Below are 144,179 nucleotides of genomic sequence, written 5' to 3' on the forward strand. Positions count from 1 at the left end.
CATTTTTTGATTGGGTTGTTTGTTTTTTAAATATTGAGGTTCATGAGCTGTTTATATATTTTGGAGATTAATCCTTTGTCTGTTGATTTGTTTGCAAATATATTCTCCCATTCTGAGGGTTGTCTTTTTGTCTTGTTTGTAGTTTCCTTTGCTTTGCAAAAGCTTTTAAGTTTCTTTAGGTCCCATTTGTTTATTTTTGTTTTTATTTTCATTACTCTAGGAGGTGGATCAAAAAAGATCTTGCTGTGATTTATGTCAAAGTGTGTTCTTCCTATGTTTTCCTCAAAGAGTTTTATTTACATTTAGGTCTCTAATCCATTTTGAGTTTATTTTTGTGTATGATGTTAGGGAGTGTTCTAATTTCATTCTTTTACATGTAGCTGTCCAGTTTTCCTAGCACCACTTATTGAAGAGACTCTCTTTTCTCCATTGTATATCCTTGCCTCCTTTGTCATAGATTAGTTGACCATAGGTGTGTGGGTTTATCTCTGGGCTTTCTATCCTGTTCCATTGATCTATATTTCTGTTTTTGTGCTAGTACCATATTGTCTTGATTACTGTAGCTTTGTATATTCTGAAGTCAGGGAGTCTGATTCCTCCAGCTCCATTTTTTTCCCTCGAGACTGCTTTGGCTATTTGGGCTCTTTTGTGTATCCATACAATAAGTATATTTTTAAAAATAAAAGCTTTACTGGGTTCACTCTGTGAAGATGAACTAATAAGCTCAGAAATAATTAATAATATAAAGGGGCCAAAAATCAGAATCCCTTAGGAATTAAGAAGAACATTCCTAGACAGATAACTCTTGGATCAAAGAGAAAATCAAAAGGAAAATTACAACTATGTAAAAAGTTATGAAGAAGAATGTTCTTCATAGCTAAATCTGTGGGACAAAATGAAAGCAGTTCATAGCAGAGGGGAGAAAATTGACATGAAACGTCATCATTATTTACAAAGAAAGTTAAACAATAAAGAGTGTTATGTTCATCCTAAGAATATATAAAATAATTTAAACAAAAAGCAAACAGGAAATGGAATTTCATAACAAAAGCTAAAATTAATGAAAAATTTTAAAGGTAGCAGAAATTTAAAAATTCAAATCTAATTTAGGTCAGTTTATTTATATGAATGCCTCATGTGCTTGTTTAAAGGAAGAAGAGAGAAGGCAAAAAAATAGTTTTTCTAAGAGAGAAAACCAAGGAATAACTATAGATATAGAAGTGATTAAAGCAGTCATAAAAATATACGTGTATATGAAACTTTCTGACAAGACATTTGAAATTTTAGAGGAAATGGATGATTTCCCAGCAAAATATATATTGCCAAAATTCACCCAAGAAGATAGGAAGGGGAAACTTAAATACATCAGTTACCATAAGAAAGTTTAGAAAAAGACACTTAGAGATCTACCATTGAAAAAGGCACCAAGGACAGATGGAGTCCCAGCTGAGGTTTATGTAACATGAATTTATATAACCTTCAAGAGAGAGAGCTTTTCAAAGTTAAATTATTCCAGGCCTCAGAAAAAAGATGAAAGGCCTCCCAATTCACTTTACAAAGGCAACATAACTCTTTTAAAAATCCGATAAAGATAGAACAATTCAGGGACATTGTAGCTAGGTCTGATTTATGAAGATGGACAAAAAATTATTATAATATTAGAATTGTATTTTACATTATTTTCCTAATTTATCAACAGTTTTTTCTGATGAGCATCTAACCTGTTTCATGACAGCAAACAAAATAAATGGACGATATATACCTATGATGTTAGATGGTGGTAAGTGAAAATGGAAGAATATTAAACAGAGGATGTAGACAGAGAGGTTAGTTGGGAGGAATTGGCTATTGAGGGTGATCTTTTTGGATTTGTCAGAGAAAGCACCTCTCAGGTTGCTGGTAAAGACCAGACCAAGTATGTGGGCCTAGGAGATGTCTGGGGAGCCCGACTCTGGAAGAGGAATACACCAGTGCAAATCCTGAGGGGCAACATGAAGACATGGTGTCTGGACAAAAATAACCCCTGAGGAGGGTACAAAAGATGTGATACCCTATATGTACCAGTTATCTATGGCTGCATAACAAACCACCCCAAAACTTAGTGGCCTAAAATGTCAGCAACATTTATCTTACTTATGAAGCTGGAATCTAGGTAGTGTTCACAGGGACAGCTTGTCTCTACTCCACTCAGCATCTGCTTGAAGGCAGGAGATGGTAATCAACCAAAAGCTCAGCATTCAGGAAGACCTCAAACATTTGAGGCTGGCATGGCTGGGGCTCCTCAGGCGTCTTTCTCTTTCCCCACAAGTTCTCTCTACAGGGTCTCTACAGTAATGGGGCATCACAGGCAGTAATGATGATGCCTTTTAAGAAGCCATCAGAAGGCGTTCAATGCAGAGCTGGTGTTATCTGACCCCTCTTTCAGCAGTGCCACTCTGGCTGCTGCACTGGGGTTGAACTGAAAGGGACAAGGGTTGAGGTTGGAGACCAAGAAGGAAGCCTCTGCACTGATCCAGGCAAGAGTTCACAGCGCCTTATATTGTGGTAGTAACAGTAAACATGATGAGACGTGATGTGACCATGGATATATTTTTAAGATAGAATCAAAAGGATATTCTGATGGATTGAATTTGTGATAGGAGGAAGAATACGAAGGGATAAGGATGACTTCAAGGATTGTGGCTTGAGAAGCCTGCTTTAAAAATAACCATAAAGTGGGGCTTCCCTGGTGGCACAGTGGTTGAGAGTCAGCCTGCCGATGCAGGGGACACGGGTTCGTGCCCCGGTCTGGGAAGATCCCACATGCTGCGGAGCGGCTAGGCCTGTGAGCCATGGCCGCTGAGCCTGCACGTCCGGAGCCTGTGCTCCACAACAAGAGAGGCCACAACAGTGAGAGGCCTGCGTACCGCAAAATAAATAAATAAATAAATAAAAGGATTAATAATAAATAAATAAATTAATTAAATAAATTAATAAATTAAATAAATAAATAAATAAATAAATAAAAGGATTGTGAGATCAGCACATCTAGGTGATGGTGGGGAGAGGTTACAGCTAAGTTTTGAAGACTTCAAGTTTAAGATACCTACTGGACATCCAAATGGTATCAAACACAAGTTGGATATATGGGACCTGAGTTAGTGGGGAGAGTTCCTGGTTGGAAATGGAAGTTTGGGAGTCTTGAGCTATACTGGTGACTTAAAGCTGTGACATTGGATGAGATTTCCAAGACGGTTTAAATAGAGATGGGGGAAGTCCGAGGAGGTATTCCAAAGTCGAGAGTTGTTTTAGTGGCGCCCTGGAGGTCAGAAACCTAATCAGAGGGAGACATGAAATGGAGAAAGGAATTTCAGACAACTCAGAGGAGTTTCACTGTGAGGAACAGAGAAAATGAGGCAAAACTTGGACAGGAAAATAGAATAAAGAGAGATTTTTATTTGCTTAATGATCAGAGACATAACAGCATATTTACATATTGATGGGGAAGATTAATTAATGAGAAGAGGGAGCATTCCTGGAGCAATGTCCCTGGACCAGTTGGAGGAGAGGGATCTAATACACATGGTAGAGGGGAGGTGGCTCAGGTTAAGAGTGACGGGAGAGGACGTGGATATGCTCTCAGGTGGTCAGTGTGAGTGCGTGTGTGTGTGTGTGTGTGTGTGTGTGTGTGTGGTGGGGCGAGTCTGTGAACATCCTCTTCAGACTGCTTCCCTCTCCTCAGAGAGACCGAAAGGGATGTCACCAACCAGGTGAGAATGGAGGAGAAGGGCAGGAGCTTGAGGGGCGAGGAGAGTGGGAGTAGGAGAGCAACATGACCCTGCCAATACGGGATGACAGTGGGCGTCTCTGAGAATTCACCTAAGGTGTGTTTATTCTTCTCCAGCCACATTCAGCTGGGTGGGTGTGGGCATGCAGCAGACAGAAAGATGAATCACTGCTCCGTCATGTAAGATCCATTATGCAAACATAAAAGAGAAAATTAATGTAAAGTGTTAAAAGATATTTAATGAAACTCCTCTTTAGCCATTCCTCTTTAAAACTTTGTTTAAAAAAGGAGTATGTATGAAGTGCTTAAGTACAATAATAACTATTTCTACAAGACAATTGTAATTATTATTTTAAAGGGTAAAATGCAAAATTTATTTTAATTAAAGTTAGACACTAGATATGTATCCTTACTATTACAATTATAATTAAATATTGTCTTCAGGGATCTAGTCACTATAATTAAAGAGTTTAATAAGTGGTGTGAAGTTTTCGAAAGATAAAAATACCTCCTTTTTTATGAGACGATTTTACAACTAGAAGACCCAAAAGGATTTTTCTAAATAATTGGAATTAATAGAAGAATTCAGTAAGGTGAATGGATATAAGATAAATATATAAAAGCCATTAGGGTTTTTTTAGTTTAATAATTAGAACTTAGAGGAAAATGAAAAAAAGAATCTCATAATGAGAAAAGCATGAGATTTTTATTAAGTATAAACTAGCAAGAAGGAAACAGGATGTACATCAAGATAAACAGAATATCTTCTTGAACAATATAACATATGAACAAATGGAAAGATATACAATATTCTGGAATGAGAGCTCTTTGCTATATAAAATGTTAAATATTTCAAATGTAATATATGTTAATTATTACATCAAATTCCTTTTAAGTTACATGACCAAAATTTTATAAGAAAATAAATGTAAAAAAATAGCCAAGAATAATTTTGAATTATGTAAACTAGGAGGCAAGTGATGTGACTTACTAGATATCAGAACAAAAAAAACTAGAAAGCCATTAAAATAAAATGAATATGTCATTAGCATAGGGATATTCAAATAGATAAATGAAAAACCCAAGAGGTTAATATATAATAAGGATAATATTTCTATTTAGTGAGAAAAAGATAGACTCTTTAGTAAACAGGGCTGGCAAAAATAGCTACATATCTGGAAAACCATAAAATGTGAACACTGTTTTGCCTCATATAAAAATTGATTCCAAGTGAGGAAATACTTGAAATAAAACAATGAGGGAACATGGTTTTGGAAGAACCTAAGTGAGCAGAGATAAATTCAGGAGGCCTGGGGAGCTCAGCATCCCCCTTTTCCCAGTTTATCAGGACGTCAGTGCTCCTTGGGGCTCACAAGGGGCGAGCTCCCCTGGCTCCTGTGACACCAGGGCTTAGCTGTTACCCACTCCCCTGCACATGTAAAGTGACAGCGGTCCTTAGACACCCCACCAACCCCAGCTCTGCAGTATGGCAGGAGGAGTGGTGGCCCCCCATACCTTCTGTGAGCTACAGATTACAGAAGTAAACAACCCCTACTTTTCTGTGCTGCATCAACAAACTGTGTCTGTGCACTTTGGCAGGTATCATCTAAGGACTGGGCAGGCTCATTAAACAACTATTAGAATCTCAGAAGCTATAAAGTAAAGACACACATATTCTATTTTACAGAAATAAAATATTCATATGATAAAATGTATCATGAACAATGTAAATAGAACAACTATTATTTGGGGGGAAATTGCTAACAAAATAAATCATATGAAGATGTGACAAATCCATCCGAAGGGGAAAAACAACCCAATAGGAAAATGGGAAAATATTGTGAAGAAGCAATTCACAGAAGCGCAAATCTAAATGACCTGGGAACTTATGGCAATATGTGCAGACTTACCATCAGAGGCATGCTGATTACAGTAACAATGAACTACCATCTATACTTGGTAGACTGGCTAACGTAACCACTGCCACCAGCAGAGATACAGAAAGTGGACACCCTCATATATTACATAAAACATAAATTGTTATAGCTTTTTGAAAAAAGTCATAGTTCATGGTAAGATCACATTTATAGATTCATGTAAGGCTGTGTGTATGAAAAACTTTTAAAAGGTGAAGAAAAGATGAGGAAGGCTACAGCTTGATGAGTAACCAGGAGCTGAGTGGTCTAGACCCAGCACAGAAACACCTCGGATGGAGGGCCACGTTTGGTTAGCTCACCCTTAGGAACGAGGCAGAGAGGAGAGGAGATGCATACTTTCAAGAGAGAAATCCAAGTCGTACTATTCGTCATGAACTCACTTCTGCATTGGATATAGAAAGCTGGAAGAAAGCTGCTCTGAACGTAACAACAAAGAAAAAACCCACAATCTATAAAACGATACCTTTTCTTGAACATACCAGAGCTGAGATCGTAGGACAAACAAGAAGCCTGAAATCTGAGGGAAGAGGCCATCCAAGGACAGAGAACACAGGAGGGTGGCTTAGCCCGGGAGGAGGAAGCCAGGGCCAGGCACGTGGGGAAAAGGACCCTACATTCCAACATGGTACTGAGTGTGAACGTGGGCTGGCTCAAAGCAGAGAACTGCCGGGGCCCCGGGCTCAGGGGGAGTTTGCAGGCACTCGCAGGCATGTCTCCGTGGCCTCCATGGGCGCTCAAGAGAAAGATGGTGGGCGGGGGCGGGAAGGGCTCCTCCCTGGAGGAGAGTGGCCGTCACTGTGGGTAGGACATGTCACACAGCTGCCGGCGGAGGAGTAGCAAGAGCTGTCACCCAGTGCAGGTGCAGACCCACCGAGAGTGGAGGAAGGATACCCTGGAGGAGGGGCCAGAAATGGCCCCAGGCCGAGCCGTTCACCATTGAAGCCTCCTATACAGCAAGAGGGGCAGGGACTCCTCCCTGGCACGAGCACAAATATGCGAGGCAGAGATTGGCTGCCGTGAGGGGATCACAGAGGACCACTGAGAAATTCCCACCTGTGAGACCCAGGCACATACAGGCCCACCCAAGACTGAGGCTGAACCAGGACCACAGAGGCCCGCCAGCCCCTGCACAGCCCCCCACTACCTGACCAGCAAACACTAACACACAAGCAGAGCAATCCACCACCAGATAGGGCCAGAGCTTGGAGAGGCCAGCCATGGCTCAGGCACGCAGGGAGAGTTTCAAGCTGAGGGTGCAGCAGGACCATGGAAAGCTCCCCGTCCTCTGGTCCCACCCTCAGCTCAGGGGAATTCTGGAGGAATTCGGAGCTAGTGGTCAGAAGGAAACAGAACAACAACAGGACCCAAGCACAGCTCAACTCCTGAGGCTGAGGGTAACTCAGCCTCCCGTCCCAGCAGCCAGGCAGAAGGGGTGTGCCCGGTCTCAGTCTTCCTCTCCACACCTAATATCAAGCCTTCGGTTAAAAGTAATGGGCACAGAAAAGCAAGGAAGAAAGACACATGCCATTTTCAGGAGACAACATGGTGAACAGACCCAGACTCAAGTGGTCCAGACATTTTTACCCTCAGATAGGTATCTTTAAATAACAGTGATTAGTGTGTTAAAGGCTCTGGTGGAAAAGACGTGAAGAGACGGTGCATTTCAGCAGAGACGGAAATTGTAAGAAAGAGTCACATACAATGCTGATCCAACAAACACAAATCCCAGGATAACACAGACGAAGAATGCACCTAACAGAGTCGTCAGTAGACTCAGTACCACCACAGAGAGAACCAGTGGATTGAAGCAACAGGACAATGGATATCAGCCAAACTGAAATACAGAGAGAGCAACAGTGAAAATCCAGTTGGTATCATTTGATGGTTGTTCCCTCATCAATCAGCCTCTCCGGGCCTCAGTGTCAGTCAGTGTCTCACTGGACATTTCTTCCCTTTCCCACCAATGCCCAAGTATAACTGCAGATAACAAGAACTGACAGCCTTGAACAGGAACCCTGGAAGCATCAGCTTTAACCAAAAAAGGCTAGAAGACACTCAATATAGATCCTGCCTACTCATGTCTGCCAAGGCGAGGAACAAAGCATACAATTTTCTGGCGCCCACACAGAAAAAGTGAGGGGGCATTTACATGAATATATTATATTTTATACTCATCACTTACATTCTTAACCACATGCAGATTCTACTTTCCAAACGTCCCTCACCAGTACTCACTCTTTCCAGCTCTGGCCTTAGGCAATGTAAGCCTCCGTTTTGTTAACTACAATAAGGAAATTACAATAAATATCTTCATAAGACAATGTATGTAAAGAACCTAAACAATGCTCGGAACTGAATTGGCACCTAATAAATGGACACTCCTGCTCTAGCTTTGACTGAAGTTATTTTTATTATGCATTCATATTCTCAAACAGCTAAGGGTGCCTCAACATCACAAAATGTAAGCAAGTTACAAAGTCTCTTTCCCTGGAGAGCAAGATAAACACCCATCTGCCTGACCTGGTGCAGGTGAACTGTCGCACTGGCAGGAAGACAGAACAAATCATGTCCGGGTGGCTCTCAGCCCTCCAGCCCTTGGATTATTCCCGCTAAGCATATTCAACCTTCTAAAAGCCTCCTCTGTATTCACTCCCATAAGACAGCTTGTAAGAGGAAGTGGAAACCTCCAAATATATTGTTCATAAGTAAATCATGCTAATATTTACAGATCTATTGGGGAAAGTATATACTGGTCCACTTAATTATAGTAATGATACTATCCTGTTAAGCTTCTATGAAGACAGAATAAATTAAATATTTGAATAACTTCACCAAATAAATTAAAAAAAAGAATTATCCAGCTCAACCTGAATCTAAGACATGTAATATGAGAGTTCTCGTCTGATTCCCTCTTGTTTTTTGTCCTTGTTGTACATTAAATATATATTGTGGTTGAAAATGATCTGGGGCAAATGGCAGCATGTTAATGGTTGGACATACCAGAGTAATTCATGTAAATATGAAAGTAATAATTAATTTCAACTGCAGAAGAGCAGATTAATCACTTGTGCAAACTGAAGTTTACAGGTAATTTGTCAATGTTTATGTCAGGAAAGCTCTAGAGTAGCTTTAATCCACACATCTGCATTAAAAAATTTTAATGACATTTCAGATGATATTAATCAAATATGAGAGAATAGAATTTGGGCTCATACAGCAGTTTTCATAGCTGAGATGGCTCCAAGCGCTTGGCAAATTAATGACCAAGGTGTGCCACGACTGGTTAATATAGTAAGGTCATGGGCCTGGTAGCTCACAGCCAACCTGAGATCTTAGAGCTCATTTTACTACTGCAGTGTAGTCTCTTAAGGTCAGTCAGCATCTTTAACAGCCGTAGAAGAAGCCAAGGAAGTCCTATAATACATCATTATGAAAAGGAGCTATGACAGCACAGAAACATTCAGACTGGTCTGTCTAATCAGCACAGAACCCTCGCTGCATCCCTCCAGAGTGATGGGGAATGTATTGCTTAGGGATGGAGATCGCCAAGCTCTTTCTCTTCTTTCTTGTTCGTAACATCCAACTCAGTTGGTTTCTCATGGCATTGTCATTTCTTTATTTAGACAATAATTCTAGAATTTTAATTACCCTTGAACACAAGCAAATAATTTTAGTGAAATTTACTGTAGTACAGCTCACAAACTGAAAAGTGTACAAATCGTAAAAATGTGCACAATTGAAGTGCACTAGGTGAAGAATTCTGACAAAGCAAATGCATCTGTGTCACCCCCACCCAGAACAGGAAATAAAATACTGCCACCACCCCAGACCCTCCCCATGCCTCCCAGCCCCTGGCCTCTCCCAAAGGCATCTGCTATCCTGACTTTAACACTTGAGATGAGCCTTTGCATTTTAAAACTTTTAGGGAGTTACCCCAATGTTTGAATAGACCACAATCCACTTATCCCTCCTACTCTTTAGATGAGTTGGTTGGTTGGCCCTTTGAATTGTCATGAAGAGTTTCAGTGTAAAGATTCTTGGACATATCTTTGGGTGAACGTTTGTCCTCAGTTTGGTGGGATATGTTCCTAGGAGTAGAATTGCTGGTGGCACTGCTTGTGTATGTCCCGTTTTAGATCATTGCACACGTGGATATTTCCTTCCACCGGCAGTGGCTGAGAGTTCTAGCTGGTCCCGCACTCCCCCTGACTCCCACTGCTAGCCAACCTATGTTTCAACCACGCCAGTTGGGTGGTGACTATTGGGATCTCATTGACTGTAAGTTGCATTTCCCTATGGTTAATGAGGTGGACACTTTTTCATGTATTTATTGACTGTTTGTATAGCCTCTTTTGTGAAGTGGCTGTTCAGTTCTCTGGAGTGTATTTCCATGGGATTGTCTGTCTTTTATTGATTTGTAGAACTTCTTTATATATTCTGGACATAAATCCTTGGTGCTGTTTGAATTGCAAATATCTTCTCCCAGTCTGTGGCTTGGTCTTTTCACTCTGCTAATGGCATCTTTTGATGAAAGTTCTTAATTATAATAAAGGCCAGTTTATAAATTTTTCCTTTATACTCAGTGTTTTGGTCTTCTTTTTAAGAACTCTTTACTCATCCCAAGGTCATGAAGATATCCTCATATTTTCTTTTAGAGGTTGTTTTCCTTTCATATTTAGATCTGTAACCCATCTGGAATTCATTTTTATGAATGATATGAGATATAGTCAAAATGGGTTTTATTTCAGGGAAGTAATAGTGAATAAACCACAGTGCCTGACTTCAGAGACTCTGCTTTCTAATGAGGGAAGTGGACAATTGAGCAATTAATTACAATATAGTCGATATTTCTAAGTGATACTATAATGAGAAAAGGAAATGGTTGTGTTAAAACCGTGCTTTGAGTACAACACCTTACTTCGTCTGACTGGTAATGAGAGGCAGGTTTCCTGGCATAGGTAATGTAGACATTTTAGAGAAACGAGAGCAGTATCTTCTGCATAATCATCAACAAGGCTATCCTGCCTTCCCCCGAGGGGGTGAATCCAGGGCATGGGTATCCTGGAACAGTAGAATGAGGGTGTTTCAGCAGAAATGGTGCCCGAGCAAGATGGCACCACAGCCCTGAGCAGGAGGGGGGCCGCTTCCCCCAGCAAGTGGCCTGGGAAATTCAGGGCCATGGCAGTATTGTCTTTTATGGGCTATGATGTACTCTCCTTCAGTTATTCTTAAGGCATCAAGTAGATGCTTTTATACTCAGTGAACTGGTTGGTTTGTTTGTCCAAGTTTTCTTCACCTTCATGGTCTCTATCCTCCATAGTGCTTTCTTCTGTTTGTTTTGACCACTCTATTTCTTGTTAAGAGGATATGCACAATGTATAGTGATCCCTGACTGTCTAAATCCTCCATCCCTTTGCTCCTCCCATGTTTTGAGATACTCACTTGGGAAAACCACAACCACAACCATGGTGGAAACAACCCCACCCCCCGCCCCTGCAGCTGTGACACCGAGGAAAACACACAACCAGGCTGAGTGGTGTCATCTTTAACCTATGATCACAAACACAGTGCACCCTGAGGGCTGCCGGGCCATCATGGTAATAATGTTATAATAATATACTGCATTTCCCTTATCCATCCTCTTGCCATCCATCTGGGCTTACACCTACACCTCCCCCTCTACTCCATCTTCACCATCTCCCAGGCCCCATTCTTAGTCTCCACTGATGGTTGTGTTTTCTCTTTGACTGAGGAAACGGAAGGAATATGAAGAGGACCCCACAGCATCATAACTACCCACCCGGCATCACCTGTGGCCACGCACTCTGGTCCCCATCCATCCATTATTACAGACAAGTGACCTGTGCTCCTGGGCTAAGCCAGTCAGCCCACCTGTTCACCTGCTCTCGTCCCCTCTTGCCCCTCCAAGGATATGCCTCCAAGGATTCTTGATTTTCTCCTCCACATCACCGTACTTTCTTTCTCTGCTTAGTCATTCCCAGCAGCATGCAAACAAGCCATTATTTATTCCATCTTGAAAACATAGGTCTGCTTCTCCTACCACCCTCTGACTAACGTCTCCCTTGCAGAAGAATTCCTGAAAAGGATCGCCTACGCTTTTCATGTCCTTTCCTTCTCCAACCAGGCTTTCACTCGCCCACCCCTGCTCTCCTCCAGAAGGGTCTTGTCCAGGGCACCATCATCTCCTCACTGTGGAATACAATGGGCCTTTCTTGAAGGCCCATTCAACTCCTCATTTGAAGAGTTGCTTACCCCTTCTTACCTAAAACCCTTCTCTCTCTAGCTTCTAGGGCACCTCCCAGTTCTGGCATATTTTCCCCGAACTCATTGATCTCATCTTCTCCGTCTTCCTTGCTTGTTCTTGCTTTCCTTTCCAGTTCCTTGAGTGCTGGGGCTTCGAGGCGTGGACCTTCTCCCTCTGCTCTTTCCACCTACACTCACACTTCAAGATCTCACCTGCATTCATGCTTTAAAGAACGTCCACACACCAGTGACAGATTTCATCTCCAGCTTAGACCTCTTTCTTGGACCTGGACTCCAACTCTCTGGGTGACTTTTGTACCAGGATTGCTAACAGACACTCAGTGTATCTAAAGCTGACCTCTCCACCTGTCCCTTCTACCTGCCGTTTCTGTAGCCCTTGCCACACACACTCCATCGATCAAAACTCTGTTCTGTTCTTCCCAAAATAATGTTGAAAACCGAGGTGTCTCTCTTATCTCCTTTTTCTCACTTTTGTGTAATCCAAACTGTTGGAAACCTCTGTTGTCTTTCCTTCAAGTTAAATTTGGAATCTGAACGCTTCTTATGTTCTGGAAGTCCAGGATCCCACCACCTCCCCAGGGACCGTACTGGGTGGTCTTCCAGCCTCCACCCTTGCCCCATTCTCCAACTCAATAAGTAACCAATTGCTCCCTAAACCGGAAGTCAGGTCCTGGGGTCCCATCCTCCAGCCTTCTGATGACTTGTGCTTTACTCTGAGTCAAAGCCCAGGAGGAGCTGACCGACTCCCTTCATTTCTCAGGCTTCCTCTCATACTCCCCCTCCTTCCCTCGCTATGGTCCCACCCCTCACTCTTCCCAGATCTTCCTCCTGCTGATCTCAGCCATTCTTCTGTATCAGAGCCAAACCCTCTTCCCTCAGCCCAGGACGCTTCTTCGCCAGACAGAGTGCCAGGCTCACTCCTTCACCCTGTTGGAGATTTTGCAAAAACGTGTCTCCTCAAGTATGAGATCTATCATGAACAGTTTATTCAAAATTGCTACCTAATCCCCCGATAGCCAGCATTCCAGAAATCCCTTACCTGGATATGTTTTGTCTTAGGTCTTATTACCTTCTAGCATATCATAAAATTTACATGTCAGTTATATTTATAGCTAATTGTATAGAATATATGCTCCATGAGGGCAGAGATTTTTGTCTATTTTTTTTTACTAGTTTTTTTTTTCCATGAGTTTCTAGAATAAAGACCAGACCAATAGCTGCTCAGTAATATTTGTTGAATGAACACATATTCTGGGCAGGTCATCTGGGGTATAGAGAAGAGGGTTCGATTTTTACCATCATAGAGACTGTTCTATTGTCCACATGATTTAAGGAGAATCAGAAATTTTATTGAAGAGAAAAATTAATGCCAGAATCCAATATATATTACTACACCAAACCATATGTACATACATGTGCAAACACACATACACAAAAACATGGGTAATTTTTATTCAAGGTAAAAAATTCCCAAGTTTAAAAGTATCTCTAAGGATTGGATATAGTGATAGAAAACTTGGATTGATCCTACCTAATGACCAAAGAAAGCTTTTAGAGAATGCATGTCCCTTGAAGAATTAGGATATATTCTGCCTGCAAATGCTTCCTATTTCCTTGACAGAGTAAGAATCATTATATCTTCCACAGGGTTATCAAAGCCATTTGGGCTCAGAATCAACTACATATGATATTTTGAAACCTTTCCAAATGGTGCCCACATGCCAAATTTAAAACATGTAAACTACTGAATAGCTTTGTGAGAAAGCATCTTTGCAGTCATTGTGTAGTTTCTGAATTTTTCAGCAGTGGGTTATTTCTCCTGACCATCTGGTACTTTAGTCCTTGTTTGTTCACAATATTTTCATTGGGAGGTTGAAAAAAAAGTATATGTCTTTTCAGTCCAATTATTAAACTCCTTGAAGGAGGGATACAGAACACTCATCTTTGTGTTCTTCCATTTCTAGAGCCTATAATAGATGATCAATAAATATCTGTGTCTTAGTTATTTGAAAACACTGAACTCACTTCTATCCACCAGGACCCCAATTTAGCTTATTGTGTAACTTATTCAGCTAAGGCTGGTCCACAGATGAGCTGTGGTCACTTCTGGTTGATATTCAAACTCGTTCTCTGGAAAACCTCCTTGCAAGTGGCCCTAAAGGAGCCTACATAGTCACATGCTACGTGCCATCGTCAGTTTGCTCCACCCACAGGCCAATAATGTGACAAGTCAGGCAAAAGAAGCAAGGTACAAATTGTGGGAAAATACCTAAACATGACAGGATCCTTCCCTGGAAGGAAAAAAGAGAGCAGAGCAAGCGGTTTTATTAAGGCCAAAATGAAAAGGTCCTGGAATTTTAAAAGCAGGAAACTAGATGACAATTTTTTTCCTTTCACTTTTGAACATAAAATGGGCTAATGTGTTGAAGAAAGTACTAGGTTATTAATGTTACCATGAAATGGAAGTGGAGGGACATTAATCGTCATAGGTTAGTGTGTGTGCCTGTTTCTGTGTGTGGCTGTGTTTGTGTGTCTGTCTGTCTATGTGTGTCTGTGTGTTTATGTATGTCTGTGTTGCTCTGTTTGTGCATATGTGTGTGTCTGTTTCTATATGTGTGCATATGTGTCTGTGTGTTTGTCTCTGTGTGTCTGTTTCTATGTTGCTGTGTTATGCTTGTCTATCTATGTGTGTCTACGTGTGTGTATGTATGTGTTTCTGCATGTGTGCATGTCTGTTGCCGTGTTGCTGTGTTTGTCTATGTGTGTCTGTGTTCCTGTGTGTTGCTGTGTTTGTGTGTCTCTCTATGTGTGTCTGTGTTTGTCTGTCTATGTGTGTCTGTGTGTCTATGTTCGTGTGTCTTAGTTCAGTGAAGGTCTTTTTATTTTGTTAAGATGCAAATACTTCACTTTTCCTTTCACAATATCTGCAAATTTTAACTGACATCTAATTTCATTGTTGAAAGGGAAACTGTTCTACTAATATCTGATGCTTGGTGTTAACTACTCTCATTCTTGGAATTATTTAAAATTCCATTGAAGGTACAAACTTGAAATGAGACTTTTTTGAGGAACTCAAGCACGCAGAATTGAGATCTGAAATCTGCTGTTTTGTGCAGATATAGCCTAAGATAGGAAGTTAGGGTTTGGGTTGCTTTAGTGGAAGGGAAATGATTCATATCAATTCTGGTATGTATTAGGTGCCCTAAATTTAGCTTTCCTCTTGGTTTAAAGCCTAATATTGATATGGTTATATGAAACTTATACTAAACTGCAATTTTCTTGTTCCCTTGTACTGTCACTCAATTACCACACTTTCATTAAGTATCTGTTAAGATATATTTAGTACATAAAATAAAATCTGAGTTGACTTCATAGAACATGCTCATTCGGGAAATGTTGCACCATCAACTAAGTAAGAACAAAGGGTCTCAAAACCATCGGATTTGGAGACAAAACACAAAGAATGCTGGAACGATATTACAAACGAACCCATGTCCTTTGGCCCTCCAGGAAAACAGATATATATTTACAACAAAAGGTGTTTCAGAAATAAAATTACTTTGGTACTCTGCATCTCTTTACTTATTGTCATATGTTACAAAATCATAAGGCAACTTAATACTGCCTAAAAATAAATCTCAGGGTAAAAACCATAACTAAGTATTCTTACTTGAAACTGAGGAAAGAAAGCTGAAATGTTCCACATTTGTATATACATAGAGAGAGAGCATTTTAAAATTCTTTATCAATTTGCACTAAATATCCATGAATTCTTCCTGATATGTATCCTGAGGTCCCTTCACAAGAGTGCATCTGAGAAACAAAGATTAAGAAAATAATAGGCCCTGCATATCAGGCTGCTTTGCTGCTGGGTGGGGTACTTAGATGACCCAAAGATCACCACAGGAACCTCCCCTCAGACTCTGTGGGACAGTGTTTGACATGCAAGTGGGCTCTGGCTTTTAGGAACCTTTGTGATGGTAGTCGCTTTACAAAATGCAATAGCCTGCAATTTTCATCTGAGAGCAAAAGATTGTAAACTTAGTTTAAGAAGCAAAATTATTACTTGGAAAATTGGAAAACATTATTTCTGGGTGTGTCTGGGAGGGTATTTCCAGGATTAGCATTTGAATCCATAGGCTGAGGAAAGGAGATGGCCCTCCCCAATGTGGTACGTGTCATCCAAACACTGAGGGGCCCCAATGGAGCAAAAAGGCAGAGGATGGGCGAATTTTCTTTCTGCTGGAGCTGAGACATCCATCTCCTCCTGCCCCAGACATCAAAGCTCCTGGTTCTCAGGCCGTAGGCCTCAGGCTGGGAGTTACACTGTTGCCTCCCTGGTCTGGTTTCCAGACCTTCTGACTTGGACTGAGTTACACTCCTGGTTCTCCAGCCTGCAGATGGTGGATACTGGGACTTCTTGTCCTCCAAAACCACGTGAGATAATTCCCATAATAAAGCTCCTCTTATATCTCTCTATATCATACTGGTCTGTTTCCCTGGAGAACCCTGACTCGTACATTCAGACTGTTGGCAGAATTCCTTTCTTTCTGGCTGTATGACTGGGGGGCCCCTGGCTTCTAACTTGCTGTCAGGTAGAGGCTGCCCTCAAGTCCTAGAGGTGACGGCCTGTGGTCTCCTGACATGTGGTAGCTCCTTTCTCCAAGGCTGGCAGGATGGTCTTTCTCCAGTCCATGACCAAGTCCTGTAGAATAAGGCACCTCACCATCTTGGCCACATAACATAACCTAATCAAGAGAGTGCCGTTCGTCATCTGTGTTGTTCTCTCTAGGTTAGAGACACATCACAGGTCCTACCCACACACAGGGGACAGAATTCCACGGGGCATGACTCACTGAGGTCACCTAGCAGTTTGCTACTCAATGTCCAAGAGCACTGGATAAATTACAAGGGGTTGTGAGCCCCACACCACAGAGCTAAAATTGAATTTTGCCTTTAGATCATTTTGAAGTCAAACCACCAAAATACATGTTTTAAGTGTTCCATTCAGATTCTACAATATTTACTTTCTGATTCATAATCCAACTACTTCCTTATTGGATTATTATCATCTCATTATAACCCACAAGTTCGACAATGCTCCCTCTTGTACTTTCTTTTCTTTGTGAAGAAAACTGTTCCAAAAGTAACAATAAACACAGGGAGTTCACTGAAGTGGTAGTACATTGGGTTACTGGTTTGTTTCCCCTTATTACGCATGGGAAGAATTTTACTTCTATGGTGGACAACTTTAGGGAAGGCATCTCCATCAGTGGAAACAAACTCACCTTTGATGACCTTTGTTCAGTGGCATGTGGCTGTGGATTTACCCTGGAGCAGAAATTTGTGATTCAAAGCAGTAAACCCACACTTGTGTTCCTCAAGGTATTAATGGTGCACATTGGGTGAAGGGGGTTGGAGGTTGGGGATGGGAAATGTATCCAAATCAAAAACGAATTGTGAAAATGAGTTTTAGGAAAACCTGAACAAAACAACAATAAAATTCTGTTACACTACACACCTGTTAGAATGGCCAAAATCTGGGACACTGGCAACAGCAAATGCTGGTGAGGATGTGGAGCAACAGGAACTCTCATTCCGGGCTGGTGGGGATGCAACATGGTGCAACCACTTTGCAAGGAGGTTTGGCGGTTTCTTGCAAAACTAAACATACTCTTACCATTCGATCCAGGAATATTGTTCCTTGGTATTTACCCAAAGGAGATGAAAACTTATATCCACACAAAAATCTGCACATGTATCTTATAGCAGCTTTATTCATGATTGTGAAACTTGGAAAAGCAACCAAGTTGTCCTTCAGTTGGTGATGGATTAGTAAACTGTGGAGCATCCAGACAATAGAATATTATTCTGAGCTAAAAAGAAATGAGCTGTCAAGCCATAGAGAGACACAGCAGAAACTTAAATTCATATTCCTAAGTGAAAGAAGACCATCTGAAAATGCTACATACTGTATGATTCCAAGTCTATGACATTCTGGAAAAGGCACGACTATGGAGACAGTAAGAGGATCAGTGATTACCAGGGGCTGTGAGGGAGAGGAGAAAAATAGGCAGAGCACAGAGGATTTTCAGGGCAGAGAAACTACTCTGTATGACACTATAATGGTGAATACATGTCATTATACATTTGTCCAAACCCAGAGAATGTATACCTAGATTGAACCCTAGTGTCTACTGTGGACCTTGGGTGAGGATGACGTGTCCATGCAGGGTCATCAGTTGGAACAAATGTCCTATCTGGTGAGGGTGTTGATAATGGGGGTGGGTATGCATGTTTGGGGTAACGGAGTAAATAGAAAGCCTGTCTGTCTTCCCCTCAATTTTGTTGTAAACAAAATTGCTCTAAAAATATTGTGTTCTAATAAAAAAATTTTTTTTAATTAAGCAGATGTCTTTCTGTCGGTGCTGGTTACTTTATGAAATTTTCAAAGACGTGACTACAGCTCTCCATAGCGATATAAGTTTTTTGAACGAAACAATCATGTGACACACCTATTAATACTCCATGGGAGAATCTTCTATTGTTATGTATTTTATTTATCAAAATCCCTAAATTGGAAAGTGGTAGTAAATATTAACCAGGTGTCTACGTCTGGTGACACTCAAGATCTGTTTACAGGTATTGATGTGTTAGACTTTGCAGTGACCCAATGGTAGCAAAATAGTCCAACCAGTTGGCAGCTCCCTTGCCTGCTTTGTTGAACCAGGAAGCTGAAGTTCTTTCCTCTAAAATTAATAGCTTCTTTATTTGCACAATGACCTCCTTTGGTTCAGCTTGCAGAGGCAATTAATTACATTAGAATACCTCAAATATAGGGTTTCTTCATTGGGCTAATAATCCTCTGATAGGAACCATGAATTTCCCCTCTGTTGTCTTTTGCTAATGACCATGGTTTGTAAACCGTGGAATCCAGTGTATGGGGTGGGTGTGTATGGAGATTTTAGAAGAAAGAATACCATGTAAATACTGACTTAGGTACCAAAATATCATAACGTACATATTTAAAAGTGGATTCTTTGACTTGGAGCAGGATCATCTGCATTAGGAAAAACCCAACTTGTCAACAGACTCCAAATAAGAATGGGCTTAGAAAAAGGTAGCAGTTTATCCTTTCTCACTTATTTAAATCCAGAAGCAAAGGGCCCAGAGCTGTGACGGCCATTCTGCTCCCCTTCCAGCTTCCTCTTTACCTTTCCCAGGTGTGGGCCAATCTCCATGCTTCAAAGTGATGCTCTGTGCGCTCTAGGGAATAGGAGGGGAGCAGGAAACAGAGGAGGAGGGCAGAACGTTCACTCCAATTGTCTCTTACGCTAACCAAGCCTAACTGCCAGGTCGTGCATAACTGTACTGTTGCTGCATAAAAATGACCACAGCTGTAACAGTTAAAACAGCACCCACTTCTGGGCTTCCCTGGTGGCGCAGTGGTTAAGACTCTGCCTGCTAATGCAGGAGACACAGGTTCGAGCCCTGGTCTGGGAAGATCCCACATGCTGTGGAGCAACTAGGCCTGTGTGCCACAACTACTAAGCCTGCGTGTCTGGAGCCTGTGCTCCGCAACGAGAGAGGCCGCGATAGTGAGAGGCCCGCGCACCGCGATGAAGAGTGGGCCCCGCTCCCCGCAACAAGAGAAAGCCCTTGCACAGAAATGAAGGCCCAACACAGCCAAAAATTAATTAATTCATTCATTCATTTAAAAAAAAACACAGCACCCACTTCTTATCAATAGTTCAGTTCCAGCTAGAAGTCTGGCCTGGCTTAGCTGGTCTCATGCTTAGGGTTTCACAAAGCTGAAATCAAGAGGCCAGACAGGTTGTGTTCTCATTTAGAACTCAGCGTCCTTTTCTAAGCCCATTCAGGTTGCTGGCACAATTCAGTTTTTTGCAGTTGTAGGGCCAAGGTCCCCATCTCCTTGCTGGCTGTCAGCTGGTGGCAGTTCTTAGCTATGGATCCCCCAAGTCCCGTCCCGGGTGTCCCTCTCCGTCTTCACAACCAGGCATGGAAAATTTCCTTTGCAGTCTCTTCTGCTGCAAATGTTTATTGTGAGGGGCCCAGTTCCTTTCAAGGCTTCACTAGATTATGTGGGGCTCCCCAGGGGTTCCCCTCTCTTAAAATCAAGGTGTATATAACCTAACGTAATCACGGGAGAGCTAGCCCATCATTTTCACAATCCTGGGGATTATATGGGGCTTGGATCAGCAGGGAGGAGTCTTGGGGCATCTTAGAATTCTGCCGACCACAGTAGTCCAGGAAATATGGTCTTCATTCTGGGTGGCTTAAAACCTGGGACCCAGACTTTTTTGAAGAGCCAGCAGCCTCTGCCAGAGAGATTATTCCTGTGCATGGTTTCATTCATCATTAGTGCTTGAAAGGAATGACAGCAGTCTCTGCTGTTCTTCGTGAAAAATTTGATTAAAACAGAGAAGAGGCCAAGAAACACGGTCTTCCACTAATCACTGAGTTGTCTTTTCCAGGACCAGTGAGGTTTCAGATGACTCTTTGACTAGCCCACAACTTTGCAGGTATCTTATAATTTGAAGTGCTCCATTCTTTGGTTCTTGCCCGTGGAATGTGTCACTGTCTCCATTCTCTCATGTTGTATTTTAACGTAAGGGAGCATTCTTGTGTACCATACCAATTGTAATTCAGGGGAAACATACAGGTTTAATAAACGTTAGGGAAACAGTTTGAAATAGTTCTCTCTTTCTGAGAGAATGGAGTCATGTTTCCCATAGAAAATTGTAAACTCTATTGTCCAAAGACAGCAACAGCACTATCTCCTGTCCCATATGTTCTTGTGTCCTGTGAATTCAACTCCCCTTCCATTTGGAGGTGGAGCCTATTCCCCGCCACCCCCTTGAATTGGGATGGAACTGAGTTAACTGAGTGATACAGTAGCTTCTAGGGCAGAAAAGGCCACGCTACACTGCCTGTGTCTCTCGTGACCCTGCCCGCTGCAGTGCTGGTCACCACCTGAGATGTCCTGCTGTACAAGGCTGCCATGTTGTGAGGAAGACCGGGCTGCTTGGGAGGAGACTCTGAGGCAGCAGAAGGGACAGGTTCCCAGTCTGCCCCCGGGTTCCTCCTCCCTGTGGTCCAGCACCTGCTGCCCTGAGACTGCAGATATGTGAGGACTCATGCCAGAAAAGCCCTTCCCAGACTGTTGCAAGCCCCTGCATCGTGGGGGAGCGGAGGGTGTTACCAGGAGGAGCTAATTGGAACATTCCTCTGTTCAGAACTGACAAACTGATTTGTCTAGAAGTAACATAGAAGCCTGTCTGCTCTGAGGATTTTCAAGACAAAATACAGATGCATTTGCTGTTTCAGTCAAAGACTTGCTGGGGATTTGAACATCTACACACTCTCACAGTGCAAGAGAAGACACAAAAAAATCTAACCATCATTTTTCATTCACATTTAACAGTATCAACTCTGAGTCACAATATAAGGTGAGAAGATCACTGCTACAATGTTATGTATAAGTATAAAGAGTTGTGAAAAACAGGGTAATGATAATCTAAAATTTTAATGAGTAGTAAATAAAACAAAATTTTAATCGACGTATGCTTTCAGGAATTTTTGAGACATACCTATATTCATTTATTTCTTCTAGTTTATGAGTCCTCCAGGAGTTTTGGAGTCATAAGCACTTCACATTTATTTGCAGAGTAATACACTCAGCCTCTTATTCCTTGATAAATGTATCTTTTAAAAATTTTTTAAGGAGGTGGAATTTTTGCTCTTAATCCCTTCCAAATGGTAATCAGAGAAAATGGAGTTTTCCTGAGTATTGGTAACGTATACTAACATAAGTGTTAATATGAACAAACCAAAGTGTCCTCGTATGTATGGATAGGCTTTCTCAGGAAAGTTTGATGAGCTTGGAATTCCATTCTTAGATAACAATGTCAAAGGGTCCTCTCCATACGGTGAATAGGATTTTGTCTAAAATGAGTTATTAACAAGATGAAAGATACTGTGCTTAAAGTCTATTTTTAGCTGCCTTTGTCTGAAACGACCTTAAACATATGATTCATGACAGAATGTAATCCCTTTTTAAATATCTCATGTGCTTACTTCATGCATTTTAAGCCCGGGGCACTTCTGGCCTGGAGCCCTTTCCACCAGGAAGTGGAGTGTCAGCTGGATTCCACATATATTTCTTTTCAAAGTTCCCATACTAATGCAAACATTTACTTCCTTTTTGATTCATCGCCATTAAGGTTATGGGAAACTGAGTTCAGCAGCCACGTTAAATGCCGACGGAAAGAAAGAGAGAGAGAGAGAGAGAGAGGGAGATCAGGGACTGAAGCCCTGATCTCTGCAGGAAAGGAGGTCCAAGTGACCACTTAAAGCAGAGCACTGGAGAATAATTTGATGCCATTTTTAACGTTAATCCTTTGCTTCTGTAACTGCCAGAATAGATGAAAATACTCTATACAGTATTTACTCCAGTCCTTGCACATTTACTCCTCAATAATTTTTATTCCTGTTTCATCATAGGGAAAAATCATTCTATTAGACTAATTGAGTGACTAGAAAAATAAAGATGATTAAATAAAATTTCTGGAATTGAGTGTTTTTTAAACTTTTTTTGTTATTTCTAACATATGAAGATATAAAGACAGTAACTTTTTTGTGAAAATCCCTTATAGAGTGTTATATATATAAATTATTGTAATCTGTTTAATTGTAAATGATACCTTTAAGGTATTAAAAAGAAGATCTTTTGAAATTCCACTCCTGGGTATATATCCCAAAAAAACCCAAAAACATTAATTCAAAAAGATACATGCACCCCAATATTCACAGCAGCACTATTTACAAGAGCCAGGACAGGGAAGCAACCTAAGTGTCCATCAACAGATGGATGGTTAAAGAAGATGTGGTACATATATACAATGGAATATTACTCAGCCATAGAAAGGAACGAAATTGGTCATTTGTAGAGACGTGGATGGACCTAGAGATTGTCATACAGAGTGAAGTAAGTCAGAAAGAGAAAAACAAATGTTGTATTTTTTTTTTTTTTTTTTTTTTTTTTTGTGGTACGCGGGCTTCTCACTGTTGTGGCCTCTCCCAGTGTGGAGCACAGGCTCCGGACGCGCAGGCTCAGCAGCCATGGCTCACGGGCCCAGCCGCTCCGCGGCATGTGGGATCCTCCCGGACCGGGGCACGAACCCGTGTCCCCTGCATCGGCAGGCGGACTCTCAACCACCGCGCCACCAGGGAAGCCCCAAATGTTGTATATTAATGCATATATGTGGAATCTGAAAAAAGTTGGTATAGACGACCTGTGTCTATACAGAAATGCAGACACAGACGTAGAGAACAAATGTATGGACACCAAGGGGGAAAGGGGAGGGTGGGATGAATTGGGAGATTGGGATTGACATATATACGCTATTGATACTATGTATAAGATAGATGACTAATGAGAACCTACTTTATAGCACAAGGAACTCTACTCAATGCTCCGTGGTGACCTAAATGGGAAGGAAGTCCAAGAAAGAGAGGATATATGTATATGTATAGCTGATTCACTTTGCTGTGCAGTAGAAACTAACAAAACATTGTAAAGCAACTATACTCCAATAAAAAATTTTTAAGAAAGATGTGGTGTATATATACAATGGAATATTACTCAGCCATATAAAAAGAACAAAATTTTGCCATTTGTAACAACATGGAGGGACTTGGAGGGCACTGTGCTCAGTGAACTAAGTCATACAGAGAAAGACAAATACTATATGGTATCACTTACATGTGGAATCTAAAAAACAAAACAAACTACTGAATATAACAAAACAGAAGCAGCCTCACAGAGACTACTAGTGATTACCAGAGGGGAGAGGGAAGGGGAGAGGGGCAGCATAGGGGTAGGGGAGTAAGAGGTATAAACTATTAGGTATAAAATAAGCTACAAGGATATATTATACAGCACAAGGAATATAGCCAACATTTTATAAAAACTATAAATGGAGTATAAACTTTAAAAATTGTGAATCACTATATTGTACACCTGTAACTTATATAATACTGCACAGTGATTTTACTTCAATTTTTTTAAATTCCCTTTAAAAATAAAATTGAAAATAAATAAATAAAAATACATATTTCAATGAGAACAAATATTTACTTGACAGTTAAAAAAAGATTTGAAAAGAGTTTTATTATGGTGTTAATCACTTTCCTTGTGTTTTTGTTGCTTATCTGCAAAAAATAAATTTGGGTAATTAAGGTAAGAAAGAATAACATTTATTGAACACTTCTCTCTAGGGACTTTGCATATATTATCTCAATTACTTTTAACAATAGACAAATTTTAAATACGAGATTCAGAGAGGTTAAGTCATGTGCCCAGCATCACACAGCATGTTGGTGGCAGAGCTGAGATATGACACCAGATCTGTGTCTTCCCAAGCGCCATGCTCCTTTATGCTTCTCCCCTGCGAGAATCAGCACACCTGCTCCACAGTAAGGGCTTGTTCTGAATGTTGGGATGTGTTTGTGTTCTAAAACCTGCACTATGCTAAGAATAAAATCAAACAACAAAGCATATTTTTATGTTTGATTCTGGTTGAAATCTTAAGTAAAATCATGAAATACATTATTCTTTTAAAAAATTTTTATTAGAGAGTTTGTCAAATTAATATGAACAATAGGGAAAACAAGGTAGATTCCATTTCTTTACAATTCAATCATTTAATAGTCAAAAGTTCTCATCCATACACTGTCCAGAATTTTTCAAGTTACTTTCAGAAATATGCAGCTTGTTTTCTTGGCTAGGATCTAACACTGTCTTTTGAGAGAGAGAGACACACACACACACAGAGAAGGGCAAGGAATAAGGGTGTATATATATATAGCTTTTAGTCTAGAACAGATGTGTTATTCAGGAAAATACTACTAGGTTATCCAATACCACTTCAACATTTCTGGAAAAAATTGTCTTCAAGTGAAAATGCTAATTATCTTCATGTTTAATTACAACACGGTCTAATATATTTTTATTTTCCTATATAATTAGCTGTAATGAAAAATATGATATATTGATAGTAAGATGGTGATTTTAATCATAGTAATAATAATTTCAGGTCTCTGTCCAGAATTTTACCATTGTCAGAGCATCTTCACGTACATGATCTCACAGGTAAGCTGAAGCCATTCAGTTTACCTTGTTCACTCAGCACTTCCGACCTCACCTAAAATAATCCATCTCCAGATGGAGATGAGCAAGGAAGTGCTGATTAGTAAACAGTCAGTAACTGGGGCACAGCCAGACAGATGGCCTCCTACTGGCCGCTGGAGCAGCATTAGGAGAAGGATAGTGGCCAGAGGAGGGTGCTCCTAAAGGTCAGCCACCCATCCCGACAATAAGAAAGAGACGGGCTGTGAATGCCAAGTTCAGAGGAACCCACCCCTGCTCCAGACCTCGGTCTGGCTCAGAGACTCACTGAATTTACACCTGAGGGTCCCTTAGAAAGCTGCCAGATCCATCCTTTTTTTCCCCCAAGAGCAAACCATATTAAGCTTTTGCCCAGTCTTGCATAGATGATTAGTAAAGCACACATAATTAAATCACAAGTCTCAAAATACCTTCCCACTGGGCAAGTATTTCCTTATTTTATTGTGAGACCATATTTAAGGAAAATAATCTCCTCTTGAAAGCCTGCCAAAGAACAGGGAAGGATGCAGGTCAGGTCCTTTCCTCATCTTGCTAAGGACCAGGAGTAGATTTTTAGTCTTTGAAATATATGCTCCAAATATTTTCAGTATTTAAAAATAAAAAAGAAAGGATGATATGATTTGCCCAACCATTCGTTTGATATTTCCAATGGTCCAAAAGGAGGGGTTCAGTCACATCCGCCTTGAAGGTCTTCCTGGGGATCAGCCCACCTCCACCAGCTCCCATGTCATCATAATAAAACTGGGGGCTCATTATCCTGAAGGCTTTCAGAGGCACTTGGACCAAACCATGACAGTGGATGAATTTTCATATTTTTAAGATACTTCTTGGCAACCACACGATATGACAGGTGTGACTGCTGTAAACCTGATAATTAACTTTGGTCCATGACTTTAACATCTAGAAGAAGCTGTTCCACCATTTTTAATTTTAAAGTCAATTTTATTATGAAATTATATTACCACAGAAAAGAAAGCTAGGGAAACAGGGGGAAAACCTCATAATTCCACAAGGCTACCAAAGCAAATGACATATTTATCTGGAAACATTTTATCTGCATATATTTGGTGTAATATAAATGCACATCAATTGGTATAATACAAATACCAGTGGGGGTCTCCACCCCTTGTAACTTCTCTCAATACTTCCAGTCCTACTGAATGCAGGGGCTTAGCATCTTCACGAGCTTTCCTACTTCTAAATCCCTCACCATCACATAATGGCCCCACTTTACCCTGTGTCAACCCAGGTATAAAACTCAGCCTTATAGGCAGAACACTCTATGACATAAATCATAGCAAGATCCTTTTTGACCCACCTCCTAGAGAAATGGAAATAAAAACAAAAATAAACAAATAGGACCTAATGAAACTTAAAAGCTTTTGCACAGCAAAGGAAACCATGAACAAGACCTAAAGAAAACACTCATAATGGGAGAAGATATTTGCAAATGAAGCAACTGACAAAGGATTAATCTCCAAAATTTACAAGCAGCTCATGCAGCTCAATAACAAAAAAACAAACAACCCAATCCAAAAATGGGCAGAAGACCTAAATAGACATTTGTCCAAAGAAGATGTACAGACTGCCAACAAACACATGAAAGAATGTTCAACATCATTAATCATTAGAGAAATGCAAATCAAAACTACAATGAGATATCATCTCATACTGGTCAGCATGGCCATCATCAAAAAATCTAGAAACAATAAATGCTGGAGAGGGTGTAGAGAAAAGGGAACACTCTTGCACTGCTGGTGGGAATGTGAATTGGTACAGCCACTATGAAGAACAGTATGGAGGTTCCTTAAAAAACTACAAACAGAACTACCATATGACCCAGCAATCCCACTACTGGGCATATACCCTGAGAAAACCATAATTCAAAAAGAGTCACGTACCAAAATGTTCATTGCAGCTCTATTTACAATAGCCAGGAGATGGAAACAACCTAAGTGTCCATCATTGGATGAATGGATAAAGAAGATGTGGCACATATATACAATGGAATATTACTCATCCATAAAAAGAAATGAAACTGAGCTATTGGTAATGAGGTGGATGGACCTAGAGTCTGTCATACAGAGTGAAGTAAGTCAGAAAGAGAAAGATAAATACCGTATGCTAACACATATATATGGAATTAAAAAAAAAAAAATGTCATGAAGAACCTAGGGGTAAGACAGGAGTAAAGACACAGACCTACTAGAGAATGGACTTGAGGATATGGGGAGGGGGAAGGTTAAGCTGTGACAAAGTGAGAGAGTGGCATGGACATATATACACTACCAAACGTAAAATAGATAGCTAGTGGGAAGCAGCCACATAGCACAGGGAGATCAGCTCGATGCTTTGTGACCACATAGAGGGGTGGGATAGGGAGGGTGGGAGGGAGGGAGACGCAAGAGGGAAGAGATATGGGAACATATGTATATATATAACTGATTCACTCTGTTATAAAGCGGAAACTAACACACCATTGTAAAGCAATTATACTCCAATAAAGATGTAAAAAAAACAAAAAACCTCAGCCTTCTATCAACAACCCCTCACTCCTCCCACGCCGCCCCATGCCATCGCCACCAGCACCATCAAGTACAAACACACCCCCTTCCAGACCTCCAATGCTCAGGGATAACCATTTTGTTAATGACCATATCTGTGACACTTTAAGGAGGATATGTACAGCAACAGAATCCGAAAATATTTTAATTTTATAATTACCTAAAGACCATTTCACATCTTCCTTTAATATTTGGACTCAGACTTTCTTTTATGGATTTTATTGTACCTGGAATTTCTGGTAAGTTTATTTTTTTTCTCTTTCTCCCTTCCTGCCTTTGTTCTGTCTCTTTTAACAAAAGCAATATATGTCTTCTTTTTGTCAGTACGTTCATATTATTTATTTCAGAGGTTTCAATTCAAAATACTGCCTTGGATCTTTCTGACATCTTATCCTAATATGACCCAGTTGCTTTCCAAGCCTACCTCACAGTTGGACCCTAAAGTGTTTTATTTCTTTCATTCTGAGGTTAGATCCATGATTTCTTGAACCCCATCTCCTCTTCATTTGCATACATTGCGGTTGGTGTGTTTGCAGTTGATTCCTTTGGGTTGCTCTACGGGAAGTGTGAACCAGAAGTCACCTGTGGCAGGCAGGCAGATCGGGTTTGTTAGATTTGGTTTCATGGTGCTTCTTGGCTGCATCTACCTTTAGGCAGAGCCTGTACATCCTCCAGTTTCCTCCAGGGCCCAACAATTCTTATTGTCTTGTAAGTGATCTGGCTCATTTTTTAATATTGTTGTTGTTGACATTCCCATTTACAATTCTAGGTGAAATGTAGTATTTCTCACTTTCTCAGCTGATGGACATTGTGATGACAGAATTCTAGGTTCAAATTATTTACCCCCAGAACTTTGATGCAAGTTTCCACCAACTTCACTGCTGCTATTAAGAAACTAGACCAGTGCTAGTCTGTTTTCCTTTCCAAGTAATGCAAATTCACCCTCCGTCTCTCTGGAGTCTTTAAATATGCCCTTTATCCTTGGTGTGCTAAAAATTTGAAAAGCTGTGTCTGCATGTCAGTTCTTGTTCATGGTCTCGTCAGCACAATTTAAGCTAAAGACCCTCCTTTCTTCGGTTCCAGCAAATTCTACTCTCTTTTGTTAGCTTTTTCCCTCTGTTTCCTGGATTCTCTCCTTTTTTTGGACTAGATTCATACTGACTCACTGATTGACCTTTTCGTCTCTTCTCACACATTTCCTATTTCTTTATCTCTTTGTCCAAAATCTGAGAGATTTCTCTGTCTATTCCTTTAATCCCTTCAATGGAATTTTACTTTTCTATTTCTAAAGTACATTCTACTAAAAATTCCAAAAATGTGAACAGAAGTGGTTTCTGGGCCAGCATGTAAGGAGCTTGGACGTTGTCAATCTCATCCATAAAACAAGAAAAAAAGCTAAACTGAAAATCAGTAGCTCTTCTTAAATCGATCAGAGAGCTGCGGTCACAGAGCAAACCACTGACCCCCCCCAAAATGAAGATACAGACAGGCAGTTATGGAGAATCACACTTAATGGGGCAGAAGCCTATGAGTAGAAACTTCCTTGGGAACCAGTGTCAACTATTGCTTTTAAATTTCAAAAAATCCAAGAATTCTTTGGAGATTTAAAAATCCCTTTTTACCACAGTCACTTCTTATTTCATAGAAGCATTATCTTGTTGAATCTTTCTAAACATACTAATAGGAGATGATTTTAAATCTTTACCATCCCCTTGATTTTTTATGTGATTTACACAATTGGTAACAGTATTTATTCATCCTAGCAATTTTTTTCACAGGGCACTACTGGTGTTCTTCTGGTGTCTGGTGCCCCTTAGTTGTCTGCTTATGTTTGTGAATTGAAGGACTAGTTAATTACAGAAGGCTGCTCAGAGTTTCTTCTGAAGCCTTGGAGGTCTATCTCTACACAGTCCTCCCTTGAGTGGGTAGGTTGACTGTAACCTCTGCTCACCCAGGGAAGCTGTGGTGACTGGAAGGGTTCAGTGTAGGATGGCTGCGTGGCAAGCAGGCAGGACATCTGGGTCCTCTCCATTCTTGAGAGAAGAAGGCTTGACTCTGGGCGTCAACACCAGCAAGCACAGCCCTAACCCTTCCCATGTTCAGTGGGTGTGCATCTCATTTAACCCCGAGAAAAGTGCCACCCCAGAAAGCCTGTGTTTGTGTGTGTGTGTCTGTCTGTCTGTCTACAATGACGTGCAGAGCTCTTCCATTGACAGTTTTGCAATTCTTGACGTTGGTCTCTGCCCCACTTCCCACTCTCACTTCCCATACTTTTAAGAAGCAAGAGGAGGGTTTCTCTCGAGGACACTTCAGAAGGGAGGGACTTGCCCCTCCTCTCTCGCTATTTCCTATGCACGATCCAGCCTAGGGTTAGCTCTGATTTTTTTTTTTTTTTTTTTTTTTTTTTTTTGCGCTATGCGGGCCTCTCACTGCTGTGGCCTCTCCCGTTGCGGAGCACAGGCTCCGGACGCGCAGGCTCAGCAGCCATGGGTCACGGGCCAGCCACTCCGCGGCATGTGGGATCTTCCCGGACTGGGGGCACGAACCCGCGTCCCCTGCATCGGCAGGCAGACTCTCAACCACTGCACTACCAGGGAAGCCCCAGCTCTGATTTTTTTTATAAATGTGTCTAAATGTTTTCCACATTCTACACATTGATCAATATTACTGACTGGCTGTTCGTTCACCTTTCCTCCTCTCAGACCTTTTATGAATATTCTTCTTTGTGCTTCTTTACTGTTACTTTAATGGGATTTTAGGAAGGAGAGGAAATAATTCCATGTGCCCCATCTGCTAATGTGATCATAGAGAAAGGCACGCACACCCCCCCCCACAAGCATTCTGTATTCAGTATCTTCCGTGACTCTTTTCTTTCTTTTTTTTTTTTTGCTGTACGCGGGCCTCACACTGCTGTGGCTTCTCCCGTTGCAGAGCACAGGCTCCGGACGCGCAGGCTCAGCGGCCATGGCTCACGGGCCCAGCCGCTCCGCAGCATGTGGGATCTTCCCGGACCGGGGCACGAACCCGCGTCCCCTGCATCGGCAGGCGGACTCTCAACCGCTGCGCCGCCAGGAAAGCCCTCTTCCGTGACTCTTAATGAGCATAATATTCCATTCAGAACCTGCCCATCATTCATTTGTTTTCTGATTTTGTATATTCATCAACTTATCACTTTTTATGCTGAGAAAACAGGCTACAATGAATATGATCTGTTCATGTAGCCTTTGCCTTCATTTCAATTATTTTCTTTGGATTGATTCCTAGAAATAGGACTCCTGAGTCAAAGGAGATATTTATTTTTATGACTCAAATGGTTTTCCAAAAAAGCAATGCCAATTTACAATGATACCAACAGTACATGAGAATACTCATTTCACCTTTTTTACCTCTGGTCACTAAAACTCTTTTAAATATTTGCTTTCCTGTGTCTTCTACATTTTTTAATTAGTTTATTAAGTCTCTGATTATTACTTTTGCCTGGCTCATTAGCAAAACAAATGGTTTAAACAAAGTAATCCCTTTGATTTCTTTTTTTTTTTAGTGAAAGCATAGACTTTATGCAGATTCTTTTGATTTTAATGTGCTTTTAACTAATAAATTCAGTAAAATTAATTCTCACATTTTATTCAATAATTTCTCCTTTCTCTACTTCTGAAAAAAATACAATGAAAGTCACTCAGAGAGATCTACTACCTACCTTCAGTGCTCCATTTCCACTAGAAATATATCACTTTTTCACTTAGTAATAAGTTTTCCTCTTGCCTGTGTAATTACAACACAACAGATGCAAAAGAAGAATAAACCAATTGGCTTTAAAAGGTAATAAATTCCTTTAAAAAAAAGTTTTATGGTACCAACTAACATTGTTTGAGACCAACAAATAATTTGGTAAACAAAAGCCTTCTTCTGGCATTATGTGTAAATATATATAATTTTCAAGACAATGTAAGGTAGATACTATTGTCTGTTACCTACGTTTTACTTAACAACAGTTTAGAAGCAGCAAAGTAGAAAAACCATTTGAGATTAAAGTAATCATGTTAGGCGGAACCTTAGAATGAAAAGTGATGGCTTTTAGCCAATCAAATCAGGGTCAGATAGAGAAAAAAATAATTTCAAATCATATTGTACAGATAACAACAACAAACCCCTGGATTTTAAATAATAATCAGTTGCATCATCAAAAAGCTTAAAATCTGTCCAAACACCATTTAGAGAAAATTATTTTTAACATATTTTAGAAAATTATATTTATTTGATATTTTGAGTGTTGAAGTTAAAAAGTGGTCAACAGGAAAAGTATTTGTATGGAATATATCTTTGTTCAACATAATTAGATATAAATTCTGTTTAAAAATTTCAAATCATGAAGTTAAAATTTTGGAAGTCTTTCGACTCTTTTTTCGACAAGCACATTGGGGTTCAGTGTTAATTGGAATTCTATCCACATGTGTCTGACGATCAATCCACATCTATAGCACAAACATGGAATAATTAGTAAATTAAATAGTATGTTATGAATGAAGGCTGAGTTTGTACCCAGGGAAAAAGGTACCAATTATACATTACTGAAAATATAACTAAAAAGAGTATCGAGAGCTGTCATGGACTGAATGTCTGCGTCCCCCCAAAACTCAGGTGTTGAAATCCTAGCACCCAGTGTGATGGTATCAGGAGGTGGATACTTTGGGAGGTGTTGAGGTCATCAGGATGGAGCCCTCACAATGAGATTAGCATCCTTACAAGAAGAGACACAAGAGAGCCTGCTTCTCCCTCTGCTCTCTGCCCTGTGAAGACACAAGGAGAAGACGCCTTCTGTGAACCAGGAAGCAGGTCCTCACCAGATACCGAATCTGCAGGGGCCTTGATCTTGGACTTCCAGCCTCCAGAGCTGTGACAAATAAAGTCCCATTATTTTAGCCACCCAGTCTGCAGTATTCTGTTATAACAGCCCAAACTAAGACAAGTGCTGAGAGAGAAATATTGACTCAGACAAACGGGAAAATGAACACGGGGTGTGTGTTAGTATCTCAAGATCCCTACCTTGCCTGGTGTCTTAGTGCATTTTATTTTCCAAAACTAGATTATAATTCAATTAACTGGAAAATACTAACCACATGGTTTCAGCTTATAGTAGAGGAATGATATGTGAAGATGATTCAGTGTTCACCCTGTCCCAGAAATACACATTTTCTTGGTCAACATCTTTAAACTTTCAGCTTTTCCACAAATATGCTGGTCAGTATGTTCCCAAGCACATCAACACTAATATAAAGATCATATCCATTATATATGAATATGAAAATTATGCAAGTGAAAATTATATTATAATTCCTCCAAGATTTAAAAATCTTGTCATTGTAACGATGTTAAAACATAATATCTACATGTTGATGAAGCCAGGAACAAGAGGACAAAATTAGATCTCTTTCTGATGTGTTTACCCATAACCTAAATCTGATAGAAGTTGAGAAAAATTCTATTCTGAAACCCCAGTTTAGCAAAGACTCTCATACAATCAAAGGAGATAAGTTCTAGGGTTACTAATAAGCTATAGTCAAATTCCATCGTTCAAGGTACACACTGACATATAAATTAGGGGGATCATAGCATCCAGGATGGTCCCCATAGCTGCCTGCACCTTCCCTTACAATGCCAGCTGTCCTCTCATTGGGAACAATAACAGACATGCTTCCCTTATTTTCTGGAAAAAGAGTGAGAAAGGAAGGGGAAGAGCTCTTGATCATGTTTGAAAAGAAACACACCTGCATCCTGTTCTAATATTGTCGGAGACCAACAAATAATTGGTTAAACAAAGGCCTTGGTCTGGGTACTATACCTGATTTCCAAGACAATCTTATAAGGCCAGGACAAGTATTGTCCCATTTTTCAGATGAGGAAACTGAGAGCCAAAGTGTTTAAACGATTTGTTCAAGGATGCCCTCCTGATAAATGAAGGAGAGGATTTAAACCACAACTAAATTTTCAAAGCCAATGTTCTTAACTATTAAGCTACATTGCTGCCTTAATGTGTTGGAAAGTGTTGTGTTAGCCAGTCAGGTTAACTCCTGTTAACAACTAAATAATTGATAAAAGTGAATAAAGATCAGTCATGAATGAATATTCTTCAAATTCTCCAAGGACAAAAGAGATTTCATTCCAGAGGAGACATATCCTTCGCATGTTTTTCTAGCAGTGCTAAGGAGAGCTTGCTGAATGTAACACTTCTCGGGGACATATGCTGACAGGGTGGTATTCTCTGTTTCACCAAACATAGATACTGTACATTTAAGAATTACATGAAAATCTGCAACTATTCTTCTGGCACGACATCTCCTCTGCCCCTAGACAGAGCAGTGAAACCCTGCCAGAATATGGAATTTTAAAGAAGAGTAAGACAGTGTCTCTTACTGCCAGAATTCTTTGTTGTCCAGCTCACAGCTGTTCCTTAGCAAAGCAGTTTCTCAACCCTGAGGACACACCAACTGGTGAGAACAGTCGTGGATCACACAGTTCCTAAGTGTGCACTAGACGAGTGAAATTGTCATCATGTAGAAGCTACAAATTGAAATATCGTAAAACAATTAACGTGGATGCTGTGTCAGCCACACTCCTGAATCACATCCACATATTTCAAAATCCTAACAGCTTTTCCCCCAATTGGAGAAAGCAAAATCTCAAGGTATTATTCAATGCTATCTTTTGAAGTTTATGAAAATGAACGTACATTTTATTTTTTATTTTCTTGCCAGTGAAGTCTTAAATCACCCATTGTCTGAAAATTGTCCGGATGAACAGGGTCTGAAAGGAAATTTTCACAGTAAAGCCAACTCTGTTCTTTTAACAATTAAATGAATAAAGATGTTTATTTAGATCTTGATGAGGCAACCCTTCCGCAGAGAATGTGTAACTGAAGTGTTTCTAAATTCTCTCCCATCCTTGTCAATATATCCCGTCAACCCCATCTTCCGGGGGTACTTCCTCATCCACTTCTGCGTGAAGTCTGCTGAGGCAGCAAATCCACAGGGACCTCTCTTTTCTCAGAGATCTAGATGTGCTTCACAGCACTAAGTGGTGTTTTAGATGTCATTTTCATGTTTTCAAAGCTTGATAAAAGTGAATAAAGGTCATTCATGAATGAATATTCTTTAAATTCTAGTTTAAAAATTCTAAACTTAAAATTCAAGTTTTTAAGCTTTTTTAAAAAAGAAAATAGTCATGCATTCCTGTTGCATCTACTACAGCAAGAACAGCGCCTGATAAATGCATATTTACTGGTAAAATGTATGAACATTCTTTACTTGAAAGTACTAACTGTTGGGTAGTATAATGTCTCCAGTTCATATTCAGGGAAGTGTAGGGTCGTACTGCCACACTGGTTCATCCTAAGACAGAGGGAAGAAGACAGCTGAAAGATGGACTTAGTTGTAACTGTGTGGATATTTAAGAAATTGGATGGTATAATACAGAAAATCCATTTTCAGATATATTCTAACACTGGTTCTCTTATTGTATTCTCTTTGGACTCCTTGTGGAGGTAAAGGAAAAGGAAGGCATCTCTGAATATATATCACCACATTAAATGTAGGCTAAGAAGGCATCTTCTCTTACAACAGTTGATAATTATTAACTTTTTTATTCCTGCCCCAATTCTGGCATCACAGGTAAATCCATATGTCAGTCAGAGGGGAGTCCAGACTATCCTTTTTATGTACTATATAGAATAGGTTAGTCCCAATTTGAAACATGTGTCATATTCACCGTCCTCTTAGTGCTAATATTCATAAGCTTCATTTGACTTTTTTGGTAAATATTCTGAAGACTATTAACTTATATCTTTTTCTCCCAACTAAAAGGTAAGGTATTTCATAATACTTGCAAAGTCAGGTAATTGATTCCAAAAGGAACTCAAAGGTTAGAATTGCAATTTCCTCTAAAGGAAACACCCATGTTTGGAATCTTTAGAAGCTGTCTTTACATTATTAACAGCCCTACTTATAGTTGACAGACAAGTAATAATGTGGCCATCTATCTCCAAGACAGCAGAGCTGAATATATTTCTAACATTATAAATGAACTTTAAAAGCCCTACAGACAAATTTCATTAAAATAAAGAATGTAAATTTGGTAAATGGAGTCTTTGGATTTTATTGATGAATAAATCTTTACTTTTCTACAACTGCTAATAAGGATCTTGAAGGTTAAATAAATAAAATAAACATTTCCTATGTGTTGGATGCAGTGCTCTTTGGGCCAGCGTGGTGTAGAATGCTTTTAGGATGACTGCACTTACACATTCTCAAAGCTGGGCAAAGGCATCCCGTAATATTCTGTAGGAAGAGCAGCAGTCATGGCAGAGTCCTGATCTTCCACAAATGAAACCCAAGAAGGATTCTCCATGATCCAACATAGATCCTTCTTGCTACATAAGGCTGTCCAAGGCCGGCAGAATGATGTATTTCAGAATCTCATCTCGACCAGGTGAAGCTCAAAAGTGTACCTCTGGTGGTTTAGTGAGTTAGGTTAAAAAGAGTTAATGAAAAACAGTTCTTTCTTAATATGGTACAGAAATTACCCTTTTTAAAGAAGGAATTCTCTTTCTCCTAGGAAATAGTTTTGACCATTTCTTACCCTAAGTCGAGAGCATCCAAGTGTTCTTGGACATTTGCACATAGGACAGTCTCAAGATTTGCTGTCTCATGTCTCAGAATCACTCCACATTTAAGAGAATCTTTGAATTTGGGTAAAAATATGTGGTCCTACTAAGGATGTTTAGCTTAGTGGTGTCTTAAAAAGTGTTTGTTTTTTGAAATGTGTCAGTTACCTGGTGAGATTTATCAAAACTTCTGGTGTGTGTGTGTAGAGCAGGCAAGAAATAGATAGAAATTAACTTTGGTTTCAAAGAATCTTCTGGCATTGAAACCAGCTTAGAAAAGACTACCTTGTCTGACACACCCACTTCCACAAGTGTAGAGATTTACAATAAATCAATGAACTTACCCAGCGAATGTAAATCATAGCCAAGTTCCCAAGAGCCAGGCTCTTAACTTGCTGGAAACGGCTTTTCAAGACATGACAGCCTTCTGATGGCAGGACAATTTCTGACAAAGCATTTGCTGATAGATATTCCGATATCATACATCAAAAGGATGGCTATTTACTTCAATTTCTATGAAGTCATTCATTCATCATTTATGTCATAATGTGTGCTAAGACCCTGGGATTCTGGGACCTTGAGACACAGGATGGAGAAAACTCCAGCCCTGCCTCCTGAAGCTCAGTCTTATGAAACACACACACTGAAACATCAATTCATCAATTTTCTTTCCCTCTTCAACATCTTATAGATTAACAGGAATAGAAAAAATTTTTTCTGACAACTGTACATCACTCTATTTAGTCAATAAACAATGAAGTCTTCTGTGTGCTAAGCATGCTGGCTTTGCCAATGTGAACACTTGACCAATAAAAGATACAGTTGCTGACCACCAAGAAATCATCATCTAATTGGGAAAAAAATGTACATCACAGAAAAAAATGGAGGAAAGGTATAACTAAATTGACTAGTGATAAATTGATTCTGCTATGAAGCAATAAACTGAACGGGAAGGCTGAATGTTGGTAAAGGATTTGGGCAACCAGTCAAACTGGGCAAAATGCTAACTCAGGTCCCCTGGAGGCATTGCAGTCAGGCGAGAAATCTAGTCCAGGATGGAAGTAAAAATCACACCCCAGCCAATATTTTCATCACCTGATATTTCTGAGCCCCAAATGCATCTGGAAATGTACTGAGTGCAAGTTCCTGTCCTTGAGTGAAAAGGGACTGGGGCTTGGCCAGCTACAACTGCCCTGCAAGGTAAGCACTACGGATGCTGTTTCACAGATTAAGAAAATGATCCTCAGACAGGGTCCATAGCTTCTTCAGAATTCCTCAGAGAATAGATGGGTGAACTCAATTTAAACCCAGGCCTATGTGTCAGACATTCTGTATCCCCCTGTTGTCTCCCCCTCTTGCTGTGCTGACTTTATGCCAGATTCATGGAGAAATGAACTATAAAATGAAATAAGTCACCAGGTCAAAAGGTGGGACCGAGGAAATGTCAAGAAACAGACTGCAAAACAGGCCGTAGCACGTTGCTGCGTGTTGTAACAGGAAATCACGTCTGAGCGTGGGAAACCCATAGCTGCACAAGCCCTGCCGGGCAGTGCAGGACAGCATAGTCACGGTGACTCAGAGCCTCGGGGACGGACTGGCATGGATCCCCAGGCGGGGTTACTAAAATGACAGGAATCTGTGGAAGTGACTATTGTCAAGAAAGGTTTCTTGGCAGTAACATTTTTCTTCCCCTTGTCTGTGAAAGGTGTAAAGAATTTGGGTAGGAAATGAGCAGAGAGGTGAGTTCAAAGCAAAGGGCACAAATGACCCATGGATCAGATGAACAGTGACAAGATGGGAAAGTGAGAGATGCAGCAAAATCCCTCTCATTTGGTTGAGGGTGGAGCAATTCCCAGGTCATACCCACCAATTTCTTGCCATAAGAAGATGCCAGAAAAAAGCAATGTCCAGTCTTCAATTTTTCAGTTGGGAAACTCTTATTAACATTCTGCATCTTTGATTATTTCATTCCTTATAATATCTTGGAATGATATTTAAACATGACTTCAAATAGAAGCCCCATACTATTTATTTAAAGTCCATTTTCAAAATTCTTTTAAAAGTAATTACAGGAAATTATCAGCCTTTGTATCTTGCTGGCTGACACATCATATAAATCAACCGATGTGTCACTTCTGATCAAGCCCATGTAATCATGTTACATGACAGGAACTGACGATCATAAATAGACATGATAACCTAATTTGGAAAGCTCAGAGAAATGCAATTCCCTTTCAACTTTAGTTCAAAAACACTGGTGAAACTGCGGAGGATTGGCATATTGATGTAACTTTGAAGAATATTTGTAACATTTTCTTGTTTCAAACCTGGAATCTATCTCAGTTTCATACTTCAGATATAAGCTCATAAAAATGTGTAATATAAAATATTTATAGCAAATGTTAAAAAGAAAGTAATGATGTGATTATCTGATTCAATTGATTTTTATCCAGTTCACTCAGTAATAAGAGTCTCTTTGAGGTGCAGCGTATAATCAGGGGTCTCTTCCCTTAGCAGAGAGTAACAGCTTGCCAATGACTCTATATTGAGAAAACCAGAGGCATTTAATGGAGAGAAGAAAGATGTATTCAAAATTGTGCTACCCAAGTGCGGTTGCCAAACGTTGAACTTCACAAGAGAGATGAACACCACAAAAGCAAGAAACTGCATCTTTTGGACCACCTAGCATATCGTGAGGAGGACTTGACATGCTGAAGGCAGGATGGGAGTGGAGGTTCTTGTTTCTTAATGCTGGAGGCTGGCACCTGCAAGGCACATGTTAGAAGTTGTACACGTGTTAAAGACAGGGACTGTTGGGCAAGGCTTGGGCCAGCTCAGCTCTGACCATTGTCCTGCGTTGGGCAGATTACTCAGGTGGCTAGGTGTCATTCCAGAGCCCAGAATGACTTAGGCACTGCTGTGTGTGGGTCCCTGCTATTATCCTTCACTTGCTGTATGAAACCGACCCAGCAGAATGATGCAGTAATGTGCCTGTCCTATTTCTACCATCACTGGCTTGCAGTCCTATCTGCCTTATCCTTGTGTATGAAAGTGGTGAGGTTTCAGCCACGATGAAGGATACACTTATATCCTACAGGCTAATTTATCCGGATATACACACAAGAGTGCTTTGACTATTTGATACCATATTATGTTGTGGGAGAAGAAATGTTATAATCCATGTTTCTAGGAGTATGACACCTTTTCTGTGTGTAAATCTGACAATGAATGATTTCCTTCTATTTTTCCTTCTACACAAGTTAAAAAACACAGTTTAGTACCTCTGAAGAGTAAGTTCGAAGGAGGATGAGGTGAGGCAATTAGGTAGAATGTCTGTTAGGAACCTCCCATGTTCCTCCCAATTAGTGTAGTGGTATTTTTATCCAAAAAAGGGAGATAATGGGTGATGATAATGTTCTTCTTAGGAATATTGACATGAGGTTTGCTTCTGATAGTTCATTTAATCCAAATAATGCCTTCCCCCAACACACACAGAAAGAATGAGATTAGTTATCTCTAAAATTTACCCCAAGTTATTTTCTCACAAGTCTGAAACAGGAAGATCTAGCTTTGAAAAATCTAATAAAGTTTATTTATTTAAAAAAATCACGTAGCTGACAATCTAATGAATTATATTCATGTTTCTGGTGAAATCTTCAATTAATAAAAAGAGGTGGCCACTATGGGGACTAGACAAGGAAGAATCAGGAAACAAAACTATTGTGGTATTTGTACAACTGTGCCAGAGAGTAAGATAATAAATCTAGCTGACCTAAATCTTTCTGGAACTAAAAAGGGCATTCTATTGTGAAGCAATTATAGTGAATGTCTGTTCATGACCTAGAAAAAGTACCTCTCAAGAACACCCATTTCCTGTCATCATTTAACATGATTTTGGAGTTGTAGTAAATGCAACAAGACAAGAAAAATTAAATGTAAATAAAAGAGAGGAGATATTATAAACACATTTTGATGTCCATCTTTCAAACATCTCTTTTATAAGACATTTGACCTGCTGACACCACCACTGAGCCTGATTCTGACCCCACTAGTTACTGATCAGGCGTACTGAACACCTGCCATGAGAGTAGCCACCCACAGCCTGGCTAGCAGCATCTGACTTATGTGTCTTCGTTCAAAAAATAATTGCGCCAATCGTATTTGCTTCCCAGGAAAATAGAGATGATTCTTTCCACTAAAAGTGGAGAGAGATAAAGAAGCAAAGGGAACTAGAAGGAAGGGAGTTGTGAGCAGAGAAAGGCAGAGAAAAATGGGGGTGCTCCTCTGAGAAAGCAGCCCTAGTTCTTGACATCTTCCACTGTCCCTGGGAAATAAAAATCTCTGCTCAACTTTTGGTTCTTAGATTCCTGTGAGCTCTGCTTGTAATCATTTAATAGATAGACAGTCTCTGTTTCTTGAAACTGGAAGACCCCTGAAAATCCAGGGTAGATAAAAATATTTAAAGTCCTCAGCAATTACTGAGTGCCCATGATGTGAGATTTCCTCACTTGCCTTCTCAGTAATCCAGGACATAGGAGTCACCAACACTAGGTAGCAGGGGATACAAACCACATGAAACAATACATGACCTGCTTATGGCACATGACGATGAATAATGGAGAGAGGAGAGAGAATTCAGACGCAAGCATTCTGACTCCCAAGTCCATGTTTTTAACTATCTGCAGGGCTGCTGCTTCCCTGCTGATATTGTGACAATCTGTCTGCAGAAATGAAGAGAATAAAAAAGAAAGCTATTAAAACTGCTGTCATTCTTTGATTCTAAAATGTAATCAATTGGAATATTTAAAATCACTTTACTTATAGCAATTTACAGAAAAAACAAAACACTGAAATAATTTTATACTTTTTTCTAAGGAGGCAGTAAGACATTTTTATTCATACAATTTTATACTGCCTCCTTCTGTAAGATTTAATCTGTATTTAAGTTTAGTGATCTTCATTTCATAGTTTAGATTTTCTTCTGAAAGATATTTGGCCATTATGTATGTCTTCATGGGGACTCATTGGTTCTGATAAGCTGCACTCATCATTTTCAGGCTTGACACTATAATTTCAAGGATTATAGAGAAGATCGGAGTTTATACTTCCAGTTTGGTCAAAATTGTGGTTTTCTTTTTTTTAATTAATTTTTATTGGAGTATAGTTGCTTTATTTTTTTCTTAATTTATTTACATAAGGATAAAAGTCAATGAACTTTATCTTAGAAGACATCTAGAAACTACAGACTGGTATTTAGTACCTAGTGATAATCTCTCATGATGCATGAATCTGTTACCACAACCTCTCTGAGTTGAAGAATTGCATGATCTATTGGAGACATTTAAAAACTACATACCACATTAAAGTGGTATGTAGAAGCATTGTCTGTACATACAATACAGTTTTGTTTCTATACTCTATCACCTGTAATCACTTCTCAGGCAACTGACAATTTCTGACCCAAATTTAATTTAAATTTCAGTTGCATCCAGTGCTACCAATGCAAAGAGCCCATGTGACAGCCAAATGGACTGATGTCATCTCAGCCCAGATGAAAGCAATCTGCCAGCAATGACAGCTCTGCCAGGACTCACCAACCCCCCTCCCCCCCCCCCCCCCGCCCCGTGACAGCTGTAGAGAGCACTATGGTTGACATGGATTATAAACCAGAGACATTAAAATATGAAGAAAGCATGCACTTGAAAATGATAGAAACGGTGATGAGAGAGTTCAGTAAGATGGCCAGTTGCCAAATAAAGGCAGAAAAATCAATATTTTTCCTATATGTCGGCAATAAAAATCATTTTATTATTCCTCTGTGGCCATTGGGAAATGTATTGGAAATGTTTATACTGTTATAATCTTTACCCTATTATAACAATAACCTCACGATAATGAAAATACCTTGCAATAAACTTATCAAACAACTTTCCGGAATGATATGAAGAGGAGCATTCCTTCTGCCAGGAATCGTGGTAAACGCGCCACATATGCCATCTCGTTTAATCCCCACAAGAACTCGTGTAATAGATGTACCACTTATGAGAAAAATGCAAAATATGAGGCTTAGAAAGAAGTTCATAAAGTTCAGAAGATCATATTAAGAGGTGAAACTGAGATAGTTTGTAAGTTGCCGTACTCACTGGGTCTTGAACCTCAAATCTACATCTCTCTAATTCTCAAGTTCCAATAAATTCCCCATAATTGTGTTGTTTCAAGAAAAGTATTTTATCTCAGAGAAAGTGCCCAGAATAATACTTTTCCAAAGTTAACAAAGGGCTCTCTTATTTGCTGGAATTTTTATTTCTTATTTAATTGGACACTTTAGCCATGATAAGGAAAAAAATAAAAATAGATGAAATTTTATTTCAAATTTTTCAAATACTCCTCTGAAAAATATTAGAACCATTAGAACTTTCTGACACCATAGCCAGAATCAAAACCTCTGAGGAACTTTTACGTTTTTCTGTCCTCAAATTAAGGAGGGCTCAAGTTACAGCCTTAAAAAGGATCTGAATTGGTCCACCCATCTCAAATCTCTGTGGCTACACATAACCAAGGCACCAAAACAACACCAAATGGTATGTGTCCAGAAAAAATGAAGTCTTTAAGTCAAGATAATGCAAAATTTCAAAGCACAGAAAAGTGACAAGGTGATGAGCAAAAAGTTTTCTTAAATTAGATAGGCTCTAGGGACTGTCTGCACTTGTTTTCTTCCAGTTTGAATGAGAAATCCCATTAAAACTTTGATGTCAGCACTGTTGGTTTTCTACATTTTATTTCTCAATTGCAGCCCATTCTTAAAATGTGGATTATTGAATTACATATTTACCAAACTGGATTTGAAAGCAAAACTATGTACAACAAAAACACTATTGAGTTAATAACCTAATAAGCACTGACATGTTACCTTGAGGGGTTTGTGGGAGAGACAAACGTTTTATCCACCTGCTCATGAGTCATCATGGACCTTATCCAAGTTAAATCTTGGCAATATTGCCTCTTTTTAACCTTATTCATTACCACATTTGGCAATTACTGAAGTGATTATAAATAAGTGATTTCCTGTAGACCTTGGAACCACCATAAGCAGAGCATCAACATTACCTTTAAAAATAAATTAAACGAAGGAGTCACTATTTTCGCCAGACCACAAGCTCTGATCATGCTACTGGGAAAGGCTTTATAGAGTTGGAATTCTCTGCTACCACGTTTAACTCACCACCCTCCTCTTAGGACACCACTGGGGGCTTCTTGTCCAGACAGCCCCGAGAGCCAAGTCCCTTGGAAACCAGTGAAAGCTCCAGGCTTGCTTGTGATCTGTTGAATGAGAAGGAAGCTGGGAGAAAGAACATTGACAAAAGCACACGTGAACTACTTAACACAGCAAAGGTGGTGGCGAGGTTAGGACTCAGAGTTACAGCTGTCACAGTCCCTGTTGCCGAGGTACCTTCTGACGGTACTGGTGTGGCTAGAGTATCACCACAGTGTTATTTCACAGAACACATGACACACTCCAGCGCTTTATTGTGGATCCTGTTTTCCATGAACTTCTGGGTTGTGATCCAGTCCATACAGGACAGGGGTCCACAGCGTAAAATGCTGTCCCACAGATGCTATTGTTGAAACCCTCTGAGAGAAATAACCAAGGCTGCTCTGTTTCATGCTGATACCACCTTCAGATGATCAGTTAATGCCCCTAATCAATGGCATTGCTTACGCACATGACTCTACATGCCTCCCAGAGTAAAGTCAGGAGTCATTTATTCATTCAGCACATTTTTAGGAAGCACCTACTGGATGCAAAGCAGTGCCCTAGACACGTTGGTTGTATCATGAGCGGAAGAGACAAAGATCCCACCCAACGTCGTCCAACTTACTTTCTGGTGAGAGAGACGGTTCATAATCAAAAAACACTAAACAAGTAAATTATACAGTATGTTAGAAGGTGATAAGTGCTCAGGCAAAAAGAAAAAAATAGAGTGGAAAAGGATTTGGAAATATGAGAGCTTGGTGGAGTAGGGAGGTTTGGACAGATCTCATGTTTGTAGAATAAGAAATCAAATTTTTAAAAAACATAACTAACAGGCAAAGCATCAAGGTTTTAGATACTACACAATGCAAAACTAAAATCTGGCTCTGTCCATCTCATCCCTGTGGCCAGCCTCTGCCTCCCGCCCCTGGAAAGTCCTGGTTTCATGACCGTTGCACAAACAGGCAAGGAGGGCTGGCTTCCATTCCATCTCCATGGGCACCTGCTCTGCTGCCTTCACATAATTCTTAGGAGGCAACTTCAGGTCGATGTCATTTAAGGAGAGTGAGAATCCAGACAGCACACACGGGAACCACCACAGAGATAACAGCTGCCCTTTGAGGAAAACTCAGAGGACAGTAGCAGGGATTCCACATGAAAGTCAGACACTCGACAGGTTTTTATGTCTCTAATAAAGCAGAATTTTCAAATTGCACCTCCAAGTAAAGGGATGCTCTATAAGTATTTTAGAAAAAAATGAAATCAAATTTGTCTGTTTCTTTCATAGTGACAAATCTTGCACAAATTCATGATATATGTGTGTGTGTGTGTGTGTGTGTAGAGCAACTAAAATTGCATTAAAAAGATAAATTTCAGTTAATTCATGTGGAATGGGCAACAAGAGAATTAGTCCATTCAGGCTGCTGTTAAAAAATACTACAGATGGGGTGGCTTAGAAAAGACATTTATTCCTCATAGTTTTGGAGGCTGAAAATCCAAGGTCAAGGTGCAGGCAGATTCCTTGTCTGGTGAGAGCCCACTTCCTGGTTCACAGACAGCGTCTTCTCACTCTGTCCTCACATGCAGGAAGGGGTGATGGGCTCTCTGGGGTCTCTCCTATAAGGACACTAATCCCATCATGAGGGCTCCACCCCCATGACCTCATCACCCCCCAAAGACCCCACCTTCTGACACCATCGCTGGGAGCTAGGTTTCCGCATATGAATTTTTGGGGTGACACAAACATTCAGTCTATAGTGATAGGATATACTTTTCTGAACCTGCGATAAATAAATAATAGCCTTTGGAATAAAAGGACCTTTAGTAGAGATGGCTGAGGGTTGCGCTTGACCGGGGATTGTAGGATTTGAGCAGTGACAAGGTAAGGACAACCCTGGGGGGGCAGAATTCCTTGTGTCAAAAATGAAGAGCTGCTCACCTGTTGACAGATGACAAATTTGGGTCCCCCAGTGGTTGCTCGAGGTCGGCCTGTGCAAAGTCACAAATTGAGTGAGTGCGGAGCCGTCGAGGGGTCGAGCGGGCCCTGGGCTTCGGGGAGGCTGGGGCTGAGCTGCTCTCTGCAGGTCCATCCAGTCAGCTGGGGGAGGGCCAGGAGTCCACGAGGACTGGGCTGGACCATCTGTTACTCAGGGCACAGCCGGCAGCAAGGGCCTCACACCCCCACAGGTTCTTCTTGCCCTCACTTTCCACGAGGGGGATGCAAAGTGGTCCCGATGGGTGCTGCACGTGTGGGGTCCTACATCACTGCTGATGAGCCCACAAGTCTTGTTCGGGGGGCTGCTGGCAAACCTGCCCATCCTCCCCTTTGGAGAGACGTGCTCTCTGGTAGCCGGGAGGGTAAATAAAGCTCTTCTGGGGAGGGGAGGGGAGGGGAGGGGAGGAGAGGGGAGGAGAGGAGAGCAGGTGGCCTTTGTGTGAGGTTACAAACGTGCCCCGACCCCTACCTCTGCTAGACTTCTGGCAAGTTCTCCCATTCTTTTAGCCATGCTGATCTATCTGATCAGAAAAAGGGGCCAAATCCACTTGGCTTGTCCCATGCAGCGTTTAACTAAAGTACAACCAAGGTACAAGGGCAAAGCTGTGGATGTTCAGGGTCATAGACGGACTTTGCATGGACTATAAAAAGGGCTCAAAGATGTCTGTTGAACCGAACTGGTATTTTACTTTGTGAGAGGGAGGTACACATTTCGTTTAATTGACCCTTACTTAACATGAAGTTTTTATGAAAATTGAACTTGGCCCATATTTCACAACTTCATATGGATTATCTTAACCTACTTATCTAGTGATTATTTCTATTGCATTTCTTCAGGCTGGCTTTGAGGAAGGCAAGTTCTACAGTGTCATTCCGCATATACTGACTGAGTTTGCAATGCGCTGGGCACAGAAGCCATGTGAGGTCCTCAAACCCCCAGCTCAGGGTTTACATACAGACACAAAGGCCACAAGACAATGGATTCTAACACGAGTCAATCGTGCCTCAAAATCCTCCTGCAAGTCTGCCCTTCTCTCTGTCTTCAGTACATATTCATCCTTCTCACCTGAGCGACACTCCCCTTACTCCACTACCTTTATCTACACAAATCCTTCCTGATTCGGCTTAGAGGTCTCCTGAATGTCTGTCCATCACTTTGAAGATAAAACTCTCTCACAGGACACCACAAGCCCGGGTGCTCAGCTTCCCTGCACCGCCCACCACCTGGCTTCCTCTCTCTCCTCTCCCTTCCCTTTTCCCGTCTGGAAGTGTATCCTGCTATCTCATGTCTCTGGTCTTTGCACTTTTCCTCTGCCCAGAATATTCCTGTTTCTCCTTAAAGGCTGGGGAGGTTCCTTCCCTCAGTTCACAACAGTTGAAATGTCTTGACTCTTTCCAAGACCCTTTTGAAATGATGTTCTTTTGTGCTCATCGTACCTTAAACTTGCTTACAAACTGCACTTCTATGTATTATAATTATTTTTAAAAGTTCGATTCCTTTCCTAGAATGTGCGCTTAAGTGAAAGCCCACCTCAACATGGCTATGAAGTGGAGAGACTCCTTTTATAAGACACTGTGTCTGTGGTTTCCCTGTTCCTGCAGGGAGTCCATTTCCCACTGGACACGAGAGGGTCTCCGTAATAGTACAAACAAGTTTTTATTGAACTTCCGGTGATGTTCCCTACCTCACAAGGTAGCCTCTCCCATTGCTGGAAACTCTGAATATCAGGAAGTGTTTATCTATGATTAAATTAAGCTTCCTTGTCATTTCTACTCAGTGGTTCAGTTCTACAGTCTAGACCTACATAGATGATGTGGAAAAGCCAGTTTCATTGTAGTAAGGACACCATCCTCTTCTTAAGAGTCTCCACTTTTCTAGACCGTATAATCATGGTACTCTGGGCTGTTTGTCCAATGGTAGTTTTCCCAGAGCATTTTTATGTGGTTTGCCAGGCTTCTTCAAGATTTGAAGATTGGCAATATCTATCATTAAAAGCTGCTTTCTGGAAATAATATAAATGTGGCCTGAGTTGGGCACAGGAACTGATAGTACCCTGCACATGTATAATGTTTTACATCTTTTCATCCATTCGAGAAGAATTTATGGTGTGCCAATCAAATGCTTGGCATTCCTTTGGGTGCTGGCGACACATAAGGCAATCTTTGCCTTCTAAAAGCTCACGACCACACAGAGAGCAATTTTCCTCCAAAACCACTAGAACTGATAGTTCTGTCTCTGGTCTGTTAGCTCAAGGGAGGAGTTTCTCCTTTTTCATATGCTAATCTTTCATACATTGAACAAATTGTGTAGAAACAAATTCATGTCTGATGTTTCACTTAGCATGACTCTTGTTCCAGCCAGGCCTCTTTCATGTCTCAGGACTTCAGGCAGTAGAGACACACTTAGGCTTGTCCAGAAGAAGCAGGTGTTACACGATCAGGACCCAGAGTCCCCAAGCAGAGGGGACGTCGGGGCCAAGATCCTTCCTTTCCTGCTCCATCCTCGTCTCTCAACATTTTACCCATTGTCTTTATAACTATTAATTATAATTGCTACATACCATTCCCGCAAGAGCTTACTTACCTTTGCTTTATTAACCCGTCCCCTTTCTCCACCAGATAGTTAAAATATTTCAGTTTTCTTAAAGCAAACTTTGTTTTATTGTTTTCTCTCTCTCTCTCTCTCTCTCTGTCTCATACATATATACATATATATTATGTATACATATATATTAGATATGTAATGGATATATGGATATGCAGAGATATAGATAGATGTATCCATCCATATAGGGAGATCTATGTATTTTTTCATCAGTAGACATACAGCTGTCTATATATTGGGTATCTATCTATTATACATCTATTATAAAGAGAGATCTATATCTAAAGATATAGGTACATATAATATGTAGTCTATCTATCTCTATATGTATCTATATCTATCTATCTAGAGAGAGAGGAGTTCGTGCATTTAATTATGAGATTCCTAAAAGAGAGCCATAGATTGGCAAGTTTAGATGGGGTAAAAAAGCAGAGAAATGGTCACCCCACTTTTAAATGATCTAGAATGTCTCGGCTGAGAACAAAGCCATTTGAGAAACATGATAACGATGGAAGGAAAAGGAAGGGCAGTTTAGGTAAGCAGAGCAGCCTCAGGATTTTTTGAGGCTCAAACAAGGAATAAAAGCCTGAGATGAGACAGGTGAGAGGCAGGTAATGAGTGAGGGACAATTAGAGAAAGAGGATTAGGGAGGAAAGAAGGTTATTTGGGGACAGAAAACAGATGGTTTTGAAACAGAAAGTAGGGAATTGGGGAAGTAAAAATAGAAACTCATGGGAGCTTGACAACCAGGGCCAAGGTTTTGTAGCAGCGGGGAACGAGGAAAGCTTGGACCGCAGCGACCTTGGGCCGCGAGGAAAGGAGAACGTTGATCTGAATGAAGAGGGAGGCGGGAGAAAAGCAAACAGGAGTCATACGAACCTAGAGGGGACACATCTGCCACAAGATCGGAAATGCCAAAGTTGTCCAACTGTACCAGAGTCAGGAAGACGGTTGAATTTTCAAATCCATGAAAAGTTTTGCTTAAGGCTTGGCTGCATCGTGAATAATGCCCAGCGTGGGGCAGTTTACAAGAAGGGAAGTGGTAGCAGGAGAGGAACAGCTTCGTCCACATGCCATTCTTCCCCAGTCACCTGTGCAATGTCCTACTGTCGGCCAGCACTCTGTCCCCATCCTCCCAGCCTCCACATCTCTGTGCATCCCGCCCCTTCTCTCCGTACGGGTAGCCTGGAGGAACACCTCCTTTTCTAGGATGGAATCACACACCGCTGAAGATTTTATGAAAATCTTCATAAAACATTAGTCTTCAGAAAGACCGATTAGTTGGAAGGAGTGCCAGTGACAGTTCTGTGTTCTGTTTGCATATCCCTCAATGCCTAGCACATGGCCAAACACTAACACAAAAAAATATTTGTCAAATCATCTGAATTGTCCAGTTCCAGATGTTACTTGATTTATAAACATTGGTAAGTCTCAGGCTGACGTGAATGGATGCATTTTTCATTTCCATGAATTTTTATAGCATCATTAAATCTAATGAAGGAAGTGACATTGTTAAGGGCCTTGGTTATAGGAGGAAGATGAGGGACCACAGCCCTCCAGGGAATATTTCAAAGCCAGCTATTTCTGTATATCAAGTTCATGCATTTTACTGCATAAAATTTAAAACTACAAGTAAGACTTCACCTGCGCCATCATCTCAAATGAAGATCAGGTTTGTTGCCAGCCTTGGACTCACAGCACACGAGGCAGAGCTCAGGAAACACAGAAGTGAGGACTTTGGGGTGACACAGAGCAGGAGACAAACCCTAGATATACCCCTCCCTGCGTGAGGATAGGGTAATTATTGATTCCCTCCGAAACTCGGTTTCAGTGCTTCTCAAGTTGAAAAAGGAGTAAATAACATCAAACCTGTGATGCTATTGCAACTCACTTAACCAGTTTTCTGGAAACCATGTACAAGATCTAGTAAAAATGGATAATGAAATTTCAAATTCATACCAAGTGCTTAAAATTAACCACCTATTACTCTTAAAATACCATCTTTCTCATCTCAATTCTTTGTATTTTATTTTTAGAGCAAGAATCCATGGAAAGTGTTCTCACAGTATCTGGCATATAGAAAACGCTTAATAAGTGTATTATGGTGATCTCTTCTGCTGTAGATAGTGAGAAAAGCTGGGTTACTTCTGAAGGCATATCCTAAATCTGTATTCCCTTCAAGGATATCTGACCAATAAGACACTTTTAATCAATATAATTTCTTCTTTAAGCCAATGTATTTTTCTGTTCTTTCTTTTCTTCATGACATGGTGCTAATAGAATGATAAAGAAACATAAGAGAAAAGAATTATTAGCTTTGAAAAACATAAGCCCTAAATTCACTAACTTACCCAAATCTCTACTTCTTATTTCATTAATTATTCAACAAATGAGCCAAGAGGCTTGCAAATTAATTGGGAGAAGTAAACCAACAGACATGAAAGCCAAAGAAATTTAAGAAATTCAAGCAACATTTGCATTGCTCTGTTGTCTAAAAAGTTTTCAAGCAACCAAATATTTAGTGATGATAAAGTGCAAAACTGTCACATTATAAGCAATTGGCGGACCTTAGCTGTCCTAGGAGAATTTTCTTTTGTGCCCATAACATCTCATAACTGTGGATAGACACAGCAAAATGTCAGCCCAGCCCACATCTACGAAAGCTCTCGAAATGATTGATGAAGTGTCCAGGGAAAAGCCAAGAGAGTGAAAGATGATCATTGCACATCCCTGCGCTGGCAAGAGCCCCCATGTTTATCTAAGCCAGTGGCTCCCATGCTACCAATGACACCAAAATACACCAAGAGCTGTGAAGATCTGAGAAGGTGCCGGGCAAGTCAGCAACCTCAGAGTTCTCGGGCTGGAGCTGAGCTCATCTCACGCCACGGCCCCAAACCTCCAGGACACCATGCTCTTCTCCATGCCCAGCTCTTAGAACTGCCGATGGCAGAGTGAGAAGGGCCCCTTAAGTGTGCCAGGAACATGCACTTCAAAATCATACAGCCCACCCCAGTCCTACTCTCCTGTCAAGGCTCTGGGGCTTATCTCTTGGCCCTCTGCCTGGAGAATGTTGTGAATACCCATAAAGATATATCAACACAAGATATCAGCATTTGCTACTCTGGAGGCATCTGCGATTTGTCAGCTGCCATTCCATGCCAGTTTCTCATCTGGATGTCAATGGCAAATGACTGCGGCAGCTTCTAAAACCAAGATTCCAGGGTCAATGACAAAATCTGCACTGCCGGCCAGTTTCTTGCCTCCGTGCTCAGCCACTCCACCTTGTACCAGCAAAAGCTCACTCAACTTGGACTCACATGCCTGGACGGGGCACTACCTCGATTTTCAAGCCCTATCACTACTGTTGATAGTACGAATAGTAGTGATATTCTTAAATAGTAATAATGACGAGGTTCATATCACTATTGTTCCTTAACATCCTTTGCCCTGTGTGTAGTAGTTTTGATTTCCATCTCACAAAAGCCGTCAAACACGCTTAGAAAAGTACAGAAGCCACAGGGAGAGTCACAGGGGAAAAGGTATTCAGAGAGACATGCTTGTCTAGACCGAAGAAGGTCCTTCTAAACTCTCCTTTCTCCACCAGGCCTTTGATCCACTGATGGGAAAGTTGATTCTAAAATGTCCATTTTCATCCCGCCCAGGCCCCCATGTAGACTAATGGTCAATAATCAAGGATGTTAAAAAAAGTAGGTGAGGGGGCATGTTAACTTTGGCATGATTATTGTTCTGAGCCAAAGCCCATGTGACCCAGGGTCTGGGATGGGAAAACTCAGAGTGAAAGACATACAGAGAACAAAGCTAAATGATGAAGCAAAATAACAGGACAGTGTCTCTCAACACAGACTACAAACATCAAAATGTGCCTGGTTTTCATCTCAGAGCACTGAGAGCTGGGGTGGACTTCGTCAAGTTCTGTACATTTTTCTGTATTTTCCAAATTTCCTATAATAAATAAGCACTGGAAAATTCTTATTTTGAAAATATTTGTTTTTTTAAACTAAAGATATGTGAAGAGATTCCATCTAAACTGAAGTTTTAATGGGAACATAAAATTTGAAATGGAAATTAGAATAATTGATCCATGACAATTTACTTTAAATGTTTTCTAGAAACAGTATAAAACATCTATTCAAAAAATGGGTAATGAAACTTCTAATTCACAGCCAAATGTTTAAAATTAACCAAATACTACTCTGAAAAATATCATCTTTCTAGCCTTAGGTTTTTGTCTGTTTTATTTTTAAAACAAGATTTCTGGTTTTGTTTTCTGTCTACTACTTAAGTGGAAATAAAATATAGTTAATCATGATGAAAATGCAAACACATTAGATCTTAAAGATAGAAGTTGCATCACACAAACCTCCTTAATGTGAAAATTAGGATGCAGGGGACCAGAGACCTGCCCGATTTCCAAGTCGGGGACCATAGTTCACTCTGTGGCTCTTGGCCTAAGTCGTGCAACACTTCTGGCTCCAAATCTCGAGGTTTCTTTCTATGCAGTGGTCACCGATGAAGATCCTAAAGGCTCTGGGATGAGACAGGATCAGGTCTACTCCTTAAATGCCTCTTAAAAACACCATGAATGTTGGGCAGGTGGGCCCACACAGCCACAAATGCACACCCACAGCACACACAAAAGCTCTCACCTCACACTCTAAGAATTCATTATTAAGACTACATGTTATTTGGAAAATGGAAATAAATGCAAATTTTCCAGAAATGTAATTTTAACTAGAGGGAAATCTGACCTTGAAGTTGTAGGGAGCATGGAGATGTCGTTTAAAAGATTTAACACTCTTCTAAAGCAGAGTGGAGAGAATCCACAGGGACCACTCTTGAGGCTTATTTTCTGCCTCTTGTCTGCCCAGTTGGATGCCAAATACACATCCCTCCTGGTGGTCTGTCTGATATGGGGGAGAAACTGGACAAAGGTGATATTCAAGCCTGGCTCCACCCACAGAGTTGTGTGCTCCTGGACACGTCACCTGTCTAAACCAAAATTTCTGAAAAATGAGGGTAATATTATGTATCTTACTATTTTATTGTAAAAATGATACATAAGAGGTAAATACAGACTTTTATGGGCTGAATTGTGTCCCCTAAAATTCCTATGTTGAGACTCTAACCCCCTAGTACCTCAGAATGTGACCATGTTTGGAGATGGGGTCTTTAAAAAATAATTAAGTTAGAGTGAGGTCATGTGGGTGGGGCCCTGATCCAATATGACTGGTGCCCTTATAAGAAGAGATCAGGACACAAATACCCACAGAAAGACAACCACGTGAAGATGCAGGAAAAGGTGGTGTCTACACACCTAGGAGAGAGGTCTCAGGAGGAATCAGCCCTGCCCACACCAAGATCTCAAACTTCTAGCTTCTAGAACTGTGAGAAATAAATGTCTGTTATTTAAGGCCCTGTCTGTGATATGTGTTATGGCAGCCTGAGCAAACTAACACATAGCCTTAAACAGAGTACGTGCTCAACATTTACAGATGTTATCTTAATATTTACTATTACCACCTCTACATCAGTACAGAAGGGCATGGGCCCTGAAATATATGTTTAACGAGCAGAGGTGAGAGACCTATGCCCCTCACATCATAACTTATTTTATTCACTTCCTGTTTATTCCATCGTTGCAAAGCGTGTCACATTTAAACGTTTCCTGTTTTTGCAGAAATCTTATTATTATTATCTACAGAGTTATTTTTCTTCAACTTTATTTTTCTCTTTTAGTGAGGAAGGAAGTAAAATTGAACAAGGAAGGCAAATATCAATCATAAATTGTATAAGAATCTGAGCCAACAGATAAGCAAATCAACTATATCATAAAAGCATAAACTCAGCATGTGAGCTCTCGAGGACTGACTCAGAGCTTTCAGAGTCTCGCTGTTCCAAGACCTTAGTAAATCATTTCCCACCACGATGAACTTCGGCTTCCTCATCTCTAAATTACAGAGTATGGTTCAGTCTCTAAAATCCCTTCAATCTCTGATTCATGACTCAGTATTTAAGTCTTCACTTAAAACAACAAAATTAAAATATCAGCTGGTATTTCTGATGCTCCAGTGGTGACCACACCCAAAAGGAAGCTCAAAGACCAGACAGAGTTAAACACAGAAGATGGACTGTCAGCGACTCTTTAACCTTACGGTGCTCGAGTGCTATGGGAAAAAAATGTGTTAATTAATGATCAATTTCCAAAGTGAAAATAATGCATATAATATCATCATTTCTATAGCTGTTCTGAGACCTTTATCAAAGTTTATCATAGGACCTCACTCACCATCAGAGTTTCATACAGAAAGATGGCTTCTCATTTAGAAAATATCCTTCCTGACCAATGAACTCTCCCAGTTAAATAGATATAAAATGCATGGAAATGTATACAGATGTATGTGTATAAATACATACATCTCTACACATAAATACATGTATAGGTCTACGCACACAGCTGGTATGTACTATATTAAGATCAGCATATCACAGACAACTAGATATTATCAGCAGCGTGAGACAAATTATATATAAATAAATATATATTAAAATAATATAATATATGGCAAATATACATACGAATGAATCTGGGTTAAAATCCAGGTTCCCCTACTTAATATGTACATGCAATTAGATAATTTTCTTACATTTATACTTATGTATAAGAAGATAATCAACACTGCTTAACTCACAGATTTTTGTAAAAAATAATTCTATTTGTATAGATATAGTGTTTTCTTTCATTAGCCTATGAGATCTATTAATACTAGAAAGTAAGGAATTCATTCTCTTCCTCTTTGTTCTACAAAATGGGCTCACAGTCAATTATCTCAGAAACATTTTTTCTTTCTCTTTTGTTCTCCGTCTCTTTCTCCATCATTCTCATCACCCCAACATCTACCTCCCTTTTGGCAATAGGGTGGTTTTATATACCTGCAGTGTCCAATAAAATAGCCACTAGCCTCATGTGGCTATTTAAATTCATTAAAATTAAATGAAATATTAAAATTCAGTTTTTTCATTCCTACTGTGTCCTGTGGCTGCCATGTTGGAAAGTACAGGCATGGGACGTTTTCTTTAGCGCAGAAAGTTCTACCTCACAGCCCTGTTCTAGCCTGTTCTAGATTTTTGGTAGGAATGGGTTGAATATTAAATAAAGAAGTTATTTTACTGTACACAAGCAGCTGAATTACCCCCTGAACTATGAGACTTGCTTCTTAGATTCTAGATAGTGTTACCTCGGTAGTTGTAACTGCACATCTATGTCTGGGTTCTACTACAATCATTCCAAAATCAGTTTAGGTCAGCTTTGAGATGTGCATTCCAAAATGCGCAGTCCAGGCCAGAGTCTGTAAATGGAAATGTAGGAGCCAGGACAGGAGAAGTAGTATTACTGCTCCACTTTGCACCGTTCAACCAGCCAGTGAAGTACTATGTTCATTCCTGAACAGCACACTCTGACCAGAAGCCTGACTCTGAAACATGTCCAGGGAAAAACAGGACAAGGAGGGGACAGGGAACAGGGCCAACAGGGCTGGCTAAAGAAAATCCCAGCTTTTGATCTAGGAAAGAGAAGATTTAGAGGCACACGATCTGTGCCTTAAGATAACAGACAGGTCATCATGACAACGATGGGTCAGGCTTGTTCTGGGGCCACAAAACAGAACTGGGGGTCATGGCTCAGGTAGTAGAAAATAGATTTTCTGGCTAATAAAAGAAAGCACTTTCTATAATGGGTAGAGTTACCTGAAAATGAAATTAAATTCCTCCAGAAAGCCTCAAGTTCTTCGTAAGAACACTTCAGTTGAGATGGACAGTCAATTGTTAGGCATATGATGTAGGAGATTTGAGCCTCAGACTTATCTGTGTAAAGATTAATAACTCAATATCACCTCAAGGTCTCCTGGGGTCTATATCGTCCAGAAAAACACTTGCTATGTCTAAATATTAAACCTGTTCACATTGTTGAAACCTTACATGTTTTCTCCAATGCAGCTCAAAACCTAAAAGCATAAATATCTTTCTAACACATGAAGTCACCAAGGGGCTAGGCTTGTCCCAAGAACACAGCAGGAGCTCAGGAAATAATTACTAGTAAAGGGCCATCATTTCAGAGAATTTGTATTCATGAGAGCTGTTCCTTCTCAAGTCACCCTAAATAAAGGAAGGGGGAGGGGGATGAAAGGGGAGGAAAAAAACCAAAACACCTTTATACACCCAGAGAAAATGGAGAATAAACATAGAAAGTAGCACTAAAATCAGAGAGGTTTTTGTGATGGAAAATCCAGTCAAGCAGTTTCTTGCCGAAAGCACTTGGGTTGCTTCTCTTTTGCCTCAGAATAAAGTTCAAATGCCTTTGCATGACTTCTGCTGACTGGCCTTTCATGACCTGGTCCTGTTTCCTCTCCAGCCCCCTCTCTCCTGAGTCCTGCTTTGCCAGCTAAGCACTGACTGTTTCAGTTTCTGCTTCACAGGCCTTGACCTGTCCAGCCTCTTGACCTGGAGCACGTTGGTGCCTCCGCCAGGAACATGCTTTCCCCACCTGCTCTGCCCCTGCAGCATCCCTGTGCTTTAGATGTGGCTTACGCTGTTCGTACCAAAAGGAGTATCTTGTGATTCCCCCAACCATCTGTAGACGGGGCTCGGGGCCTGGTTAGTGGTTGATGACAGTGTTGGATATACTGTAGATGGGTTTGAACAGGATGTAAGCTCACACATCAAAGCCCCAAACTAACACCCCCAAGAACCATCAACTTGTTACTAGACAGGCAACCTGGGGTACAACTCGCATAGAAACCCAGATTCTTACACATGCAACCACCTGGATGAATCTCAAGTACATTTTTTTAAAAAAAGGAGCTGGACACAAATATCCATATTGCATGATTCTGTTTATATGAAATCTAAATGCAGGAGAAACTAAGGTGATAAAATCAGATTTTGAGGTGTGTGGTGGAGGTGTTTGGAAGGGTCACAGGAGAGAGCTTTCTGGGGAAGCTAAACTTTCATCTTATTTTGGGCTTTGAATTATGCAATTGTCAAAACTCATCTAATAGGACACTTAGAAAGAAATTAATATTGATTTTTACAGTATTTGTGTTTCTCTATGCTTCTCCTCCCATGCCAGCCTCATAATGTATTTGCTCTCTGTGGAGACTTCTGGAATCCGTAGCTGTGGCTTTTGCAAGCAGCTCTTCCTGGCAGTGTGTCCTCTGAAACTACCCCTCTCACTTCACTTCTGGTGCAGCTCCCAGACCAACACCCATCAGGGTTCAAAGCTGATCTACATCGCTATGGATTGAATGTTTATGTCTCCCCAAAATTCTTGTGTTCAAACTTAGCCCCAATGTGATGGTGCTGGGAGGTGGGTCCTTTGGAAGGTGATGAAGTCATGAGGGTGGAGACCCCATGACTAGATCAGTGAGAAGCTGCCATCTATGAACCAAGAAGTGGGTCCTCATCAGACACTGGATCTGCTAGTGCCTTGATCTTGGACTTCCAACCTCCAGAACCGTGAGAAATGCATGCCTTGTTTGAGTTCCCAGCTCATGGTGCTTGTACAGCAGCCTGCACGGGCTGAAACAGGCGCCACACTCAAAGAATGCCGCAGTCGCCTACTGAGCCTTCCACTCACCATACTTTTGGGGACAGTGAATTCCAGTTCCAATTAAGGAAATGATTCCACTTACTATGAGATTGCATTTGCGAAATAATTGGAGTGTTGACTCCCATTGGCCCCTCTGAGTTGTGCTTTATCTCTTTTGCCTGAGTCTGTGTCTGGGCTCTTGCTCAGTGTTCATTCTCTACAAGGGACTCGCCAAGTGCAGGTGACCTGTCTCTCCTGGGCTGGATGTGGCTAAATATAAACAGGAAGGGAGGAGGATGATAGGTAGAAATTAGATAGATAGATAGATAGATAGATAGATAGATGATAGGTAGATCAAGATAGAGAGATAGACAGATAGAGAATACATGGATGGAAGATGTGTAGAGGCAAAAGCTCAGTCCCTCTTAGTGTGTCCTTCTGCCTCTTCCTCACCAAAGCATAAAAACTCATAAGCTTCACAGGCCCGAGGAAGAAAGCTTGATATTGCACAGTTTCCCAAGGAGCTATAAGAAAACTGGATCAACTAAACAAGTACTAACAACAAGCCAATGTCTCCCAGCCAACACAGACGTCTCACCATTTTAGCCAAGTCAGTGAGGTTTAAGTAACCCTTTAAAAATCTTCAGATAGAGATTTTTAGAGGAAAACCGCACCCTGTTGAGCCAGTCAGCCTACTGCCATTCATTTATGAAGGAGACACACCTCCTGCAAAGAATCTCTCTCAACCGTATTTAAGGAAAAGGAAGAATGAGGCATAAATACATATGGTGTTGTTTACCAATCGAGAATTCAGGGGCCTGGTGGTTGTAATGATTTTACATCCTTGCATAATTCTTACTGTGAATGAGCTGGTGGGGGGTCCAGCCCTAAATGTTGAAGGGATTCAAAGAGAGCAAAACATCAGGTGAGGTAAGATGCTCAGCCCACCTTTGCTGGCTGCAAGTAAAGGAAATCTCACTCAAGGAGCTTAGGTAAAAAGGAAGAACAGGAGGCCTCTGTGACTCCCACCCTCCTGGGAAGGGTGATATCTTGGGTCTTTGACTAGATTCGGAACAGGAAACACTCCTGTCTTGTTTCCTCTAAGTGCTTTCTTCAGAGGGTGACCAGATGGCCACTGGCAGGGCTGGTCTTTATTCTTTTCACAATTAGAAAGTCCAGTGTTCCCAATAATTCTGCAGTAGCCCCAAGACTGGCCTTGAATGACCCCTGAGGGCCATGGGCTCATGTGAGAATGAGAGACTGAGGACCAGAAAGCAGATTGCCACGACTGCGGGTAGCTTCCCTGGGTCTCGAAGCCAATCAACCTCAGCAAAACGTGTGGACCGGCGAGAGGCAGTTCCTATAAAAGGCACATTCTGTCACCAGAACAATGGCGGGTAGACAAACAAAACCGAAAGCCGCCAGAGAAGCCGGGATGTGGGATGTCATCTCTCCTTGTGTTGACATGGAAATGGTCAGCATGCATTTTGCTAATTTCGGAAACAACAGCAGCAAGAAAACAGGAAGCCGCTGAGCCATCACTGGGCCTCTGGGGTCGCCCCTCCTGCTTGGGGGCAGGACAGAGGAGACAGCATTGAATTCACCAAATTTCATAATATGTTAAGCCTAGAGGCACACCTAGTTCAAAGATAACCCTTTCTTTTCTGGTATCCTGACTCCGAGGGGACTTGGGAGGTGAGGAGGGAGCAGGGCCATCCCAGGGATCTCAGCCCGGAAGGTGACCTTTCCTTTAACCTCTGCCTGTTCAAGGTCATCTGATAAAGTGACTTTGGAGCCAGGTGGAGGTTGGTTCAAATCTGACTCTGCCGCTTAGACGCCACGTGGTCTCTGAGAAGCCACTTGCTCTGATCTTCCCCACTGCTTGCCTGCAGGACTGTTTGAGGTGAGAGTTCAGTTATGATGGATACATGACGTCCACACACCAGGTGCTGAAGACCTGCTGGTTTCCTTCCATGGCTGTTTCATCCTTGCTGTCAGTGAGATTATCAGGGTAAGAAGAAATGCGAAGGGATATATGTCTATCAAGGCCAAAACACTCCTGTAAAAAGAATAGTTTAGAATACTTTTAGAATAGTTCTTACAAATTAACTAATGTTTTTATATGCCTACTCTATGCCACTTAATGCTCTAAACACTTTACATATATTAATGCACATAAGCCTCACAGAAATACTATAAGGTAGATACTCTCACTATCTCCCTTTTGCACCTGAAGAAACTGAACTCCAGAGAGGTAAAGTGATTTGCCCAAGGTCACACAGCCAGTAGGGGTAGAGCTGAGATTCAAATTCACGCAGTCGGGCTCCAGAGTCTAAGGTCCTCAACAATTTCATGTTGCCTTGAGACCAATTACATAATTTTTTTCAAATTCTTTTTATCTTTTTAAAAAATCATGACTACATCAAAATTGCTTCTGGTGCTTTTATAAATTATAATGCAGTGATAGTTAAGTATTGACTTTCCTTGTGAGATGTTTGTATTTCTTTGTCATTGATGAAGTTCTCCTGATTATAAACACTGTTAATGGTTCCAATGAAGGAGTTGAATCCAACCTTCCACGGGACACAAAGAATCTCTCCAACCTACATATTTTTACGTGTATTTTGTGATGGGAACAAAGCGTGTCTGGGGACTACAGAGAATCGATTATTACCGGAGAGGTCATCTAGAAAGAGATAGAGGTAAAACAAAAGGGTTTTGGTAAAGCAAATGAAAACATCTGTCAGTGATGGAATAGGACTGAATTGCCCATAGTCATTGGCTGCCGTGGACCCACACGTCTAGAACAGAAGTTAGAGAAGTGACCACACGGCAGGGCTTGAGTCATGGCCCAGAACACAACTAGGGGATGCAGAGGCCCAAAGCATATCAAATCCACATCCTGGAGAGAGCGTCCCTGGGATGAGGAACACAGCGGCATTGGGTATTGTTATTAATAGTCTGCACACGAGGATAAAAATGTTCTTCTTCCTAAAGACTGGTTTCCATCCGATGGATCATTCCTAAGAGTGGGGGGATGCGGCTGCAGGGGCCACAGGAGGCTGAGACGAGACCACAGTACGTGGTCTAAGGAACAAGCAGCGCAATCCAGAAGGCTATTTGATCCCTTCTACATCCTCTTCTTTTCCAGGAAACAGTCCCATCGCACAATAGTACAGACAACAGATACAAGGATGGATTTACAGCACACACGTGTGTACACACATACGTACGCACAGATCTGTGGCACCCCTGTGTATGTGTAACAGATGCAACAGAGTGTGCCTGAGATGCCCACCCCCCAGAGCCCCGCTGACCAGACACGCCCCGGGACAGTGGTCACTCCTGTCCTTTTCTGAGAATCACCCTCAGCTTCAGAGAGCCCCCTTGCCCAAGAATGTGTCCCCCATTTGGGACAACTCGGGTCCAGTAACTGGCCAACACGAGGGCATAAGGGCCTCAGGTGAGAGCAACTCGGAAGGGCATCCGGCTTGAGTGCCTGTGGGACCAGTGGGGACTTTGCTGTGACTGAATCCCTGTTCTACTTCTTCTGTGGGGATCCCACCTCCTTCCTACCTCTTCGCTTCCTGAGCCCCCCGCAAGCTCTGCCTCGAAGCTACTGGGGCAGGCAGCGGAAATTGGCTGCAAACCTCTGTCTCTCATCTCTTGAGGGCTGCTTCCCAGGGAACCAGATCAAAATAAATATTTATCCCCGCCTCTGATGCGAGCGACAAGAGGAAAGCATTTCTGACTTAGATGGGAGGTGGAGGCACTTTCCCCTCTCCTCCTGTCGTGGACACTTAGAAGGCTGCTGGGTACCAGGGAGTTAATAAAGTTCAGAATTCTAAATTCCAATCTGCCCCTGATAAAAAGTAGACAGTTGAACCTCAGTTATCATGGCTAAAATTTAGAAAATCAGTGGGGAAATTATTGTTACATAATTTTAAGAGCACATAACAAAAATATTTTAGATTCTCTTTGAGTGAAAATTAAACCATTTCTGCTAACATTTGTGTTATTTTTTATCTCGGTATAAGATACCTTCACAAAAACATGTTCTCAATTGTTATCTGCAGCCCTTTTAGATTGAAATTATGGAACTAATGAGACAACTTAATTATGATTCTGTGATTTTTTTTTTAAACCAGAAGGGCCCTCTAAATTTGGGGACGGGTATGAGTGACAGTAAATTAATAAGTCAGTCAGAGAAACAGGACACAGAGTAACACACGTCAGGCTTTTATACCAGATGCCCTTTTGAAGGAGAGGAAAGAGGAGGGAAGTGAGAGAAGATGAACTTGAACAAATTTTGATGATTCTTTTCTGATGTGGAGACGTGTACGGATACATACGGTGCATGGGGCATATGCCTGTGATTTTAGAAAGTGGAACCTCTTGTTTTGTCATTGCCAATCCCTTTTTAGCCACACGCATCTGTGATTTATTCAGGTTGGTTTGCACACCTGAGTTCCAGTTGCTTCTGAGTCTCTTGGTTGGTCATAGTGGAGGGTGGGATTGTTGGGGAGGAAAACTGTTTCAAATACAATGAACAATTGCAAACTTTGATGACAACGTTTCGAGATACAACGCGTAAAAATGAAGAACTCCAAAAGGAGTGTCTTTTCAGCCAGGCTTCTATTTCTGGCTCTACAAACAACTAAGGATTTGTATTGTAGAATTTTAAATGTCATGAGGAGACCACCAAGGACTATGTGGTGTGTGATGAAAGACGTGATGAAAGGCCATGCGTGGGCTTCTAGAACTCAGACGTCATGATGATAAACATTCTTCTGGATGGAAAGTTTCCCCATTTGTCTCTCTACTGTTCTTTGAAGAGCAGGGCACACGTTGGGAATGAGTGGCCCACATTCCTTCAGAGCACAGAAAAGAAAGTCATTCGAAGGAGACTGAACTTCCCTTGCCGTGCAGCGCGCGCGCACACACACAGAGTAAACATAGAAAGCATCTCTAGAGAAAATGTGGGAAAAGAAATTCACATCTCTGGAATTTCCCAGCAGTCTGTTTTGTATTCTGAGGTTTCTGCTAAGACCTTACGAATTCCCAGTGATGACACTAACATACCTTCCTGCACTGCTTTCTGTACAGAAAGATGTTAAAAATACACATGTGGGTGTTTTATGTAACCCTTCCAATCTTACATAGTCTTTTGACAGTTTGATGAAAGGGCAGTGGAATATATGATCATTTAACTTCCTGCGGGTCAGTAAAGCAGAGAGAGAGATGGGAACGTTGTTGTCAGGGAGTCTGGTCACTCGCACGGTCCACACTGGGACCCCGGGTGGAGGCCGTTAGTCACGTGACTGAGACACAGCTTTAGGGGTTGCTTAGATGGTCACTTGTGGCTCTAGAGGTTTGCTCCACCTCCAAAGCTTGGTGGAGACGTCTTGTTTGCTCTGATTAAAGACCTTGTCAACACTTAAGAGTTTCACTGACTTGGCCTTTGAAAGCGGTGAAGGGTCTTCGACCAGAATCGAGGGAGGCAGATGAAAGGGGCCCCCGGGCTGTCTGCAGAGACATCCTCTCCCAAGACCCCGCAGGACTCCCCAAAGGACACCGCCAAGCACTCTGCGTGACCCCTGGAGGCTTGTCCCCCACTTAAACTGACGTGTCCAAATCCATCTTAAATCAAGAGTGGGTAGATTGAGAGAGAAAAATGGTTTGAAATCACCTGAAATAACTGGAAAACAGAATGTATTCTTCAAGGAGGATTTTCTTCTTGGACACATTCTCCTATTCTGAAATGTCAGAGCACCTCCCGTACTTAAAGTTCCCACTTAGTGGTATTTGATCTGTCAGTATTTAAGATTTTATTTATTTATTTTTCTAAATTTTATTGAAATATAGTTGATTTACAATGTCATGTTCGTTTCAGGTGTACAGCAAAGTGATTCAGTTACACATATATTTTTTTTTCAGATTCTTTTCCCGTATAGGTTATTGCAAGATATTGAATATAGTTCCCTGTGCTATACAGTAGGTCCTTGTTGGTTACCTATATAGTAGTGTGTATATTTTAATCCCAAACTCTTAATTTATCTCACCCCCTCCCCTTTGGTAACCGTAAGTTTGTTTTCTATGTCTGTGAGTCCATTTCTATTTTGTAAATAAGTTCATTTATTCAGATTCCACTTATAAGTGGTAGCATATGCTATCCGTCTTCCTCTGACTTACTTCACTTAGTATGATTTTAAATTGCTCCACTTTCTAAATATATATTCTATCACAAGTTTTTATTCACAAATCCTTTGCTTTAATGAAAACATTAAGATCGGTCTCCATGGAATTAGTGAGGCATTTTTAGTCATTGGAGAGAAAAACTCAATGGATATTTTCCCACGTTCACTACTTAGGACCTTGGGTGAGGTCCAGCATTTGAAATTTGAAACTTGACAGTTGAAAGGGAGAATTCTTTATGGAATTTCTTTTTGAAAATGTATGTGAACTCCCAAATCTTAAATCCCAGCCATATTCTTACCTTGTCCATTGATGGACACAGTTCAGAATCTTTATTCCAATATTTGCATTTAGAACTGCTGCCCACACCTTTAAAACATGACCAGAGGCAACTACTAGTAAAAGTTTAAGATGACCAAGGATTCAAATAAGTGCCAAGAAATGAAGGGATGAGATAGTTGTGAGACGAAAGATAATAAAAACGGTTAGAGTCAGGGAATAAGACAATGTGCTGCTCAAGGTGAAACAAGAAGTACATGAAGGAGGGAATCTGGACGAAGCGCATTCTTGGCAGAGAGAAGAGCATCTTGGAGGGCGAGGGGCATGGCTGCGTGGATGGGGGGCAGCTCCTCACTGGACCCTGGCTTTCCCTTGAGTGTAATGTGACGTGGTTAAAGAGGTTAAAGCGAGTGACATGTCACCATGCTTATGTTTCAAAGTGCTTATTCTGGGCTTGATGTTGCGAATAAGTTGGTGGTGAGGTGTGTGGGGAGGGGCAAAGCAGGAAGCACAGGAAGGAGCTGTGGCAACAATTCAGGGGCTCAGTGAGAGGGCTGAATTCTGGGCATAGTTTGATAGTAGGAGCCGCTCACTCATAGGAATAGAATCTGGGGTGTGTGAGGAGAGGGGTCACAGGTAACCCCCCGAGGAACAGAAGGGGAGAGCTGTCATTTTCTGAGAAGAAGTTTGGAAAGTGGGGCATTTATCTTTTGACATCGTGCACTTGGGATGCCAATTAGATAACCAGCGAATTGAGGGTACCAAGGCGTGAACGTTCAAGGGAAGGTCTGGGCTGTTGATAGAGGCTTGGAGGCTTTGGGAGAGGGGTGGGCAATCCTTAAAGCCATGGACTGGATGGCATCACCAAGAAAAGAGTCCCCAGGCCTGAGCCGGGGATGTCAGACATGAGAAGGGATGAGGGGTATGAGGAAGGTGCCCAGGGAACCAGGAGGAAAAACAGGAGAGCCTGCTTCCCGGACGACAGGAAAGGATGCATCTCCAGAAGGAAGACATGCCTGTCTGCACCCGATGCCAGTGAGGTCAGGTGAGGTGATAGGGAGCTGATAGCTGGACTGGGGACACAGGTGAAATGTGACCTCAGCTAGAGCTGCTGGGGGAAGGCTGTCTGGGGCTTTCAAGTGGCAGGGGAGGAGTGGAAGGGGCAGTATCACCCACGGGACCTTGAAGAACAAAGACAGATAATGGTCAGCAAAAAAATGAGTTTGAAAAACTGAGAAAGGTGAACTAAAGTGTTATAAGAACTGGTCTCTTAGATTTGGTGATTATAACAGGACTCGTGATCTTTAAGTCAGTGATTTTATTAGAAGAGGGATAAATTGTGGTGGGATAAAGAATACCTGGGAAGAAGGAAAGCAGAAATTGACAGCTCAGTCTATTTCTAGAAGTTTAGTGTCTGAAGGAAAGGAAGATTAGGAGGTATCTCAGCACCGATCTCAAAAACACCGTTGCTTTGTATGTTATCAGATGCTTATTTTTCCATATTTTAACAGCCCTGAAAACAGAACGCATCTTACAATTGATGGCAGTTCTCAATGTTTATTGGCAGCATTTTTTTCATTCTCTGAGGCTCATAATGTAATGGTACATTTTATGATCAATATTGCTTAGCGTTCATAAAACATGGGCGTATAACGAGTGACTAAACCAAGGAGAGGGAGCTGTAAGTGGATGTGAAGACGCAAGAGAAGGAAGTGGAAGAGATGGCCTTGAACAGCCTTGTCGTTCAGTAAATATTTGTAGAGTGAGTTAAGAACATTGATGGGGTGGTGAGAGTGAATTTTAATTATACTCTGTGTCCAGGGCTGGAAGGACAGAGGTGAGATGCGGGGGGCGTGGAGGTGAGATGCGTGGAGCGTGGAGGTGAGATGCGTGGGGCATGGATGTGAGATGCGGGGGGCGTAGAGAAGAGGGCCAGGCTGATGAAAGCCCCGGACACAGGATGGAGTGGCCGCCGTGCTCGGTGAGGGCGTGGAGGACATGGGGAGGACAGAGCATCTCGTTAGCAAGGGGCCTTCCTGGGGGAGAGCAGTTCCCCAGGCCCGGGTGTGTCGTTGACTGCCTTCTGGAAGTGAGACAGAGGTTAGGGCGGGGAGGGTGCAGGCAATCCATCAGCCTGGATGTGGGTGTGGGGAGGGCGGTCCACAGGCGCAGCGGTGGGGCAGGGCAGGAACCGCTGGAGGAAAACCAAAGTCCTGGGGGTCTCGGAGGAGGAACTCCAAACATGGAAGGGCGAGCAGGAGGTGGTGAGCTTTGGGGATGGGCAGGAAAGCACGTGTGGGGTGAGGCAGCCAAGGCAGGAGGGGAACCTGAGATCAAGCCTCACCACAGCCCTGTGGAAGGATGTTCCCTCCCAGGCTGCAGTGAGAAAACAGAAGCTCAGGGAAGTCGGCACTGGAGACTTCTCTCTCCCAGGAAGTCCCCAAGTCCTGCAATAGTCACCGCAAGTCAGCTCTGCTGTGAAACAGGTCAGAGGAGGGTGTCCTCTCAGATGGTGGCAACTTCTCAAAGGGGCCTCGTGTCTGGTCACGGTGCTCAGGCCACCACCTTCCCGGAGCTGCTGCCCCCAACCTGGAGACCCCGCAGGACGGGGCGGTGGGCTCTCTCTCCTCTACGTGCTCAGGGCTGCGTGGATGGGGCTGGAGGGAGTGAAGGCAGACGCTCCCATCCCATCCTCCTCTGCCCGGACCCCTCCCTGCCCGACCCTTGTTAGCTGGACCTCCCTCTGCAGGGCAGACACCCGCTGTTAGCATCTCCCCTGAGAGCCCAAGGCCCCCAGGCAAGGGAACCAGAGTGAGGCCAGCATCCCAGAAGCAGGAAGCTGAATATTCAGGGGTCCTTGGTCTACTTAAAACACCGAGTGCCTTTAATACTGAACGCAGGAAAGTGCTAGCAACGCCCCAGCATATGAGAATCTTCTGCGTTGTGGCCATTTCTGTCTCAGTGATGAAAAGATGGTACAAACCACTGTGGATGTGTCATCTCAGGAGCAGTGTGTAAGCTTCCTCACAATCCCGAGGTGTTCTCTCTCTCAGACTCAGTGTGCCCCGTGCGTCACCACTTGACTGTGGCATCTTCCTTGTTACCCCGTGGGTGTACTTCTGCCTCCTCAATCAACCCCTGAACTACCTGTTCTGAGTCTTTTCATTTGTCCTGGGTTCAGGGACCAGGAAAGAGAAACGGTCCAATAAAGTTCACGTAGACAGTAAACTGCAGAATTTGAACTTGAACCTGGATCCTTCTCAATCCGAAGCCCGTGGACTTTTGACCCAACGATATTGCCTCTGATGAATCACGGTCCAGTATTTCTCAGCCAGGTTCCAGAACTCAATCCAGTTATATGAACACAGACCTCAAGCCATCAAAGGAATTAGGAAGAAAACCGTTCCTGTGTTCCTGCAAGCTGGAATACAGGATGCAACCTTTGACGCCTCCAAAGGTCAAATTAGCAGGGATGTTAAACAGTAAAATGATCATCCTGTGCTCTTTCAACTGAAAACTGTTCTTATTTATAGTCCACCAGAACCAGCCAAAGTCACTCTCACGTCTAATGTTTAACCAAGCATCACACTCGAATGTAAGCATTTCAGTTAAAGATCTGCAAATGCAGGCTCTGCGTGCTTGTGTTTCCCTGCTTATAATTTTGTGAAATAAGCTAAGGCATATTCATACATAACTAAAACTATGAACATGAGGCAGGTCCACTGTGATGCCCACGGTCCCCATGGTGCCCTCGGCCTCCTGCACACAGATCACGCGCCCTGCTCACAGGCTGCCACATTACACTCTCCCCCTGAATTTGCTAAACGTGTGTGGACGGCAGGGAGCAGATTCACCCTCAAGGAGGCAGAGGAGCTGGGCCTCCAGGAGACGGTGTGACCATGAGCGGGGACAGGGCTGACGCGTCCCGTCTGGAGAGAAGATGCTCCATGAGCCCCTGGACGTCGCAGGACCGAAAGCTGCTGCCATGAGAGGAGAGGAGAGAGAGGAAGGAGGAGAGTTATCCTGTGAAGGTGTAACACACATCTCACGTTTGTCATCATCTTACAGGGTGTGAGGGGCTCAAATCACCCAGTATCGGTGCCGGGAGAAAACCAGGTCATGAATTTCCAGGCTTTTATAGCCACACCCCCTGAGTCCTTTGCAAGTCAAAATAAAGCAATTTCCCCGTAGAAAATGGGCCATTAGGGAAGGCAGCGGCTCTTGTTTATCCTTCACCGAGGACTTACCCAGGAGAGATGCTTCTGAGACAGAAAGAGATTCCCTTTCAAGTTTCTTCTCCCAAACTTAATAACTACACCCAGAAGCCTTGCAGACACTTTGGGACGGAGCATGACTGAAATCTACGCAGCCAGTGGAGACAGGCATGGAATACCCAAGAAGAATGACCCTCTTGTCCCCTTCAGACCCCTGTTCCATTAAAAGGAATATCTGAAAATGGTATATCTACTTGTCTTTTAAAATAGCTTTTCAAATTAATATATGTATTACATATTTAAAATTTTAAGGAAAAGGACTCACTTTTTCCTAACTCACAAGTAATGATTGCTCCCAGAGATGATAAGGGGATAAAAGAATTCACAGTCTGCAGTCTGCCTTCCAGTTTCAGCCAAATCCCTGGAGGACAAAGAAAATAGATAAAAACAGCTGATGGGCCCCCCAGCTACTGGCGCGTTTTATCATGTGATGGCAGCTAGCACATGCTCCAGACAGAAACAAACATTATTCCGTAGCTCTTAGCCACCGGTGTCCTGTGATCAGATGATAGCCCTTTCAAGTAAAATGTCTCTATTTAAAAATTCTTTACTCTTCATTCTTTTCTTCAAGTCTTACACACCCAGAATTATATGTACATATATGAAAGGCCCATTGAAAGTGTTTGGTTTGTACCAGGAACAGGTTCCTCAAACCTATGAACACTGTCCCTGCCTTCTGATAACTCATACACGACAAGCCCTGGAGAAAGAGCCTCTGTGCTCCAGGCGGGGAAGCTGGTGGAGACCCTACAGGTGCAGACCTGCCCTCCAGTCCTCAGGCCCTTGAGCTGCCTTCTGCCACCATCCCATCCTCCAAAATAACTTCCCAACCACAACCTCTTCCTTTGCAAATCCCTCACAGTTTGCATTCCCTTAGTCAGCTGTTCTCGGATTTAATTCTTTCCCAACACGTGAGGGGAACAAGGCCACCCTCCTAGTGACCCTATGGGAGCCTCTCCCTTTGGGGTGTGGGAGGAGCCCCTTCTCCACTCCATTCACGTCCCTGCCGCAGTCAGAATCTTCCTGTCCTAGAAGGGAGCATCCCAGGCGCACACCTGATTTTAAATGCAAGTTTCACTATTATTCAGGGACCGGAGGCCAACAGATCAGGAGACAACTGCCCTTGAGAAGATATCCTGTCCCTCAGACTTCTCAAGATGAGGGGGCACGTGGGACCAGGTGGGGAAACAGCGGGGCCAGTTAGAAGAGAGAGGGAGGGGGTACTTGGGCAGGAGGCTTTATTACGGTTTTTGCAGGAGGCCGGCTGGGCAGACTTAGTAGGATTGTTTGGTTTAAGTAGCTCCAGCAGCTCTGGGGCACAGGGGCCGCCCCGGGTGCCTGGTACCCACCCTACGTGACCCAGGTAGGCGGACAGCAGCCATGAGTGTGAGCACCCCCTAGAGGAGGGGATTGGAGGGGGCTCCCAATTGGTTGGCTTGCATATGAAAGATACCCTCTGCTGGAAGGGAGATTTTTGCTACCTTTAGGAATTCACCGCCTCTTCTCAATACTCTGTAATGACCTATATGGGAAAAGAATCTAAAAAAGAGTGGATATATGTATAACTGATACACTTTGCTGTGCAGCAGAAGCCAACACAGCATTATAAATCAACTCTATGCCAACAAAATTTTTTTTAAGAAAAGAAAGAATTCACCAACCTGGGAGGGGCAGTCTCTCCCAGGTCAACGCCCAAGATGTCAAAACGCCAGAAAATACAGAAAACACAAAAACATGTTTCACATAAGGATTCATGCCTCTGAGTCAACCATCCCCCCAGCCTCAGCCCCAACCATGACCACAGGCAAGAAGAATCACTCTGCTTGGTGCTAGGGATTCAGAGAGAAATAAAGACGCTTTAACATGCATTAAGCCAGAGGGCCTCAAATTTTATCGTGCGTGTAAATCACTAAGCCATCTTGTTAAAAAGATTTCTGATTTAGTAGGAGGGGTGGGGTCTGAGCATCTGCATTTCTAATCAGCCCCCAGGTAATGCCAGGGCTGCTGGTCCATGGCCCACACAAGTAGGAGGGCATTCAACTCGAATTATGTGTCCAATTTTTTTAGGCATGTTCACTTGTTAACTAAAGGCTGGGAATATTATTTAATGTGTAAAAAAGAGCTTTAGCCTAAGACTTGTTTGCACTAAAGCAATTACAGTTACGGTTTCTTTTCTGTACAAGCCACTTTCTATTCCCCGAGTAAAATGTGATCTCACCATAGGGCTCATCCAATGAGAACTAGCCCAGGGACCTTATTAATTCTCAAGACAAAAGGGTGCCAGTCAGCCACTTGGTGCTCAGGAGTTCCTAGGCTCTGGGACAGGGAGGAAGCAGGTCTGTGGGGCGGACAGATCTGAAGGCAGTTTTAGAGACTGCATCTGTTCTGGCATCAGAACCAGGAATGTAATCGACCCTGGGGTGGACACAGCAAAAGTAGAAACTCCTGCGTATTTTGCAACCATCCCAATAACCCCAACCAGACGTGACCTAAGGTTGCTATGGATGCAAAGACAAAGGTAAATTTAGGGATACATTCACCAGGAAGGGCTCAAGGAAGAGAGGAAATGAGAATGGAAATGAGGTGGGGGGAGACAGTCACAACTAATGAATTAATGTAGATTTGGGGTGAGAATGAGTTAGCATTTGGACAACGACTAAATCTTTTGAAAAGGACAGCCATGTACTCCCAACAGGAAAACTAAAACAAAGTAGATGAAGTGGCCCATGGAGCATGGAGTTCAGTTTAACGATAAGCGATCACCTCCAGCCCTCTCTCCTGGTCAAAGGAACGACCTTTTTCATGTCCAGATAACAGACTTCAGGGTTCTGGGGATAAGAGGAACTTTTCCTTGTAGGAAAACAGCACAGCTCAAAATCCTTTGAAAAATATACACATGATTCTTAAAACACTTCAGAAAAACAAAATTACAACAAAATCCTGAGTGACCAAAGAGAGACATTTCTCCTTTTGTCATTATAAGCAGAATGGCTATTTGCAGAGAAAGAGTCACATACCTTCCTCGAAATCTTCAGGAGCCTGTCTCTCCCTGGAAACACGCACCCAAAATCACAGTACGAACCTGTAGTTCAGGCCATGACACTCTCTCAGGTGAGAACAGAGCCCAGCCTGCAGCAGTGGCCGCCTGGGTGAGCCCGTCCTTCGGGACGCCCCCCTCCCCCTGTATCCGGCCCTTCCCTCCCACCTCCGTCATGTCGCCTCCTCCCTGGAAGGCTAGGGGGGCGTCTAGACTTGGCCATCTCGGTGCAGGCAGGGTTACTTTATGCATGCTCAGGGAGACTCTCCAGGTGAATGTTCTGAATGAACTCACCTGCCCTTCGACAGGGTAGGCTATCTGCCTGGATGCTCTGTGATTCACTGTTTGGTCTTGAAACTCATGGCCCGTGACCCAGCTGGTTTGTCCCATCTTGGATGAGAGGGGGCAGCACCATTAGGGTGACATCCAGCTCCCCTGCTGGGCCCGTGTAAGACAGCGGCTGGAGTGTCTGTGTGAGCGGACACCTGTGTGAACACACCATATGCCTCCTTTATCAAATATTTGTATCACCTCGCACACAGCACATTCTTCTCTCTGCACAAAATGAACTCCTTCCACCACTAACCAAAATCATTCCCACCCTTCATTCAAGACTCTGTTTAAATGTCCCTTCCTTAACGAGTGTACTCAGGACACTCAAATCAAAGGTGGACTTTTTGGTAAAGGATCTCATTGCACCCGTCCTGTCCTTCACAGAGTTTAACACACCTTTCAATAATATATCCTTGTGGGTTTTTACTTGTCTAATACCTGTCCTCTGCTAGTCCATAAACTCCCTCTGTTTTTCTTGTCATATACCTAACACACATCACAGTGCTTAACACCTAGAAGCCAGGTAACAAATACATGTTAGAAGAATTCGTGAGGAGGGAGTGAATGAGTAAATCAAGATGATTCCGCACAGCCTAGAAAATACTGTCGTGATGATCGCTGTCATAGCTTTTATCATCACTATTCTGGGGTTCAGTTTTTATTAATAACTTACAAATGCTATTCTCTGAATCAGACAGCAAACAGCACCTCTTATTATTTATCTGTGACATTTCTCAACTGAAGGGATCAGTTCACCTGGTGCCAAGTTAATTTCTGGTTTGTACATGACAGTTTTCTAGATAGATGCAGGACAGACACATTCTATATTCCGTTAAGTTTCAGCTAAGAATACTTTCAATCTCTAGTCAGTTTGATATCCCCAGCTCTGCTGCATGCTAAGAACCATGTTTCAGATGAGGCTCAAAGTAAGTCACAAATATGCATCAGCTTCCAACTCTGTGCTAGCCTGCACTGCAGCCTTGGGCCTGGGTAGGATGAGCCTTTACATCACCCCAGAGCCCCTGCATCCCATCCTACCACCCCTCTCTCCCCTACCTCCCCAACCCACGGTCTGTCCTTTCTGCCGTCAGTCCTACATATCACAAAGCAAAATTGTGGCGCCGGGAGAGAAGATACAATGGCTGTACAGCAGAAGTGAACAGAAATACGAAACAATGTAAGCGAGACAGATCCCACTGGCTGGCACCCAGAGACTAGTCCGGAATCTCGAGGGTTGGTCAGCTTTTCAGATGGGGGTGAAGATGGCAACCAGAATGTTCATTTCCCCTCTTCCCAAATCACCAGGTCTCCACTCTCTTGGGGCTGGTCAGAAGAGTGGAATCTCGGCCGAGTGATCCGGGGCAGCTTTAGAGCACTTTAAAACCAGGGCCATAGGACTAATGCTGGCCGTGAACAAGCAGGCTGTTGGCTGCTTCTGGGGGATGTCTCACTTCACGACCTCCCCTTCTCGTCCAAGGGCATTTTTTGCTGTTGGCCTGGCTCTAAAGCTGTGGTTCTCAACCTTGGCTGCCCTTCAGAATCACCTGAAGAAATTTGGAAACTTCTAGAAGGAAAAATCCAAGAAGAATCCCCAGACCCATTAAGTCAGGGTCCCCTTGGTCCCCGAGATGAATAGATGCAACCATGGCTGAAACCTACCGGAAAGTGTCCCATCAGACTCAGGATGCAAGAACCACCTATAACGCTACTTTTAAAAGCGTTTTATCTAGGGGAAAATAAAGCATACATTCAATTCCACTCTTTTCCTCTTAGAATAAATTTTGCTTTATTGGAGCAAATGTAGCATTAACTGTTTCACTCTACACAGAAATTTTCAGTTTTCCTGTTCAGCTTTACAGCACCACTATTCTACAGCTATAATTTTATATGATGCCTTGCTGGCATTTGCAGAGTAAAACATTATATGTAGTTTCTAGTGCCAAAAGGTGTAGAAAGTTTTGTAAAACTCTGGAAGGGGAGAGAGCAATAGGTTTCTCTTAAGGTCATAAAATTTTTATTTGAATTTTTTCCCTCCTTTATACTGGTTGCTGTTACTTTAAAAGTCTTCTGGCATTTAACTGGCAATAAACAGGGCAAAACAAACTGTTCCTTCCTTCAGATTGTGCAATTTTTATTGCTCTGGTTTAGAGCCACCAAATATGTCTTTTCGAAAAATGCTTGTTTAACCACCTTCTGTTTGTAAAGCAGTAAGGCTATTAGCTTACTGTGAAGTAGTATTTCTGTGTGCCTCAAGGTTTTCAAAGATACTTAGAAACAATCTGAAGTTAAGTGACATTGATGATGCTAGTTCCTTAGCCAGACAATTGCAAGTAACTGAATCAAAGATGGCTGAGCTCCTTTTGAACCCACTTGTCGCGCCCAGACTTTTAAAGCAAACGGAAAAGTCAGCACCATCACTGCTGTAACTGAAGGAATCAGTGTGGAATTACCTGTTTACACGATCATTTAGAAGCCAATGACCAGAGTAAATGTTTCCACACTAAACCAGGGAACATATTTTGGATCCCATGGGCAGCGCTGACAGGGAGGATGAGTTTTATTTTAGCTGACATTATGCCATGCTTCAGGTTTTCACATCTTTTCGGTACATCTCCACATAGGCCTAAAAATCTTCACAGTAACGAGTCAGGACCAAGGGGCGAGTTGCCTTCCAGAATATTCTTCAGGCAGGGAAAAAAAAAGTAGGATTTCAGGGCAGTAACTTTTTAAACATTTAAAGACAAAATTGGAAGAATTTGGAGGATTCTTATTCTTCTCTGGACACATACATTTTTTTGCAATACCTTTCGCCTCCAAGGCAAATAGAGCAATAAGCTCTACCGTCAAATAGCTCTTTGTTTATTTGTTTTTCATCATTGCCTTCGCTGTTTATTTATTTATTTTTTGTAGTCATGGCCACAACCTGAAATGAAAAGGTTACTATTTCTTATTTGGAAATAGCTTCCAGATACCTGCCCCCGCTCCAGTTACCCTTCCTCCAGAGTTTCCTATCTCCTGCCTATTATTACACAATACAGTTAGAATTGTTTTTCTCCAATATTGCTTTATCATGTTGCCACCTCCATCAAGAATACTGTAATAATAACAATAATAGTATTTAATTTTATGGCACATTTCCTTCCCACTAGATACTTTGCTAAGTACATTATCCATGCTGTTTATTTAGTACCACGTTAGGAAGCTTTTATTATTTTATTGTACCATTTTACCATTAATAATCATAGGCAGCTAAAGTAACAGCCAAATATCGCATTATCTAGAAAGTAGAACCCAGCTCTCCTGTCTTAAAAACCTCCTAATATAATGTTAAAAGCTGTCAGTTTCTCCCTGTAGCTTTGACAATGTTTCCTCTTAATACTTTTTTATTAGGTGCACCTAAGCTTAGTTATATTTTCCTTGGGAAATTGAAACATTTATGTTGTATAATGACTCTCTTTACCTTTAGTAATGGTTTCGGACTTCAAGTTTCTTCTGCTTGATAAAATAGTATTACACCAGCTTTCTTTTATTAAGTATCTGTCTTTTGCGTGTGTGTGTGTGTGTGTGTGTGTGTGTGTGTGTGTGTGGACTTATAGTAAATGCAAAAAAATAGTATACACACATATATAGTGCATACATATATATATGTGTATATATATAGACAGAGAGACATATTTAGAAGTTTATATATACATGCATCAGTTTACAAGATGAAAACTTTTCAATGCCCAAAGTTTCTAAATTCTCATCATTTGGATGTGTCTCTGGTAAATAGCAATTAGCTAGGTGTTTCTAAATGCAGTCAAAATACGTACACTTTACCCAGAATGTTGGGTCCATTTGCATTGACTATTGCAATCTTCAGGCATTGACACACTTTACCCAGAATGTTGGGTCCATTTGCATTGACTATTGCAGTCTTCAGGCATTGACATTGCCTCTTCAGCGGTGCAATTCACAGTTAAGATTGAATTAAACTGATTTTTTTAATTTTAGCTCTTTATTTATCATTTCTCAACATTCTATTTTTTCTCCTTAACGTGCTAGTCTATTTTTAAGGGTCCTTATTATTCACTTACATTTTTAGTCACCTTCTATATTTAACTATATTAAATATATATGTAATTTTTATTTATACACATATAATTCCGTAGATTTAGATTAGATTAGTTTAGATTTGCTATAGTGTCTGGTGATTCAAATCTTTCAATTGAGTGTGAAGCAAATACAAATCTGAGGCTCTTTCCCACAGGACACACCAAATTTTCAAATGGCCAATCTCTGGGCAAGTGTCCATAGGGCCTTGTGAGGTCCCAGTAATGTCATGAACATCTGAGGCTGAGAAGGGGCATCTGGTGGGATCCCCAGGTGGCCTCTTCCCTCCGGTAGTCTGTTGATCCTTGCTGGGCGCCCTGCACAGACTTGCCACCTGCTGTGTCCGTGTGCAATCCTCTCCACGGTTTCTGGACAGCTTCCCTCCTGAGCACGTCCAGCTCATGTTGCCCCTGTTTTAACTCTGCGTTTGGGGGTCATCTTGTGCTCTTCTCATGAAGGGTTCACCTTGATGAGTTGGCAGGAGGTAGACCTCACTTTTAATCCCAGCTCCATCGTTAGGTAACCACACGTCCTGCATTTCCAGCCTCACCGTAAATGGGGGTGTAGCTGTGGGCCTTCTGATTCCAGGGAGGAAGATGAGATCATATTTGTGTGCATCTGTGTGTGTTTGTATGTGTACACGTGCGTGGAGTATTTCTTTCAAGAGTGGGGGAAAGCTCATGAAGAGCAGGAAGCACTTTTTTTCCTGCATCTGTCAATGTTTTCCGTGTCCTTGGAGATAGAGTAAATATCTGTTTCTCACCGTAAACGCGCTGGTGTGGAGCTGCTGTGGAGCTGATCCATGCTTCCATCTCGGCATGGCCTAGGGGACCCAGGGACCACAGAGCCCTCATCTCAGCCTCCCCTGCCTCCCCTGATATGTGTGGCCTTACACCTGCTCAGTGCCCACTGTCGTAAGGGTAACACCTCTTCTTTTCAATATGTTCACGGGTATATTTGGAAAGACACTTTCTGTGAGCATGTTTCCAACGGAGCAGAAAAACAGAGAAATCAGTCAATCATTCCTCGTAAGGAAAGACTGTTCAGTTTGAAGGTATCTTTAATAACCAGACAATTAACTGTGACGCATCCTCAACTGCCAATAGGAGGGGGGAAAAAAAAAAGCAAACAACCCAGCAACCCCTGTTTCATTTGCATTTGTTTTTGACAGTTTACGAATAAAGAGGTTAAGTTCTGTCCAATACTCATGAAGGTTAGAGAATACATTTTTTCTTCTTTTTAAATATATATATATATTTATTTATTTATCCGTAGTTATCATCCCATTTTTTTTATTACAAAGGATAATTTGTCATTAAACCAGATGGCCAGATCAAATCCCGGCTGCAGGGGTCACTAGTTTGATGAACTTGGCAAATTGTTCCAATTCGCTTTGCTTCATTTATAGGGGGGATCACAGTGATGCCCACCTCAGGAGGTTTCATGAAAATTCGATTGGAAATGTCCATAAAACTTTCTCTGGAGGCAGGCATTTAGGAACCGCAGCCACACTAGTGGCAACAAAAAAAATAAATCTTTGGTTAAAAAGATTAACTTGTTTTTTTAAAAAGCTATAAACACGTGAAACCATGGGTAATTCCACAGTGGGGAAGAGTTCCTGTCTAACTGCACCCCTGGCTTCTCACCATCCCCACACCTCCCTCTCTGGTCCCCTTTGTGTGTGGTTCTGCTACAGAAATGGGACTGACTACCTGAGATTTATTGCTTCCTTTCATCAAGCAGCACTGTGCTCTGTATGTTGCTATATGTCTATAAATACAGATCTGGATTAGCTGGTCATTTATGGGCGCCTGATAGCTTACTGCATACAGGTAACAGGATTTATCTGACTAGTCTCCTACTGACAGCCCTTAATGACTTTTATTTCCTTTTTGTCTTTTCTGTAATGACCATCCCTACTTTTCAGTTTTTGTGGACTTGACCTCTTATAGGACGAATTCCAGGAAGCTGAACTGAGCAATCAAAGGGTCCACCTGGCTAAGATTTTGTGTCTGGGCTGCCGAATTCCCCTCCAAAATCTATTGTGACAATTTACACCTCCACAAACAACTCATGAGGGCATCTACTTCCCTAAAGATTTTCAACCTTTGCCAATTTATTAGCCAAAAATTATCTTTTCATTGCGATAATTCATTTAGTTTTTATTGCTAGTATAAGAGGGTCCAGTGAGGTTACATTCATAGAATTGTATCATCAGATGCTGTAGAAAGTGGGAGACAGCAAACTACCGTGACATACTAAGTGGACTCCACGTTCCCTGATCGCAAGTAGCATTTCTGCAAGAGGCAAGCCCTGAGAAGTCTCCTTGGACCCAGGATTCAAAGGGAAGACAATACACTTACGGTGGAAGAGGCCATGGGTGGGGCGGTGAGTGGATTGTGACACGGGGAGGGCTGGTGCCCGCAGAGGGTATGGGCGAAGCTGGAACAGCCTTCGGGGCAGCCGCCACAGAGTTCCCCTTTAATGTCGAGCAATGATTGTGAACCGTGAGGGCTACACACGTGAGGGCAGTGGTCCAGCGCCCAGACCAGGAAAGGAACTCCCACCCCACAAACAAATCCATCAACAGAGCACAACCTGACTCACCCGTCAACGCCGTTCTCCTTCTCTTTGCCTCATGTTTGGAAGCAGGACGGATGCCCTTTGGACCATGTAAGCCCCAGGATCTCTGGATAATTGAAAGGATGTCTCAAAAGGGTGGCAATCCTGTGCCATAGACTATGTGCATGAGGGCATGTCGACATTGTCGTCAATTTGCTGGGAAAGAAAGAAAAACCAAGCTGGTAAAACATAACTAGTGTCATTGAAAGAAAATTTCACATGATTACTGGCCTTGTGGAATTCTTGCTTTGAGAATGTCCTATTTATAGCCTCCATCCATTTTTCCTGGGCTGTTTCTCTGGTTCTCGAGACGGGAAAGAGCTGTTTATACGTTGCTGATGTTAACTGTTGGCGTGAATATTGGAAACATCGGTGAAGGGAAAGAACTAGAAGGAGGGAAATGGAAATGCAAAGTGAAGCAACTTCTGGTTTTTAAGACTTTTTTGTTTACTTCCATTCTCACCAATACATTTTTAAATCAATTAAACGATAAAAACATGATAACATGTTTAGAAATCTTTTAAAGCATTAATAGATCTCTAAGGGAGCCTAGTAACCCCCAACTTATTTTGGGTTTAGAAGCTCCAGAATGTAAGCTGGAAGTTGGTGGGACGGACAGGGCAAGAAGACTCAGTTGTTCCACAGGAGACCCAGCAAATGAAGGGCTTCTGAGCAAGGAGAATGCCTGTGGTCAGATTATTCTTTTTTTATTGAAATGTAGCTGATGTACCATATCATATAAGTTTCAGGTGTACAACATAGTGATTCACAATTTTTAAAGACTGTACTCCATGTATAGTAACTATCAAATATTGGCTGCATTACCTGTGCTGTACAAAATAACCTTGTAGTTTATTTATTTTATGCATAGTAGTTTGTACCTCTTACTCCCCCACCCCTATGTTGCCCCTCCCCCTTCCCTCTCCCCACTAGTAACTACTAGTTTTTTCTCTGTATCTGTGAGTCTACTTCTGTTTTGTTATATTCACTAGTTTGTTGTACTTTTTAGATTCCACATGTAAGTGATACCATACAGTATTTGTCTTTCTCTGTCTGACGTATTTCACTGAGCATAATGCCCTCCAAGTCCATCCATGTTGCTACAAATGGCAAAAATTCATTCTTTTTTATGGCTGAGTAATATTCCATTGTATATATACACCACATCTTCTTTATCTATTCGTCTGTTGATAAACCCTTAGGTTGCTTCCATTTCTTGGCTATTGTTGAATATTCTAGCAATCTGATCCATACTCATAGTTGGAATTGAGACAGCAAGGACTGTATCATTCAGAAAACAAGTTTACCTATTTTTGACAAAAAGTAAACCTTGAAACCACATTTCAAAGAAGAGTCAAAAGTCTGATTTCAAATGGCAGCATGAATACTTACTGATCAGAAGCCTTGAGCACCCTTGAGCCTCTTGCAGGGCCGAGCAAACATGCACTGAACACAAGCCTTGTGCCAGGATGTAATGAGGGCACCAGTATTTTTAAAGATGTGAATGAAACAAACGATCTCCTTCAAGAAGCAGCCAGAGCTCTGTAAAGGGATGCAGATGTATAAACAGAAAAGTGTAATTCAGCATCAGATAGAAGCGTGTAATGACAAAGACAGTTCAGCAGAGTGGTTAAGATCAGAGGTGCTGAAGAATAACCAGGTTCCAGTTATTAGCTGTGTGACTTTGGGCAAGTTGTTTAAGTTCTCTGTGCTTCACTGCTTCATCTATAAAATGGAGATAATAATAGACCCTACCTCCCAGGTCTGACTGAGGATGAAATTAGTTGATACATACGAGTAAGCAGGACAGAACCTGGAATATAATGAGTACTCGGGAAGTGTTAGCTGTTTTATGTTCATAAACAGCTGCCAACCTCAGCTTCCTCATCTGTGACATGAGAATTATGATCACAGCCCACCTTCAAAGGATGACCATGACCAGGTGGGACTATGCAAAGGCTCGAAGCATCGTCAAGACTGTTCAAAGGCAAAGTGTTACTTGAATAATAAAGTTCCCCACCAAGGATCGTCACCACAGAAAAATAAGGTGTGAGTTTGTGAGTTACATCACAAGGGCCACCTGCCTTAACTTTTCACAGTGTTGCACTTTGTGCTTTTACAAGTGCTCATTGGTGATGAGGCCAAAATCGCCGTGTGACGACCGATCTGCACTGCTTCCCATGTCACAAGTTTTGTTAAACAGAAGCAAGTAACAAATACAAATCCAGCGCACACATGACTCACAACAAAACCCTTTCACCTTCCTAAAGACATGGGATCCTGGGAACACACGTGCCTCTGCCTGGCAGCCGATGAACCACGTGTGTCCAGCATCTAAGGATTAGGACCACGGTAATGGATTTTCCCCATCACAGATTCAGGCCCAAAACAAAGTCCTCACCACCAAATGGAGGATTAGCACGGACGGAGTGGCAGAACTAAACCTGCTGACTTCGTTAACTGCCTCCATCATTTGCCGGACTCACCAGCCAGCTCATCTGATTGGGCAGGGAAGTCCCATCTGGTGCCTAAAATCTACCCACCCTGACGAACGACCCCTGAGAACACTTGATCAAATTAAAGGATACAGCCCATCTTTCCTCATTCACAGGCCTCCCCTTCCAGACTCCCTTTCTCTGTCTTTCCTATTCTGAATCACCTGGGAAAACCTCTGAGGATGCACTTCCAGCTTGAATGCATGGGCTGTTTGCTTCTAAAGCCACCCTCATGCTTTTCAGTAAAACTTTAAAAAATAGCAGACGATAGATGAGGGCATAGTGAACACACAGCTCTTACCTGGCCCCATCAAAGATGCTCTGACCCTGTGAAAACAGGATTTTAGTTAATGTTACTCTGTTGATACCACTTCGAATGGTACTAATCACTCGAAAATAAAGTAAGATTTCTGTCACGTTAAATGTCATTGTTCTAATCATTAGATCCTGGCATCTGAAAATAAGAGAAGAGAGAATATTTTTTCCTCTTTGCTGTGAATGGCAAGCCACGAGCTGTCCCTCTGATTGACTAACAGCTGTTTAATAAATCACATGATGGGATAAAGCTCATCTTTCCACTTAACTTGGTAGCTCATCTCTATCCCTAAATGCCCTGCTATAATGATGCCATATCCTATTACTGGCATAGCCACGAAAATCCTAAACAAGTCTGTATAACTGATGTTTCTTTTTTTCTCTCCCAGTTATTGTATTTGGAAGGTTTCAGGTTACTAAGAATATCAGGCAAAGAATGATTAGGTATCATTTCTAAGTGTCACACCAAATGCTTAAAGAATACCTCTTTTTTGTTGGTTTGGTCATTTGTTTTCCACATCTATAGTGAAACTGAAGAAACGAAATACCGTGGTGTCTGTCTTCCAAGAGCTTCTCATTGAATGAGCATAGTGGTATCAACATTCTGGAACAATTGGAGCAGGGGAGACAATGTAGGGCTGCGTGATGGTGGGTTTCGGGATGAAGAACATCCCTAAGAGCTGGCGTGATCAGGGAGAGCTTCTTGGGGAGGTGTTCCCACTGGCCAGACACCCCCTGGATGAGAAGAGAAGATGGACAGTGAACTGCTGACAGGATGACCATGGGCAAAGTCAGGTGAGTGCCAGGGTCCATCCCTGGAGGACCCCGAGAGGCAGGTGAAGCTGGGAATCTGGTGCATCGTGATACACGGGGTGATTGAAAATGTTTGAGCCAGGAGACAGATGAAAGTAACTTCTTTTTAATAAATTTACTTATTCATTTTGGCTGTGCTGGGTATTCATTGCTGGGCGCAGGCTTTCTCTAGTTGCAGCGAGGGGGGGCCACTCTTAGTTGCAGTACATGGGCTTCTCACTGCAGTGGCTTCTCTTGCGGAGCACGGGCTCTAGGTGCACAGGCTTCAGTAGTTGTGGCACGCGGGCTCAGTAGTTGTGGCTCACGGGCTCCAGAGCACAGGCCCAGTAGTTGTGGCACGTGGGCTTAGTTGCTCTGCCGCATGTGGGATCTTCCTGGCCCAGGGCTCGAACCCGTGTCCCCTGCCCTGGCAGGTGGATTCTTAACTACTGTGCCACCAGGGAAGTCCCTAAAGTAACTTTTAAGGAAGATTAAGCTGGATGTAGTGAACAGAATGGGGGGAACTGGGGAGAATCTGTTTTGGCCATTTACCTGCGAGGCTGAGGCAATGATTCTGGAATGACAGTCACAACCTCTACTAAAAAGACATCTAGAAAAAAATTGAGGGAAAATAACAGGACTTGGTGATCTGAGTAATAGTAAAGATATCTTTGGGGGCTTGGAATATATGGTTCTCGGTGTTTTCCAGAGAACCAATGAATTTGAGTTGGCTTTGGCCACTGCACTTAAAGACTGAAGGAAGCAGAGGCTTTAGAAGGAGGCCCTGCACAGACTTCCTAAAGGACTAACACAGTTCCTTTACAGAAAGCTCCTTACCCATATCCCCGCTATTCCATGTTTAAATAAAATATACTTCCTTATCATTCCGTGAGCTTCAACCACACGACAGATGCCGCTGGAATGACCCCCCTTTCTCTGCATACTCGTTCCCAGAGCTGCCGACCCCATACCTCTTGTCAGGCCAGAATGACCAATGGCCTGGATGTGGACACAGCACCAGTCTCTCCATCACGACGCTTTCAACGCCCTCCGTCAGCACGTCTCTCACGGGTTGGGTTACAACGCTTAACAAAGCAGACCCGGTATTATTCTGACGGAGCACAGAATCCAAAATAGCCCTTTATAGCAAAACACATTTAAAAGCACATTTAAAAGATTTCTTTTCAAAATGTTCTCCCAACTACTGAAAACAACGTTTTTAAAATTACTTTTTATAGAGCAGCATAGTACTTATAACCTTGTTCACTCATATATATAAAATGCCATTCTAATGAAAACAATAATAAATCAATCTTTGTTTGTGGTTGGAGGCCTTTTAAATTTGGCAAAGTTTGGGGCCTTAAATGTATTCACCTGGCTGAGTCATGCTCAGGATGGCAGAGTTTCTAGAAAGGACATGTTACTGCCTCTGATGGCTGAATCGTGGAAACAGGCAGTTACGCCCAAAAACCAAACGCTGGAATATTGTCTTAGGGCCTTTTAAGGAATGAAAAGACAGTAAATAGAGTACATGATACCAAATATAAATTATCCACTGCTGCACCTCCCTTAATGAAAATGGAGGAATGAAAACAAAGGTAGAGACCAGGACCAAAAAACTAAAGTAGTTTTACTTGTAATTCTTGTTCTCTGGCTATTCTCATTTGGTAAATTTAAATGCTGGAGGCTTCTAATCTGTCAGCTCTCCCTATAAATTCTCCATTTGGTGAACTCTTACATAAGTGTTTGCATGAATCAGTCCAAATATCTTAGGGACTCTACAGACCTATTTATTTCGTTTTAAACTAGTAAGAAATACTATTTTTAAAAACCAAATACTATTTCTTAAAAACCGAAGGCTTCACATTTTAAGATCAAGAAGGGAAAGAGGGCTTCCCTGGTGGCGCAGTGGTTGAGAGTCCGCCTGCCGATGCAGGGGACATGGGTTCGTGCCCCGGTCCAGGAAGATCCCACATGCCACGGAGCAGCTGGGCTCGTGAGCCATGGCCACAAAGCCTGTGCTCTGCAATGGGAGAGGCCACAACAGTGAGAGGCCTGCTTACCGGGAAAAAAAAAAAAAAAGAAGGGAAAGAAATGTTTACAGCGCAAAGAATCCCAGATATTTCTCGAGCACTGATATACTCTCAATCATTGTATTTCTATCAACATAAATATTTCAAGAATTTATTTACGAAGTAGAAGTAAATCAACATGACCTTGTTAACAGACACTAATTTGTTGTGATGTCCAGAAAATGCTGACAAGGTGCTAGAGCCGTTGGTGTTTCCTCCTGATGAATGAAGGGGACAGAAATAGAGTTTCTTGGTAGTAGGTGGCGTGTCCCAACACGTACAATCACTGCCTTCCATTGCAGAAGGGGAAGTGCCGATTCACATCGCTCCAGAGAAATAAGATGTACAGAGGGCTTTTGCGGGGAGGAGGTGGGAGTGGAGTAATGGGAAGAGGGGTCCATAGAATCAACATGGATGACAAGACCGGAGTGACTAATACTTAGTGTGTCTTGGGTTACAGCTCCCAACAAGCTGATTGCCATCAACAATCAACAGCTTGCACCAGAGATGCTGCTTCTGTTTCACTTGAAGCTGTTTCTTATCACATGGTTGATGTTCTTTATTGCTTGTTTGAACAACTCATCATACAGAATCTACTGCATGTCAGGCACTGTGATAGACTCTGGAATTGTAGCCACGAGCTAAAAAGACAAAAATATCTGTCCCTGCAATCTGCTATTAGCACATTGAAGCTATGCCGCTTTATGAAATGGGATATTATAATCAGACTTCCTACATCTTTAGGTTAAAATTAAGATTTGAGTTACGTTTTGACCTCATAAGAAGCCCTAAATGACAATAGAGTGAACAGAATGTATATTTCTCACTCAAGGAGTGGTATATGTAGCTTAACTAGTAACGGTCAGGCATCATTCCATCCCCTGGGCAAGTTCTGTTTTCTCCAGTCCTGTTTAGGACCCCTAGGAGAGAAGTTCTTTCTATTCCTCTGGAAGTAGTATGGGATGCAAACACAACTCTTGGGAATTTTGCAGCCATTTCATCACCATGAGGGAAAACAACACGACAAAGATGAGCCATGGGGTTGGTTAAGCAAACCCCAGAGAAACACAAAGAATTAGAGCCAGGGTCCTACTCAATCCATACTATAGGAATAATGTCCAATTCCTACAGTTAATTGATTTTATATTTTCTTTTAATAGATGATGGTCAGTACCAAATTACTGACCACATAGAAAAGAGTAATTTGATCGTTTCATTTTTATCTGTCCATATTACAGTATGCTGAAACTTGTGTCACTTGCAACTATTTAAACCTATATGTCGGTTTAATAAGGATTGTGAGGTTGCAGTTTGCAAAATAACAGGGTATAACAGTGAAAAACACATGAAGATAATTGATCAATAAAGCATCATGAAACATCCTTTCCAAAGCAAAATTATCTGAAAATTGACATTTTTTTTAGTTATTTGAATAGCTTTGTCATTTTTCTCAAAATAGTGATCAATGAAAAATATCTTTTATGATTCTATGATGAAGTATGTATTGTTGAATTAAGTAATAATTGCATCATAATTTCCAATGATTTTCTTTCTTGACGCTCTACCTCTAATGAAGTTTATTTTGTTTGGATTTTAAAAATCCCCTCAGGGTAAATGTTTAATATATTTTTTAAATAATGTGATTTATACACGTTTTAACAGAAACATATACCATTTTAATAGAAACACACATATGCACGTACTTAGAGGTTTTAACTTTTAGGACATTAGAATTTATTAGGACTTCTTATTGTCTTAAATAGTTTCAGTAAACATACAAAAGAAAATGAATTAAGTTACAGTAGGTGGTGAAACTTTATAGTATATAGTCCATAGACGTAACCATCTGGATGCATGTGGAGGGGAGCAGAATATAGCTTTAACTGGTATGTTCTGGTCTGAACAGATGTTTCCGAACCCACATGGAGGATATGAATCTCTGAAAATAACAAACCAGTTCCAGGGGCAACATTAAAATTATCAGCAACAAATGACTATTCACTAAAACTAATAAAAGCATCAAGACCGAAAGTCAGAAGCGTTTTATAAGGGGAGTGGGTCATAATACACCCTTTAGAACATGTGATATGTGCCCAATAAATACGTATAAATGCAGCCACACTCACAATCGTGTTAAGAAAAAATGTCCAAACCCTGGAAGCGAGGCAAAAGGATGGTTATTTGTGTGTGTGTTTATGTGTTATGTATGTGTTTTTGTATGCATTCCGTTCTGGTCATGCCCGTGAATTGGTAAGTGATCCCGCCATTTAAATGTCATCGTCCTGCTGTTTAACCTGCACTGACCAACTCCCTCCCTCTTCAAGTGTGACTACCATCCAACATCTTGTCTGTAAGTGCTACCCCCAATTATGTAAAAGCAAAAATCAGAGAGGAATCCATAAGATGGGGAAAAAAGAAAGGGAAGAAAAATGATCACAAGTAAAGATTTACATTTGTTTTATGTGTGTTTTGTTGGGGCTTGCTCCCTACAGGAATGAAGTAAATGAAATAAAGGAAGCACAAATTCCCCTCTGGAGTGGTGGCCCCCAGGCTGAGGCCGGAAAGGGGTGGGTGCGGCTGCTGAAGGGGGAGGAGTCTGGGAGGGCAGATTAGAAAACCCCGTGTAAGAAAAGCCTGGGAATCTGGAGAAAAGGAAATGCAAGTTCAACATTTTTGAGTTAAAGGGGTTTTAGAGCCTAATTAAGTTGACTGGCTTCACTCATACAGAGGCTCACAAATTTTAAATGATTTCTCCAAGGTTAAGGAGTTCAGGCTTCTTGCTGCTCTGTTAGGTTCACACTTCCCGAGCTCTCTGAGTTCCTGTAGGGGCAGAAGGGAGTTGGCTGGGAAGATGCAGATGAAGCTCTGAAGAAGGTTGATAGCATACTGGAAAGAATATTGGCCGCATGGTTTAAAAGGCATCATTTTCTAAAAGAACTGACGATTCATTGAAGGCACACTTGGAGGGAAAGGAGTGTTCAGTGGAAAAGTGGGGAGCTGTGCTGATGACATTGGAGCCCAACCCAAGACACTCGTGTGTGTGTGTGTGTGTGTGTGTGTGTGTGTGTGTGTGTGTTTCCCCATGAGCCATATTCTTACAACAGGGCCCAGCCTTGATGTGGGGAAGGACAGGGACAGGGCGGGGACAAGAGGCCAGGGGGTGGGGAGGGGCCAGCTTGGGAAAGTGGGCTTTGCGCTTCCCACTCTCACCAGTGCCCACAGCCTTCTCCCTGCACTGGTCCAGGCCAGGCCTCACGCTGCTCCACAGGGCACTTCCTAGAGCTCTGCATGCCCCGCCCCCGGGGGCGGGTCTTTAGGGGAAAATGTCCCCAAGTCCTTGGGACAGTGACAGCGGGAGTCCACAGAAGGGCAACAGGACACGCCACCCCAAAACATGACTAGGCATTCAGCACCTGCCATCCCCAAATGTACCACTTTGATGTACTGATTACATTGATCTGAAGGTACTTGAAAGGCAGGGGGAGTTTCCCTCACCTGCCTGAACACAGAGCCTCCACAGGAACTCGGGGTCACAGGTCCCCTCCCGGGAGCTTCACCACCAGGAAGACTGACTCTTGTCCCAGGAGAGGAGCTGAGAAGTGGACCCCACCCCCAGACAGACCGTCACCAACTGCCACCCTCCCATCCGTCCTCTATGGACCACTCATCTTCCCTGGAAACCATGTTCTCTCCCCGGAGAGGCCTGCACCCCCTCCCCTCCCCCTACCAGGACGGTATTTAAGCCTGAATTCTGAGCCACCCCAAGAGTCCCTCACTTTCTGGGGCATCTCCCACGTGGACACGAGGTGGACACATGAATACAGCTCTGTGCGTGTTTCTCTGGATAATCTGTATCTCATTACAAGGGTCACAGCCAAGAACTCAGGGACCTACACCAGGTACCACTAGGAAGAGAGCTGGCCTGACCCCTCCATTCAGGACCACTTGCCTCCCTGAGGGGGGGATGGGGCGGTGGTCATCGCCCTCCACCTTCCCCCAGGTCCCCACAGCATGTCCATCCCATGTCCCATGTCCCCCCCCCCAACCTCCACCCCACTCCTTCATTCCTTACCTGGTGTGAGTCACGTGCAAACAGAGAGGCCTGAGTAACACACCCCAGCTGCCCACTCCTGGCCTAATACTATTCCTGCTAATATGAGTAATATTACTCTATTTCAAGACAGACACAGAAACCCTAAATCTGTTTCTGAAAATGTGTAATTTGACAGCCGCCATCCCTGTGGGCTGTATCGCATGACGTGAAAATCTCTATTATGACACGCATAAAAGGCTCGAGAGAGTTGTATTCCTGTGCAGTTGTGCCTTCGTCCCTCAGCAGGTGCCTTTGGGCCCTGACTGTTGTCCACCTGCCCCACCTGCATTTGTAGCAGAACCTCTTCTCATCGTGATTTTAGTGTTGCGTGGATATGAAACCCTTCTCCGCAACAGATCAGTAAGATTCCCTGAACATGTTTAGCTCAGGTTCCTGGAAGTTTAGGAATGGGATTCCCTGATCCCGAGCCCCCAGTTCAAAGCAGGAACCAGTGAGCATAGAGACACCCTCTGCACCCTCATCTAATTAATTTCACCAGTTTCTGGTAGGGAGTCAACTGCAGCACAATTCTGGCAATAGCTGGATTTTAGCAATTTGCCTGAAGTCTTCAAGGGGCGGGGGGGGCGGGGAATGTGGCAGTGTTTCGCCCTCATTGGGCAGTAATTCCCCAAACACGAATAATACCTCCAACTTGATTCTCTGCGCTCCTCTCTGGACTCACTGTGCAGCCGTGTAGATGGGAGTGGCGTCAGACTTCACCACGTGTAACCCTCCAGGAACGAAGGTGATTGGGACAAAGTAGTGATTTTGCTCGGAATATACAAGGAAATACAAAAAACAGGTATTTCTCTTCATGTAGAAGAGAAAGGAAGCCAAAGAAGTTATATACTAACTTCTGATATATTCATATCTGACATAATAAGTTGTGGATGCTTTAATTAATGTGGGGTAAAATATATCAGACTATATAAAACAAGGTAAGAAGTCACCGTTGGAAATATATGACTGAATGTCTTAAACTTTTCTGAAGAGATTATCAATTGACATAAGAAAGTCTGTCTTTACATGCCCACAAAACTGGAATTCAGTATAAATGGTGTCCTTTCTAAAGCAACTAAGAATAATTTACTTTCAATGATTCTGATATTCTTGTTTGTTCTCTATTTCAGAATGCTGTCCCCAATGGCTACTAGCATTAAATTAGAGTTTTCCCTCAAAATAGGAAGTCTGTGTTGTTAACTTCCAATAGATAAGTAAAAGTAAACAGTTAAATTGCAACGTTTATTGCTTATTTTTTGTTAATTCCCCTTACCTGCTGACAGCAATTATGATTTAGGCTTAGAAGCACATAGCAAATAACTGACATAAACTGAATAACAATACAGCTCGGTTCTTGGAATTAAACTTTGAAAAGGAATCTCCTCATACCTAATATCATTTGCTTGACAATAAAGAGAGGAATATTTTGTAACTGGACTACATAAAAAATAAGTTTACGGCTTTGAGTAACACATTGCTTCTTACCAGATTAAAGTGAACTAAAGTTATGAAAAAATTAGTTCCAAGCTTTTTAATTTTCCCTTTAAGAAGGAATCTCTCTACTGCACCACCGCATGTACAGAATGAAGGAATCAACTAAAATATATAAGGTTTCCAGCGTGCTGAGATACAACTTCACATCATATTTCATTGTCTGGCCAAATATTTGTAGAGCAGATCAGAGTACAGACGTGGGGATACAACTTTAAATAAATAACTGGTTATCTAAAACTCTGAGGCCTGCAAAATTAAGCTTGGGCTTTGCTAGAAATAGGCAGCAGCTCTCCTACAAGAATCTGGATGTCGGTCTGTTCTGGGGCCATAAATCCCATGAGCCTGACGCACTGGGTGCAGCTTTCTCCAACAACATTCTTGCCCTTGTTACTCACGCCAGACACTGTTCTCTGCTTTCGGCCGTCAGAGAGCAGCAAATATGGCTGATGGACAAGAGAGGCCCCTCCCCCGTGTTTATCAACCTCAGTAAGTTATGTGTGACGTTCTCAGTTCCTACGGGTCCTTTTACGGTTATTACGGATGTTCGAGGTCCCAAAGGTTGAAGGGCTTCAGAACACGCCACCCCGTATGCCTCTTTGGCATACCAATCATTTTGACCTGGAGGTTCTGTAGAATCAGCAGATGCAGGAAGGGCTCTCTGACTCCCATGTTCTACCCAAATGCAGGTCCTCAAATTTCCCAGGAGAAGGGGGCCCTCCCTAGGCCAGGATGATCAGAACATTCTTAGCTATGCCAGAATGGATCTGTACAGATAACCTACCAAAATAGCCCTAATCTTCCATTCCTTCCCCCCCATATCGCCTCATCCCTGCCCCACAATTTATTGCCCCCATCCCAAGCCCCTTTGCCTTGTCACATCCCCACAAGTTCTCATTCTTTGTGTAAAAGACATTTAAGCTTTGGGGCCTAACGGCTTCTTCAGATCTTCACTTTCCTTCTGAAGACTCCACTGTGTACATAAAAATATTCAGTACAAGCTCTATGCTTGTCCCTGCTCATCTGTCTGTGTCAGTGTAATCCCAAGGCCAGCCTCGAAGCTAAGAGCGTAGAAGGGAACGTGTCCTCTTCTATGAGCTCACCTTGCAAACACACAGCACTGCATTAACGCTCCTTCAGAAGAGTCCTTCTCCCCTGCATATTCCTAAAGCTTCTATTTCCAACAGGGGGCAACCCCAGGGCTCAGTGGTGGACAGGGGTGGGCGGGGAACTTTCCTGGGAAAAGCCTCTCCTCTGACATCTAAATCACGACGTGAATAAGCCTTCGAAGACCCATGTTTAGAACCCTGTCAATCCAGCCAAGTACATGGCAGAACCTCCATAAATATTTGTGGAGAAAATATCTGTCAGTTCATTAGTTTCCCACATGGAAAAATCAGCAGAGGTAAGACTCAGTCTGTGGGGCTGATAAGGCATTTTTGGTTGGCTTTTCTTTGCATTTGGTGCTGACTAAACTGCTCGTTTTAAAGTGCATAAGAATTTATCTGAAGTTACTGACTGTGCACAGCTTGCATCTTCAAAGTGATGCAGTGGAATACCACCTGGATTTTTTTTTATGTTGAAAAAAAAAATGAGAACAAAAAACTGTACTTCTCTCTCTAAAAAGAAAAAAAGCAATTCTTCAATAATAAGCCCTAATTTGATACAGAGGTATATATATTTTTAGTCCCCAATATCAACATGGCTGAAGGCTTTCCGGTGATAATTTTCTACTTTGACGCATAGAGATACTGTACAAGATGAATTACTCAATGCCGAGTATCCAGCTCAACAGATATTAAACTTCCTTTACAGCGAGCAATATATGAGACACTGGATACTGTGTGATAATGTGAAGGGAAATAACGCCCAGCTCATGCTTATTTGGCACTTTGTGTTTGAAAAGCCCTATTATTTACATTACTTTATTCCATCATTATCAGCACCTTGTGAGCTTCGAAGATTAAGTAGTTTGCCCAATGGCATCCAGTTGGCAAGCTGCAAAACACTTCGGATTAAATGATTTCCCCCCAAACAACCACCACTGTACATATCCGCTGGGATGGGGCACTCAAAGAGATTTATGTTTCATTCGGTGAAAATTGGTGTCAGGCTGCGGGATCTTCATGTGCAGTGATGTTGAGGATCGGAAGGTTTTACTTTTTGTCACGTGAATCCTCGTGATGAGCTGCCGGCGACTCTCACGTCACCTTTTCTCTGTGCGCTGCACACTTTGGTGAAAACTGAAAACGGTGTTACTGATGCTGTCAGTTGGCTGATCTCTAGGAGCCAGGATGAAAGCCCATCACTGAGGCATGAGGCACACACGCTGCCTTTTCAGGACAGAGGGATGCAGAAAGCCAGTGTTTTGCACTAAGATATTTGTGCTTGTGCCAGGAGCTCAGAGCTATAACTCATTTCCATACAACCCCACGCATCTTTCTTACAAATGGATGGGCCCGGGCAGCTTGGTCATTGTTTAATATACTGTACGTAATTTCTTGCCAGGATGAGGGTTGACCCACAGCCAGCAGTTGGGGGAGAGTCCCGGGGGATGGGTGGGTTGCCTGAGCTGACCCCCAGGAGTCTGGGATATCTCCGCAGAGCACCTGGGACAGCAGGCCTGTCACAGAGGGGTTTCTGGGCGAGGATCTGTTCATATGCTCCTGGGGTCAGGTTCTGGGCTTGAGGAAGAGGCTGAAACAAGTGACCCAGCACTGGGGAGGATGCTGGGACCCCCACCCAGATTCCACCTGGGTTCCTTTCCATCCCTGTTCGACCTCTGACAGGTTGGCGCGGTCCCCCAGGGTGTCAGCCGGTGCCCAACTTTCCCTTGCATGAGGCCTGAGAGCTCAACACGGATCCCAGGTTGGGAAACACAAGGGGTGACGCCAACAAAGGAGCTTCTGGAGATGCAGCGATGATTTTTAAACAACAACAAGGAGGGCAGGTCACTCCCTCATTGTCCCTTTGGACCCCTCTTCCTTCCAACTCCTCCCGGTCCTCAGGAAGGGCCATCCTTCTCACCACAGCCCCCAGGGCCCGGGAGGTCGGCAGCCCAGTCCCATTCCTGTCATCAGCTGCCTGTCCAGTATGCTTGCGTGAACAGAGAACTGGTGCAAATCCTGGAGACATGGTGACAGCACAGCCGCCCTGGGCTTCGGCTGGGCTGTATCATGGGTCCTGCCCTCTCTAGGAAACTGGGAAGGGGGAAGGCCAGTTGGAGTCCCCTGAGAACAGGGACAGCGGGAGTCAACTCAGAGCGAGGGCTGCACAGAAAAGAAACGATGGGGTCGATGGCTCAGTACACGATGTGTCACCCCAAATCCTTCGGTGGCAGCCGCGCTTGCCATAACATACATGGCCTGCCCTTAAGAAACTCGGTTTCTTAAATTACTGATGACGTTAGTTTAAAAGAAATTACACAGTCTGTAAAGATAAAACACATGTTCAATTCTTATTTTCTCCTCAAGAACGTCTCCAATTACTTAAATTGACTTCCTCTTTGGGTATCTTTGCAATATGTAGATAGGTAGATAATATTCATAATATATACTCATATAATTATAACTAATTAATAATAACTATAACTAATAAACTATAACTAATTATATAATATATAAGTATAGTTAGTTATATAAAATATAGATTATAATTTATAATATAATAGTATGATTATATGTAATATGTTATATATTATAACAGGTATAAAGTATCAGTATATTGCACATTATTGTGTATTTCTATGTAGTATATACATTATTATGATATATAATTATATATTCTGTTTATTATGATAATATCTTTATAATACAAATACTATATAACATGCTATATAATAATTTATAATATATGTATGATGTGTGTTAAAATATACTATAATATATGTCTACAATAATATACACTATATATCTATTACAATATAGCTTAGACAGTATATTATGTTACATTATACAGTATATTATATATATAATTGTTCACTATTATAATACAACGTATTATGTATACATCACGGATCATCCCTATGAAGCTGATGGTCTCCGGTCCCTGCACTGGGAGCCCATCTCTTCCTTGCAAGGGTTACTGGTTTCTCTACCTGCTGTTCAAGTCCCTTCCCCACACCCCCAGATGCATTGCCTCACCCCGTCCCTCCCAGCCGGCTTGGAGTCCTGGGGTCTGATTTATTTCACAGCCTCAGAACAGCTTTTGCCTCATCACAGGGCAGGTTCAACTAAGGATGAAAATGTGGCTGAATGTGTTAGACTAATATCCTGATACCAGCTGCCCACCTGGGTCCCGCATCTCCAGTCTTCCTACCCCGTTACCAGCGGTCACCCTTCAACCAATAAATCCAGAAAGACTGTCCGGCTGACGCCAGCTTCATGAGTCAAGTCCTAAGAACCACGAAGAGTTCAACATTAGAAAAATTAATATGCTTTCAATAATCAAGATCTAAACTGTACCCAACCCTGTTTGCCTACTGGATAAGGCGGACATGAATGTCTCAGTAAAACTAATTCGATGTGAAATAGGAGATTGAACTCATGAGCGTGAAAACTGGCTCAGAGGAAAGCTCTGGAGCCGTGTGTGCCCTAAGCACAAGTCTGTGCACCTGCCGGTCCTCACTGTTCAGCCTAGACGACCCCTCACAGAAGCCACTGCGCCTCTTTCCTAGGAAGGCAGACTTCAGGGCAATACTGCCCTTCTGCCCCTGCAAAAGGGTTTCACCTAAAATACCACATTCGGGGAGCCTCTCCTCTGCTAAAAGGGATGGAGAATCTTACCTAAAGAGTCTAAGCTTATAATACAAATGTCTTATTCTTCTCATAAATGTGTCCAAAAAATCTTACCCTTGATATTGAACTTATTTGAGCAATAGGACCAATAGTGAAAAAAAATGCTTCTCCAAACGTTTTTGCTGGGAAATGGGCTGGGGAGAGGGGTTTAGGCTAACTCTACAGGCAGGGAGCAGAGCCCGGGAAGAAGGCAGCTCTAAAAATAGCAGCTAGACTTTCCCTCTTCATTTAAACCTCACTCACAGGCTGTTAAAATTCCATCGAAGAGACTGACACATTTGTAAAAATTACTATATTTCTCAGCCCTGGGGGAGGCCCTGCCTGAGAAACAGCATGTGGGCTGCCTTTGAAATAAAGCCTCAGACCCAAAGCAGGAAGACGCCCTGCACCCCAGGAACCCCGATTCCCTGCGGGGAAGTGCAATTTCCTGTCACCCAGAGACTCCAGGACACCCAGGGTACGGGGGTTCCCAGGCTGCCAGCGCCATGGGGGCCTCTCACCTCGACATCAAACTATTGTGTTTCTCTCCCTGCATCTGAGTCATCCAGTTTCTTCTCCTGATCCCTGATTTCTGCGCTTCCCTCAGCAGCTTGATCTTGCTGCCTTCCTAGCCGGTCTTGAGAATTCCTGCCATCCCCGCCCTACTCTGGGGGAAAGTGTTCTGACAATTTTAGGCACCTTTTCTGAAGTAGGAGGAAGGAGAAAGCACAGCTCCTGGATGCCCTGTTTCTGGGCTCTGCAACCTTTAACCTTGGATAGAGAAGGGGAGGGGCGGCCATGGACTCCTGATGTGACCGTGACCAGAACAATGCCCAGAATGACTGCACCGCCACCTCCGACCAACCGTGGACTCTGACCCACAGGGTGTAAATCCATCCGTGCGCCCGAGTGAGCACAGGGGATGGTCAGGGACCAGCCAGTTCAATGGGCCTCGTGTGAAGAGGAGAGCAGAGAGGGCCTGACTGAGCTCTGGACACAACTCATTCCAGAAACACGGGCTCTTAATATCCATTGGCTCCTATTTCTTGAGTTCTCATCAGTTACAGCAGGGGCTTCAGGGATGAACTTATTTACAAAACAGAGTTAAAGCCACAGACGTAGAAAACAAACTTATGGTTACCAGGGGATAAGGAGCGGGGAGGGGGAGGGATAAATTGGGAGATGGGGATTGACATATACACACCACAATATATAAAATAGATAAGTAATAAGGACCTACTGTATAGCACAGGAACTCTATTCAATACTCTGTAATGGCCTATATGGGAAAAGAATGTAAAAAAGGGTGGATATATATGTATAACTATTCACTTTATTGTATACCTGAAACTAACACAGCACTGTAAATCAGCTATACTCCAATAAAAACTAAAAGAAAAAGAAAGAAATGGAGACGCCAACTACATGATGGTAGACCAGAAGGCAGAGCAAGCAAAGTGCACAAGTAATGACTGGAAGGAACAGCAAGAACACGGCATGCCGGGAAACCAAAAACGCCCCATTCTTCCTCGAAATGTAGCTACATGTGGACAGTCCACACTCCAGATACGGCTCCCTGATGAAGCATATCAATTATTGAATGATGCAATGAATCCATCGTGCGAATAGCTAGCTAGCTGTGTGATCTCATCTGGTAGGGGTCCCTTACTATCCCTGCTTTCTCTCGCTCCTCGCGATTAGGAAGTTAAAAGTGATGAGCTCTAAATTCCCTGATCACATTATGATTCTAGGATTCTAAGGTATCCTAAGCAATAACAATAGAAGTCAAGGTAATTCTCCCTGATCTAATTATGGTGTGATTAGGCGGCAGGGGATGGGGGGGTTGCTACTCCTGTGACTCCTGCTCTGGAATGGTTTTGAGTTTGGATTAGCACATTGATTGCCACACATTGTTATTCTGCTAATGGCATTTGGTAAATTGTATGAAACGATGCCTCATCGTTTGCCAAAGTCTTTATTCAGAAGAAAAATGCCCATTAAAGTCAACTAAAATTCATAATAAAATCGGTGTTCTGAAGCTTTCCTTTTAGAACAGAACATGTAGGAAATTGAGCCCATTTTGCTTACTTGAATAATTTAGGGATTTTGTTTTGTTGGTTGGGGGTAGCATGTATATATTTACCTGTCATCTGTGTACATTTATGCTTTGATTTAATTGTAATAATTTTGGAATGTCAAGGTGAAACAGGATTCCATCTGAAAAACTATAACTCTGGGGAAGAAAGAAATATCTTTTTCCCTCTGAGAATCAAATTCAGTTGAGGCTTCGGGGAAGATAAAATTTGTCATAACAAAAGGTGTAAATATTGTTTTAATGACAAAAAATAGATTAGGATGCAATTTTGCCAGAAATATTAGGATAAAATAGGAAATTCCCAGAAGTTTTCTCTTGTGATGATGGCCCCAAACTACTTCATGACCACCCCAAGATTTCTGTTCTCTTTAGTCAGTAAAGCCATTTTGATAGAAAAACCCTAGCGGTACAGTTTGACTTACTCATTAAAAATGCTAGTTTATTCATAATTGTCAAAACTTGGAATCAAGCAAGATGTCTTTCAGCAGGTGAATGGATAAGTAAACTGATTCATCCAATGGAATGTTGTTCAGAGCTAAAAAGAAATGAGCTGTCAAGCCATGACAAGGCATGGAGAAACTTAAATGTATATTATTGAGAGAAAGAAGCCAGTCTGAAAAATCTACGTACTGTATGATTCCATATATAAGACATTGTGGAAAAGGCAAAACTACAGAGGCAGCGAAAAGATCAGTAGTTGCCAGGGGTTAAAGTAGAGAGAGGGATGCATAGGTGGAGCACAAAGGATTTATAGGGCAGTGAAATGTATAGTGGTGGCTACATGTCAGACATTTGTCCAAACCCATAGAACGTACGAACGACACCAAGAGTGATCCCTAATGTCAACTGTGGACTCTGGGCGAGGATGACGTGTCCTTGTAGGTTCATCAATTGTAACAAATGGACCATCTGGTGGGGATGTTGGTGGTGGGGAGGCTTCTGTTCCTCAGCCTCCTCCCCTGGCTTGGGGCCTAGTGTTAGGAATGTGTTCAGAGAGATGGCTCCAACCCCATATGTAAAATCAAGTGATTCTGGTAACGAGAGAATCTGCATTGTCTTAGGATGTAATCTCCAACTGTATTTATTAAATGTACCACAACGTTCTTGAATATATGTTTGTTTTGTGACAGAAGGAGGCGAGTGGGCCATTTTAATCATAGTCGTCAAGTTTCCTAACCACATTCTTTTCAATTGCCAACTCATCTTGAAATCACCCTATTTGTTTTGAATCCATGAATGGACATCATTTGGAGGTGGGGACGCCTCTGGGTGCCCCTCACAGAAGCAGCTCCAGCACCGGCTGGATTGAAGGGCATCTGACTGAAATTATCATGGAAACACAGTAGTGAAGGTAAGGTGTTTTGTTTTGTTTTTTTTATTGCTAGAAATAAGTTTGCTTTTCTGAAACTGTTGCTGAAAAATGGAGAGGAACTTGAAAAGTCTTCCAGCGAAGTTCACTTTGGAAACAGCTCTGGGGAAAAAACAAACAAACAAACAAAAACAAAAAACAGCGACACAAAACCTATCTGAGATTGTTTTACTGTGGTTGTATTGTTAGTCTTTTAATTCCCTGTTAAACCTTTTTCCCTGACCTTCCTCTTTCCTTGACTATCCTAACACTTTGTTTATAGAGCACGTCTGGGTTCAGAAAGGGACTTCCCATATTTTTTTTTCAGTTAAATGCTCATTATTTTCCCCATTTTAAAAGCGAAGCATCCAAGGCTCAAAGGTGACAGTTCCCCAAACAGCAGGCAGGTGAAGAAGTGGAGGAAATTCTGAGAATCTCAGTCAAGTATTTGTCAGGAGAGTACTTTTTTAGGATCTTTTTGTGAGTCTTCATTCAGCTAAAAAAAAACCCAATCTTGTATTTCTTCTAGTCGTAATTCCTGCTTTTTTGGAACATCAGGGTGTGCTGGTTATGCAGGAAATAAAATTCAGCCCTTGCTTGTGGATCCACAGACAAGCAAATGGAGCTACAAAATCTCTCCCTCCATCTATATATATACATATATATCTGTGTATACATACACACATACATACATACATGTAACAGTACACACACACATCTCAGGGCTTTTCAACCTCAGCCCTTCTAAGGTCATTTGGGGCCAGATGACTCTCTGCTGTGGGGACTGTCCTGAACACTGTAGGATGTTTAGCAGCATCCCTGGCCTCTGCCCACTAGGTGCCCAGAGCACCCTCCCTCCCAGTTCTGACAATGAAAAGCATCCCTCGACATTGTCAATATGTCCTGGGGTGGGGGGAGGGGGGCAAAACCCTCCCCGATTGATTGAGAACTACTGATATATACACAATTTTTTCAAGAACTATACATAAAATGTAAAAAATGTTTTGTTTCCTAAAAATAAATGTAAACTTTCTTTGATTTCTATCACTGAATCAGCGCATAGAGAATAACAAAGAAATAATAGCAGATGTGAAAACCACTTTGTCATCCCATTTTGTACAGACCACATCACACCATGGTTGGCATTTTGACCAGATCTTCCCAATTCTGAAATCACCGTTTGATCCATATTTCAATAAAATGAAGAGCCCCAAATAGAAAAAAGGAATATTGTTCTACTGTTTATCTTCAGATTTCCTTCCAACTATTTTTGGACCTTCACCGAGTAAACATGACTGCCTTGTGACTCTATTTATTAGTGGACCACTTCTGTCTGGAGACTATGATAGACAGCATCACTTCAATCAAGAGACTTGTGACTGATTTTTAAAATATCACAACCCCGCGTGGTTGCCATCCCTGCAGTTGGCTGACCTGGTGCTGCCAGCGTTGACTAAGCCCCTGTGTGGGGCCTGTGAGGTCGAGGGTGCCCGCAGGTGGCGCTGGTTCCCAGGGGAGATTGACCACGGCAGGCACCCATCTCCCTAGGCCACCGTGGACACCACTGGCCATTTCTTCGCCTCCCCTAAGGCTCGGTCACTGCCTGGGTACATTCTCCCCCTGAGGTCAGTCAGTCAATGAAATGGTCTCATAAATGATTCCCGCCCCGCCTGGTGTCCACCTAAGTGGTGGAGAAACAATCAGGGTCCAGCCTTGCCATGAAGAATCTCAGCCAAGTTGGCTTCGGACTTTTACACCATCAAATTCCCCCAAAGCCAAGGTTTCATTCCAACCAATAGTACTTTCATCCCAAGTACTATTCAAGGGCTGTGATTTTCAGGGCTGCCAAACAAGATATTCTAATGTCTAAAAATAAATAAACGAAAAACGACCAAGCACAACATCCTGGGCTATTTATCAATAACGTCCAAAGCTCTGAGAGGTAATGTTTGCCAAGAGTGAGTAGAAACAAAACACTGAGTTTATTCTGAAAATAGGCAGGGTGTGGCTAACAAAATAGGTTCAGGCAGTTAAACTCCGTGATGCAAGGTGGGAGGAAGGTCATCCTTCTGTCAGATGATGTAGCTGGTGTCAAGGCCCAACAGGTAGGGCGTCCCCTAAGGGCCTGCGGAGCCGCAAGGAGACTGGAGACCCTTGTGCTCAGAGCCCAGGGAGCGCAAGGTGAAGGCCATGAGGCAGCCGAGGGGAACTTTGGGAGAATTGTACTAGATCTGGCTTTTCCCCTGGGAGACTGCTATGCTTTATCACAAAGCCAAATGTCTTCAGAGGCCAGCCTGACAATGTAAGTCAGTATGAGAAAACTCAAATGTTTCTCTTAATCTAGATTTCGTTTTACCAGTTTGGATAGACAGACATCCAGGAAAATGGTTCCATGATAACAAAAATGGACACGGCAGCTGATAGGCGATGGTAACCCATGTGGGACTTCAGCGTGGCTGCCACATGGGATCTGGAGAGGCCGGCCCTTCCCACAAGGCAGCCATCACTCAGCCGCGCAGTCCGGTGGCCGTGGGAAGGGGAGGCTCAGGGTCAGGCTGGCCTCTGGAGGTGGTGGGGTTTGTGATGAGTGTAGCAGTCTCAGGTAAAAAGCCAAACCTATTCAACGCCCCCAGAGTTTCCCTCTGCCACCTCCTCCAAAGAAGCCCAAATGGGATTTCTCCATGTCTAGCCATTAACTCAGAATTCTTTACCCCTCTCCAAGGAAAACATGTCTGTGGGTGAATGTGGCCCTTAGTCCAATGGAGCGAGCCCTCTGAGTCCTCTCCTCAGGTGACACAGGAGAAGCCAGGGGAGGGGGGCTGGACATCACTCCAGCTGCCTCGAAGGCTGCCCGTCAGACCCTGTTTCCTTTGGGTCCAAGTGTGGGACTCTTTCCACTGTGTCCTCAGGTGGTGAATTGAGAGTCTCCTGAACTGTCATTGGGTCTAACCCATCACCTCCTACAAGGAGGCAAAGCTTTGCTCTTTGAGGAGCCTTTTATTTGCCGTAAAGTCCGTGAGGTCTTCAAAACCTGCATATCCGTTTCTTCAGGAAGCCTCTCCTGAATAGCTTCACTTCCTTAGAATTTTGAAAATGTGCATCACAGAAGTCCAACTACCGTGTCTGTCTTTATTTCATTCTTACTCTCTAGTTTCACACACACACACACACACACACACACGCATACACATCCCTTGCTTCCTCACTAGAGACCACATTCTGCTTCAACTAAAAAGGTCCTGCACGTGTGTGTGTGCAGTATTTACAATGCCTATGTGACAGTTCAGAGTATAAAAGTCCACATATCAACACTGAGCTGAGGCAATGCATGCTATATGAACACAGAGACAATGGCACCAGGGTCAGATCCTGCCCTATTAAAAGAGCAAACTTTTTTTTCAGAAAAAAAATAATATTGTGAAAGTACTATATGCCATGAAAATGTAAATTTCACTCTGTCTGTAATAGTAACGGGAAATGCATTGCCCGCTTTCACCTAAGACCAAAATGCTTAATGTTCAGAATTGAAATGAGTCACGATTCCTGCCACTGGCTGATGAGATTAAAGGCACTTGTCAGCCCAGGTAGATAAAAAGTAAAAAGTGCAGCTTTCAAGTAACAATCCGGTGTTCTCCAGCCCTGGGAATGACAGAGCCATTTCATAAGTTTTAGAAAATCTGATCACAACCATTCAACCCAGGCCTTCAGGCAACTCTAAATACAGAATTATGATTTTTAAGGAGAATAATTTGGAACAGGTAGGATGATTCTATGCTCCTGGGGAGATCTGAGCCTTCGGGATGTGGTCCGTGCTGTGTTTTCCTCTGGGACAACAGGTAGTGGTTAAGATGTGGCATTGACCTTTCTGTCTGAGCTGCGGAGGTCTGCAGGGACAGACGCGTCTCGACTATTTATGTGCATCAGTCCTGGGCTAGCGACCTGGAGACATGGATCACGGGGATCCATTCTTTCGCCACAAATAAGTTACCTGACTTTAGGAAATCACTGAACCGCTTTCTGCCTTCCCCAGCCAATGGGCATCATGCCTGATTCCTGTATCTCCCATAATTGTTGTGGGAAAGATGTCAGTGATATTAGAAATCTTGAACTCGTTGGTCTTCACTGAATCCTATTTTGGTTTCTTACCCTTGAAGGTGTCGAAACATCAGAGAAACTATATTTTTATGAATTAAGAAACAAAGCTCCAAAGAAAGAGGCATGTGCCTATGAGAGCCAGTGACTGAGGTCAACGGTTTGTTTGGGAGTAATAATTATAATAAATTAGAACATTTAATCATTTAACTGATATCTTTGTGCTCACTTTGGACTGGGCCCTGAACCACACAAAACCACAAGACCTATATTCATTTATACGTAAAAGATAAATATACGTAGAGTACACCTGTTAATGGATTATTTGTATATATCATATTTCATCACATTAAAGAAGTCGTTGATTTTAATGTATAGCATTATTTTCTATGCCACACAGATCTTTAAGTAGTCAGCACAGACCCACCTTTGTCAAAATTTCTAAAAAATCTAAGGGAATTTTTCCTTTCTTTTCTTTTTTTGTTATTTTAGATGAGTGCATTTTTTCTGAATGAGAGAAGTCCCATTTCTGACAGTTTTGATACTGGTTTCAACAAGTGTCTGCTCTACAGAAGTTTCCTCTCTTCGAAACCACTGAAAATAAAATCACTGAGCCAGCCGTGCACTGTGTTGTGGTCTCTACCCATCTTCCTCCTGAGCTGACTCAGAACTGACTCTAACGCTGCTCCTAGACCAGACTGACTGCCTCATTGAACCGTGTTCCCCATCACTTCTCTGGCTCACTTGCCCACCTGTAAGAAAGCTTTTGTTTCTACATTTGCTAAATCCACACATAGTTATAAATCCAGCTCTGGTGGCTGAAAACAGCTACAAGGTGAGTTGGGGGTGGGGGGAGCAGGGGCTCCCAAAAGCAGCCCCGGAACAGCCCTTCCTGCTATGACCTGAGCTGGGAACAAGCCAACAGTGTGGACCTGGCGATGCCCCACCGGCGCAGAAAGTGCAGGAGTCATGCCTGATCTCCAGCCTCACATACACCGTAATACGTGCTCTTCGCCAAGTGGCTTCTGACTCTGCAGGCTAGAGACAGGATGAACAGAAGCTGCAGGGGAAAGTGAGGGGAAACCCCACCAGTGTTGGCTCCACAGAGCGGGTTCCTGTTGCCCCATCAGATGCTCCTCGCTCTCCCTGCAGTGTGACATTTCCAAGAGCAGAGCAAAGTGCACAGAGAGCAGGACCTAGAGCTACTGCTTCAGGCTGCCTCTGGGAGCCAGTTTCCATGATTGTTTCCTGAAAACAAAAATAGATGCTCTGGTGCAGCCAAAGATGTTAAGCAGTGACCACAGGCATGACTTCAACACATAACCCAGTGTGATACCTGAATGTGATGCCAGACGGACACACGCCCACCCCTCCTGCCAACACAGAAGGAGAGGAGGGGGGGAAGGAAGGAAGGAGGGAGGGATGGGACGGAGGGAAGGAAAAAGGGAGGGAGGGAAGGAAGGAACGGGGGAAGGGAAAAAGAGAAGAACAAAGAAAGATAAAAAAATAAATGGCACTATATGAATAGAAAATGTAAAAACGACTAAGGAAACCCATGAGGTATAACACCCCGTTGCCTTGGCTCATTCTAAAGTGTGCAAATAGTTCACAATTTCTTAACCCCTGTATGCACACTATTCGGCTCACTCCACATTCTTCTTAAATTTCGGTCAAGACAGCTCTCCAAACATCCTTTCTATTCCCTGCCAATCTGTGCAGAGGTAATCCAGCACCACACCAAGTGTGTATCACCCAGCAGCTGGACGTTCTAGACACTCTGATCACGACAGGCAGAAGCTACAGGAGAAACTTGAGGAACGTGTGGCCCCCTCGTGCTCACGTTTTCTCACTGGGCAGAGCGGAGGCTTGTGTGACATCAGGTCTGCATGGCACCAGCCCTGAGGACCTGGGAGGCGAGGGGCTCTGCGGAGCACTGGACATGGCACAGGCTCGTGATCGATGGTAAGTGAATGTTTAGGACATTCATGTTTAAAACTGTTAATAATAGACTCCTCTGTATCTGAGCTGTCCAAGGTAGCAGCCGCCAGCTCTATGTAGCTATTTATATTTAGAAAATTAAAGGAAAGTCAACATTTAGTTCCTCAACTAGCCACAGTCAAGGGCTGCACGTGGCTCCTGGATGCCTCATCAGGCTGGGCAGAGGAAGTTCCCATCATCCCCAAGTTCCTGTGGGACAGCACGGGTCCTGATGCTGACCCTCCAGGTCCTCCGTGCCCGCAGGGCCACCACGGTGCTGTCTGGCTTTGCACTCTCTCTTCTTGCAGAGGGTCATATTTTTTATGACTCATCTCCCTTTCAAGTCTGCTGTTTTAGGATAAGTAAAAAAGCAGCCTGGCGAGAGGTATCAAGATGCAATCAGAGCTTCCCTCCCCTGGGAACAGGGCAGAACATCTGGGTAGGTTCCTGTCCCAGAAGGTCCTGACTCCCCCACCCACAGCCACCCCTCACCCTAGACTCCTCATTTTTAATTAGTTTATTGATCTGTTGGAGTTTGGGGTTCGCTTGCTTGCTTGCTTTTTAGAGCTAATATTTTCTGAGATCCTAAGGGTAAGTTCCAGGTCACAAAAGTTGCACCGAAGATTCTGGTATCTCTGAGATTGGGCTGAATCTGTTGTGACTCCACCTTTTACTACAATTTAAATAATTTCCTTAGATCAGCATTCACGTTATTTGAGATCTTTATTTTACATGATTGTCACTCCTGTGAAGTAAGGGATTCCTTCTGACCTTTCTGTCAGTCCCGCTAGAGAATGTATTTTAAGACCCACCTTCTCTTGCCTGCAACACACTTATTTTTAACTTTCAAAGCTGTGTCGCATCCATTATTCAAAGCCTTTTCCTGAAGATCTGGGACAGGCTCTGCTCTGGTTATTGCCTTCAAAAGCTGTAATTTGCTGAGCCCTGAGCAGACCTTTTTTCTGCTTCGCTGGTGTTTTTATCCATCACTTCCATTCACTGAATCAGTGTGAGGAATTATTATCACAAAGAATTATTAGTGTGACTGGATGGAGGAATTGATGCCAATCTTGACTTCATGATACCTTGTTTATTCTTCTAATAGCCTCAATTTACATCTCATCTGGTGCTGCTGGGTTAGAGGGGTTTTGTTTCCTTCTTTTATTAGGATTAATTGAGTGGTGAGTGTGTGTGTCTGTTGGTGTGTATGTACTTCAGCTTTCATTCATGGCTTTGCAGGGTAAAATGAACTTAATTGGTCTTGAGGTCTTCCTCCATTTTCTCACCCATAAGAAAAGCTGATTCAACAATATATTTCTGTTTGCTTTCATTCCTAAAAATATTTATTATGTTATAAAAGCGGTGACGCATTCACGGAGGCATCTTGACAGGAGTATTTGAGGGAGAAGTTTGCAGGCACGGCATCCTTTCCTCACTTTGCTGTGTGATCTCTGTAGAAAGGCTGTGCCTTGCTGATCCAGGGGCACTGTGCAGACAAAGACCCTTTTCATTAAGTTCACCGAATTCCCAGCACTTATGGCTCTCACCCTCAACAATAATTATATATTTGCTTTTGAAATAACCAAAGCAAGAAAGTTTCTTCTTCAGTTCTTATTTTAGTTCCTACTTCTATCAAAATGACAGTCATGGAGCAGCCTCTAATAATATAATCTAGTAATTTCCATAAATTTTGTTTGGGAACAAACATATGGCTTTCAATATAGGAGGAAGGATTTTTTTAATGAAAGCTTTAGAAATATAAATAGTTGAAAAGAATGTAAAAAGCACTGTAGACAGAGTTTATACTGATTTAGCCAATAAATGCAACACCATAGGCACACGTACACACACGTACAGCCGTGTACACACACTCATGCATATGACGGTTTATGAGCAGGGCTCGGGCCTCACAGGAGACTACCTTTTGAGCCACAGGCCTAGAATGAATCCTGCTTCCTCACAGCTCTGTCCTGACCTATTTTACAGGAACCCATGCTGGTAACAGCCATTGTCAGAAAGGCCCCGCAAATTCTGTGTGTTTGCCATTGGCCTGCAGGCAAGACACCAGAGTCTGAATAATGGCTCTTTCTCCCACTAGTTTTATTATCGTGGATAAGTGACTTCATCTTGATGAATGTCAGTTTGCTTATCTGTAAAATGGGGATAAAATGGTACTTAGTATGCAGGGTTGTCTTGGGGACTAAATGCAATAAGGCAGCTCCCCAGCACATAGAATTTAAAATGTGAGTGATTGTTACTGTCACACTTATGATTATTTAGTGGCAAGTTTTCTAAACCTGAAGGAAAAGAAGGTTCTGTTTGTAATAGTTTGCTAGTTGCACTGTATTTTCTTGGTGTTACTCCTGTGTAGGCTGCTTGTTCTATTTGGCTGATTTCAGGGATTGAGGGGATTGGGAATAAAGTCCTGCATCCAGATTCCTGAAGCTCAAATCACAGCTCCAAAATGTGTTGACTGACAGACTCCAAACTCTCAGCGGATCCACACAGTTGAAATCTGTGTCTTGTTCGCATCACGTCCAAAACAAGAGGTCCTAAGTGGCAGGTCACGTCCGTTGGGGCAGTGATTCAGGGACCCACTCCTCCCATGGTTGGTCCCCACAACTTCACCGTGTGGCTGTCAATGCTCCGAGCTCAACTTCATCACATGAACTGAGCAGAAACCATAGGTAGCATCTCTCTTGGATGTTTGTATGGTCCAGACCTGGAAATGGTGTCCGTTACCTCTGCTTTCATCCCATGGCTGGGACTCAGCCCCACGGCACATCCAACCGCATGAGGTTCTGGGTAAACAGCCATGTGCCTAGAAAGAGGGAAAGTGTTTGTCAATCACCTAACAACATCTTCCAATAGGATGTTCTGGGATGATGGAAACTGTCTGGATCAGTCCCGTTGCCTCTCGCTTCATGTGGCTGTTTGAACCCTTGAAGTGTCCCCTGCAACTGAGGTCAGAGGCTTTGTCCTTATGGAATATTAATTAACTTTAAATAATCTTTAATATCCACATGTGTCCGGTACTTCCATGTTGGACAGTGTAGGAAGCTCTCCCACAGCGCTCTGATCAAGTTGCTTCTCTGAATTTCCTTATCTATGAAGTAGGGAAGAACAAGAGAATGCATTTCAAAAAGTCAGTTGAATTTGGTGAGTGAACACTCAAGTTTTGTAATTATGCTACATTGAAGCCTACTTTCAGGAGTGTTCTCTCTCATCACATACCCGCCATTCGCAAACCTCCTCATCGGCTACTCCACATGAAGTGCTAAGGTCAAGATTAGCAAACTTTAGAGTCAGAGCTTATTTGACCCCTTGGCTCTCCTATTAGCTGTGCTATCTTGGGCAAATGATACAATTCTCCATGTGCCCATCCATAAGGGGTACTTATGGATAATTCTCACTTATAAGCATTAAACAGGAGTACGTGTATGTAATTCTGCAGAGAGCTTAACTGATAGTTCCCACCCCATATAAGGGCCCCTTAATTGACTCAAATCAAAAGGTCACCTGAGGGCTTCCCTGGTGGCGCAGTGGTTGGGAATCTGCCTGCCAATGCAGGGGACGCGGGTTCGTGCCCCGGTCCGGGAAGATCCCACATGCCGCAGAGCGGCTGGGCCCGTGAGCCATGGCCGCTGAGGCTGCGCGTCCAGAGCCTGTGCTCTGCAACGGGAGAGGCCACAACAGTGAGAGGCCCGCAAAAAAAAAAAAAGGTCACCTGAATAAACTAATTCCCTACTAGCAACTGCTTCAACAATTTGCAGATAAAAGCCAATATTGGCCGCTCTGATCTGAATCACTCCATACTGTTGTGTTTTAATATCTGGGAGACCCCATGTTTTCAGCAGGACCCTTTCTTTTTTATTTTTTTCCAGAATTTTCCCTCAATTTCCAGCCACATCGCCCATGAGTCACCCATTGAGGAAGGCACAGAATATCTCTGAATTATTTTTTTCCGCCACACGTGACGCATGCAGCCCCCTTGATCCCTTTCGCACAAGCCAAGGATGCGATTCCCTGCCCGGCCGTACCATTATATGGTGGAACACAGGCGTTCTGTCATGAACAGGCTGAGCAGGAAGGTGAAAGAACAGAGTGAAGAGATGTTGTGCTTGTCAAGAGGAGAAGGAGTCCAGAACAAGACAATAATGGACCCAAATACAAGCCGGAGAACAGAGACCATCTTCCATAACCAGGCAATGAGATAATTGGCTTTCAGGAAATATTCAGCAGGTCTCTGAGGAGATGTTTTGGGGGGAAATCACATCACGCTTCCTGTGGTGGGGTCCCCACTGGTCAGACCACTCCTGCTTCCCTAAGGAGGCAATTTGAGGAGGGGGGGGACACCTAAACTGTCCACCCCTCATGCTGCCATCTAAGCCTCTTGTTCCCAAGAAGGGAGAAGTTACACTGTTAATACACAGTTCACGATGACATGAACAAATTCTCCTGTGACCCACTGAAGGCAAGCAGTTTACCCACTCAGAAAGCTTCAGGAGAATGTTTATGATTCTGATGCAAAGAATAACTGTCTTATCATCCGTGATCACTACACATCGATACATGTCATGACTGCATTGGTTCAAGTTATAATTACATGATTACATGTATTTGGGGTAAGTGTGTTCTACAATATAATTTCACTAATAAGGTTGTGTCCAGGTAGTCATGCTTTAATTTTTATCTTTGGGGTTTTTGTTTCATAATCAGATGACTATTTGAATTGCACTGTTGATTACAAGATGTACCATATGAAAATCTTTCTTTAACGGTGCATTCCCTGTCACAATAAGTACCTTTTTAAGTACATGCCACGTAAAGAATTCAGTTTGAAATTTGCCATAAGAGCAAAGCAAACCTAGTAATAAGGTTTGGTTCTGAAACACACGTGCCCTCCTTGGTATAAACAGCAAAGAGGAGCTGTGTGGAGCTGGTTTGGTGGGAACCAACCCTCAGAGGACACATGGTGAGCAGTTTTAAGATAAGGTCATGAGCCAGGTCTTCCATGGCCATTTTTGGGAAGTGAAATCAACATTTCCAACCCAGGAGAGAAAGCAGAAGTCTTTAGTGAAAATTTTCAAGCGTAGAATGAGGTGCACGACTGTGGACTCAGTAAAGCACTTAATGCCGTTTGCAGGTGATTTGATGCCATAGAGGTGCCGAGACATTTGAAAGCGATACAAGCTATTGATTGCACATGTACTGTAGATCTATACATGTTATTCCTGCTACATGACAAGGTAAGAGAAAGTATAACAAAATAAAGGAAAAGCTACATGATTCCTCTGTGGATGAGACCTTGAAGTCTCAGGCCACTTTTTTGGGGGGAGGGGGAGGTGTGAATTAATAGCGCCCTGATCTGCCAGTCAGCATCTTCCCATTCAAGGCACCTACTTGGGCCAAGTGCCTCAACTTACCTCAATCTGTAGGCTTCAATCCAGGCCAAGCTGTTGAGCATCTTCACTCTCCTCCAAGAACCCAGGGATCTGTTCAGGTTTTACCACATTCTAATATTGAAACTCGTAAGGACTTCCATACAGTAGTGTCTTAGTCTGTTGGGGCTCCTACAACAAAACACATAGACTGGGGAGCTTATAATCAACATATATTTGTTTCTAAAGTTCTGGAGGCTGAGAGTCCAAGATCAAGGTACCAGCAGATTCTGTTTCTGGTGAGAACCCACCTGCTGGTTCATAGATGGGGTCTTCCTGCTGTGTCCTCACCTGGAGGAAGGGGCAAGGGAGTTCTCTGGCATCTCCTTTATAAGGACACTAATCCCATCATAGGGGTCCACCCTCATGACCTCATCACCTCTCAAAAACCCCACCTCCTGACACCATTACCTTTGGGAGTTAGGATTCAACACATGAATTGGGGGAGGGACACAGACATTCAGTGCATAGCACTGACACCAACCCTTCCTAAGATATGAACAGGTTTGAATATCGCTTCCTTTACATGGGCAGATGTCGTGAGGTAGGACCTTACGTCAAAGCCCTGCCCACTGTGTGTGACACTTGAAGAGCTTCTTCTTGGGCCTGGACAAGGAGAAGGAACTGGTCATTCATCCATCACGTGTTTACTGAACATCTAAAGATTTAAGAATAAATTAAACTAGGCCTCTTCCTTTGAGGGATTCACTTTCTAGAAAGAAAGTTAAGTGTTCACAAAAGAGTTAAAATACCCCAAATTATCAAAAGCTGCAAACCCAGAATATGAATCCCAGCCAGGCTGTCCCCAAAGCCCATGCCCTTTCTTCTCACGTTGCTGCATTTCTGTGACCTTGACCCAGGCCCTAACTCACAGCCCTCACAGCTCTGGACTGTGTCTTCAAGACCCTAAAGCAAGTGGCCTTTGATTTCAATTCTTTAAAGCAGTTTGAGAAGGAGGTACATAATCTAAGCCCATAACCTTCGCACTTATGAAGCAGGGCTCAAAAAGAGATAATTGCATTAAGTCCTACTTCCTACAGCCGGCTTTCAAAGAGCAAACTGTAAAATATTCGAAAAGTAGATTTCCTTCACCTACAATGTGGAACTCACAGAGAGGAAGTACCAAAGATTCTCTAATTGAGTTTTGCACGTGCGGCCTCTGTCGTGCAGAAGAAAGGGGTGGGGTGGGGGGGAACTTGCAATGACACCAGCCCTTGCTACCCTCTATTAGACAGTGAGACTGGAGCCCCTTGCGGCCACTCAGGTCCTCGGTCCATCACTGTCCCCTTTCATAAATCAGGATGTAGAGGGAGCTAATATATAGAAAGTGTTACTTCCGAGGATATTTGTAAGAGCTCAGCAACCAACATAAGGAGACTCTCATAGCTTCCCATCCTGAGATTTTAGATGATCTTTCTACAAGATAAAGTCCATCTTAAGAAAATTATGAAGACAGACACTCTGGGATCTTCCCGTTCCTTCTTTCTCTGTCCTCCACTGCCCAGCTACTCAGGCATTTCACCGACCTCTTCGGAGAACCAAACTCTGGGAAGGGAACCTCGCTCTGCCCGTGAGGGACCCCAGGGCCAGACCTGCCTTCCCTCCCCAACTGACACTGGCCTTTACACCCCACTTGGTTCTCCCCTTTGGACCACCTCTTCCTAAAACCAGTCCCCTGTGAAACTGTATTTATCCAGGTATTTTTATTTTTATCCTTTTAATTTATTTTACTGAACCACAGTTGATTTATAATGTTATGTTAATTTTTGCTGTACAGCAAAGTGATTCAGTTATACATACATATATATACATATATATATATATATATATATATATATATATATATATATGTTCTTTTTCATATTCCTTTCCCCTATGGTTTATCACAGGATATTGAATATAGCTCCCGGTGCTATACAATAGGACCTTTTGGTTTATCCATTCTATATATAACAGTTTGCATCTACTAATCCCAAACTTGCAATCCATCCCTCCCTCAGACCCCCCTGCCCCCCCACCACTGGTATCCATGTATTTTTAAAGTGTATTTGTTTATATAGGTGTGTGCTTTTACTTACTTTGTGTCTAGATCCCAAAAGAGTTTGAGGAGATCCACATTCATTTCTTAGTGTCCCATCCCATCAAGTTCCCTTCCCTGCTTTTCAATGATGATATTGACAGTAATAATCACGAGGGCAGAACTGAATTTTTTCCTGGGCGCCTACTCTATGTGAATCATGATACTCACATGATTTTTAACCTTTACTACAACTTGGTAAGACAGGAAGAACTATTCCCGTTTTGCCGATGAGGAAACAAAATAACAACATGAGATCTCTTAAATTTTTAAATGCACTATACAGTGTTGTTAGCCAGCAGTTCTCTAGAATGTTCTCATCTTGCACATCTGAGACTTTATACCCACTGAACAAATTTATCCTCATTTCCCATCCCCCCCAACCCCTGGCAACCACCGTCTACTCTCAGCTTCTATGTGTCTATTTTAGGCTCCACGTGTAAGTGGGATCATGCAGGCTATGGCTTTGTAAGTCTATGCACACGTTCAAACTCATCAAATGATATGCATTAAATATGTGCAGGTTTTGTATATTAATTATACCTCAATAAAGCTGTTTTTTGTTTTTAAGAAAAAAGACCATAGCACCAGTGTTCTACTCAAAAACTGCTTAGAGAAACACTAAATTGGCCTCATGTTCTAATTCAGCATTTTTTTAAATAAAGAATTAGTGTTTATTTTCTTATTTGTTTTTAATTTTTTTTTAATTTTTTTTGGCTGCATTGGGTCTTCGTTGCTGTGCATGAGATTTCTCTAGTTCTGGCGAGCGGGGGTTACTCTTCGTTGAGGCACACGGGCTTCTCATTGCGGTGGCTTCACTTGTTGCAGAGCACGGGCTGTAGGCACGCGGGCTTCAGTAGTTGTGGCGCACGGGCTTAGGTGCCCCGCGGCACGTGGGATCTTCTGGAAACAGGGATCGAACCCATGTCCTCTGCATTGACAGGCAGATTCTTAACGCACTGCGCCACCAGGAAAGTCCCTAATTCAGTCTTTAGAATAAATGTTTGCTATTGAACGTCAGAAAAACATCAATGTTACATGATTTTTAAGAGCATTTTATTCTGTATTTGTAAGAGCTCTTTAAAAGCAAATGGTCCAAAATAATTGAAAAAAAATTCACTATAGATAATACTGGTCATATAGAAGATGATCTTGGTACTAAGAGTAAATTCAAGTGGATATTTAGAGTGAATAAATCAAATAATAAAACTGGGAAAAGTGCCAAAGCATTTTTTTGCATTTTCATGTACTTTCTTCTTTGCCTGTGAATCTGATAAAATTAAAGGCAGAAACTCCACTTAATTCATCTTTATATCCCAGGGATGACATACAGTGTTTGTTTGAAGTTTTTGTGATATAAGGAATATGAAACCAAGGCTACGTGGTAGTAGGCATATATTGTAGCATAAAAAAGCTTCCTTGATTCTCAAGTCAGAGTAAGCAGTCACTCCTTCCAAGTTAGACATACTTGGTTATTACTCCATTCAAAAAATATTTTTCTCACCCTGAAAATAAACCCATTCTTTCTGATAAAGAAGACTACTTGAGACATTGTGGTGACTCCCAAGTGGTTCCTGGGTCTGACGTAAACCAGGGTCACAGCCTCCATGCCGGCAGGAGCCCTGCAGACCCGGTGGGCTACTTGGGTGGGCACCACGCAGGGTGATTGGGTGGGCTCAGTGAGACGGTTGGTTGTGATTGTCAAAGAGACAGCTCGACACAAAAGGGCTGAATAGTGGTAACCATAAGTTCGTTCTCTAAATCTGTGAGTCTGTTTCTGTTTTGTTAACAAGTTCATTTGTATCATTTTTGGTTTCTTTAGATTCTGTGTATAAGCAAGATTATATGATATACACACTGCTCTATTTAAAATAGATAACCAACAAGGACCTACTATATAGCACAGGGAATGCTGCTCAATATTCTGTAATAACCTAAATGGGAAAAGAATTTGAAAAAGAATAGATACATTTATATGTATAACTGAATCACTCTGCTGTACACCTGATGCTAACCCAACATTGTTAATCAACTATGCTTCAATATAAAATAAAAATTCAAAAACAAAATTTCTGTTTGGGCCAACAACATGAGTCCAAAAAATGCTGCTGAGCCTGGTCTGACTAGGCTCATGTGACTAGGACATGGGAACTCTGGGGTTCTCCCCACTAATACCTTATGTTTATAAAACATTATCTCCCAGGCTCACTCCCTGGGCAGTTGGCCAGCTCCTCAGGAGCCAGAGATGGTCAGCTGCATTCACAACGCTTAGCTTCACTTGGTCAGAGGAAAGGAGCTTGCAGCCCAGATCCAAGCTGACAGCATCCACAGAGATGGACCCACTTCCCTCCAGAGCAGCTTAAGCCATAGCCTGCATCGCTGTAAATGCATTGGCATGAAACTAGGCCATGCCTACATTTCTGTAAATCTTTTTACATTATCCAACAATAAAACAAAATAGACCAACAATGTTTTTAGATGCCATAATTATTAAAACACATTACTTATTCACATCTAATTACCTCAACAGTGAACAAACTGCACTGAGAACAGGCATGAGAAAGTTCAGCCCTGAGGGTATTTTCTCAGAATCAGAGAAAACTAAAATAGGAAAAGTTAAGTGAAAATGCCTCCTTGGGCTTCCCTGGTGGCGCAGTGGTTAAGAATGCACCTGCCAAGTCAGGGGACATGGGTTTGATCCCTGGTCCGGGAAGATCCCACATGCCGCAGAGCAACTAAACCCGTGCACCACAACTACTGAGCCTACGTGCCACGGCTACTGAAGCCCACATGCCTAGAGCCCGTGCTCCGCAACAAGAGAAGCCACCGCAATGAGAAGCCCGTGCACCACAACGAAGAGTAGCCCCTGCTCGCCACAACTAGAGAAAGCCCACGCGCAGCAACGAAGACCCAATGCAGCTAAAAATAAATAAATAAATAAACTTATTTTAAAAAAGAAAAGAAAATGCCTCCTCCACCAGCAGCATTTTAATACACAAATGATTACATCTAGAACACATGGTTTCACTTCAATAATGATAGGGCTGGGTTTTTTTTTAATTTTTACCATCTAAACCAAAATGCCACATTTAGTGGTAAGTTGCCAACTTTTGCTAATTTCCTAACTGATTACAAGACATTATACATCACTTAATTAAGATTTAGAGAGAAAATTAAAACTGTGAAATCAGATAAAAGCCAAGAATTTTGCTATCTTTTAATATGAGACTCCAATTACAAAGGAGGAATGACTAAAAAAATCAAAGGAGGTTCAATTCCATTTAATTTAGCAAATATTATTTGAGTATCTACCATATGCTTACTCTGATGAACACTGCATTGATAAGAAAGAATTAAGAGTCTGTGCACTCATTGGAGTAGCTTATAACATAGGAGTGGACATTTCTTTTTCAAAACTGCTGAAAAAATAATACAGACTGGAATCCCAAGGTTATGAAGTTTCCCAGGGCAGAGAGGAATAGCAGTTAGCTTGACGATCGATGGGAAGTTAGACTCAGTCCAACATGACAACTGACTGTGAAGGACAAATTCAAAGATGAATAAAATGATTAAGTCTGTATCTTCCACGGGAAAGTCAGGGGCATGAGGAGAAGGTTCTGGAGGAAAAGTTTGGTTTGGGTACAAGGTCAGGCCAGAGTTGATGCAAAAAAGACCATTGGAAGTGTATGCAGTGTGAGCTCAAGGACTCCAAAGCTGGAAATTTCTACTGCAGATAGCTTTTTTGCCTGAAAGCTATCCCAAGGTCAAGGCAAAGAGTTGAAAGAGAGAGAGCAAAGGGCAGTTAAAGCAGAATTTCACAAAACCTTATATTAACGGTGTAGAGAAAGAAAAGCTTAGGAAGTCATAAAAAGGGAGGAAAACCAGAAAAAAGTGTATTTTGATAGAAGCCTTAGGAAAGAACGATACCCAGAAGGATGCGGGAATCAAATTATGTCTAATAATGTCAAATACTGCAGAAGTTCAAAGACAATGGGATTCACTGGCTTTGGTGAAGGGAAGGTGAGCTTTGATAAGTGATGTTAGCAGCACCACGGGGGAAAACATTAGATATTAAGGGACACAGTAAGAAAAGAATAACCAATCCTGTTAGGGAGTATGACTCTGAAGAAAGTTTGTTATATTGAATTATTAGTAAGGTGAAAAGGTTTATTTTCCTTTTTTAGGAGAGAGGAGACATACGGAGAAAAAATAAAGTAGGAAAGGGGAGATAGTTGATGGATAAAGATTCTGAAGGTGAAGGAAAATTCCTAGAGAGAGTATAGGTGGAAAAGAGAAGCCTTCTTTCCCATAAGACAGGAGGCAAGGAAGTGGGGAGGGTGAGCAGACAGGAAAACAGAAAATCTGAAATCGAGATGAACAGTCAGCAACGCTCAAGATTATGCTTGACTCCGGGAACAGAAGGAATTGAGTTAACATCTTGGAAATATCGGGGTGATGAGACAACAGGGAACAAGGCAGGGGGAGCAAGCAGCTTGAGCAAAATGAAGAGGTTTGCAGGTGCCACTAATGGAAGTGTGCATTTTGTGTTGTTGTTACACCTTAGCATAGAAACAAATCTTTACAAAGGAAAATCAAGAGATTTTCTCGTTCACTGTCTTATGATGTTGTCCAAGTGTCAGGTGTTGTTGTTGTTGTTTGTTTATTTCATTTTTGTAAGAAACACACAAAACTATTTGAAGTTATAGCATATTCATCCTGGTGTTGTCATGTACCTTTTTTTCATAAAATTAGGCTTTTTTTTTCATAATCCTGACCTACTAGGACCATAAGCAACCTGAAAGCAAAGCAAGTGTTACTGTTTTGGCTACTCCAAAACAATGAGGATTGAAATATGTATATAATAGGTTTCCTAAACATAGAACTTAATGAAAGAACATTCCTAATATTTGGTCAGTTCTCATTTGGAAAAGGTAATCTGAGTCAGAGAGGCCCCAATCAGGTGGCAAGGTCCACACTTTCCTCTGTGTTTTGGTCATCATGAGAGGGGTTTGGGGAGAAAGCCGTTTTCTTTTTGGTTGAGTATAAAATGAAGCATATGTTGTGTTTGAATAAGTCAACTCATTCTCCCAATGAATAAATGTATGGCATGTTTTTATTCCACATAATATGCCTTTGTAATATCTTTTCATAAAACACAGAAGTCCTTGTGGGTAAGGTCATCTGAAGGAGAGAAAGAGAGAGAAGAAAGAGAAAGATAGATTAGATGCCTGCTGTTATTTACCTCTCTTTTTGGAGAAAGAATTAGACTGAATTCCAGTCTTCAATCAATAAAGTTGTTGGATAATATTGGACTGTCACCAATACCTTCATTCTTCCTGAGTCTGCTCTTCCGCACCTCAATCCCACACTCTTTTTCCTAATCTACATATGCCTAACTATGAGTTTGCTTGTGATATATCGTGTTTGTATGTATTTATTGGCACAATAATGTGTAAAAATGACCCCAAAACTCATTTAGTCTCTACAGATCTGAGTGGCTCTCCTGCAGCCTGTGGGTGTATGATTTGGGTCCTCACTGCAATTCTCTCATGTTTGCTGGACACACAGGATGGTCAGAGCATGTCCTTATGGTGATGACAGAGGTTCAAGAGAGCAAGCCCCACTGTGTACTCACATTTCAAGTCCCTGCTTGTTATCTATCAAGTGAGAGCCCACTGAACAAAGCAAGTTACTTAATCCAGTTCAATGTGAAGAGGGAGCTTTTGTTGTAGGAACTTCAGGGTCACACACCACAGGGTTTAGATACAGAGAAGAGTGAAGAATTGAGCTGATTATTCCAAACAATAAAGACAACTTCTGATTTTGGAATTCTTACACAAGTATTTACACTTTATCAAATTCCTTTGTCCTTTTCCTTCTTAACTTTTTTTTTCTCCTCAACTTTTAGAATGTAACTGAGAAAGTGATTGGAGAAAAAAATTCCAGAAGAAGAAATTGCAATATTTTCTTTTTATGAGCACTCATCATAGAATACAGCAGGAGGTGCTGAGTATAATAGACCACATTTATTTTTCATTTAATCTATTCAACTTAGAGTCTATATTGTTACTATATTAAGTTTTTAGAGGCTAATTTTTATCTACTTTTCATAATCTAAGATATTTTAGCAATCCCTACTCATATATTAATTGTTATTTCATTTAGCAGGATGGTGAAATCAGTAACATCTAACTCATTTCAGATTATAATATTAAATGAGGCATAAATTTGGAATTCAAGACAATGTATTTTTTTTTAATTCTCATATAACAAATAGTCTGTTTGAAATAATGGAAAGGGAATGGATTTATGGAAATAAATGAAATGGAATAGAATAATGGAAAGAATGGATTTAAGTGGATGTAAGTGAAATAATGGATTAAGTGAAATTGAGTTAAGTGGGACACGTTATTTTAGCAAATTAATAAGCAGTCATTTTCTACACACTATGAATTACCCACACCACCACTCTCTCTCATGTTGAAGCAAAGTGCTGACAAATAACTTCTGATGAGGAAAACAATCATGAAACAAAATAACACTCTACTTCAGGTAATGCATGGGCTCAAAACTGGAAACTAGAAACATTAAAAATCTATCAATTAATCCTCCTTTTTTCTTCATGACCTATATTCTTGGCTAGTTACAAATTAGTCACCAAAACAATTCCTTGCACACATAATTTAGATTTAAAGGAGTGTTCTGTGAAAGCGTAAGAATAATCATTCCTAATTTAGCCAAACCTGGAGAGTATACACCAATCCCCTAAAGTCCACTCAGAAATAAGTCAGTGTAGCCACTGACTGCAACTAATCTACTCAGGATTGCCACATGGAGAGTGGTTAAATGGTTAAAAAACCATTAAAAAACCACTGTCTGGTTAAAAAACAGACAACGGTAAGTAATGCATGGGGAAATTTTCAGAATATTACCATCGATAACGTATTTGTATATGTGTGTATCAAAAAGAGGCAGATACACCGCAGTTAACTGAACACAGAAAAATGAATGTAAATGACTGTCTACCAGGCATCAGGATGTTAAGTAAGTCACTGGAAAGGAAAGAATCCACCACAGGCTCACGGAGGTAGCAAGTACAGCGGCAGCCGCCACTGCCTCGGCTTCAGGGAAAGGCAGAGGGAATTATTAAATCTCCAACGCTTGGTGGAGGGGCCCTGAGGGGTGGGCGGCACTGTTGAAACACTGCTAGCGTCCCTGAGATTCGACGGGGGCTCCCAGTGGGGACAAGACCCTGATCCTGAAGAAAAGACCCCAGGTGGCTGGTGCTGGTTTCCTTTTTTTTTTTTTTTTTTTTTGCGGTACGCGGTCCTCACTGTTGTGGCCTCTCCCGTTGCGGAGCACAGGCTCCGGACGCGCAGGCTCAGCGGCCATGGCTCACGGGCCCAGCCGCTCCGCGGCATGTGGGATCTTCCCGGACCGGGGCACGAACCCGTGTCCCCTGCATCGGCAGGCGGACTCTCAACCACTGTGCCACCAGGGAAGGCCTGATGTTTCTTTCTGTTGTTGTTTTTGTTTTAATAGTTTCTTTTTTTATGGGAGTATCACTGATTTACAATACGATATTAGTTTCAGGGGTACCACATAGTGATTCAATAGCTGTGTAGTTTATACTCCCTTTAGAGTCATTATAAAATATTGGCTATATTCCCTGTGTTGCACACTATATCCTTGTAGCTTATTTATATCTGGTAGTTTGTACCTCTTAATCCCCTACCCCTATGTTCACCCCTCCCCTCTTCCCTCTCCCCACTGGTAACCACTGGTGTGTTCTCTATATCTGTGTGTCTATTTCTGTTTTGTTATATTCATTCCTTTATTTTATTTTTTAGATTCCATATATAAGCAATAACATACAGTGTTTGTCTTTCTCTGTCTGAAATTATTTCACTAAGCATAGTACACCCCATGTCCATCCATGTTGTTCCAAATGGCAGGATTTCATTTTTTCATGGCTGAGTAGTATTCCATTATATATATATACATCGTCTTTATCCATTCATCTATTGAGGGACCCTTAGGTTGCTTCCAGATCTTTGCTATTGTCAATAATGCTGCTGTGAACATTGGGGTACATGTATCTTTTCAAATTAGTATTTTTCTTTTCTTTGAATATATACCCCAGAGTGGAATTGCTGGATCATATGGCAACTCTATTTTTGTTTTTTTTAAAGGAACGTCAGTACTATTTTCCACTGCTCTCCATAGTGGCTGCACCAATTTACATTCCCACCAACAGTGTAGGAGGGTCCCCTTTTCTCCACATCCTCACCAACGTTTGTTATTTGTGGTCCTTTTGATTTTTGATTTTGTGGTCCATTCTGACAGGTGTAAGGTGATATCTCATTGTGGTTTGATTTGCATTTCCCTGATGATTAGCGACGTTGAGCATCTTTTCATGTGCCTGTTGGCCATCTGTGGGTCTTCTTTAGAAAAATATCTATTCAAGTCTTCTGCTTGTTTTTTGTTTAGGTTGTTTGCTTTTTTGATGTTGAGTTGTATGAGCTGTTTATATATTTTGGATATTAACCCCTTATCAGTCGTATCATTTGAAAATATTTTCTCCCATTCAGTAGGTTGTCTTTTCATTTTGTCAATGGTTTCCTTTGCTGTGCAAATATTTTTAAATTTAATTAGGTTCCGTTTGTTTATTTTAGCTTTTGTTTCCTTTGCCTGAGGAGACAGATACAAAAAAATATTGCTGCAATGTATGTCAGAGTGTTCCACCTATGTTTTCTTCTAGGAGTTTCATGGTTTCCAGGCTTACATTTATGTCTTTAATTCATTTTGAGTTTCTACTTGTGTATGGTGTTAGAGAATGTTCTAATTTCATTCTTTTGCATGTAGCTGTCCAGTTTTCCCAGTACCACTTATTGAAGAGGCTGTCTTGCCTCCTTTGTCATAGATTAATTGACCACAAGTGTGTGGGTTTATTTCCAGGCTTTCTATCCTGTTCCATTGATCTCTGTGTCTGTTTTTGTGCCAGTACCATGCTGTTGTAATGACTGTAGTTTTGTGGGATAGTCTGAAGTCAGGGTGTGAGGCTGGACCACATTGACTCCATTCTGTCAGCTTCATCTCAGGTCCCTAGTCCTACCCCCTCCCCTCTCTGCATGACTGAACTTTGGTCCGCTCACAAGGAATGTGCCCAAGCCAGATAATTCCTATCAGCCTTCACCCTGGCCTTCATCTGATATGAAACCTGGAAAAGCGTCTTTGCTGATGCAGATGGTTGGTGGTCATGAGACCCATGTGGGGAGGGAAACCCCTTTCCCATCCGTGCAGAGGTGCTTCTCACTTGGAAGTCAGATTGTATTTTTAGCTTTGGCCCCTTGAAGTCCACTTCTCAGCCGTGCCTGGTGCCTAGGGCAGCTGTGAAAGTCTCTGGATCATCCATCCTCAGGTCCTTCCTGCCTGTGTGTAAGTTTCCCACAATAAGTTTCATGATCGCACTTTATGGAATTGCCCACTTTGTGTTTTGGTCTCTAAATACCTTCTCAGTTCGGTTGGATATTAGTCAATATCTCTGCCTCTCAACACGGGGCACGTGATCTGGGAAAGCCCAGTGCAGCCTATCCTGCAAGTGTTGGCAAAGCAGCAAACTGAGTCCCGCTGTTCCTGCAGAAAGGAACTGCCCCTGCCCAGGGGAAGAAGCAGCGCTGGGTGGCAATCTGGGGAGAAGCTGACAGAAACCCCCAGGAGGCAAAGGATGAAGGAGCCCCTTTCAACCCGTCCCCTTCCACACCCCCTGCAGGCAGACCTCACGGTGCAGCCAGCTAGCCAAGCAGGATGGGGTTCACAGAGCCCAGGCCCACATCACTGAGCAGTGGACAGCTTGAAGCTGAGGGGCACCAGCTGCACACCTGACACAGGTAGATGTCACCTTTCATGCCCATACTCAAGTGCCTTGTTCTGGGTACACAGCAGGATCGCTCTTCCCCTCCTTTGGGATGAATCTTGGGCTTCCGCCTCCCATCCCACCCCACAGACCTTCTAGGTGGGCCCATGTACCTTATTCATTGAGACAGAGAACTTCCCTGAAGTTTACCCCCCAGATCCATCACCCCTCCCTGAATGAGAGGCCCTCCTCTGAGCCACCACAGCAATCTGATCAGTAACTAGCACTGCAGCGTGGAAGCCTCCTGAGCTGTGCTTCTCCCCCCTGGACCGAATCCCCCTAAGGATGGAGCCACGGCTTCTGCTTCTGCAGCCGAGCCCTCGGCACGGGGCGACCGCAAACATCAGTACATCGATCTTTGGTACCAAAGCTGCGTGAGACAAGAGTCGAGAATGAAGAAGGGAACATCAAAGGTGATTATGGGAAAAGAGAGGTAAAGAAGTAAAAATGACAGGGACACAAATACCTATGAGGGAAGAAACAACTGAAGGATGGGTCTGGAGGAGTAAGTGTCTGAAAGTACAACAATTACATTTAAAAGGCACATTCATATCCTCTGCCCAAGAATGTCATGAGGAGTGTGCTCCATTACCTTAAATAATAATCTCCCCTGGGAAGAGGGACAAGCACATTTACTAAGACATTTAGAATTGTGCTGGAGAAGCGATTTTTAAAAATTCCACTGGGAGCTATAATTTATTGGCAATGATATCAACTCGACAAAATGTTTCCAGTTCTAATTTCATAGGGCCGGATGAAGTTCTTATTTTTATTCTCTATGTTATGTGTGTGTGTGTGTGTGTGTGTGTGTCTGTGTATGTATTTAACTACCATCTTCTGAACTTTAAAGAGAGCTAAAAACTGGGAAAGAAGTGGTAGATATCCTTGAGAAAATATACATGATTTTAGAAATTTTGGTTCTTACATCACAAATGAAATATTAAAGACCAATAAAGTTAACCAAAAACTAACTTCATTCATAAAATCTGTCTTAAGGAAGAACCTTACTTTATTGACCCATTTATTTCCTTGTGAGTGTTTACTGCAAGTTCATCTGGATTCAGTGTTGGATTCGGATGGGCAGGACCTGCTGGGAACCCCCTCTCTGTTTGCTTCCCACCTGCTTCCATTCAATATGTATACTTTTATCTGAAAGTTGGAATCAAAATACCTGCTCTGCTTACTTTACAGAGGTTTAGCAAGGAAGGAATGGATGATTACGTCCAAAAAATTAAACGAATCTCCCAGGACACAGACCGATTTTATATGGTGGTAGAAGAAAGACACTAAAACATTTACGTGACAGACAAAATCTAATATATGATTAAATGCTCAAAAGAGCGATACATACAGAAAGTACCAGAAGGTTTCAGAAAATGGGGGGATGCCAGTATAGATGAGGGGATACAGCTCCCTAATGACTCACTTAGTTCCTCGAAATGTATTTTTATTGCTAACTCACATCCTTCATGCGACATCTTCACCGTGTTCTCATTTGTTCTGTCCCCAGAGGAACCCGCCAAGCATGCCGCTGAGGCGAAGGCATCCTTCAAGCTCCCTGCCTTTTGGGTTCAGGATCCAGCAATGAACAAGGAAACCGAGTTCTCAGTTGGCACGCCCCACTAGCCTCGGATCTTATCTTGGGAGGGTTTCTGCTCTTTGCCACTCCTAAAATTCCATAATTCTCTGATTTCTCAGACTGCTCTGTGCAAACCACTCTGCAGACTCCAGGAAGCCGTTCTGTCACACGCCTTCACAATCACCGCCCCTCATCCTCTGCAAAGCCTTTGAAATCCCCACGCCAATCTCACCGTGTCCATCCTAACAGCCTCGCTTTCAGTGTTAAGCTCTCTGGAAAGAAAACACACACTCACATCACAACCACTTTACTTCACAGGCTTGACAGTTCTTTCCAGTTTTCCTAAGGGTATCACATGATACTCTAAATACTTTTACTTTTTCCCAATGGAATGGCATTCATTGGTTTAAGGTGCAATGACCTTCATCAATAACTAAGCAAATTTACCGTTTGTGTTCCAAGGTGTCCCCTCCAACCTCCTTGTGCTTTGTAAATAACTGAACTTTCCTTGTGCTTTTGATTTAAGATGACCAGCCATTGCCATGATTTAATTCATTGCTATGAAATTAGGATCAATAAAATAAGAAAGAGAGTTTAAAATAATTTTTTTCTCATAAGTATGTTGTCCTGTAATCCCCAAATTCATGGATGGGGGCTGGGTGATGTCCTTGGGGGACGTTGAAGGAGATGAGAGTGAAACAGCGACGAGATTCTGAATGTGTCCACAGGCTCAGTGGTGGTTTGAAACAGGCCTGACCTCAGAGTTCCTGCATCTTCCCTTCCTTTCCAGGGCAGTTTTGCACCCACCTTCCCCCAAGGGCCTAGTCCCGAGGTCCCTCCTCTCCACCACTGGTCCACGCTCCTCTGAGCTGTGATGACACTCGTGTCCTTGCTCCTGACTTCCTCATGAAGGACTTAGCCTTGACTGTGGCAGGGACCTGCATGCATATCTTCAAATGCGTGTACACATCTGCTCTTACCAACAGCCGTAGTCCAAGGAGGGCAGGGAGGACACTGCGCATCTTTCCCCCTGAGTCTGAGACTCAACTCTGTGTCCATAGATGCCCCACAAGAACAGAGTGGGGGCTAGCAGTGGGGAAAATGCTAAGATGGACAACCAGACAAGAGACAATGCTCACCTGTACCCAGGACTGTGAATTTACTCCTTCATTCTCTGTTAATACACATCTTAGAATTGTTCTGAGCGTTAAATGGGTTGATACACATACATCACTTCACCCGGTACCCAGCCACTCTCAGCAGGTGTTAGTGATTCCTAGGACTGTGGGCTGCTTGAAGGCTGACGACACGGATGCCAAGAACAATGTCCCACCCCAACTGGGAGCTCAGAAAAGACTTTTTCAGTGTAATAGAGTTGAATGGGTGGTGAAAATGCCACAAAAACTGTAAATGTTTGATTTTAGAATAAAAGATTGATCAGATTCTATTGAAGCAAATGGCAGGGGATATTCCACTTTGTTTGTAATAAAATTTTGATGCAAATGCACTGGTAGTAGTCACAGCGAACTATTGCAGGGCCTCAAGACCAAAGAGAATGTATAACCGGGAATAAAAGAAACAAGGAAATGTTCTGAATGGCAGCTCTGGAAAAGCAAAATTTCTATTTTCGAGGGTATAACACACACACCTGGGTCCTTTTTGGCACTTGCGTTATGGCATCTGGGTCATGCTTCGTTAGAGGTATTTGTTTTGGGAATCAGGGGAGTGGCTGATGTAAGGGAAGAAGCACATTCCTCTGTGGGGTGTCTTCCACAACACCCATCACTTCTGACACCAGGGTGAGTCTTATAGGTGAAGCAATTCTGTAACACCAGCTGGGGGTCCTCAACTAACTCATCTCTGACTCTATCTACCTGGAGGTAACGTCTGACCCCATGGGTTACAGGCTCAGGCCCACAAGGCTGCCCTCTCTCTCCTGCCACTGCTGACATCAGTCACACGTCACCTGCGCTTCTGACCGACCTTACCATCTAGAGATCGGGGGTTCCCATAACCCGCTCCTCAGGTTAGATAATGTACTAGAAGGATCACAGAACTCGGGGAAACAGTTCACTCCCTAGATCACCAGTTTATTCTAAAAAGTTACAACTCAGGAACAACCAGATAGAAGAGGTGCACAGGGCAAGGTGCTGGGAAAGGGTGCGAGCTTCCACACTCTCTCCAGCCCCCACTCTTCCCAAATCTCCACATGTTCACCAGTCTCAAAGCTCTTAAAACTCCATTCTTCTGGGTTTTTACAGAGGCTTTTTATGGAGGCAGAGCCAGGAAGCTGAGCTGGACACCCCTGATTGGCAATGAGCCATGGTCTGAAAACTGCACTACCCTGATCAGGTCGATGCTCCCTACTGATTTATAACTATGGGGTGATAATTCAGGGGTGAAGGGGTTCCATCCCAAAATATGTGGGATTGGCACACTGATTATTTTGGACTGAGGGTATTTGCAGATGCAAGAAGGGCTCTCTGACCTCCCATGTTCTACCTAAAAGCAAGTCATCAAATTCCCATGAGAAGGGGGCCCTCCCTGGGCCAGGAGGAGCAGGACATTCTTACCGATGCCGGAATGGACCTGTACAAACAACTTACTAAAATAGCCCTAATCTTCCATTCGTCACCACCACCCGCCCCCCACCCTACATCTCCTAGTTACTGTCCCACAATTTACCACCCCCAGCCCAAACTTCTTTTTCCTTTGTCTCTTCAGTCTCCAAAATTTCTCATTCTTTGTTAAAATGGTATATAATTTGTCAGGCCTATCTGCTTCTCTGGGTTTTTATTTCTTATATATGAAGGCCCCCTTGTACACACAGAAAATTAACATTGAATAAAACGTGAATGTTCTTCTCCTATCAATCTGTCTTTTTTCGGTTTAATTTTCAGGCCCAGCCACAGAACCTAAGAGGGTGGAGGGAAAGCCTTTCCTCCACTATAGTTCCAAAGACAAACTCATCTGACCATCAAACACTGTGATGATGGACACCCACCAGGATTCAGAAATACTTCTGTCATACTGATGTTTCTTTTAAAAGCATCCATCAATGATTGTTCCCTAGAGACTTTTTTTTTCCTGATTGCCATAACTTATGCACTTTTTTTTTTGCGGTACGCGGGCCTCTCACTGTTGTGGCCTCTCCCGTTGCGGAGCACAGGCTCCGGACGCGGAGGCCCAGCGGCCAAGGCTCACGGGCCCAGTCGCTCCACGGCATGTGGGATCTTCCCGGACCAGGGCACGAACCCATGTCCCCTGCAACGGCAGGCGGACTCTCAACCACTGCGCCACCAGGGAAGCCCCCTTATGCACTTATTTTAATTTGCTTAAGCAGGTGTTATGATTATAAATTGGCTCTTGATTATCCGCAGAGGTATTATCTTCCAATACTTCCTAAAAATAACTAAGCAGTAGAGATTAAAAAATTGTTTATTTTCCTTCATTTTACTCTGCATGTTCTCTTACTTTTCTAGCTCCTACAGCCAACAGGGAAGGGGAGATTTTATAAGCTGAAATTCATGATTACTCCCCCATCCCTTGCAAAAGGGGCAGAATAAACTTGGGAGGCAAGCGAGCTCGAGGGCAGCTTTGCTAGAGGTGAGGGGCGTGTGAGCATCGAGGAGGCTCAGAGCAGGATGAATTCCCAGCAGGGGCACGCGGCTTCCCAGCAACTCTGGGTCCAGCTCCAAGCTGGGGGTTCACAGCTGTTAGTTTATTGTGCGATGCCTTTTCAGCACCCATCAAAGTCACCTTGCAGCGTTGAATGACGTTTGAGGATTCTTTATTCCACTGTCCCCTCAATAGCATAAACACAGAGGTAGTTTGAACAATTCCTAGTGCTAAGGGGGCAGCTTGAGAGCCATTGGCTGGGATTTCATGTCTTCCTCTGGCAAATGCACAGGGCAGGTAAAGACGCACATCATGACCAGCACCTTTACTGCCGGGGGGGCCTGCCTTAGCCCATCTGGGCTGTTATAACAAAATACCACAGACAGGGCAGTTGAACAACAGACATATATTCCTCACAGCTCTAGAGTCTCAAAGTCCAAGATCAAGTCCCCAGCAGATGCAGTGTCTGGTGAGAACCCTCTTCCTGCTTCATAGACAGGGTCCTCTCGCTATGTCCTCACCTGGAGGAAGGGTCAGGGGGCTCTCTGGGGTCTTTTCTATAAGGACACTGATCCCACCATGGGGACTCCACCCTCGTGAGCTCACAAAACCTCACCTCCTGACACCATCACATTGGGGGTTAGGATCCAACATTTGAATTTTGTGGGGACACAACAGCTTACGAAAGGCCACGTGACACACAGGGCCTGAAAGTGAGCCCTGGGAAGGCCCCTCATGAGAGAAAGAGACAAGAGGTGTGAAGCCAGCACAGCCAGGGGTCTCAGGAACAGGGGTCCCCCTGACAACCTAGAGAGGAAGCAAGGACGGGGACCACCTGAGAGGCTGGCTGGGGCCTTGGAGGCTCAGCCCTGTCCTTCTAGTCCATCACCCCTGTGACTGGCCTCTTATTTCCAGAAACGTGCTCACCTTTTTCTCTCTCTGGGGTCAGACTGATCCACTGCAGGACTGCAAGCGCAGGAGACCCGCAGGCAGGGTTCAAACCATGAAAACACCCACCTGCAGGGGAACGAGGACGGAGGGGAGGGAGGCCTTGAGGGCTTCGTCCTGGCAGCGGGAAGACTGGGGTCACAGCTTCCGCCAGGGCCTGCGGGCACATTCTCAGTGAGGGCATCCCACTGTGACTTGGTCTCCAGGGTGTCCCCATGACCCCTGGCTGAGCACTCCTGCCCCATTCTGGTAACCTGTGGATTTACCCACTCCCTCACAGGACGCCCTGGGCAAAGCCCAGTCCTCCGGGGAATAGAGACTGATTGCTGCCTAACAGAGGGTGATGAAAGAGAAGCTGGGTGGTAGGCTGTCTGTGGGTGGTTTCTTTGCTGGCCTGTGTGCGGGGGGTTCTGAAGGTTAGAGGAGAGAAGAGGTGGAAGAAAGAGAGAGAGAGAGAGACAGCAAGAGAAAAAGCCAGCACCCACCAGGGAGGGCAACGGTACTTTAAAACACACAGATGCCCGAATTTAATTTTAGTTAGTGAAGACGATGAATTTCTCACAGTTTCTGAGATGGAGTCAAGGGCAATCTTACTAGGATGTCAAATAAGAATGACATCACAGGCTGGGGAATTGACAGTCATTTGGATTATATTAAAATTTATATCATGCACTTATTAGAATGACCAGAACCTGACAATACTGAATGCATTTGGTACATACCAAATAACAAGTCATTGAAGACCTACAGCAGAAGGGAGGAGGCGAGGGAGGGGGGATGGGAGGGACAGGGGGAGGAGTGGGCAGAGGACACCCTACAACCTGCCCCCAAGGACTCAGGGGTATAAGTCAGCCTTGAGTAGCCCCACCCAGAGGGCAGGTGTTGGGCTTCCATGTCTGGCCTCAGGAAAGAGAATTTCAAAGAACTCAGCTCCCTGCCCTACAGCCCCCTGGGGTAGGGGAGGGTAGGGGGGACCCCAGGAGAAGAGTCCTGGGCACGGACTGTAAACAGGGCCTGGAGCTGAGACTGGGATTTCAATTTCTGATGATTTCACTGCATTCATTTTTTAAGTTTATCTTGTGGAATTGAACAGATTCTAGAGAATATCAGTGAATTTTTATTTTTAAAGAATTATTATATAATCACCTGATATGTCAAATGTGGGAAATAAAAGGTTGGTCATTTTATCATAATAAGTTTTATTACAACCTTTAATTAGCAATTACTATAAAAGTTGAATGGCATGTGGATTCGATTTTGCTAATGATTTAAGGAAAGTAGAGATATTAGGTACACAAATAGATGAGTTGAGTTAGAATTTAAATGTATCACGAGAGACCTATACATTGGGATCAAATAAAACAGGAACAGTTACGTAAAAATAAACATACAATTCTCTCAGAGGCAGCACCAAGAAAATGATTGAAACCATATACCCTGGAGCAGGACTGCCCTTATCTTCATATCTGCTCCTGGATTCCTACTAACTGCGGGACCTTCATGTAAGAAGGGAGATAATAGTACCTATCCCAGGGCTGTCGTTGTTTATGCTGGGGATTAAATGAGATAGTCGATAAAAAGTGCTTAGAATACACGCGCACACTCAGGAAATGCGTCTCAGCGAATAAGCCATCTCTGCCGTGTAGGTGAAAGAGGCTGGGGTTAGCGTGCTCTTATCAGTGGGGTGACGTTGTAACCACAGTCACATGTGGCAGAGTTATTATTTATAAGGCAGACCACTTATGATGTCAGACACTGAGATAGGAAGTTTATACCTTACATCTTCTAATACTCACTAGAGCTTGAAAATCAGGTACTATTGTCTACTCATTTCTGCCAACAGAGACTCAGAAAAGTTGTCATCCAACAAATGGATAAAATAGAATTTGAAGCTGACTTTAATATTTTTAGATGGAAATTGAAAATTGATTCTTATCCAAGGAGGGAAATCATGAAACCAGGGCATCCTTAAGAAACTCTGGCATAATCATATACACAAACAAACCACAATGAAATTCTGATCACAGTTGCCATGAGAACCCTTTTTTGTCAGAAGAACTGTGATGCATAGAGCAAGGGTAAAGGGGTGAAGACTTAAAATGTCCATGTGAACCTTGAATTTTAATTATTCTGTAGCTTTCTCTGCAGCTACCAGAAGGTAAATATTGTTAAATAGGAATTTAAATGTTGAAGGGGGTGTTAAAGCAATCTACCTATTCTACTAAAATTCTCAAGTGAATACATTGAAAAAAAGATCCAGTGAGGGGAAACGCGAATAGTCTAAGTCTGGGCACCTGGTTCATATTAATTTCAGTAGCAGGAGAAGAACATCAATTACACACTTACATGGACTTAACATTATGAGTGTGGAACACAGGGAGACCGAGCATGACTTACTTCAGTGGACTCACGTGACCTCAGCACCAGCGCCTCCCGCTCAAGCAGGGGGGCTGCCAGGATACAGAAAACCCTGCTCAGCAGATTGGCGCTCAAGGCAGACGACTGCTAATGCACGAGGTATATCCCAAATGAACAAGTCCTGGAAAAGTGTCTACATCTGCCATTCGGACGCCAGTGTCGGAGTGTGTGTGAGTGTGTGTGTGTGTGTGTGTGTGTGTGTGTGTGTGAGTTTTAATCTCCAACACCATTTCAGTGTCCTACGATTCAACGCCATTCTGACCCCATCTGCTGGAGACAGCATCAGATCCCACAGGTCAAGGGCTCCATCTCCCCTGCACTTCAGGTGCCAACCCCAAATCCAGGTTGTCACCTGTGCTTCTGACCCACCGGCCATAGATCGGAAGTTCCCAGGACCCTCTCCTTGTTTAGATTAATTTGCGAGAGTGACTCACAGAACTCAGGGAGACAGTTTATGTGCTAGATTAACCGTTTATCATAAAAGAATATAACTCAGGAGCAGGTAGAGGGAAGAGATGCTTAGGGCAAGGTGTGGGGAAAGAGTTGGAGCTTCCGCGCTCTCCAGGTGCACCATTCTCCCCAAATCCCCACGTGTTCACCATCCTGGAAGCTCTCCAAACCCCCTCCTCTTGGGGTTTCATGGAGGCATCATTACACAGGCGTGATTGATTAAATCACTGGCCATAGAGGAGTGAACTCAATCACCAGCCCCTCTCCCCTCCCTAGATGAAGGTCAGGGTTTGACCTGAAAGTTCCAGCCCTCTAGTCACGTGGTTGGTACCCCTGGTGACCAGCTTCCCAAAAATCACCTGAGGAACAAAAGACACCTTTGCTCCTCCCATCACTTAGGAAATTCCAAAGGTTTTAGGGGCTCTGTGCCAGAAATGGGAGGAGGACCAAATGTATATTTCTTACTATGGATCATAATATCACAGCATTGTCAGTCAAAGGCTTTGAGCCGTGGTGAGAAGAGTACCTGTCCAGTGCTTGCCCAGTACCAGAATGAAAGTGAGGGAGTGCAGGCAGTGGGAAACACAGGCCAGGAAGTTTACCTTCTTGTTAGTGGTGCAGCCGAGTCTCTCCAACCCTCGGTCTCCCGCTGGATGAAGGAGCTTCCCAGAGGATGAACAAGGTAACATATGCACGCTCAACACAGCGTCAGAAACACAGTAAGTCCTCAGGATATAGTAACTATATGGTCATTAAAATATCTGTCACCATATGGCAATTTCCTTATTTTATGTTATCCTATCTTTTTTCACTGTCCTACTTTTCACACTATGAATCTGATATCTAACCAAAGATAGCAAGTTCCAATGTATATATTTTATAGTTTGGTCCTTTATTTCCACATTGTCTAAAACACCCACAGCATATAGAAGTGTTCCGTAAATCCTGGGTGAATTAACAAGATTTTCATGTTAATAGTATTAGCATTTCTTATATATTTTCTTTGTGCTGGGCCCCGTGCTAAGTGTTTTACATGTTCAAATTCATTTAATCTCCACTAACAGTACTCTATGAATGAAATACATTTCTTGATGTGCTGCAAGGATGCTGCTTTTGTTGCCATAGTAACAAAGGTCTGGAAATACAAATCCGATTTTAGAAGGCATAATCACTGTTTTGCTCCTCTTTTCTGTCACAGTTTTAAAATTCCCTTAAAGGTATTCATATGAAGATAGCTGCAGCAGGAGACCTGCCCCAAGGAGATTTTTGTCACTGATGTTACTGTTTCCCACAAATGAAAGAGGATGTTCTAGAATCTAGACCCTCAAAATCCATGTAGGACACCCCTTCATGAACTGAGACACACTGGCCTCAGAGGTTCTTGGAACATGCTCAAGACATATGAAACCAAAGGCAGAAAGTTGGTGTATATTTAGGGAGCTTGGCTTTAATTCAATTGTTAAATGAAAACATTAGTTTTATCCTGTAATCGACATGATATATCATGGAGCAGTCAGTGTTTGCAGGAGTGTTTAATATAACTTTTTTTTTTTTTTTTTTTTTTTTTTTTTTTTTTTTTTTTGCGGTATATGGGCCTCTCACTGTTGTGGCCTCTCCCGTTGCGGAGCACAGGCTTCGGACGCGCAGGCTCAGTGGCCATGGCTCACGGGCCCAGCCGCTCCGCGGCATGTGGGATCTTCCCGGATCGGGATACGAACCCGTGTCCCCTGCATCGGCAGGCGGACTCCCAATCACTGCGCCACCAGGGAAGCCCTAATATAACTTTTGAGCTTGAAGAGGCTGCCATGGACGTTCAGACTTCCATGGTTTCTGCCCAGGATCTCTGAGAGCCCAGAATGGGTCACAGGAATCTCTGGAACTCAGGCAGCCTCCGTGTCTAAAAAGAAATCGTGTCTAAAAATATCCTTAGCGAGAGGTAGGGACAGTCTCACCTGTACCCTTTACAATGTTCCATCTGCTGGAGCTTATAATAAAGCACAGACGGTTGTTCAAGGCAGAATGAAAGCATGAATGCCGTTTTGTAAAAAAACTGCTGAAGACATATATACAAATTTATAGAAATATATATGTATGTGCTACAGATTTCTAGGTTTCAAAAGGTTATTGAAAGTTAAAATACACTACTTTTTTTTTTTACATTTTTGTTTTGGTAAAATATGCATCGTAAAATTTACCATTTTAACGATTTTTAAGTGTTCATTTCAATAGTGTTAAATACATTCACATGTTGTGGAACCATCACCACCATTCATCTCCAGAAATCCCTCATCTCCCCAAAGTGAAACCCCATACCCACAACACACACACACACACACACACACACACACACACACACACGCACAGAGATGGATTCTGAGGCATTGAAGACGTTCTCGTGGAAATGCGCGTCATGTGAAACTCAGAATAAGGAAGTGACTTTGACTTTATTAACTTACTGAGGCTTATTATGTGACCACAAGTCAGTAGGTATCAAGCTTGAAATGTGAATAAATACTGCATGACTAGGGGAAAAAAAGAAAAGAAAGGGCAGCTGTGTCTAAAAGAAGACAGAAAAGGAAGTGGGTAGAGCTGCTTAAGATAACAGCTTCCAACATGAATGTGGTCCAGGCTTGGGGTTCATGTGTTAATCTTGGGCTCAAAATGAGTTATGTGGAGTAACTGTTATCATTACTGTTATTATTCTATGTTCTAGTCTTCTCATATCTCACTTGCCTCCACAGGCTGATCTTGTCACTTTGTGGATGATGCTTTAAGTGGAGAGAAGATGGAAACACCCCAACAGTGGGTCTGTATCATGGCAGCCGTGACCACAGATGGACACCACCCAGATGGGGGCCCAGCATTGATCCAGTATTTGTCAAAGGCAGCAGTGTGGAGAACTGGGTCTAAAAAATCATAGAACTAAATTCAGTATATATTTGTGAAGGAGAATAACTTTGATTCCAGGACTAGCTTTTCTAATTCTTTTTTCTCTCCCAAGTAGATGGACTTTTGCCTTGTCAGAGCCTTTTCATTCATTACAGATTCATTGCTCTATCTCCTCTGGAGGATAGTCCGCAAGAGTTAGAAAGAAGTAACTTGTGTTACCAAGTATTGCTATTTTAATAAGATTATGGCCAGGAGAATATTAAAGCTAAGCTAAGAACAAGAAAAAATTGATTTAACATTTGCAACATAATTTTTTTAGTTTGCAAAATCTATTGTTATATTCCTTATTTGCACAAGTAAACATTTTGAATAATGTGTGTTTGTTACCCTGTGCTCCTAATAAAAGCGTTATATTCTGGCATACGTTTATGTGTAAAGGCCCAATACAAAGCAAAGATCTATAGAACTGTTTCATCTTTGGTGTACAAGTTCCCTAGTACAGTACCTCATTTACAAAAATGGTCCAAAAACATTGCCAAATGAAATAATCAGAAAATAACAGTTTTGGTCCAGTTAAACTAAATTCTGTAAAGGATTTTTAAAATCCCATCAATGTAGCATTCTCTAAATTTAAAGGATGATTTACACTGTGTATATTACTTAAGTAGTAAAACAAGAAACAAGAAGTTGAACTGAGCTGACTCATCAAATTAAGTTCTTTGTTTTTAATAAAAACGTATGAAAGACAAAAGAGTGGACATCTATAGGTTTACTAGCACCAAATAACTGCTTGCTAATATTTGGGGCATATTTCTTTTTAGTCTTTTTTATACATATTCTACATAGCAATTAAAATACTGTGCTTTTTTACCTACATGAGCACATTTCACATTGTTTGAGACTTCATGTTTTAATGGAACTTTGCTATTTTATTGTCTAGATGTGTCAAGCTGTAATCATTCATTTTTATATAGTTGACAATTTAGATCATTCCCTTTATTTTCATTACTATTATAAATACAGCATGATAAAGATTTTGGTATACATCTAATTTTTCTACATGGGTTGAGAGTATTATCTTAGAAAGATTCCCCAACATAAGAATACTGAATCAAAGGCTATGAAGATTTAAGATCCTTACCAATTTGCTTTCTCAAGTAAATAAGGCTCCCACCAGCAATATATCTGAGCACTCATTTTCAAATTGTACAGTTTAAAGGTTAAAAAAGCTACCATTACTTTTTAAATGAGTCTTTTGAGCAATCATTATGGTTAATTTGATGTGTCAACTTGACTGGGCCACAGGGTGCCTGGATATTAGGTCAGGTATGATTCCAGGTGTTTCTGTGAAGGTGTTTTTGGATAATTTTAATGTGTGAATCAGTAGACAGAGCCAAGCAGATTGCCCTTCCTAATGTGGGTGGGCCTCATCTGATCAGTTGAACAGAACAAAAAGCTGACCCTCCTCTGAGTGAGAGGGAATTCCTCCTGCCTGACAGCCTTTGAACTGGGACATTGGCTGCTTCCTGCCTTCAGACTTGAACTGAAACCTCAACTCTTCTTGGGTCTGGAGCCTGAGGGCCTTTGAACAGGAACTACACCATCAGCCCTCCTGGGTCAGCAGCTTAGACTCACCCTGTAGATCGTAGGATTTGCCAGCCTCCATAATCACATGAACTGATTCCTTATAATAAATCTATCAATCATCTATCTGTCTATATACCTGTTTATCTAGTATAAATATGCAAACACACACACACAAACACACACATACACACACCCACACACACCTTGGTTCTGTTTCTCTGGAGAACCCTAAGTCAACAACTCTGAACAGTTTCTGCATGTTGGCTGACTAGTTGTATTTCCTTGCTTTTGAATGATCTGCTCATGTCCTGTGGCTGTGTCTATATCAGAGCATTCTTATCGATGGCTATGAACTAAATTCTACACATTTTTACAGTGTTTGTAAGTAACCCTTTAACTGTTCTCACCAACCAACCTCACTAAAATCCCATAAGTAAAACTTAAAGAAATACTGATTCAGAAAAAAAAAAAATGTATAACTGAGGTATATAGAAAGTGATTCTTCTTCCTCTGGGTCAAAAAAGAAAAAATTTTTAAAAAGGAAAGAAAAAGGGAAAGCAGACTCTGTGGTTCATCCCCCATGAATTAGAGGCTCTTTCGGATTTGCTTCATGGCCAGATCCCAGAGACGGGACAGAGGTTCCCTAACAACGCATTAGACTTCCAACATCAGGGAGTGCTTTGATAGAAACCTGGTTAGTTTTTATTTGTATTAGAGAGATTTTGTCCCTAAAAATACTAACTCGAAAGCCATTGTCAAGAGGAGCAAATGTATTAATATCAGAATCTCAGACAGCTAGAACAGATCATTAAGGTAAATATATAAAGAAAAAGAACAGATATTTCCTTTTCTAAATCATCTGAAGGAGGTCAGCTGGTGGCACTAGAAGAGAGGCTGGTGGTCCAAGGCAGAAGGCCCACCCCAAGTTCCTATCCAGGTGGACCTCCAGCCTGCTGACCGTCCACCTCTTGCAACATCAGTTCCTCCCAACTCCAGGTTCTGGGACATAAAGACAACAACATGTTGCAGTAGCTGTTTTTCAGTCACCACTGCTCCCTGCCTAGCACCTTCCTGTCCATCACTGGTCAGTTCATGGACAAGTTGACAAGAGGCTTCTGCCAGCCGTTGACTCTTTTCTAAACCTTGGAAGCTGAGGGAGAAGTAAACCAACTCTGCAACCAGGCAAGAACAGTTTCTAACTGCTGTGGTTCTTGAGGATTAATTTAGCTGCTTCTGGTTTCCTAGGCAGAATTTCCTTGAAACATTAAACTTACCTCCATGTGTACGTCCACCAGTTCCTGGCCCCCCTCCTGTTGTTCTCTGGTGCTGACCACAAGGCTTGCGTGGCAGAGATGCACTCAACCCAGGACCCCTGCAGCCAGAGCACTTCCCCAGGTTCTCTCCCTGCCGTTAACTAGATTAGAAAAGGACATCATCCCCATACAGAAGGCTCGAAATCCACCATCCAAACTAAACATCTCAGCATGATCGGCTGCCTAATGTTCACTTAAACAAAAATAAAAAACTGGAATTAGGAAAGCTGAAAGGAAATGGAATTCTAAAACCCACCTGGACCACAACTAGCCACAGTAGGTGCATCTTTTGTTCTTTTTTCTTGAGACTAAAATTCAAACTATTATTATTTCCCCCCACTTAGTGGTCTCAGTTTAATCAATGGTTGTAAATATTTTAACAGACAGAAAAGAGGTTTTCTTCTTAATAGGAACTCATTCAAAATATAGGATAGTAATTAAAGAAAACCAGTGTTTATAGCCTTATAATCCCCCTATTAAAATGAGCTTTGTACAGAAAAAAATGTGTATCGTAAATGGTGACTATGGTCTGGGGAGAGGAGTCTCCATTTTAAGCTAAATATAAATAATTCATGTTTCCCATAATAGCACAAGCTATCCTGGATGTTTGATATAAATTCATAGCACAAAGAAAATGATAATATTACCCAAAGACAGTCATTAAAATATTTCGAGTTTCCATTTTCTACCACAAAAATGCTGGTAATTATTTAAAGCAAGAGTTTTGGGGTTTTTTTGTTTTGTGTTTTTTTTTCTGAGATGACTTTAACAAAACCACTTCCTTGAAAGATGCATGATGAAGGGCAGGCCACTGCTCATTGCAAAACACATCTATGTAAAATTGCTAAAGAATCTCTCCTCACTTTTCATTTCTTTTTGAAAGTACATCTTGGGCTATGATGGTCACTGGAAAGTACTTGCAAATTTTCAGGAGGACATTTTGTGTGGAACGTTACTTTAGGTAGAACATTGTTTTAGGTAGAAAAAAATTACAATTAAAGCCTAATAAAAAGAGTTTACAGTGACATGGTTGTACTTATATGGCCTCAAATATCTTCTTATTACATGGTACAGACATCTGTACCATGTCTGCTTCCAAAAAAAGATTTGGGGTTGGCTTAGCAAACATAGATAGAATGCAAGCAAAGACAATTAACAGAAGGCTCAAAGGATTGGGTCAAGCAGCTGATTTTCCTGACTTCTTCAGGAAAACTAATTCTAAAGCTTATAACCTCTCTGAGCCACACCTGCCTGATAGTGGCAGGTTATATAGTAGGAAGAAGCTGGGGTGGGACCACGAGCCTCAGGAAACTCCATACGTTTGCCATGGGCTTTAAACATCCATCAGCAAAAGCCTAAGAATTATGGGCAGACAAGAGGAGAAGAAAATGTCCCTGACAAACAAGTCAGTAGAACAGAGATGTGGATTTATCCTGTGCTGTGTGCCGTTTCATCCTCTTTTGTGTATTTGATCCCACTATTCACAACCATCACCCTCCATGACCACGTGGGAAGATTTGGTAGAATCAACAGGAAATGGTAATCAACCAGACATGGAGAATAAAGGGAAGTGAGGAATTAAGAATAGTTGTAAGTCTGGAGTTTAACACTAGAGCAATGGTGGGGCTGTTCACTGGGGGAGAGAGCACTAGAGGAGTGCTGCTTTTCTGTTTATTTACTTACTTATTTGCTTGAATGTTTCTCTTTTGCCCAAACTAAACTTACACAGTATCTTAACCCAGCAAAGATTTCAAGTATGCAGCAGATTCGGGAGTCTGGAGCTCATGAGAGAAGTCTTAACTACAAAAAACAACAATTTCCTTGCAGAATGATGCTTTTCAGAGCCGTACATCTGAATGAGGATGAAGAAAAGGGGATCAAGAATCTATCTTCCTGACATTTGGCGTTTGAGAAGATAAGGCAGAGCCAGCAAAATAGACTTAGAAGAAGTAGCCAATAAAGTAGTAGAAAAATTAGGAAATAAAAATGGAAATATATGGTCAACTGTGTCAAATGCTCCTGAAAGTTTAAATAAAATAATTCCAGAGAAGTGAACATTGGATTTAGCAACATGGAGAACATTGTTGGCCTAGGGAGAGCACTTTCCTGTGGAGTCATAGGAAGAGAAACCCCCAGCAAGCCTAAGTGCTAAATGTAATATGTGGAAAAGAAGATGAAGGCATGATATCTCTATCTATCCATCATCCATCCATCATTCTGTTGTTTGTCCATCCATCCATCCATCCACCCATCCATCCATCTAACTATCCATCTACCCATCCATCCAACCATCCATCCAACAGTCTACTCATCCATGTTTCAGGAGAAAGTACTGGCTTAGAGAGACAGTGATGTCTAGTCTCCTATTCGGCAAAGGTTGTTTGAAGTAATGGTTTCATGCCCAAGTTGATATGTCTGATAAGGAGTAAAAACTCAAGAAAGAGATTAGGCTGGATATAATGATATAGGAGATGGTCAAGTCCGTGAGAGTAGGTGGAACCACTGAGGGAAAGACTTGGAAGAGAGGAGAGGTTCATGGGGGAAGCCAAGTGGTCATATATAGATGCAGAGTAATGAAAGAAGCCAGAGGGTAAAGATAAGATTTCATCAGAGATCTAATTCAGGGACCAGGCTGAAAAACTGCCAGAGTACATTTCAGAGGTTATTTCAGCAAATGCAAGTCAAACTGCAGGAGGCAAGAAGTAAAAGTATGCCCCCCATTGTGACTTGTTACTGAGAAAGAATCATCACAGGAATCATCCAGGCCACACCCCGAACCCTTCCACAGGCCACGCCCACCAAACGTGGTCGTCCTCTCTGTCTGAGACTGAACAGGTAGGGTGGAGAGAGCTTCTGAGACCTCCAGCAGCATGACAGCCCCTCAGGAGGGCTGACCTGCCTTCCTTCTGATAAATGAGAAGCTATTCTCCTGAAAGATCATCAAAGCATGAGATGAAAAACACCTGGAGGGTTACATCAGGTGTCTCCATGGTTTTCCTCTAAGAAAGGCTATGAAGCTTGGAAGAGGTACTAAAGCGAAGAAAAATGGGGTGTGAGAAGTGGGGGAAATAAAATATCTTGGAATATGCTTTAAGTAATTCAAAAGTGTCCATGAATACTTTTTACTCTTCATGCAAGTTCTTCTTTTGTGTGGGTTGGAAAAGAAAAATTGATTGGATTCCATGCAGTAAACAATCATCTAGTTACCTTATCCACATGGAACCTTTCCATGGGCTCTGGAACCCAAGATCCATCCAACGTGTTCTGGTAAGAGCTCCCAGGATCACAGCTGATGCTTCAAGGGAAACAAGTGGCTGGCTGGCCGGTCTACTGAACGAGTCCATAGAAGGAGACCCTCGTACCAGCCATCCAGGCCAGGCCCCCTCTCCCTCCCCCAGCCCACAGGCAGCCCTTCTAACCCCTTCCTCCAGGCTCTCTGAGCGGTCCTCTCTGGGAAACTCTGGGGCACCTGGCACAGTGGACTTCTGGTGTTTAGGGCTTGGGAAACAAAAGTCAATGCAATTCAAGACTTTTATCAGTGTTTGTATCCCTACTATTCTCATTTCTCAATGGGGTCAATGGACACTGGCTTGGGGTCAATGGGGTCAATTGACCCAATGGGATCAATGGACTTGGTCTTGTGTGAGGAAGAATGAGGGCACAAATGAAAAAATCACTAGTTCATATCTCAAAAGATATTGTACCACCGCATAACATATCCCAATTTCAACATCCCTCCAGCTGAAAGTGATGTTGTCTTCTCTTTGCACGACAGCCAGCCTGGTGAGGTCAGTTCCCTGACCTCTTCACATGACTTATCCTCAGCCACCTCCACGGTTTCCTATCACCCCCACTAACAGAACCTTCTCCAATCTCATTCTGCCACACTGTGTCTCATTAAAAACTGTTAGATGATGGTCTCTAGACATTTCTCTGGAGAAATATCATTTTAGGCAAATAAACCTTCCCCCAAAATGTGGGCTAAATAAGCACAAACAACTGAAAAGTCACTCGGATATATAGGTCAGTAAGCAAATTACAACTGAAAAAAAAATTCAATGAGACGTTTTCCTATTCAGAAATAATGCTATTGTTCAAAAGGATGCCTGGGAGTCCTTTTTCTAAATCAGACTTGCTTTGTAAAGTAACTTAGATGATATGAGTGAAAAGTGTGCTCATTAGAAGAACCCAAATCAAGGCCGATGTAATTATTCAGGTACCAGCTCTGAACACCCAGCACTGCCTTGATAAGCATCTCTGTTAACCGAAAATGGAGGGGCTTACAGTGAAATGACTTTTAGCTGTAGAAATCTGTGACTTTTATAACTAGATAAGAAAGATTACATTTAATTAGTTTTATCATAAAGTGGAAGAACCATGTCCTGATTCCCTTAGATACTAAGGCAGCCAGTTTCAAAGAAAATGAACTAAGATTACCACGCCCAAATCCATATGCAGCTTTCTAAGATGTTTTTCTCAACACATAACATTCCTGTCCATCTTTCTAGCTAGCTAACTAGCCCTCAGTAATGACTTGAATATATTTTGATAAAAATTACCTGATATAACTACACAAATAAATATATTTGTGGTCTGAAAACTCTGACATGAGTTCCTTAAAATAATGGCCACATTTTAGAACCTGAGAATTAAATGATAAATAAGATTCAAAATTGACATCATACTTGAAAGGGTTTTTTTTTTCTATTTTAACTTACATCTTTATTTATAATACAGAATGTATTTTGTATTGAAGTATAGCTGATTTACAATATTATGTTAGTTTCAGGTGTACAGCATTTTTGCAGATTATACTCTGTTATAGGTTATTACAAGATAATGTCTATACTTCCCTGTGCTATACAGTATGCCTTTGTTGCTTACCTATTTTATACACAGTAGTTTGTACCTATTAATTCTGTACCCCTATTTTGTCCTCTCCCCTTCCGTAACCACAAGTTTGTTTTCTATATCTGTGAGTCATACAGAATGTATTTAGTCAATGCTATTTGATTTCTTAGAACTAGAACAACCGGAAATTTTTTTAACATAATAAGATTTCCTTGTTTTTGAGAAACAAAACAGACATCATACATATTGCTAACCCCAAGCTGTAATCTGCTAGCGGAATGATTATGCAGATTGCTTTATTAATATTTTGTTTCCATGGATTCTCTTTCTTTTTTTTCTTGATTTACTGAAGGAGGGATTGGGACTTAAGGTTTTGCCCCAGTATATCAGACAGTTCTTTCCATGGGTTTGGTTTCATTTTATTTCTGTTTTGTGTTGCTTTTCATAAAGAAAAAAGTAAATGAAACTTTCTAGACAGGGCTTTCTTCCTTTCACTGAAATAGAAAGTGCTTGTACTGATCTTTTGGAAATTTCCCTTTCATTATCCATTATGCAACAAGCCACCAAAAGTGAAAGTTCCAGGAATGTTTGCAAACACGGTCCCTGGGATTCAGCACTCCTGGAACATGGGATGGGTGGGTTGGAGCACAGTGAGGGCTTGTAATTTACACTGTATCCAGAGGAAGTGGGTTTGCTTATCTCTGATTTTCTCTGTGCCTTTTTCTTAGCATAACTTGAGCTTTAAGCAAACCACATTTCCATACTGTATAAAATCTCATTTGAAAGAGATATTTAGTCATTTGGGAATACTGATTGGTCTTAGCATCTCCACCTACTTCCAACTCCCTCTCTTCTAATATCAGAGTGGGCTGAGATTCACAACGGAGCAAAACTACACCTGAAAGTGGTGACAAATAGCAAACATATTGTCTAGTCTTTCTAAAAAATTAAAAAAAAATTTTTTAATTCAAATTAAGTTAAAAAAATAAAAAGGTTTGGCTTTTTCCACTATAACTTAATGGCCTTCTATATTCTAGGATGAAAAAGCACATAGCTTAAAGATCTTTTTTTATTTTCTTTGATCAGCTATTTCAGACTTGTCCAAATTAGTTTATTTCCATTAATTATTTTCTATGATGGGACCGACTCAGATGCCTGGAATACGGCCTATTTAGACTCACTCCCACATCTCCCCTTGGGGGCCACATGGGTGGTAAGTCCCTGATTCCATCACCTGGCACAGCTGGACCCAATTTCTCCAGGAAGGCTTCCTCACTGACTTTTTATTTTATTTCCAGGTAACAAATATTCATATGGGGTTGGAGGGGCTTTTGTGTGTCCTGACCTGCAGTTTGTATTGTGTTCCATCAAAAGCAAACCAGTCATTTACTGAAATGAGGCCTGAGGTGAAATCTACATTCCCGACAGAGGAAGTGGTGAGTTTTACATCACACTGTGGGAGGCCCTGTAGGGCTCCTGCATATGTGGGAGGTTCAGAAAGCTCAGCATGGTGTCCAGTAGACTCCAGAGGGTCAAAAGGGACTATTTGTGTTTGAATTTGTTACTAACAAAAATCACTGTCATTAAAATACTGGTAATGTCCTTTTGTGATGACCCAGGCGAAAAGTGTTAAAGCCAAGAACAGCCATATTCTTCCAACATAAACTGAAAATTTTCAAAGTCATAGCCACAATCAAATGTTGAATATTTATTGATCAAATCTTTTTTAAAAATCTTCAATTTACCATTTACATTCTTTTTCCACAGCCAAGCAGACAACAGAAGACATGGAATCCTACATGGATGATAATAAAACCGTTCTTGGGATCAAAGTCATATTAAATAAGTCCAGAAGCAAGACGTGCCACTCATAAATGTGTCACATTCAGTTGATCATTAGGAAAGTGCTGAAAATATTATCTCTTCACCTTAAAGAAATAATGGGAAGACATAAAATTCACTTGAACCTTTTAACCTTAGTCAAGATCTGACACAAAATTCCAAATTAAGGGCAAGCTGATGTTTTTTTCTAGCTTATAAAACCACCAACAAGCATCACAAAGCTTAGAAGCTAATTTCATGCTCGTACTTGTAGGCCAATGTCTGGATGTCAGGGGTGGACCAAGGATGCGGAGGGTGGAGGGAGCAATGTGACCTGGGTACAGGCAGTAAGGGCTGCAGTGTCTCTGGGGAATTAAAAACAGTAAGAAAACCAGCTGAGGGTCAGTCTACTTTCCATTTCCCCATGAGCTGGCATTGCACACAACATCAGTGATCAATCTCGGTCCTAGAGAAACCACTGCCATCTAACACATCACCCACCCTCCAAGCCTCTGACTACATCTGACTCCTGCTGTGAAAGCCTCATTGACAGGAGGGAATTCCAAACGTTTTTTGAAACACTCACCCTCATCATCACTTGCTGACAATCTTCAGTAGCTTACATAAGCATAGAAACTCTCTCTTAGAGCAAACAAACATTAAATAATATCAGATCATGGTTATTCAATGTGTTGATAGTCATTCCCCGCTGTAGTTCAGCCTTGGGTAACACAATGTCTAAAGGACTGAAGTAGTCATTGAAGCAGGCATCTCCAGAATGCAAGGGACACCCTACCATCATGTAATTGTATACATTCAGTATTGGAGTGGATGTGTTTTGGAATATGTGATTTGAAACATTGCCACAGCTCTCTTCTTGGTTTCATTTTTGAAAATAACTTCAGATGGACTTCAACCACCTAGGTTAAAGGACCTGGTACATTCCATGATCAGCACTGTTGAAATCTGCTAACTTAAGGCAGGCCAGGAACATTTTTGAAGTGCTATCTTTTTTT

The sequence above is a fragment of the Phocoena sinus genome, chromosome 2 (genome assembly GCF_008692025.1).
Source record: "Phocoena sinus isolate mPhoSin1 chromosome 2, mPhoSin1.pri, whole genome shotgun sequence".
NCBI classification, from domain to species: domain Eukaryota; kingdom Metazoa; phylum Chordata; class Mammalia; order Artiodactyla; family Phocoenidae; genus Phocoena; species Phocoena sinus.